At 44.5% G+C, this 144,179-nt stretch overlaps 1 protein-coding gene across 1 annotated transcript; it reads left to right on the top strand.

Moving 5' to 3' along the window:
- Window positions 1–60,170: 60,170 nt before the first annotated feature.
- On the top strand, window positions 60,171–142,471 carry INF2 (inverted formin 2; the record flags this gene model as incomplete). The annotated part of the gene is made up of 5 exons (XM_082275313.1): window positions 60,171–60,382; window positions 115,077–115,485; window positions 120,076–120,191; window positions 129,717–129,876; window positions 142,434–142,471. Exons 1-5 carry the CDS (start codon window positions 60,353–60,355, stop codon window positions 142,469–142,471), a joined length of 753 nt encoding a protein of 250 aa, XP_082131439.1. The 5' UTR covers window positions 60,171–60,352.
- Between the last annotated feature and the right edge of the window lie 1,708 nt (window positions 142,472–144,179).

Below are 144,179 nucleotides of genomic sequence, written 5' to 3'. Positions count from 1 at the left end.
CCACGTGTGAGACTTTTTGGCAGTCTAACTGCGTACAGGACCCTGAAATCCAATCACCGCCTTCAGGCTTTCTAAGGGTTCTAAGGGCTTTCTAAGGGTGTAAATTGTTGATTTCACTCCTCACTACCTATCACAGTTTCGGAGGGCATAATATGCCAAGATAGCAGAAAACCCCCTAAATGACCCCTTTTTGAAAAGAAGACACCCTAAGCTATTTTCTGAGCATGGCGAACCAAAACGTTCTAGGCCCCCATTAGTATAACACCTATGCAGAAGGGTAAACACAATTAAACTCCAATATGCAAAGTCAGTGTCACCCTGCTGCCAGTCAAAAAGCATAGGATAAGATGCTCCCGGAATAAACAACAAAAACTGACAGCGCAGGGTAACTGACACTTAGGAGGATCCAAAATCAACAAACGATGAATCAATGAAATTTTTTTTTTGGATAAACCAGGAACATGAATGCACATTACCACACCGGGTCCCGGAGAGGGCAAGAGCACTGATGGAAGTAGGGGTGCCAGATGTAAGGTGCCAGGAATGCCAGATGCCGAGGCTCACAGGAATTGTAGCTTGAGGAGAGCCACGCCGGATTCAGCCGGCGCATGAATAAGCCATCACTGCGGCACTTGAGGCACTCATGCGGTGTCCAGAAGGAAAGCCACTCATCCGACAAAGAACCAGTGTGGAGCGTAAGTGTCGCCGTTGCCGTGATTACGCGTTTTGTGCTCATGCACTTGTCAACTTGACTTTACTGTCACCTTCCATCTGGCACCCCTACTTCCATCATTATGGTAATGTGCATTCATGTTCCTGGTTTATCTAAATAAATTATTTTATTGATTCAGCGTTTGATGATTTTGGATCCTCCTTTGGCAATCATAAGTGTCAGTTCCCGTGAGCTGTCAATTTTTGTTATGTTGAGTCCATGGCATACTTTATATTTTGCCACAAGTTTTGTGAAAATGAAAAAGAAAAATACATTTTCCTTTTCTTTCTTCATTTTCCTAAACAAATGAGATCTGCAAAATACTCACCATGCCTCTTAGCAAATACGTTGGCGTGTCTACTTTCCGAAATTGGGTCATTTGTGGGGGGGGGGGTTTGTGTTGTCTTGGCATCACATGGCCTCCGAAACTGTGACAGGCAGTGAGGAGTCAAATCAACAATTTACACCCTTAGAAAGCCTGAAGGCGGTGATTGGATTTTTTTGGGGTCCTGTACACGGCTAGACTGCCAAAAGGTCTCACACATGGGGTATCCACATACTCAGGAGAAGCAGCAGAATGTATTTTGGGGTGTCTTTTTACAAATAGCCATGGCATGTTTGAGCAATATATCATTTAAATGACAACTTTGTGAAAAGAAAAAAAACCAAAAATAATTTTTGCCATTTTCCCGAAACTTGTGGCAAAATATGAAACATTCCATGAACTCAATATGCCTCTCAGCAAATAGCTTGGAATGTCTAATTTCCAAAATGGGGTTATTTGGGGGGGGGGGGTTGTGCTATCTTGACATTTCAGGGCCTCCGAAACTGTGATAGTAGGGCTGGGCGATTTTGCCTAAAAAAAAAAATCTTCGATTTTTAAAGAAAAATTTGAGTTTCGATTCGATTTTCGATTTTTTTTCCAATGCACTTAAAAAATGACTGCAGAGTCTGGAGGGAGGACTGAGGAGAAGGAGAAGCGCTGTATATGTGTGTCTGACTCTGACGGACCACCGCCGCGCCTGGATGTGACGTCAGCTGCGGGCGGTGCGTCTGTACAGGGGCTGCGCTGTGATAGGTACAGTCCAGAGAACGAGTCCACAGTAACCGGCCACCTTTTTTAGTTTGACTTTGAAACTATTTTTTTTTTCAAACTCGAGTTTTTTCTACAATACTTTTTTCTGCCTTGTGCAGCCACCGAACTCCACAGTAACGGACCACCGCCGCGCCTGGATGTGACGTCAGCTGCGGGGCGGGCGGTGCATCTGTACAGGCCAGGGCTGCGGCGCGCTGTGATAGGTACAGTCTCCCCGGCCTGGATGTGACGTCAGCTGCGGGGCGGGCGGTGCGTCTGTACAGGCCGGTGTTGTAAAATTTTGTCAGACCCATGGAAAAAAAAAAAAAAAATCGGACCTCGTCACTTCCGGTGACAGAGCATCACAAAACAGCTGATAGGAGTCGTCCGTGCGCATGCGCAGAAGACATTTTTCGAGGTTTGGAAAAATTATAACAGAGAGCGGACAGCTGATTGAGAGGAGGCGGGGCTGAGGTGCGATGGAGGAAGGAGGACACCGCCGCGTCATCAAGACATTAGGGACGGAGGCACATATGCAGAGCTGGCGGAGGAGGCGGGATGGAGGTGCAGCCATGTAATAAATGCAGGGCTTAAGCGACTCCTTATGTTTTATTATCTTTAGTAATTATCGTATTATTTATACATAGGGCCCTTTCACACGGGCGCTCCGTATGTCCGCAAATCATCCTATTTTTTTGCGGATGATTTGCGGACATAATGTAAGTCTATGGCATTGCGGATGTCAGCGGAATACCATCCGCTGACATCCGATTTTCTTCCTGTCAGTTCTGTTCCGTTTTTTGGAACGGAACAGAACCCTATTTTTGTTCCGTTCAAAAAACGGAAAGGAAGGAAAATCGGATGTCAGCGGTGTTATCCGCTGACATCCGCAATCCACATAGACATACATTATGTCCGCATATCATCCGCAAACGGATGGGATGATATGCGGGCGCACGGAGCGGATGACAGAAATGTCATCCGCTCCGTGAAAAAAAAAAAAAAAAAGTCCCGCAGCGGAGCTCTCACACGGAGCGGCCGTGTGAAAGAGCCCTTAGGACGCACCGCCCGCTTCCTCTCCCGGCAGCTGATGTCACATCCAGGCCGGGGAGACTTTACTTTACGTATCACAGGCGCGCCGCAGCCCCGGCCTGTACAGACGCACCGCCCGCCCCGTAGGTCCATTACTGGGGAGTTCGGTGGCTGCACAAGGCAGGAAAAAGTATTGTAAAAAAAACTCGAGTTTAAAAAAAAAAAAAAATCGTTTCAAACTAAAAAAAAATCGATAAATCGATTAAATCGATTTATCGCCCAGCCCTATGTGATAGGTAGTGAGGAAGTAAAATAAGCAATTTACGCCCTTAGAAAACCAGAAGGCGGTGATTGGTTTTCGGGGTCCTGTAAACCGTTAGGCTCCCAAAAAGTCTCACACATGTGGTATCCCTGTACTCAGAAGAAGCAGCAGAATGTATTTTTGGATGTCAAATACCATCAAAATAAAAGCTCTATTTGTGGGAAAAAAAGGACATCAATTTTATTTGGGTACAGTGTCGCATGACCGCGCAATTATCAGTTAACATAACGCAGTGACTTATCGCAAAAAATGGCCTGGTCATGAAGGGGGTGTCAGAACTATTATGAAGAAATAGACATGTTTTTCATAAATTGCATATAGAGATTTATGAACTAAACAAGCCCCAAAAACAGGTTTAGACTCAGGACATTAATAGAGATTCTTCAGACAGAACATCGTGTTTTTTTATCACCATATTGAAGGGTGGTAAGCTGTTTGTTTGCTGATCCTTGAGATAAAAATCTATATTCAATGGTCACCAAAAGAGTTTGTATTTGAAGAGCCTTGAATATAATACTCTGGAACCACAGCCAACTAATGGCTGGAATACACGATAAGAAAATTGGCCGAAAATTTCCGTTCAGCGAGCGATCGGCCGATACTCTACTCGTTAATGCCCAGCCATCAATGAGCGATATCGATATTGTGAACGAAAAATACCGTTTGAAAAACCCGATAAATTCTGTCGTCTCGTTTTCGAATGAACGATATTCTGTACGTTGGTGTTGAGGTCGTTCAGTTTAAATCTGTATAACCTCATCACACAGGAGGACCGAGGAACACTGTTTCGATAGTCGGCGGGCAACGGTCGGGCGATATTCGGAACGTGTATGTTGGCAACGTTTTCGACCGACAAATACTTTTTCAAAAGTCGGTGGTCGAATGATCGGGCGATATTCTAATCATGTATTCACACCATAAATTGCTTATCCCAGGTGAGATAACCTTGGGGGAAGGTTTACATACAAGGACATTCTCCTAACGGACCTCAAAGCGAAAGCAGTAAAATACCAGACCATTGTCTCAACTCTGGGAAAGTTAAACACAGAGCAAAAGAGCCCTCAATAGAAAGAACTGTTTTGTTTTTTTTTCTTTTCTTGTCACCAATTCACACTATTTAGACATTATTTTAAAATATTTTGGAATATGATCATAAGTATGTACAACTTCCATGGTCCATCATATACCAAAAGGGGCTATGGAAATTATGGTTATATTTTCAGGATAATGTTCAATTGAGAATTGCATTATATATATTATCTGGAAGTGCATGATATTCAGACTATAGCCCATATTTTACAGTATCTCACAAAAGTGAGTACACCCCTCACATTTTTGTAAATATTTTATTATATCTTTTCATGTGGCAACACTGAAGAAATGACACTTTGCTATAATTTAAAGTAGTGAGTATACAGCTTGTATAACTGTGTAAATTTGCTGCCCCCTCAAAATAACTCAACACACAGCCATTAGACTCGGTCCACACTACGGCGATCCGACTTTGGGGGCGACCTGTGAAGTCGCGTGCACCGTGACTTCGGCACGACTTGCACGGACTTCATAAAATGAATGTCTATGCAAGTCGCTCCAGGTGGCCCCAAAGTAGTACATGACTTGTGTCGCTCCTATTACAACCGTTCCTGTACTACACTATGGGACGCGATGGTGCGTGACTTGTCAGGCTGACCAAGTCGCCTGACAAGTCGTACCAGTGTGAATGGAGACTTAACGTCTAAACTGCTAGCAACAAATTTAAACAATATAAAAAATATTTTTTTATGACATTAAAACATCAAAGCTTTTATTAGGATTGGATCTGGGTCTATTTTTTTTTTTTTTTTTTTTTTAAGTTTAACTGTAGATCAGCCTTTCTCAAACCTTTTACCCCCAGAGGAACGCAATAAGCTTCAGGTCTATGGAAACTGCTAAAAAAAAAAAAAAAAAAAAAAGAAGGTTGCTGCCTTTACAGTGATGGTCAAAGGGCACCTTTCCACAGATAAAAAAATCATTGGTGTCATGCTGTTGGCTCTTCCAAGTGGCATTGGCCCAAGAAGTCTGCAGGTACCATCACAAGGGATGTCAATCAGCCAAAGATCAAGGAATCCCTCAAGGAAAACCTCTGGAGAAACCCTAGGTTTTATGGAACCCTGGTTGAGAATGGCTGCTGTAGACAATCTGGATTTTGATTGTTGATTGATGATTTGATTGTTGGATTTTCCAAGTTTATCTCTACAGTTTCCCATGATAAGATTAGTTCTTGGTCCCTGGTCATAAAACAAACTATTTTGAGGTCAATCCAAATTTCACACATTTCTAGATTAAAAACATTATGAACAGCTGACAGTTCCATCCTTATTAATCACAAGATGGCAATTTCAGTTCCTTTTTCACATGGCTCTGTTTTTCTGCCAGTGACTGTTAAGGAAACAAGGAATGATTATTACATAGATGGAAGGACTCTCCACCTGTGATTCACTTCAGTGTAGAAAACAACTTCTGACTTCACATTTTAAAATGCTTGACTTAAAAATGTTATCATCATTAATTAAGAGTTACTGATATAATTACCTGGTAATCATACAGGAGCTGCATGATGTGAGTAGCAGATGTACTGATCACGAAACAGACAATTACAGTGTGATAATACATGTGCCAGATGGTGCAAAGCATCTCCAGTTGACAAAAAAAAAAAAGATTTTAGAGGACTGGAGTTTTTCCACACTGGATGAATACCAGTCGCCGCTAAGACACATAGAAAACAATGGTTTTCCAAGTTCCCGTTTGCACTGCAACGCAGCCTGGAGGTGCGGTGCAGTGAGGTGCACTAACATGCAGATATGCTGCATTTTATCATAGCATACAGCTAGGCATCGCCTGTCACTAATGCTCTGCAGAGGCATAAATTAATTGTCACTTTCTGCACTTCAAATAAAGTTAAATAAAAAAAAAAAAAAGGAACGTGTGTGATGGGCTACTGCGTTTTACTGCAGCCCACAAAACAGACAGCTGCTTGCATGCTACAACAAAGCATTTAGGCTCGGTTCACACTGCCGTGACCACTAAAGTCGCTTCAGAAGGGGTGACTTCCAGCGCGACTTTTGGTGCGACTTCGGCGCGTCTCTGGTGCGACTTTGGCGCGACTTAGCGCGACACGACTTTTTATTTGGCCAATCAGTCTGTCTGTTTGTCCAGAAACTTAAAAAAAAAAAAAGCATTTTTCATATAATTTTTAAGAAGCACATGCCTCCAAAGACGCCCAAAAAATGCCAGATAAATGCCTGCAAGAAAAAAAGCCAGCTGGAGAGAACCCGCATTCCTGTTCTAATAAAAATTATAAGAAAAATGCTATTTTTTTGGGGGTTCTGGACATGCTACAGAGATTAAACTTCACAGGTACACTTTTTAGACCCCCCCAGACCCTAAATACAAAAAAAGTCATGCTTGCCTCAAAAAATGCCCGATAAATGCCTGCAAGAAAAAAAGCGAGCTGGAGAAAAGCCGCATTCGTTTTCTACTAAAAATTATAAGAATAATGCTATTTTTTGGGGGGTTCTGGACATGCTACAGAGCTGAAACTTCACAGGTACACTTTTTAGACCCCCCAGACACTAAATACAAAAAAAGTCATGCTTGCCTCAAAAAAATGCCCGATAAATGCCTGCAAGAAAAAAAGCCAGCTGGAGAGAAGCCGCATTCCTGTTTTAATAAAAATTAAAAGAAAAATGCTATTTTTTGGGGGGTTCTGGACATGCTACAGAGATGAAACTTCACAGGTACACTTTTTAGACCCCCCCCCCCCCCCCAGACACTAAATACAAAAAAAGTCATGCCTGCTCCAAAAAATGCCCGATAAATGCCTGCAAGAAAACACAGAAGACATATTCATGTTTTAATAAAAATTATAAGAAAAATGCTCTTTTCTTGTTCAATACCATTTTTATGGAAAGTCGGATCACAAGTCGCTTCAATTAAGATAAGGAGGCGACTCCCATTGAAGTATATGGGACAGGTCGCATCACAGGTCGCCTCAAAGTAGTATAGGACCCTTTTCTGAAGTCGGAGCGACTTCAGTAGTGGCAATTAAGACGGCACTGATTGATTTACATTGCTTTTACATTGCTTTGGTTATGTCAAGTGATCTGGGGCGACCTGGGGTGACACAAGTCGCCTCATAAGTCGCCCTAGTGTGAATGGGGGCTTAATGTGCGGGTGGTGTTAACCACTTAAGCCCCGGAAGATTTTACCCCCTTCCTGACCAGGGCCTATTTTGCGATTCGGCACTGTGCGACTTTAACAGACAATTGCGCGGTCGTGCGATGCTGTACCTAAACAAATTTGACGTCCTTTTTTTCCCACAAACAGAGCTTTCTTTTGGTGGTATTTGATCACCTGTGCGATTTTTTGATCATGCGCTATAAACAAAAAAAGAGCGTAAATTTTGCAAAAATGTCAATTTTTTTTTTCACATTTTTTTATATGAAATTCCCCCCCAAAAAAATGTAAAAATCTAAATTTTTTAACATTTTATGCCAATTTGTTTTATGCTACCAATGCTTGGTAAAAAAAAAAAAAAAAAACCTCAAAAAGCGCATTTTGATTGGTTTGCGCAAAATTTATTGCGTTTACTAACGAAGGGAAAGATTTTTGTCATTTTTGTTGTTTTTTTTTTTTTTTAACGAGTAATGGCGGCGATCTGCGATTTTTTTTTGCGGGACTGTGAAATTGCGGCAGACAGATGGGACCCTTGACTGACATTTTTGACACTTTTGGGGTTACCAGTGACATTACTACAGTAAATCAGTGCTATACATATGCACTGTTACTGTAAAAATGACACTGGCAGGGAAGGAGTTAAAACTTTATTTGAGAGGGAGGGGTTAAGTGTGTCCCTAGGGGCGTGATTCTTACTGTGATTGGATGTGGCTACTGGTGTAAGAACAGAATCAACGGTCCTACATAGTAGAACCGTGTGATCGCCATTCTTACACAGGGGAGAATGAAAGGCGGCTGTGTTTACATTAGCCGCCTGCCTTTCTCCTTCTCCAACGGACGATCATGAGTGCCTGGTGGACATCGGGTCCGCCGGGCACATGCGCAGGGGGGGTCCGTGAGCAAGCAGGAGCGCGCCTCCAGCGGCGCGCGCTCGCTCCCTAGAGCCTCACAGGCTAGTGACGTAGACCTACGTCGCTTTGCCTGTGGGGGGCTGACTGCCGACGTAAATCGTCGTGCGGCAGTCGGCAAGTGGTTAACGGGACCTTAATGGCAACTGACAAAACAATTTCCACTGCTGCTCCTCGAATCTTTCCCTTTCCTGCATGATGTACAGCTGGCCAGGCCCACAGGTTATGACATGATTTGGGCTGCTTTTGGGCTTTGAATTAGTTGGGGAGATTTCCCTTCACTTCCTGTCCTGAAGACCCAACAGGAAGTAAAGGAAAGCTTCCCAACGTGAGGGAATTTCTCATCTTAGTTGTTAATGGAACAGGTGAGTCACATTTTTGATTTTCCATCTTTTCATCTCAGTTACAATAATCAAAAAGACAAATACAGGGGGAAATCTGCTTAACAGGGACACAGACAGCAGTAAAAACTTGACCGAGGGTTCCACTTTCTATCCAAAACCTGGATAAAAGCGGAGCTTCAATTTAAAAAAAAATGCAAGCAGGCAGATATGCTACATTTCTTCTGCATTAAAGTAAAAACTCAAGGTTTTTTACCTTCATGCATTCATTGTGTAGCACTGTCTCTGTAGGGCTTGCTGTGTGTTTACTTCTTAGGGCTCTTTCACACGGGCGATCCGATCAGATCCGCCTGTCAGTTTTTTAGGCGGATCTGATCTGATCCTCCATGCAGCTCTATGGGGCAGCGGATGTCAGCGGAGACACCTCCGCTGACACCCGCTGCCATCCGCATCCGATCCTGTCCGTGAAATCTGGACGGATGGAAACCCTATTTTTCCATCCGTTCAGTAATCGGATCGGATCTGATGAGAGCGGACAGGTGGTCCACTCTCATCCGATCCCCCATAGAGGGCAGCGGGGGCTGAGACACCTCCCTCTCCGCACTGCAAGCGGAGACAGAGCTGTCATCCGCCGGCTCAGCGGGGATCGCGGATCGATCCCCGCTGAGCAACACGGATCCGCCTACGGAGGCGGACCGTGTGAAAGAGCCCTTAGGCCTCCTTCTGATTACCTGCAGATAGTTGCTGGGGGTTTTCTTTACATATCCCTTCTTACTCCTGTTTGTTCATTACTCAATAAACAGTCCAGGGTGTTTTTTTGTTTTTTTGTATTTATTGTGGAACTTGGATGGGAGAAGACACACTGCTTTTACCATACTGCCACTTGCATGGAAGGATTAGGTCTTCTTGCTCTCTCTAGCAGCAGGCTTGATGCAACTACTTTATTTTCAGGATACTCTCTAGCATCCCCTTTACTGAAATCCGTCCACTGACTCTTCTACTTGAAGGGATGGCCCTCACAGAACAGGCCCCATGTCACAGATCTGTACTCACAGTAGGCAGTATCAGATTCTTCCTGGCGTCTCTCTTCTAGTCAGCTCTGCAGGACCCCTGGGTTCAGCTTCTCTCTGAATTTCAGGTCCTCAGGTTGACTACCCAAGGCCACATGGCAGCTTCTACAGGGAAGGGGCAGGTGCCCCCTTCCACCGGGACCCCACTCTTTAGCCAAAGACTCGAGCACATGTGCTCCTGGCATTTATACCATCACTCAGCGAGGCACTTTTCTCTGCCAATCACCAGGGCTGTAACAATGCCTGTGCCCTCACTTGTCAGGTTTCCTCCCATTGTCCAATATGCTTCCCTATTGGACCAGGGTGAAACATTCAGACAAGCTGAGCTGCACCTGAGCACCATAAGCAGACCCTATCAATAGATATTGCTCCTTGGTAGGCAGAGAGCACTATAAATGTATCTGACAATCTTCCTGGTTAGCAGAAAGACCCAAAAACTATACTCTCTTCTAGGACCTACCTAGGAGGGTGCTACATATGTATGAAGGTAAAAAAAACCTTCTGTGTGCAGCAGCCCTACCCTAAAGCTTACCTGAGCCCCTTCTCGATCCAAGAAATGTGCATGAGACTGCAGTGGTAGCCTCAATCACAGCCAGTGAGCCATTGAGGAGGGGGCGGGGCCAAGCAAAGCTCGTGTGTTGCTATAGGAGCACTATAGAAGAGGGGGATTGGGGCTGCAAACCCATTGCCCAGAACAGGTAAGTATGACATGTTTGTTATTTTTAAACACAAAAAAATCTGCCTTTAATATCACTTTAAAGTTACTTACCTGCCTGTCCCTACTGTACACTGTATGCAGAGGAGGGACATCATCATGGCCCAGCCAGTGGAAACAGCCTGGGATTGATATCTGGCAACTGATGGGATGAAGAGGACAGCAGCCAACAGGGATCTCTGGGGTTGTTCTGTCTTCTTACACGTTCATACAGTGTGTAGTCCAACATTCAGCATAAACCATTCCTGTCTCCCAAATAAAAGGCCTGTTGTATGTAGTTTAACAGGTTTATTATGTGATGGCAAACAGGGTTGTAGAAATATGGTAAAACTATAAGAATACAAAAGGACATGTATAAGTACAGAGTATAAGAACTGCATGCATCATATATTACATAACAGTGAAGCACATGGTACAATGACTGCCTATACATAGGACTGCATGGCTAGCTAACAGTCTAACATCTACACAGTTAACTTTCCTGAGTAGTAATACAAACAACTACACAGCTCTGCATACTAGATGCCCTAGTTACAGAGGTAAGTGACTCACCAGATATGCTGTTGCACAGATGGTGGAGTTTTAGAAGAGAGACATGAAGAAGCAGCTCTGATTCTGTGTCCAGGAGACTGAGGACTGCCCCTTCCTCTTCCCAGAGTGCCTTGCAAGAACCCACAATGATTAGGACCTCCCACAAGGCAGAATTATACAAGAAAAACAAGATGTAGTACAACTAACGCCACTAGATGGTGCTATTACCTAGCTAAAAGACTATTATTGACAGACTATGGCAAATGGTTATGAAACCCTGGCTGGACAGAACACTCCCCGCCTGGCGTCAACTGACGCCACTACTAGGTAGATTAGGTGAAAACAACAAAACACGTTCCGCCACTGGCCTAAGGAATAACTTGCACTCGCCAAGCTTCCATACTTTGACTTCGGCTTTGCGTATGTTCCCATCTTTGCTTGGGAATGTGTTGGTGATGAGGCCTTGATGTTTCACTTGAATGTGATGGTGCCATACAAGCAAGGTCGTGACGTGATGATGTCCGGGAATTGTTACAGGATGTTTCTCCCCAAATTCCACTTTGGCTTCTTGAAGACGGCCTCCTATTCTGAGCAGCCCATTTTGTCAATGATGGGATCAAACTTCTTCAAAGCGCTCTCCTTGGAGACTGTTTGGCCTTTGTTGAGGTAATCTCTCTCTTTAGCATAACATTCACCTTGTATAGTGCGAATTATTAAGTCTTTGGAACTTTCCATATTTGGAACAGTAAATGCGTGCTTACAGTGATGCCAACCTTTGCATGGCTTCTGGTTCACCGGAAATGTCGACTTGTATGATTGAGCTATATGAACAAGACAGGCTATAGCACGAACAAGTGACATCCAGGTGGAGAACCTTTCAAAACGATGAGACTTGAGTTGGTGGTTTGAAGTCATCGTATGTAGAACCGTTACTTCAGGTCGTATTTCTTCATCCGCATCCGGGTCTACTAAGTCGAACAAGTCAGATTCGATGTTGCAAGACATAGAACGGTACAGGAATGCAGGACCCGTAAACCATGCCGTGTCTTTAAGATGGCTTGCTGCGACAGATCTAGTCGCATGGTCTGCAGGATTATGGTGTGTGGACACATAGTGCCACTGTTTAGGACAAGTGGATCTCCTGATCCTAAGTACCCGATTGCTGACATAGACGTAGAAGCGTCTTATTTCGTTGCAAATGTATCCTAGGACTACCTTGCTGTCTGTGTAGAACTAGACTTCCTCGATTTCCAGATGTAGTCCTGTTGTTATAAGTTCAGCCAACTCCACTGCAAGCACCGCAGCACAGAGTTCCAATCTGGGTATCGTGTGCTCGCGGAGTGGTGCCAGTTTGGTCCTGCTCATAACGAAACCCACATGGCATTGTTCTTTGACATCTATAGTCTTTAGGTACGCTACAGCTGCAATCGCCTTGACTGAAGCATCGCAGAAAATATACAGTCTTTGCATCTTGACTTCAGTTGATGACACGGAAGCATATGGTCGTGCTACCTGAAGGCTGGACAAACCTTCAAGAGACTTTCTCCATCCTGTCCACAGGTCTTTTTTCTCCATGGGAAGTGGATCATCCCAATCAGCCTTTTCTGTGGTGAAGTCTCTTAGTATCATTTTACCCTGGATGGTAACTGGCGCTACGAATCCCAGAGGATCATATAAGCTGTTTATGGTAGACAGGACTCCTCTGCATGTGAAGGGTTTTTCGTCTGTGCTGATTTGAAAGGTGAATGTGTCTGCCTTTAAATCCCAAAGCAAACCAAGGCTTCGCTGCATGGGAAGGGAGTCTGTACTAAGATCCAAGTCCTTTAGACCACTTGAGTGGTCTTGGGGTGAGAAGGCCTCCATTAACTCACGGCTGTTGGAGGCGATTTTGTGCAACCTCAAATTAGATAAGGCGAGCATCTCTTGAGCTCTTTTCAGGAGACTGATTGCGGTCTCATTCGTGGGTGTAGATTTCAAACAGTCGTCCACATAGAAATCCTTTTCCACAAAGGACCTGACATCTGACCCGTACTTTGTTTCACCCTCTCTGGCTGAATGTCTGAGACCATAGATAGCAACCGCTGGGGAAGGACTGTTTCCGAAAATGTGTACTCTCATTCGGTATTCTACAATGTCCTCAGTGGGGTCGTTGTTGCGGTACCAGAAAAACCTCAGGTAGTTTCTGTGTTCTTCCTTGACAAGGAAGCAGTGGTACATTTGTTGTATGTCGGCCATAAATGCTACAGAATCCTTGCGGAAGCATAGAAGTACCTCCAAAAGCTTGTTGTTGAGGTCTGGACCAGACAGTAAGACATCGTTTAGCGAAACACCTTCGCACTTGGCACTTGAGTCGAATACTACTCTTATCTGTCCTGGTTTTTTTGGATGATACACACCGAATATGGGTAAGTACCAACACTCTTCTGAATCTTGTAGGGTGGGTGCCATCTCTGCGTGGTTGTTCTGAAATATTCTTTCCATGAAGGTGAAGAAATGTTCTTTCATCACTAGGTTCCTCTGGAGTTTGTGTCCGAGGGAGATAAATCGATTGTAAACAAGTTCCTTGTTGTTAGGTAGGCGCCGTCTTTGGGGTCTAAACGGTAAAGGTGCGACCCAGCTGTTTGATTTGTCTTTTACTATTCCTTGATCCATGATATCTAAGAACAGCCTGTCTTCTATGGACATTGCAACCCTGTTGTCTTCTCTTGTTCTGTGGAAGACTGTGCACCCTAGGTGATTTTGCTCACCATCACAGGCATGATCTTCACAGGAGGAATCCACGTAAGGACAAGGCACAGGATCGCTGTGTGGAAATTCTTTTATCAGGAAACTACTCTGACATGGCTGGAATAGGGATGGACGTCCATTTTCGAGTGTGTTGGTGAGCATACTGTAGACCGAGGTCGGCTTGTGTACCCCTCCTAGACAGACGTCTCCTATGATGACCCATCCTAGGTCAAGTCTCTGGGCGTATGGAGCGTTTTGGGGTCCATTAATCTGTCCTCTAGCCTTGTGAACTTGTAGTATGTCTCTTCCAAGGAGTAGGACTATTGAAGTTTCTGGGTCCAGCTCCGGTATCAGGTGAGCTATACGCTTCAAGTGGGGGTGGTGTGCTGCCACCTCAGGTGTAGGTATCTCAGATCGGTTGTCAGGAATGTGATTACACTCCAGTATGGTTGGCAGAGACAAGCAGGTCTGACCATCTATGGACTCTACTTTGTAACCAGCTGCCTTCCTCCCCGCCTTCTCAACGGTACCTGCACATGTTCTTAAGGAATAGGGAGAACCAGGCCCTATGATGTTGAATGTGTTGAAGAAGGTGGATTTAGCTAGAGACCTGTTGCTTTGGTCATCCAAGATTGCGTATACCTTGATCGCCTTGTCTCGGTAACCGACCGGGTAAACTCTGACAAGGCAGATTTTTGAGCAGGACTTCCCTCCTGTAAGTCCTTTACATATCTCTGTACACTGAGAAGTGACTATTGCAGTGTCTACGTCGGTGTCTATCTGCTTTCTGTCATGCTCCTCTGCTTGGGATGATACCTGAGAGGGTGGTCCAGGGTGCAAAGCCGTGTTGTGTTCCGTGCTCCCACATTCTGTGCATGTCACACTGACCTTACAGTTCCTGGCGAAGTGCGTTGTTGTAGTGCAGCACCTGAAGCAGATGTTGTTCTCTTTGAGGAATTCTTTGCGGTCCTCTAAAGACTTCTCCCTGAAGGCTCTGCATTTCAGTAGAGGATGTGGTTTCTTGTGCAATGGGCATTGCTTGCTAACGTCTTCCAGTTTGTTCCCTTCTTGATAAGGCTTGAACGACCTGAAAGGAGAACCTGTGGAAGCAACATTAGTTTTGTGGACTGCCACTGGTGTTTTGTGAAGTTTGACACCAGGGGCAGTGGGACATGACAGTGTAAAATCGAAACTGGGATCATTTCTGATCCTTGCCTGTTGAGCAACAAAGTCTACAAACACCCTGAAGGGAGGAAATGGTACATTATGAGACTGTTTATAATGAGAACCATGTGTGATCCACTTCTCCTGTAAGTTATAAGGAAGGTTTTGGACAATCGGATTAACACCTCTGGCAGTGTCCAGGAATGCTAGCCCTGGTAGATCTCCTTCTGCCTGAGCAACCTGTAACTCTATTAACAAGTCACTGAGTTCCCTGAGCCTTTGGTAACTCCTACCAGCTACTCTGGGAAAAGTTTCAATTCTTTTATATAAAGCATTTTCTATAGCTTCTATTGACCCGTAACATTCATCAAGTCTTTCCCACACCATCTTTAAACCTTTGCCCGGGTAGTTTATGTTAATGTCTCTGATTCTTTTGGCATGTTCAGCAGATTCATTTCCAAGCCATTTTACCAAGAGATCCAACTCTTCACTACAGGAAAGATCTAAGTCCCGTATGGCGTTCTGGAAGGAGGCTCGCCATGACCTGTAGTTCTCAGGTCGATCAGTGAACTTTATAAGTCCCTTGGTAACCAGTTCCCGTTTAGCAAAGAACTTAGCAAAGTCCATGACCGCATGGTTGGCGCCAACACTACCCGGTGTGCTGTTATGCTGCGTGTGTGGTGTATCACCATACCTTTTGGAAGTTTCTGGCTTAGGAAAATCTGTATAATACCGCTCTGATGCGAAGGGTGTCCCTTTAAGTTGAAGCGAAGGTCGTAGCTTTTGTCCCGTAGAGCGGTAGTTGTGGTCGCGATCACTTTGCCGCATACCGTCTTGCTCGAGGTACTGTGATTCAAGGTAGGGTCTTTGACTCACTGTATACGCTGGCTGATATACCGGATCATAGGTGTCATCTGTCTTGGGATGCTGGTAGACATATTCTGAGACGCGCTGTGCTGGATCTTGTTGATCTAAGTCTGGTCCGAGTACTTGGCTGTGTTTCTCAGATTTAGGACAGTCTATGGCTTCTAAGCACTCTGCTTTGACTATTGCGGCTGCCGCTTCTTTCTCTGCTGCAAGTTTTTCCAGTGATATCTTTAGTTGCATCTCTTGTGCAGCAAAGGAAGCCCTTACTTTTGCAGCCTCAGCTTCTGCACGGGCGAGAGCAGCCATTACTTTTATGGAGGACTTGCTAGAGCGGCTCGCTTGTGACCTTGTCCTGCATGATGATGCCTGGCTGGTGGACATGGTGTTTCTGTTGCTGGCTGCTTAATGACTCTGTGCAGGCTCAGTCTAGGTAAGAACAGACTTCAGTGTGGTTTGGCTTGAGCTGTGCTTGCTGGGGGTTACACTCTCACTTCTTGTGACTGTGTGGCAACCGCTGCAATCATGTGCGCGGGAGCGCGTGGCTGATGGCGGTTCTGTATAGTCAGATCCACTATCGCTGGTGACTAGCATCTGTTTTACTGTTCTGTCTTCTTACACGTTCATACAGTGTGTAGTCCAACATTCAGCATAAACCATTCCTGTCTCCCAAATAAAAGGCCTGTTGTATGTAGTTTAACAGGTTTATTATGTGATGGCAAACAGGGTTGTAGAAATATGGTAAAACTATAAGAATACAAAAGGACATGTATAAGTACAGAGTATAAGAACTGCATGCATCATATATTACATAACAGTGAAGCACATGGTACAATGACTGCCTATACATAGGACTGCATGGCTAGCTAACAGTCTAACATCTACACAGTTAACTTTCCTGAGTAGTAATACAAACAACTACACAGCTCTGCATACTAGATGCCCTAGTTACAGAGGTAAGTGACTCACCAGATATGCTGTTGCACAGATGGTGGAGTTTTAGAAGAGAGACATGAAGAAGCAGCTCTGATTCTGTGTCCAGGAGACTGAGGACTGCCCCTTCCTCTTCCCAGAGTGCCTTGCAAGAACCCACAATGATTAGGACCTCCCACAAGGCAGAATTATACAAGAAAAACAAGATGTAGTACAACTAACGCCACTAGATGGTGCTATTACCTAGCTAAAAGACTATTATTGACAGACTATGGCAAATGGTTATGAAACCCTGGCTGGACAGAACAGGGGTATTACAGTGCTGAACAACAGGTGAGTATAGCTTTAAGTTGACCTTTACTCTGAGTCATGTAGCTTTACATTCCCACCCCCTCTACAATCTAAATTGCTGATTTTTTTTTTTTGCTTTGTTTACAGTTTTTTTATCTTTTTTTATTTCTCTGGCACCCTGCTCTCTCCGCCTATCAGCAAGCTTGTTGTATTGCATCACACCTGATTGGCTCTTTGCATTGCTTCTCGCTCTCCTCTTAGAACTCTGCTGCACAGAAGGTAGTTACATTGCTTGCATTACATTTAACCCCTTCCTGCCTGCCCCAGCGTCCCTTTAACTTGGCTGATGCGCTTGGGGATGGGAAGGTCTGCCTAATCATGTGACCAGTGTGATTGGCTGTCACAGTGGTCTCATGATCAGGAGCCTGTCCTGCTGGATCCCAGTCGTTGACAGCTCTGTCTCTGTGCTGGAAGTGTGCAGTGAGCGCACTCCCAATGCAGAAACCTTCGCCGCCCAAAAACGCATATGTGCATCGTGTAGGTGTTAAAGCCCACCCACTTTGCCGCTACATATATGCGTTAGGTGGGAAGAAAGAGGTTAACCACTTGCCGACCGTCCGCCACAGATATACTGCGGCAGGCTGGCTCGGCTGCGCAAATTGCTGTACCTGTACGGCAATCCGTGGGATTGATCCTGGGGGCACGCACTGTTAGCCAGCAGGGGGAAGCTCATTTACGGGGTCAGCGACCGCGATTGCCACCGGGCACCCGCGATCGCTCTCTGTGGAGAGAGAACATCGGCCTGCTGTTGTAAACACAGCACACCGTTGTTCTCTCTGGAATGAACACAGAGCGTCTGTGATCCTCCTATTTGGGATCACAGGTCTCTGTGTTGATTCCACAAGCCCATCCCCCTCACAGTTAGAAAACACCCCCTAGATTCACACTTAACCCTTTGATCGCCCCCAAGTTAACCCCTTCCCTGCCAGTGTCATTATTACAGTAATAGTGCATTTTTTTTAGCACTGATTACTGTAGTAATGTCACTGGTCCCCCCAAAAGTGTAAAAAATGTCATCTAGGGGTCTGATCTGTCCACCGAAATGTTGGAGTCCCGCTAAAAAAAAAAAAAAAAACGCTGACTGTCACCATTACTAGTAAAATAAATAAATAAAAACGACATATCTTTCCCCTAGTTTGTAGACGCGATAACTTTTGCACAAACCAATCAAAATACGCTTGTTGGGATGTTTTTTACCAAAAATATATAGCAGAATACAAACTGGCCAAAAATGATGAAAAATTTCGATTTTTACATATTTTGTATTGGGAATGTTCTATAGCAGAATGTCAAAAACTTTTTTTTTTTTTTTTTACAATTGTTGCTCTATTTTTGTTTATAGCACACAAAAAAAAAAAAAAAAATCGCACAGGTGATCAAATTCGCAAAAAAAAAAAAAAAAGCTCTCTTTGTGGGGAAAAAAAAAGACATAAATTTTATTTAGGTACAGCGTTGCATGACCGCGCAATGGTCCGTTAAAGTAACACAGTGCCGAATCGCAAAAAATGGCCTGGTCATTAAGGGGGTAAAACCTTCCGGTCCAGAAGTGGTTAATATGGGTCTTTTTTTTATCTCCCTGGAGTTCAGCTTTAGTCCCGATTCACACTTGTGCGATGCGGGAAGCCTGTTCCCGCATCGCAAACGCACATCTGGCAGTTCACACTGCCATATGCGATACGCAGGGGATGTCAATTAAATGTTAACGACACCCCCAGTTTGATCGCATATCGCAGTGCGATCTGACAGTTCTCACAGGATCGGATCGCACTAGTGTGAACCACTGTGCGATCCGATCCTGATGCGGCTGAAAAAAGGGGTCATGTGCGAGTTTGGTGCGGATACAGTGCGAATTTAGCCATACAAAGTGTATGGCTGAATTTGCATCTGCACATCCGATCGCATGTAATGAAGGAGCAGTGCTCTCCGATATTACATGTGATCAGAGATGTATAGTAACTAAGTAGAACTACTTCACTACTGTACTTAAGTACCGAAAGGCGGTATCTGTACTTTCCTAGAGTAGAATTTTTTTCTCCTACTTCCACTTTTACTTCACTACATTTTTTCAATGATTTCAATACTTCTACTCCGATATTTTTTTTTTGTGCTGCATAGTTACTCGTTACTATTATAAAAATTACCACTGCCAGAACAGTAGATGGCAGGTTTCATGAAGCTCAAAACATGTGTATTATCAGCGCATACGAAAATAAATGCTACTGTATGTATAAATAAAAGCTGCATTTGAAATAATAAAAAACAATATGATGTTCAAACTTTTGACTTCTTTCTTTAATAACTACATAACACAGTACTTGTACTTTTACTTTCAGTACTTGAGTAGCAATTTTTTTTTCAAAAACTACTGGTACTTTTACTTTCAGTACTTGAGTAGCAAAATTTTTTAAAAAACTACTTGCAATACTTAAGTACAAAAAATGTTGGAATACTTTAGTACTTCTACTCAAGTCACTTTTTGATCGAGCACTTGTACTTTTACTCAAGTATGGGTTTCGAGTACTTTATACAACTCTGCATGCGATCGCCGCACACGCTATAGTTTGAACCGGCACTAAACGAATAATGCAGCAAACAGGTCAAAACATCCAGAACGGTTATTACATGAACCCTTTGTGACTCTGTTAAAGTTGAACAGACAAAAATCACAATATAATCACAATAATCACAAGACGTAATAGTCCCAATAGTTTTATAAAATCTGGGATGAAAGCTTGTCTGTGATAATGTCTACAGATATGTACTATGCCCGGCCCTCCCTATCAGGCATACACCTTCAAAGCAAATATATCATTTGTACAGAACACCAGACTGCGACTACTGCAAACATCAGCGCTAATCAGATTACAGCCGGATGGAGAATATGGTGTCTGCAGCTGACGTTCTATAATTCATACAAATGGCAGGAACTCAGTCTATTTTATTCATATTAATTAATGTAAATATAACACAAGTTATACTAAAACAGAGCCAGTTAGGGCCAGGAGCTGACATACACTATGTTGTCAAAAGAATTGGGACGCCTGCCTTTACACGCACATTTATTTTAGAGGCATCCCAGTTTTAGTCTGTAGGGTTCAATATTGAGTTGGCTCACCCTTTGCAGCTATAACAGCTTCAACTCTTCTGGGAAGTCTGTCCACAAGGTTTAGGAGTGTGTCTATGGGAATGTTTGACCATTCTTCCAGAAGCGAATATGTGAGGTCAGAAACTGATGTTGGAGAGAAGGCCTGGCTTGCAGTTTCTGCTCCAATTCATCCCAAAGGTGTTCTATCAGGTTGAGGTCAGGACTCTGTGCAGGCAAGTCAAGTTCCTCCACCCCAAACTCGCTCATCCAGCTCTTTATGAACCTTGCTTTGTGAAATGATGCGCAGTCATGTTGGCACAGGAAGGGGCCATCCCCAAACTGTTCCCACAAAGTTGGGAACATGAAATTGTCCAAAATGTCTTGGTATCAGGGGCGTTACTACAGGGGTTGCAGGGGGTTGCAATTGCAACCAGGCCCCATGCTCCAGGGGGCCTGTGTGGCTCCCCTGTACACCTGGATGGGGGGGGGGGGCAGCATGTAGAGAAATCACTGTCCTCCTGTGGCTGCAGGAGGAAAATGGAGGGGATTGGTTCCTCTGTATGCTGCCCCCGCCACTCCTCCTATCCAGTTCACTTGTGTTCTGCTGTCTCTTGGCCCCTGTGTGTTCAAGCCCCAGGCTTGAAGGGAAGGGCCCCGGCCAGGGGTCTAGGGGGCCCTTCATTGGTTTCTTGCACCGGGGCCCTGTAGGTTGTAGTTACGCCTCTGCTTGGTATGCGGATGCCTTAGGGAGTTCCCTTTACTGGAACTAAGGGGCCAAGTCCAATCTCTGAAGAACAACCCCACACCATAATGCCCCCCCCCCCCCTTTTGTTTCGCTGTCATTTTCTTGCTCCCTGAAATTCCTTGTAATACCTCGTTCCAGGTAATGCACTTGGAAAGCAGGAAATATATACGGTTATACAAAAATGATTTGTGAGTTGTGTACATACAAAATGTCGGGCTGGAAAGAATACTTTCAAGTGGTTTTAAAGTGATATTAAAGTGTTACTAAACCCAGGAGCCTGCATTCACTATATCTGCTCTCCCACAGTACACAGAACATGGAAATACAATTATTTTAGTAAATATAAACTGCTAAATACCTTTTCTCATCAGCAGTATAGGGCAAACTTGTGACTTCCATCAGTGTCTGGTTAAAGCTTGTAGGAGTTTTCATTCTACTCTGACTGTCCTATGAGGCTGCAGGAACCCTGACCCTCTGTCCGGACAGTGCTGATTGGCCCTGTTCTGATCACATGCACCTTCCCAAGAGAAAAAAAAAAAAAAAACTCTATGCAACACACACCAAACTGAGCATGTGCAGCCTGACTCCTAATGCTCTGTTCTATCAGGAGATGGATTGGGGACTGTGGAAGAACGGGAGGATCCGAGAGCCTTTATACACAATGCAGAGGATTAACCCCTTAGGTTCCACAGTGAGTATAACAAGCATGCTTTACTGCGTAGACAGACTGTTGTGGGTTTTGTAACACTTTAAACTCTTATTAAATCTTTTAACTAAAATTTAAAAAAAAAACATGTTGTACTTACCTGCTCTGTGCAAGGATATTGCACAGAGCACCCCCCTCACCTCCTCTTCTGGGGTTCCCCACCAGTGCGCTCTGCTCCTCTTTCACTGAGTGTGTTCCCATTGCAAGCCGCTTGCTATGGGGTCACACATGCAGGCGCGGTTCTGAGCTGGGTTCTGTGCGTCCATAGACACACACAGCGCAGCTCGGCCCCACCCCACTCTCTTCTCACTGGAGTTTGATTGACAGGAGCCAATGGCTCCCACTTCTTTTGATTTGTGCTATGACACGAGAGAGAGAAGCCCTGAAGATGGGTACAGCACAGGATCGAGACAGGACAGTAAGTACTGGGTGGGGCAACAACAGCTAGTTGCAGGGAATGCATTCAGGTAAAAAGCCTTTTGACTTTAGAATCACTTTGAGGATTTGTCAGGGTATCCTCTCTGTAAATGAAATTAAAGATATTTTTGTACATAATTATAAACACATGTTGGTTTAGGATTTTAAAGACAGCTATCAAAACTCACACAGCTTCCTAGTCTTCCAAAGTCCACCATGTGAAAGTGTCACATGACCCAATAAGGTTTACATAAGGGTATTATTTAAAGGGTAACTAAACCCAAAATCAAAACTGTAAAATATTGCAGATTACCAATCATAATATGTGGTGGCTGCATCTGTTTTCTTTTTTTAGGCTTTTTCCTCTTTATTTGAACCTTGTGATTCAAGCAGGTTCTTTAGCAGACCTCTAGAGCATGTCCCAGAATTCCTTTTTTATTTCACCTTATTGCTGTAGTTAGAAATCGCTTTTATTACCTCTGGTGAGCTCAGAACCAGGCTTTAAAAATTGTTGTCAGGGAAGCTCACTTCCTAATTCCTATTGACATAGACACACCGCCAGAACTACATCCTACCTCTCCCTACACAGTGTCGAGGCATTCTATGTGGAAGTCAAAGCAGCAGCAGTGGTGTGCTGAACATTAACCCAAAAATTGCATGTAGTAAGAGACAGGGAGGTGAGGTCAGGTGGAGTTTTGTAGTCCAGCAGGCAGGGTTGACAATCCTTAGGATTTCAGTGCAGAAAAGGCACCGTGCTGTCATCCCAAGTAGAAAGCTAGGAGCTCAGTGTATTTCTGATAGGTATTTGTGGCAGGCGCAGCACTACAAAGTGCCTTATGCGCTGTGGCATTAGAAGAATTGGATCTCTCTGACTTCAGTCTAACCAGACTGTCTGTTACTCTATAAATTCCTCTAATACCGTTCTATGGAAAGCAGTAGGTTTAACCACTTAAGCCCCGGAAGATTTTACCCCCATTCCGACCAGGGGGTATTTTGCGATTCGGCACTGCGTGACTTTAACGGACAATTGCGCGGTCGTGCAACGCTGTACCTAAACGAAATTTAGCGTCCTTTTTTTCCCACAAACAGAGCTTTCTTTTGGTGGTATTTGATCACCCGTGCGATTTTTACTTTTTGCGCTATAAACAAAAAAAGAGCGTCAATTTTGCAAAAATAACAATATTTTTTACATTTTTTTATATGAAATTCCCCCAAAAAAAATGTAAAAATCAAAATTTTTTAACATTTTCGGCCAATTTGTTTTATGCTACCTATGTTTGGTAAAAAAAAAAAAAATTGCAAAAAGCGTATTTTGATTGGTTTGCGCAAAAGTTATCGCGTTTACTAACAAAGGGAAAGATTTTTGTCATTTTTGTTGTTTTTTTTTTAACGCGTAATGGCGGCGATCTGCAATTTTTTTTGCGGTACTGCGACATTGCGGCGGACAGATCGGACCCTTGACTGACATTTTTGACACTTTTGGGGTTACCAGTGACATTTCTACAGTAATCAGTGCTATATATATGCACTGTTACTGTAAAAATACACTGGTAGTGAAGGGGTTAACTTTATTTGGGAGGGAGGGGCTGTGTGTGTCCCTAGGGGCGTGCTTTCTACTGTGATTGGCTGTGGCTTCAGCTGTAATGACACTGATCAACGGATCTACATAGTAGATCCATGTGATCAGTGTCTTTGCAGCGAGGAGAATGACAGGCAGCTTGTTTACACAAGCTGCCTGACATTCTCCCTCTCCCCCGCCGATCGCAGAGTGGCCGGCAGACATCGGGTCCGCTGGTCACACGCGCGGGGGGGGGGGGGTCCGTGACCACGCGGGAGCGCGCCTCCGGGGGCGCGCGCTCGCTCCCTAGACCCTCACAAGCAAGCAACGTAGCCCTACGTTAGTTTGCCTGTGAGGGGCTGACCGCCGACGTAGATAGTCGTGCGGCAGTCGGCAAGTGGTTAAAGAGCACATCAAACGCTTAAGATATCTTTATCTTTATTAACTTCAACTTTTCTTCATAGATAACAGTGACACTTTTGCAGCAGACAGTCCATGTACAACATGTGCTTAATACAGTATATCAAATGGTGGATATATTTCTCTCTCTATTGCTGTTTGCTGTTTGAGTTTGTTTGCTTGGGTTTGGTTTTGAGTTGTTACGAGTTGTTTGGGTTTGTTCGATAGTTTGAATTCGATATAACTTTTGAAGTTTGATAGTTTGTTTGTTTGATTTCGTGTTCGAGTTTGTTTGATGGAACTACAAGTGAACACATAACTAGTTCAGTAAACAGCTCTAATCACATTACTATCAACAGGAACATGTATAACTGTTAATTACCTATTTTTTGGCCACTTGCTTCCATAAAACTGCTCTGTGGATCTAGGTGTCTATTCAGTTCTCTTGCTCTGTAGTGGAATGAGAAGGTTGGCTGAAAGCATGAGGCTTCAGAGAAAAAAAATGGGTGTAAAGCTGGCTGTGATTGGCCGAGACTGTTGCCGAGTGTGAGATTGGCTGTGATTGGCCACAAACTCCTTATGGGTAATAAAGTTTAACTCTGTGCTTTCTGGTTTAAATTCTGCTGTCTCTGAGCTTACCTTACAGGCATATAAATGAATCTTACAGGCAAATTTCCTTTTGCTTCTGTGAACACAACATACAACTGTTATGTGACATCCAAACATGAAATCACAGTAAATAACTCTGCTTTTGTCTCTCACATATAAACATATGCACTGTATTGAGGTTATTAACAGGTCTAACTGTATATGCATGTAGGTCATATTAGCAACCTAGGACAGGTTCTAGCTGGCCAGCTACAGTATTTCTGTACATTTTTATTGGTGAAATGTATATGTATTGCAGAAATGTATTAAATAGGATTCTTTTTTTTTTTTTCATCTTTTTATTTGGGTTTCAATATAGTGCGCCCTGGAACGCACTTTAAGGGTACTTGCACACGATACTGAAGTATGAACATCAGATTCCTGGCAGAAAATTCCTTCATAAAAACACGAGGATGGGCAGTATAGTAAATACGTGTATTTTTGCCTTTTTGCACATACTGTACGTGTGTAGTTGGGAGCGGACTATGATTACCGGACATTGCAGACTTATCCTCCAGTTCTTCAGACTGTTTCTGTATCCCTCTAGTGTTTGCCTCAAATTATCTGCATCACATTTCTGAGCCTAGAGAGGAGCATCGTGGGAACTGTAGTCCTCTGTGCAGCCATTGCTGAACTGTTTAACTATCCATGGACAACACCTCCCAGCAGGCCATCCTCTTCAGGGTAGAATTATGGGAGAGGCTTTAAAAGGGATCTGCTGAACCGGTTCACGCTCTCTTGCTTCCTGGGGTCCATCAAGTGAGCATCGGTCCGCCGCTCCGTCTGGAGGATTGCGGCCTACCACACCACCCACTGCATTGCGGTTCCAGCCCAACTAGGATGAACTTTGCTGTGCCACACCAGGGAAATCCTTGCATCATCGCTGACAGCAGAGGTTCCAGGTAGACCGCTGAACCAGCTGACCAAACCGCGATCTTGACCAGATCTCTTGCAGCAAAGTCGTTTGTGATCATCAGGATTGGTGAGCGGGCACACGCCCAAAGTCCTATTGCCAGCCATTAGCACTTCACTTTGAACACTGTATACAGATTTCACAGACTCGGATTGCCAGGAGGGCCTGTCATTAGTCAGATCAAGTATCTTTGCACTGATTTCTGACCACCTAAAGATCCTTTGGCTTCTCTGAGCTCCAAATGCCGGCAAAGATAAATACAAGGTCTTATAGTCAGAACATTACTTTTTTTTGCTCTTAAGGGGGACACACTAACTGGTGCCTATACTACTCAACCTCTCATTAGGATTAGAGGTATTATAGGCTGGCCTGGGTTTTCCCTTTAGAAGTAGTAGTACTGACATCAACTAATGACCCTTTGAAAATCCATTTGCTTAATGCCTGTTACTGTCTGTTACTTTGTGTACTATTGTCATTCCTTTGCTATTTTCATTCAACTGCTCTGAGGGTTACCTCAACTGATTCTTGATTGCTGTTTTCAGGACTTCAGGCTGATTTGACACTCTAAAGCCTCGTACACACGATCAGATTATCGAACGATCTGTCGTCCGTTTTTTGTTGCATGCTAGTCTCATATGGAAAGTGAAGAGGTTACTTTCATACGAATATTCCCGTACGACAGAATTCAACTTCAGAAGTGATGTCATGTGTTGAATTGATTTTTTTTATATGTTCTTTCGTTTCTGAGCATGCCTACTCTTGCTCTTACAATTTTTTCAGATGAAAATTGTACTAATTAAATGAAAATCGGACGTTGTGTTGACAACACATCCAGTTTTTGTCGTCCGAAAATTGGTAATCGGCTGTCGAAAGCACTATACTAACAATCCGAAAATCGGCAGATCGTTCGTCAGACGAAATTTTCCTTCCGATTTTCGTATCTTGTGTACTGGCCTTCAGATAGCCTCTTTCTCTGATTGAGTAAAACTATGAAGGTTGAATTCTGTTTGCATTGTGTCGGTGTCTAATTTAAAAGGTATATTCATCATGTCTGAACCTAGAGTGTCAGAAGGGCTGGAAAGTTCACAGGATCATGGGTGCACAGAGGAACATACAATATTAAGAGACCCTTGTAGGGGTAGCCCTACACGTGCATAAAAATTCTTCTAGCAGTTCATGCGTCTCTAGACCCTTCTGTATTGACTGCTTAAGAAAATTGGTGTACTTATGATCAGGGTTCTAGGAGGTGGCATCTCCATGGCTTATACATCCTAATTGTCTCCCCTGAGAAACTTCCGTACATGCTGGCATGGGAGAGGGACCTGGACCTCTTGTTTGATCCTGAGACCTGGCATTCCAGGATTCAAAACTCATTCAGGGGCTTTGCCCCCTTTCTGACCAGGCCCTATTTTGCGATTCGGCACTGTGTTACTTTAACGGACAATTGCGCGGTCGTGCGACGCTGTACCCAAATGAAATTTATATCCTTTTTTTCTCACAAATAGAGATTTCTTCTGGTGGTATTTGATCACCTGTGCGATTTTACATTTTTGCAGCTATAAACAAAAAAGAGCGACAATTTGGAAAAAAAATATATATTTATTTTTCACATTCTGCTATATGACATTCCCAAAAAAAAAAAAAAAATTAAAAATCAAAAATTTAACATTTTAGGCCAAATTGTTTTTTGCTACATATTTTTGGTAAAAAAAAAAAAAAATCGAAATAAGCGTATTTTGATTGGTTTGCACAAAAGTTATCGCGTTTACTGACTACCGGAAAGATTTAGGTCATTTTTATTGTTTTTTTTTTTTGCTAGTAATGGCGGTGATCTGCGATTTTTTGCGGGACTGCAACATTGCGGCGGACAGATCAGACCCCTGACATTTTTTACACTTTTGGGGGTACCAGTGACATTACTACAGTTATCAGTGCTAAAAATATGCACGGTTACTGTAATAATGACACTGGCAGGGAAGGGGTTAACCCTATGGGTGATCAATCAATGGGTTAAGGGTATGCCTCATGCTTACTGACGTGTGTGTGTTTGTGTGTGTGTGTGTGTGTGGGGGGGGGGAGGGTGCTGTGACAGACACAGAGATCGCAGGTTCAGCTAAGCAGGCGGATCTCTTCCTGTCTGAAGATCCGCCTGCTTTGTTTACTCACAGTAAACAAGAGGTCTTCTCTCAGTTTCCCCAACGATCGGGGGAGGAAGGCTGCAATCGCCGCCTCTCCTCCCCCGGCCTGACTCCTGCTAGGAGTCCAGTGACATAGGTCTACGTTGCTGGACCCAGGGGAGCCACACTGCTGCAGTAATATTACTGTGAGGAGTCGGCAATTGATTAAATGTCTCCTTAATTAAAGCAAGTATCAAAGTACGAATGCGGTGGTACTTGGTCCCTGCTCGCCTAGCCAGGATGTACTCATCGACTTCAGCAGACTGCTTTAGAGTATGTACCGTACAAGGTACGATGCTCCACATGTGGTAGGAATGCCCATGAATTAGGGACTACTGGCGTAGAGTCTTTTCCATGCTCCGCAAGGTCACAGGGATTTCCATAGAGCAAGAATCTTCTATAGCACTGCTGAACAACCTTCCAGAGGGCACTCTGTGCCCTATGAAAGGACTGAATTATTTCATGCTCTTGGCAGCTAAAATGACAATAGCTGGATTGTGAAAGACTCCTACTGTCTCTATTGGCCGCATAAAGCATAAAGTGTCTTGGATCACATTGCATGAGAAGGTGGCCAGTGTGATAAATGATAAATAGATGCTCTTTCAGCACACCTGAGAACCATGGGCGCACTATGTTCACGTTTCCTGTTCTCGTTTTTTTTTTTCATTCCTATTAAGGGTTTGACTGAAGTATGTAGGACTTTCTTGATCTCCTGCCCACATTATAATAATATCATCAATGTATCTCTTGCATATCAGTAGCTGACTGTGTCTGTTTTTATATATAGCCTCCTTTTCCCATTGGGCCATATAAAGATTAGCCATGCTTGATGCATATTTTGCTCCCATTGCTGTACCATGTATTTGCTTGTAATAGTTGTGATCATACCAAAAATAATTATGTCCAAGACTATATTTTAGACATTTTTGTAAAAAAACGCCTTTGTGAGCATTTCAATTCACTCATCTCTCTCTCAAGGCCCATCTTGTGGCTTGTAGTGCTTCTGGACATAATTTTTCTGATCACAACTATTACAAGCAAATACAAAATATAGCAATGGGAGCTAAATATGCATAGTTGCTACCATAAACCTTTAACATACCAAAAGGACAACTAATAAGATTAAGGAGAAATTGTACTGAGGAAAAAGGACTATGAACAACAAACAACGTTCTGGAAACAAAATGTATTGAAAAAGGTTATAAAAGCTCTTTCATACAACAGAAAATTAGAGAAATTGGCAATTTGGAGAGAGAAACATTATTGAATGGAGAGAAATAAAAAGGAAAAAAGAAATCTCATGAGGGAATCCCACTAATATCTGATTTTTTTATTCAACATAAAAGATCATTAAGAAACATTGGGGAGTCCTACTAGCAGATAGATCTCTGGCACAAATTTTACCAAATATTCTGAAGTTCACATATAGGGGGGCACCAACTCATTGAGATCTTATAGCAAAGAATGTGATTGATCAACCCTCTAAAAAAAAAAAAAACGTACTTTCTTTGAAAGAAAAGGTTTTTATCCATGTAAAAATTGTTTTGCATGTCAACATACTAATTTTAATAAGAGAAAGAAAGAAGATTTTTCATCTACTTCTACGGGAAAAAAAATACAATAAACAGGGAATTTGTATCATGGAAGACAAACAGGGCTGTCTATGTCCTGGAATTTTCTTGCCAACTTCAATATATAGGGAGAACAAAAGTCCATTTTGGAAGCGCTTAAGAGAGCATATTCAAAATATACAAAAAGGCTATCCAAAACATAACATCTCAACGCACTATGCTGATTTTAGAGTGGCCTTTATTTTGGCCAGTCCAAGGCACACCTGTGCAATAATCATGCTGTCTAATCAGCATCATGATATGCCACACCTGTGAGGTGGATGGATCATCTCAGCAAAGGAGAAGTGCTCACTAACACAGATTTAAACAGATCTGTGAACAATATGTGAGAGAAATAGGCCTTTTGTGTACATAGAAAAAAAAATCTTAGATCTTTGATTTCAGCTCATGAAAAATGGGCAAAATCAAAAGTGTTATGTTTATAATTTTGTTCAGTGTATATCCTTATTGGATGATGTGTAACACTTGTTGATGGTTTGTTTGCACACGCACTGTTTTCATCATACAATTATTTTTAGATGCATGTTATTTATTTTGAAGCTCAGGATTTATATTAAAGCCTAATAATAGCATGTAATGTCAAGCTGTGGTTTCCAAAGCAAGCAAAGTAATTTCTTGTATTAAGAGAGGTATGAACTCCAAAGAGAGAGAGAGAGAGAGAGAGAGAGAGAGAGAGATATAATTTTGCCCATGTACAAATCATTAGTAAGACCTCATCTGGAATATGCAGTTCAGTTTTGGGCACCAGTTCTCAAAAAGGATATCAGGGAACTGGAGAAAGTACAAAGAAGAGCAACGAAACTGATAAGAGGCAAGGAGGAGCTCAGCTTTGAGGAAAGACTGGAGGAACTGTATGTAATCTCCCTTGAGAAGAGGAGATAAAGGGGGCTATGAGCAACATGTATACATAAGGGGTCCATATAGTGAACTTGGTGTTGAGTTATTTACTTCAAGGTCATCACAGAGGACAAGGGGGCACTCTTTATGTCTAGAAGAAAAGAGATTTCATCTCCAAATACAGAAAGGTTTTTTTCACAGTAAGAGCTGTTAAAATGTGGAATAGACTCCCTCCAGAGGTGGTTCTGGCCAGCTCAGTAGATTGCTTTAAAAGGCCTGGATTATTTCCTAGGTGTACATAAAATAACTGGGTACTAATTTTTATAGGTAACATTGATCCAGGGAATATCCGATTGCCTCTCGAGGGATCAGGAAGGAATTTTTTCTCCTGCTGTAGCAAATTGGATCATGCTTTGCTGGGGTTTTTCGCCTTCCTTTGGATCAACTGCAGGTATAGGATTTTATGGTTGGGTTTTTTTTTTGTTTTTTATTGGTTGAGGTAGATGGACTTGTGTCTTTTTTCAACCTAACTATGTAACTTTAGGAGCCCTACGGCTCGCACCTCAATTTGCGAATGTTTCTGCACCTGTATCCGTGATCTGCATAGACAGCTATGGGTCACTGTTGCTTATATTAGCCAGAATAAGGGTGGGGAGCAGAGCTATTATTACCATGGGTGAGTTTGCAATATTTTTTCTTGGTTTTTTTACACAGACATGGCTGGTGAGAATGCTAATAATTCTTTTATGCAATTTTACTTCAAAATTTACTTGTACAATTACAATAGAAAGGGTGTGTCCATAGCAGCTTACTCTAAATGAAAAGGTCAAAAGCAAATCTATAAAACAAGAATAAAAGAATACACAAAAGGTTAATGGTTAACTCTTACTTCTGCTTCAGGCAAGCAAATTGTCAATGTATGAAGTCTATCTACCTGTGTTTTCTTCCGATGAGCCTGCAGTACCTAGCTCTAAAAAAGAATGAATTAGCCATAATGGGTCTTCTACTTCTTGTTTAAATGCCAAAAATTATAAATGAAACTAACCAGGACCTATCACACTTTCTCTTTAACACACAAACACATCACAATTCTTTGTGAAGCAGGATGACACTCTGGAGAAGCGTCCTCTGTTCGCCAGCAGATACCTTCCAATGACACCCAACCACAAAGTATAAATAACCAAACAGGAAACCCATCTAGTGACCTCAGCGGAAAGAACATGATGTACAGACTAACCAAGGCTGGAATATCACCATGACATTACAAAAATTGTTTTAGGAATTCAAAAAGAATTTGCAGTTCTATCATTCATTAGGCCCTTGGTTGATGGGCTTTGGGCTTCTCTTGATGGTGTCAGTTTTGAGACATTTCAGGAGATCATTCAAATTTTTTGCCTTTGACCTCCTGACCTGCATCAAGTGTGTTTTACATTCCTAAAGACTTTTATGGGAATGAAACCCCATTAGGCGTGAACCAGTGGTGCATTTTGGTTTTGAGCTGCCCTAGGCAAGACTAGAATTGGGCGCCCCCCCTCCCACTCCTATGTAAATTTGCCCCACCCCTTCCTGTTTAACGGATGTGACTCCCTCCAAAATTGAAGGACTACAAGTCCCAGCAAGAACCCCTGAGATCTCATGAGAGGGGGGGGGTGAGAGGGGGTATGAGAGAGATAGAGGGGGGTGGTTAAGGGAGGGTGAGGGGTATGAGAGAGAGAGAGGGGGTGGTTAAGGGAGGGTGAGGGGTATGAGAGAAGAGAGAGAAGAGAGAGAAGAGAAGAGAGAGAGTATTGGGGAGTGAGAGGGTGTTGGGAGATAGAGAGAGAGAGAGAGAGAGAGAGAGAGAGGGTGTTGAGAGAGAGAGAGAGAGAGGGTGTTGAGAGAGAGAGAGAGAGAGAGAGAGAGAGAGAGAGAGAGGGGGGGGGGGTAAGAGAGCTAGAGGGGGGGTGAGAGAGCTAGAGAGGAGGGGATGAGAGAGAGAGAGCTAGAGAGGAGGGGATGAGAGAGAGAGAGAGAAGGGGATGAGAGAGAGGAGGGTGAGAGAGTGGGGTGAGAGAGGGAGCGGGGGTTAGAGAGAGAGAGGGAGTGGAAGAGAGAGGGGGAATAGAGAGCGAGCGAGAGGTGAGAGAAAGAGAGAGAGGAGGTGGGGGAGAGAGAGAGAGAGAGAGAGAGAGAGAGAGAGAGAGAGAGGGTGGTGAGAGAGAGGGGGATGGTAGGAGAGAGAGAGATGGGGGTGAGAGAGAGAGGGAGGAGGTGGCAAAGGGGGTGACATCACTGATTGCTAGACGCCAGGCGGCTTTAGCAAGCAGTGGCTAATGGAGACGAGGGTGGCTGTTTTGCTGCCCCCCTGCAAAGTGCCGCCCTAGGCCTGGACCTTGTCAGCCTAGGCCAAAATACAGCACTGGTGTGAACAAAACGTCAACACAGTTCTAACACGCTCACTTTTCACATTACTGTATACAGCCATTGGAGAATCTAAAAATCTTTCCTGTTAAACTTGGTTATCACACCACGGATTGTTAGATGCTTTATTCAAAAACTGCGATCAAAGAATTAAGCAGAATTAGAACTGTGTCATAGATCACATGACTCATAAAGTTGGGCAATCTATGATGCAACACATTGGGCGGAAACCAGAAGGTCACTGTAGAGACAATGTGTACTGTGTTTCATAGGAATTCTGACATTTATTTGCTTGGATGTAAGTGCAATATATTGTGAATAAAAGGCATCATTTTGAACATACTTCACTATGGTAGTATATTTTGTATTTTGAGCTTGCCTCCAGCTGTTGCTTGACCACGTAAAGGAAACTTGCATATTTGAACACCATGGATCAGTGATCTTTTTTTTTTGGAAGTGACATAAGGCCCACCAGTTACCCCAAAGTAGAGAAAAACACACTAGACTTGTATCTCTATATGGATCCATTATCTGAGGTGAGAGCTTAGATTGCACAGAGGTGGAGCACTTGTTTGAAGTGGTTTGCATAATTGGTCACCAGGTATAGTGACTAAGGGCTGAACATTTTTTTAGCTTCATGCATACCCCCCTTCTCTTAATCCAGCAATGTGTATGAGAGCAGTTGCTTTCCTGGCTCTCTGCCCCCTCATTGGCTCAGACACAGCAGTGGGTGGCTCTTGCTGCTGTCAATCACAGCCAGTAATGAGGGAGCAGGGGATGGGTCCGAGCCCCGTTCTGTGTGTCTTGTGGACACAGAAAGCCAGCTCAGGAGCTAGCACGCACGAATACACCTATAGCAATCAGCTTGCTATTGAAGCACTTGAGCAGGGGGGAGGAGCCAGGAGCGCTACCGGGAGACCTGAAAAGAGGAGGATTGGGGCTGCTCTGTGCAAAACCATTGCACAGAGCAAGTATCACATGTTTAGTATTAAAAAAAAGACACAAAAAAACTTTAGTATCACTTTAAGGACTCAATATATTTTTATAAAACTTTGTATGCAAATGGGTACAAATAGTTGTTGCAGCACCAGAGTTGTTTAATAGATTTTTTATATATTTCTCACACACTTGTTGTGGTATCACATACTATATTTAAGAGTCTCTGTTTTTTATAAACAGTAGATTGGTGTTAAATATACTGTTTGTAGCAATGAAGTTGGGGCTGTGCTTATTAACCTTCTTAGCGGTATTCCCGAGCGTGGCTCGGGGTTAAAATTTCAGAGCCAAAAGCGGTACCGCCAGAAGCATCGCTGGATCCTGAAAGCAGGGTTACTTAACTTGTCACCGGGATCCAGCGATGTATCCCGGCGGTGTCTAGCGGCGGATCTTCCTCCCGATCCTCTACGTGCCCCGGCTTCCATCTCCTGCGACGTGACGTTCGCAGGGGGGTGGAACCGGCGGCAAATTCAAATGTAAAACACACAAAACACGCTGATACAATGCAAAATAAAAAAAATAAAAAAACACATTAGTTTGCCCCCCAGTGCCCTTTCCTGCAGTTTAACTGTACTGACACTCATATTTAACTCAGGTGCTTTCCATTTCTTCTGATCATCCTTGAGATGGTTCTACACCTTCATTTGAGTCCAGCTGTGTTTGATTATACTGATTGGACTTGATTAGGAAAGCCACACACCTGTCTATATAAGACCTTCCAGATCACAATGCATGTCAGAGCAAATGAGAATCATGAGGTCAAAAGGAACTGCCTGAAGAGCTCAGAGACAGAATTGTGGCAAGGCACAGATCTGGCCAAGGTTACAAAAAGATTTCTGCTGCACTTAAGGTTCCTAAGAGCACAGTGGCCTCCACAATCCTCAAATGGAAGACGTTTGGGACGACCAGAACCCTTCCTAGAGCTGGCCGTCCGGCCAAACTGAGCTATCGGGGGAGAAGAGCCTTGGTGAGAGAGGTAAAGAAGAACCCAAAGATCACTGTGGCTGAGCTCCAGAGATGCAGTCAGGAGATGGGAGAAAGTTGTAGAAAGTCAACCATCACGGCAGCCCTCCACCAGTCGGGGCTTTATGGCAGAGTGGCCCGACGGAAGCCTCTCCTCAGTGTAAGACACATGAAAGCCCGCATGGAGTTTGCTAAAAAAAACCTTGAAGGACTCCAAGATGGTGAGAAATAAGATTCTCTGGTCTGATGAGACCAAAATAGAACTTTTTGGCCTTAATTCTAAGCGGTATGTGTGGAGAAAACCAGGCACTGCTCATCACCTGTCCAATACAGTCCCAACAGTGAAGCATGGTGGTGGCAGCATCATGCTGTGGGGGTGTTTTTCAGCTGCAGGGACAGGACGATTGGTTTCAATCGAGGGGAAAGATGAATGCGGCCAAGTACAGGGATATCCTGGACAAAAACCTTCTCCAGAGTGCTCTGGACCTCAGACTGGGCCGAAGGTTTACCTTCCAACAAGACAATGACCCTAAGCACACAGCTAAAATAACGAAGGAGTGGCTTCACGAAAACTCCGTGACTGTTCTTGAATGGCCCAGCCAGAGCCCTGACTTAAACCCAATTGAGCATCTCTGGAGAGACCTAAAAAATGGCTGTCCACCAACGTTTACCATCCAACCTGACAGAACTGGAGAGGATCTGCAAGGAGGAATGGCAGAGGATCCCCAAATCCAGGTGTGAAAGACTTGTTGCATCTTTCCCAAAAAGACTCCTGGCTGTATTAGATCAAAAGGGGGCTTCTACTAAATACTGAGCAAAGGGTCTGAATACTTAGGACCATGTGATATTTCAGTTTTTCTTTTTTAATAAATCTGCAACAATGTCAACAATTCTGTGTTTTTCTGTCAGTATGGGGTGCTATGTGTACATTCATGAGGAAGAAGAATGAACTTAAATGATTTTAGCAAATGGCTGCAATATAACAAAGAGTGGAAAATTTAAGGGGGTCTGAATACTTTCCGTACCCACTATATATATATATATATATATATACACACACACACACACACATACATATACACACACACACACATATACAGGTCCCTCTCAAAAAATTAGCATATTGTGATAAAGTTCATTATTTTCTGTAATGTACTGATAAACATTATATTTCATATATTTTAGATTCATTACACACAACTGAAGTAGTGCAAGCCTTTTATTGTTTTAATATTGATAAATTTGGCATACAGCTCATGAAAAACCAAAATTCCTATCTCAAAAAATTAGCATATCATGAAAAGGTTCTCTAAACGAGCTATTAACCTAATCATCTGAATCAACTAATTAGCACTTAACACCTGCAAAAGATTCCTGAGGCTTTTAAAAACTCCCAGCCTGGTTCATTACTCAAAACCGCAATCATGGGTAAGACTGCCGACCTGACTGCTGTCCAGAAGGCCATCATTGACACCCTCAAGCAAGAGGGTAAGACACAGAAAGAAATTTCTGAACGAATAGGCTGTTTCCAGAGTGCTTTATCAAGGCACCTCAGTGGGAAGTCTGTGGGAAGGAAAAAGTGTGGCAGAAAACGCTGCACAACGAGAAGAGGTGACCGGACCCTGAGGAAGATTGTGGAGAAGGACCAATTCCAGACCTTGGGGGCCCATCGGAAGCAGTGGACTGAGTCTGGAGTAGAAACATCTAGAGCCACCGTGTACAGGCGTGTGCAGGAAATGGGCTACAGGTGCCGCATTCCCCAGGTCAAGCCACTTTTGAACCAGAAACAGCGGCAGAAGCGCCTGACCTGGGCTACAGAGAAGCAGCACTGGACTGTTGCTCAGTGGTCCGAAGTACTTTTTCGGATGAAAGCAAATTTTGCATGTCATTCGGAAATCAAGGTGCCAGAGTCTGGAGGAAGGCTGGGGAGAGGGAAATGCCAAAATGCCTGAAGTCCAGTGTCAAGTACCCACAGTCAGTGATGGTCTGGGGTGCCATGTCAGCTGCTGGTGTTGGTCCACTGTGTTTTATCAAGGGCAGGGTCAATGCAGCTAGCTATCAGGAGATTTTGGAGCACTTCATGCTTCCATCTGCTGAAAAGCTTTATGGAGATGAAGATTTCCTTTTTCAGCACAACCTGGCACCTGCTCACAGTGCCAAAACCACTGGTAAATGGTTTACTGACCATGGTATTACTGTGCTCAATTGGCCTGCCAACTCTCCTGACCTGAACCCCATATTGAATCTGTGGGATGTTGTGAAGAGAAAGTTGAGAGACGCAAGACCCAACACTCTGGATGAGCTCAAGGCCGCTATCGAAGCATCCTGGGCCTCCATAACACCTCAGCAGTGCCACAGGCTGGTTGCCTCCATGCCACGCCGCATTGAAGCAGTCATTTGTGCAAAAGGATTCCCGACCAAGTATAGAGTGCATAACTGAACATAATTATTTGAAGGTTGACTTTTTTTGTATTAAAAACACTTTCTTTTTTTATTGGTCGGATGAAATATGCTAAATTTTTTGAGATAGGAATTTTGGTTTTTCATGAGCTGTATGCCAAAATCATCAATATTAAAACAATAAAAGGCTTGCACTACTTCAGTTGTGTGTAATGAATCTAAAATATATGAAAGTCTAATGTTTATCAGTACATTACAGAAAATAATGAACTTCATCACAATATGCTAATTTTTTGAGAGGGACCTGTATATATATATATATATATATATATATACACATACATACATACATACATATATATATATATATATATATATATATATATATATATATATATATATATATATATATATACACACACACACACACACACACACACACAAACACACACACATATACACACACACACACACATACACACACACATACTTTAACTTTTTTATAGTTTTTTTATTATATTATAATTTATGATTTTGTGTTTCAAACTTTATCATACCCGAGATGTTATAAAGAATTACATGCAAAATAATGGTACCGCTTTCAGCACCTAAAATCCGAAAGAATCATACCGCCAGGGAGGTTAAACTAAGCAATTACAGCTTTGTGGTATATTTCATGCAAATCTTTTGTGATCGTTATTGATATGTTGAATGTGGGAACACATTTGAGGTGTTACACATAGGGTAGAAGGTTTTTAGTTTAGTGGAAGTGCAGGAGTAATTATTCTTATAATATGCTCAGCTGTCACTTTTCTCTATTTTCTGGTCCGTAGATATGAAGTTTGCCTAATTTCTGAGAGATCCAGGAATCTGGAGAGGTTCATCAGTGTCATCTATCATATCAACATTCTTGTACTGAATTTGATTAGACTTGAATACGCTGTTTTGAAAGGCTATAATTTCTCTTGAAATAGAAACAGGGCACAAGCTGTAACTATGGCAGCCGTGCCAGTCTTACATAATATGAACAGGCAGCTACTGTTTTCACAGCTCTGTCAGAATTCCCATTCCCCTTATAAAAACGTACAATGGAAGTCTATTCTGCCACAAAAAGGTAGTGTTTAACCTAAGTCTCTACAGCATATGTTAATGTCAAGGACATAAATAAGGGCACAGAATTGCCCTGCATGCCAGGACTATGCATTGTCTCCATTACAATATGGCAGACTGTGCACATGGGGGGGGGGGGGGCAATGTGGTAAGCTCCAAGGTGGTTAGTCCAGAACATGTTCCTGCTATGCCCCCATTATATGTAACACAAAGAATTAATACACAAAATGCATGATTGGATAAACCTACAAGTGTGTTTTTCACCACTTATTTTACATTAAAATAATTAAACTAACATATGCACCAATTTAGAATGTGAATAAACAGTTTTAGGAGTTGGTATGGTACAGCCCAAATTTAGTTTTTTTTTAGAGGTAGGGTAGGGAAGGGTTAAAACCCTTATCAGTGTATTTTTTTTGCAGTGTCCCACTGAGAAGATATCCCATCGCTTCCTGTCCAGAAGACACAACCAGAAGCGAGAGGAAATCTGTCCAAAATGAGGGGAATTCCTCTCTTGGACAGTTTCACCATAACAAGTGTCCCGGTTTAAATATTTGCCCTCACTTTTTGTTCTGGTAACAACTTTAAGTGGAATTTTACCCATAACAACTTGATAAAAAAATGTTCTGTAGCATGGAACATACATTCTACATTAATAATTATGCTACCAAAATTAGTGTGTGCTGTAAATTGCCCCAGCATTGCTTCTGATTCTTCTTGCCAGAGGCTGCCATTTTGCTGAAGCCCAGAGCCCCTGAGCAGCAGAAAATCTTTAGGCTGTCAGCAGATCGACCTCTAATGGTTCTGATTTTCAGCACTAAGCCAAAAACGGAGAGAAACTGAGCATGTGCAGAGCAGGGTGAGACAGTGTATTACTGGATTGTAAACAGTAGAGACACATTTTTACTATTTTAGGGCCAGCCTAAAGTGATCTAATAGGACTTCATTTTCTGACTAAAGTCCCACTTTAAGATGTTGTTCCTTAAATCACTTTCTGTTTCAGTGACAATGGTCACCGGGATAAATAGAGAGGGTAATGTTCCCCAACAAGGACATAGATGTCAGGAAAAATATTCTAGAGGTTCCTTCTCTTCCACATTTTATCCCAAAAGAAAAAAAATTGGGCTATTGTGACTGACCCCCTTATTCAAGAATTTAAGTATTAGCTTCTCTTGCCTGATACCAGCACGATCCAAGATCCCTTAACCCACCCAGTCACTTGTCGAGACATCAGTGTAGGGTGGTAAGAAGCATAAGACTGTTTATTCAAAACACAGGCACAAAGAGATATACACTCAGGGGACAATTCCCCCTTCTTTGCAGAATGACACAGGGCATGGTAAACTACATTCAGTAACATGACACACATTTATCTTCAACTTTCCAACAGTAGACAGTCTTTAGAAAGGGCTGCTGGTGAAATCTCCCCTCCCATCTAGCAGCTAATGCACATGCACATACAGTGGGTACGGAAAGTATTAAGACCCCCTTAAATTTTTCACTCTTTGTTATATTGCAGCCATTTGCTAAAATCATTTAAGTTCATTCTTCTTCCTCATGAATGTACACATAGCACCCCATACTGACAGAAAAACACAGAATTGTTGACATTGTTGCAGATTTATTAAAAAAGAAAAACTGAAATATCACATGGTCCTAAGTATTCAGACCCTTTGCTCAGTATTTAGTAGAAGCCCCCTTTTGATCTAATACAGCCAGGAGTCTTTTTGGGAAAGATGCAACAAGTCTTTCACACCTGGATTTGGGGATCCTCTGCCATTCCTCCTTGCAGATCCTCTCCAGTTCTGTCAGGTTGGATGGTAAACGTTGGTGGACAGCCATTTTTAGGTCTCTCCAGAGATGCTCAATTGGTTTTAAGTCAGGGCTCTGGCTGGGCCATTCAAGAACAGTCACGGAGTTGTTGTGAAGCCACTCCTTCGTTATTTTAGCTGTGTGCTTAGGGTCATTGTCTTGTTGGAAGGTAAACCTTCGGCCCAGTCTGAGGTCCAGAGCACTCTGGAGAAGGTTTTTGTCCAGGATATCCCTGTACTTGGCCGCATTCATCTTTCCCCTCGATTGAAACCAGTCGTCCTGTCCCTGCAGCTGAAAAACACCCCCACAGCATGATGCTGCCACCACCATGCTTCACTGTTGGGACTGTATTGGACAGGTGATGAGCAGTGCCTGGTTTTCTCCACACATACCGCTTAGAATTAAGGCCAAAAAGTTCTATTTTGGTCTCATCAGACCAGAGAATCTTATTTCTCACCATCTTGGAGTCCTTCAGGTGTTTTTTAGCAAACTCCATGCAGGCTTTCATGTGTCTTACACTGAGGAGAGGCTTCCGTCGGGCCACTCTGCCATAAAGCCCCGACTGGTGGAGGGCTGCAGTGATGGTTGACTTTCTACAACTTTCTCCCATCTCCTGACTGCATCTCTGGAGCTCAGTCACAGTGATCTTTGGGTTCTATTTTACCTCTCTCACCAAGGCTCTTCTCCCCCGATAGCTCAGTTTGGCCGGACGGCCAGCTCTAGGAAGGGTTCTGGTCGTCCCAAACGTCTTCCATTTGAGGATTATGGAGGCCACTGTGCTCTTAGGAACCTTAAGTGCAGCAGAAATCTTTTTGTAACCTTGGCCAGATCTGTGCCTTGCCACAATTCTGTCTCTGAGCTCTTCAGGCAGTTCCTTTGACCTCATGATTCTCATTTGCTCTGACATGCATTGTGATCTGGAAGGTCTTATATAGACAGGTGTGTGGCTTTCCTAATCAAGTCCAATCAGTATAATCAAACACCGCTGGACTCAAATGAAGGTGTAGAACCATCTCAAGGATGATCAGAAGAAATGGAAAGCACCTGAGTTAACTATATGAGTGTCACAGCAAAGGGTCTGAATACGTAGGACCATGTGATATTTCAGTTTTTCTTTTTTAATAAATCTGTAACAATGTCAACAATTCTGTGTTTTTCTGTCAGTATGGGGTGCTATGTGTACATTCATGAGGAAGAAGAATGAACTTAAATGATTTTAGCAAATGGCTGCAATATAACAAAGGGTGAAAAATTTAAGGGGGTCTGAACACTTTCCGTACCTACTGTATACATCCCATAATAGGTTGATCTCAAGGCAGACAGAAACAACAGAACAATGGAATACAAGCTCTTACACAGTAACAAAACCCACCCCACCTCAAAAATCTAGCAATATTCTATGAGATAAACTCCTACAAGCAGCCTGAAAAGGTCAAACTAATTTATCTTCATATATTTCCTAAAGGAAATTTTTCATAATTATTACTGTCCTAAGTGAAAAGGGCCCTTCATTCTTTTAACACAAACCACACATATAGAACCCAGGATAACCGGGGTAACACGAAATGCTGAGTCCGGTGTGGTTGCACAGTGAGTCTGGTTAGTGCAGACCCGACTGGTGTTCTCGGTCATCCTATGCCTCTAATAGACACAAGGTGACTTACATATAGGAGGGGCCGGGGGGAGCTGGACAAGGAGTTTCCCCACCTCTGTAAGATAATCTAGGTTCCACAAGCCCCCTGCCCAAGGTGACTCCTGTCACAGCTTAATATACATTCTTATTGTGGTCGCTAAGGGCTCAGTCACACCAAGCTCAATGCAAGGACATATAGAAAAAAAGTGTGTTTGTTAACCACTTGCCGACCGTCCAGAGTATATTTACTGCGGCAGTCAGCCCCGTACAGGCAAAGTGACGTAGTACTACGTCGCTAGCCTGAGAGCCTCTAGGGGGTGAGCGGGCGCCGCCGGAGGCGCGCTCCCGCCCCCGCTCATTTCCTAACATGTTCGCGCGTGTGACCGGTGGACCCGATGTCCGCCGGTCACTCGCAATCTCCCGGTGCAGAGGGAGAAAGGCAGGCGGCTAATGTAAACAAAGCCGCCTGTCATTCTCCCTGATCTAACTGCAGAGATCATACGATCCTGCCATGTAGGATCGTATGTCTCTGTGGTTACATCACTAGCCACACCCCTTTACAGTTAGAAGTACACCCCTAGGGACACACTTAACCCCTGCATCACCAATAAAGTTAACCCCTTCCCTGCCAGTGTCATTTTTACAGTAACAGTGCATATGTATAGCACTGATTACTGTAGTAATGTCACTGGTACCCCCAAATGTGAGAGGTTCTCTTTGTTGAGCTATCAACCTTGCCTTCCCTGTCTCCCCTGCCTTCCAATGAAACTAAATGAAGTGCAGATCCTGCTTCATTTGCTTCTTTCCCAGCCACAGCAGCCAGGGACAGCAGACATCTCCGCTCTGAGCTCACGGACACCCGCGAGCTCAGGGCAATATCCCGGTCACAGTCAGGAGATGCGACGCAGAGTGTCAGCGCCTGTGACAGACGAGTGAGAACGCCCGCCGGAGCCGCTGTAGATCCGGCTCACAGGCGGAGTGATATGAGTCATGCACTCCGCCTGTGGGAGGAGCGGCAGAGAGGAAGCAGCGGCTTTGCTCTCTACTTCAGCTGCATCTTCCACTCCAGAGGCATTTTGGCGTGCGCTGGATCATCGGCCGCAACACTGACCAACTCTGACCTAACCTAAACCCAGAGGCCAGCACAGACAAGAGAGCAGCACCAGTGACCAGGCCAGTACCAGCACCAGTTACCAGGGCAAAACCAGTGACCAGGCCAGTACCAGCACCAGTTACCAGGGCAGCACCAGTGACCAGGCCAATACCAGCACCAGTGACCAGTACCAGCACCAGTTACCAGGGCAGCACCAGTGACCAGGCCAGTACCAGCACCAGTTACCAGGGCAGCACCAGTGACCAGGCCAGTACCAGCACCAGTGACCAGTACCAGCACCAGTGACCAGGCCAATACCAGCACCAGTGACCAGTACCAGCACCAGTTACCAGGGCAGCACCAGTGACCAGGCCAGTACCAGCACCAGTTATCAGGGCAGCACCAGTGACCAGGCCAGTACCAGCACCAGTTACCAGGGCAGCACCAGTGACCAGGCCAGTACCAGCACCAGTGACCAGTACCAGCACCAGTTATCAGGGCAGCACCAGTGACCAGGCCAGTACAGTACCAGCACCAGTGACCAGGCCAGTACCAGCACCAGTGACCAGTACCAGCACCAGTGACCAGGTATACTGATTACATTTAATTTCATTATTCTCTGGTTGTGTTAAATTGGAAAGGGTGGGGGGGGGGGGTGCGTCGGCGGCGAGCGTTGGGGGGGGGGGTGCGTTGGGGGGGGGGGGGGGACCTCCCTGAAATGAGTTTTTGCAGGTTGGGATGTCTGGGACAGTGACAACAGAAATCCTAAGTCGTTTCCAGCTTCCTCTACCCAATGTGTAAGTAAGGGTTTGTTCCCCTTTTTGTAAGGTCCATCCCCTAGGTTGGTATAGTAGGGGGAGTTATTCAGCCCTTTATATTTTAGAGCAGGAAGAACCTGGGGCAGAGGGTGATGGGAAAAGGCTACCCCAGATATACCAATATGTAGGCCTGTAGGAAGAAGATCTTTTGGGTTAGGCCAATAACAGATTCCATGGAGAACCCACCCATGGGGGACCTGCTTTGAGGATAACGGATAGTTGGGTGGCCATCAGTGGCGGCCGGCCCATAGGGGGAGCAGAGGCGCCGCCCCCCCCCCCCCCAAAAAAAGAAAAAGAAAAAAAAAAGATTTAAAAAAAAAAAAAAATTTTTGCCCACAAGGGGCGCCCGTCTCATTGGTGCCTATGGGGGTGGGGTTTTCCACCCGCAGAGGCGCCGATAGACGGCCTTCTGGGGCGTAACTGTAGCGCAGAGCTCTGCGCTCCACCACCCCTCTTTCGGCGTCCGCCGCATTGGTGCCGATGGGGGGTGGGGTTTTCCACCAGCAGAGGCGCCAATTGGCGGCCTTCTGGGGCGTAACTGTAGCGCAGAAAAATGCGCTACACCACGCCCTTTTGTGAGGTCTTGGATCATGATTGGTCCAGACTCCAGCCTGGACCAATCATGATTCAGGACATCCATGGTGACCTCGTTGGGGGCGGTGCCGGTGCGTGCATCAGTCACTCACCGTCACCGCCCGGTCACTTTCCCGCCGCAGCCCGCGAAGAAGAGGAGTCGCGAGGAGGGGAGAAGCCGCTGCCGGGAGCCGAGCCGTCGCCAGGTAAGTGCCTATTCCACCACCTGCGCCATGCCTGTGCCATGCCTATTCCACCACCTGCGCCATGCCTGTGCCATGCCTATTCCACCACCTGCGCCATGCCTGTGCCATGCCTATTCCACCACCTGTGCCATGACCTTACCACCACCTGTGCCATGACCTTACCACCACCTGTGCCATGCCTGTACCATCTGTGCCATGCCTATTCCACCACCTGCGCCATGCCTGTGCCATGCCTATTCCACCACCAGCGCCATGCCTGTGCCATGCCTATTCCACCACCTGCGCCATGGCTCTGCCATGCCTATTCCACCACCTGTGCCATGACCTTACCACCACCTGTGCCATGACCTTACCATCACCTGTGCCATGCCTGTACCATCTGTGCCATGCCTATTCCACCACCTGTGCCATGCCTGTACCATCTGTGCCATGCCTATTCCACCACCTGCGCCATGCCTGTGCCATGCCCATTCCACCACCAGCGCCATGCCTGTGCCATGCCTATTCCACCACCTGCGCCATGCCTGTGCCATGCCTATTCCACCACCTGCGCCATGCCTGTACCATCTGTGCCATGCCTATTCCACCACCTGTGCCATGACCTTACCATCACCTGTGCCAGACCTTACCATCACCTGTGCCATGCCTGTACCATCTGTGCCATGCCTATTCCACCACCTGCGCCATGCCTGTGCCATGCCTATTCCACCACCTGCGCCATGCCTGTGCCATGCCTATTCCACCACCTGCGCCATGCTTGTGCCATGCCTATTCCACCACCTGCGCCATGCCTGTACCATCTGTGCCATGCCTATTCCACCACCTGTGCCATGACCTTACCATCACCTGTGCCATGACCTTATCATCACCTGTGCCATGCCTGTACCATCTGTGCCATGCCTATTCCACCACCTGCGCCATGCCTGTGCCATGCCTATTCCACCACCTGCGCCATGCCTGTGCCATGCCTATTCCACCACCTGCGCCATGCCTGTACCATCTGTGCCATGCCTATTCCACCACCTGTGCCATGACCTTACCACCACCTGTGCCATGACCTTACCATCACCTGTGCCATGCCTGTACCATCTGTGCCATGCCTATTCCACCACCTGTGCCATGCCTGTACCATCTGTGCCATGCCTATTCCACCACCTGCGCCATGCCTGTGCCATGCCCATTCCACCACCAGCGCCATGCCTGTGCCATGCCTATTCCACCACCTGCGCCATGCCTGTGCCATGCCTATTCCACCACCTGCGCCATGCCTGTACCATCTGTGCCATGCCTATTCCACCACCTGTGCCATGACCTTACCATCACCTGTGCCAGACCTTACCATCACCTGTGCCATGCCTGTACCATCTGTGCCATGCCTATTCCACCACCTGCGCCATGCCTGTGCCATGCCTATTCCACCACCTGCGCCATGCCTGTGCCATGCCTATTCCACCACCTGCGCCATGCTTGTGCCATGCCTATTCCACCACCTGCGCCATGCCTGTACCATCTGTGCCATGCCTATTCCACCACCTGTGCCATGACCTTACCATCACCTGTGCCATGACCTTACCATCACCTGTGCCATGCCTGTACCATCTGTGCCATGCCTATTCCACCACCTGCGCCATGCCTGTGCCATGCCTATTCCACCACCTGCGCCATGCCTGTGCCATGCCTATTCCACCACCTGCGCCATGCCTGTACCATCTGTGCCATGCCTATTCCACCACCTGCGCCATGCCTGTACCATCTGTGCCATGCCTATTCCACCACCTGTGCCATGACCTTACCATCACCTGTGCCATGACCTTACCATCACCTGTGCCATGCCTGTACCATCTGTGCCATGCCTATTCCACCACCTGCGCCATGCCTGTGCCATGCCTATTCCACCACCTGCGCCATGCCTGTGCCATGCCTATTCCACCACCTGCGCCATGCCTGTACCATCTGTGCCATGCCTATTCCACCACCTGTGCCATGACCTTACCACCACCTGTGCCATGACCTTACCATCACCTGTGCCATGACCTTACCATCACCTGTGCCATGCCTGTACCATCTGTGCCATGCCTATTCCACCACCTGTGCCATGCCTGTACCATCTGTGCCACGCCTATTCCACCACCTGCGCCATGCCTGTGCCATGCCCATTCCACCACCAGCGCCATGCCTGTGCCATGCCTATTCCACCACCTGCGCCATGCCTGTGCCATGCCTATTCCATCACCTGTGCCATGCCTGTACCATCTGTGCCATGCCTATTCCATCACCTGCGCCATGCCTGTACCATCTGCGCCATGCCTATTCCACCACCTGTGCCATGCCTGTACCATCTGTGCCATGCCTATTCCACCACCTGCGCCATGCCTGTGCCATGCCTATTCCACCACCTGCGCCATGCCTGTACCATCTGTGCCATGCCTATTACATCACCTGTGCCATGCCTGTGCCATGCCTATTCCACCACCTGCGCCATGCCTGTACCATCTGTGCCATGCCTATTCCACCACCTGTGCCATGACCTTACCATCAACTGTGCCATGACCTTACCATCACCTGTGCCATGCCTGTACCATCTGTGCCATGCCTATTCCATCACCTGCGCCACGCCTGTACCATCTGCGGCATGCCTATTCCATCACCTGTGCCATGCCTATTCCATCACCTGTGCCATGCCTATTCAATCACCTGCGCCATGCCTGTACCATCTGTGCCATGCCTATTCCACCACCTGTGCCATGACCTTACCATCACCTGTGCCATGCCTATTCCATCACCTGTGCCATGCCTGTAACATCTGTGCCATGCCTATTCCATCACCTGCGCCATGCCTGTACCATCTGCGGCATGCCTATTCCACCACCTGTGCCATGCCTGTTCCATCTGTGCCATGCCTATTCCACCACCTGCGCCATGCCTGTGCCATGCCTATTCCACCACCTGCGCCATGCCTGTACCATCTGTGCCATGCCTATTCCATCACCTGTGCCATGCCTATTCCACCACCTGCGCCATGCCTGTACCATCTGTGCCATGCCTATTCCATCACCTGTGCCATGCCTATTCCACCACCTGCGCCATGCCTGTACCATCTGTGCCATGCCTATTCCACCACCTGTGCCATGACCTTACCATCACCTGTGCCATGCCTGTACCATCTGTGCCATGCCTATTCCACCACCTGTGCCATGGCCTTACCATCACCTGTGCCATGCCTATTCCATCACCTGCCCCATGCCTGTACCATCTGTGCCATGCCTATTCCACCACCTGTGGCATGACCTTACCATCACCTGTGCCATGCCTGTACCATCTGTGCCATGCCTATTCCACCACCTGCGCCATGCCTATTCCACCACCTGTGCCATGACCTTACCATCACCTGTGCCATGCCTATTCCATCACCTGCGCCATGCCTGTACCATCTGTGCCATGCCTATTCCACCACCTGTGCCATGACCTTACCATCACCTGTGCCATACCTATTCCATCACCTGTGCCATGCCTATTCCACCACCTGTGCCATGACCTTACCATCACCTGTGCCATGCCTATTCCATCACCTGTGCCATGCCTATTCCATCACCTGCGCCATGCCTGTACCATCTGTGCCATGCCAATTCCACCACCTGTGCCATGACCTTACCATCACCTGTGCCATGCCTATTCCATCACCTGTGCCATGCCTGTACCATCTGTTCCATGCCTATTCCATCACCTGCGCCATGCCTGTACCATCTGTGCCATGCCTATTCCACCACCTGTGCCATGCCTGTACCATCTGTTCCATGCCTATTCCATCACCTGCGCCATGCCTGTACCATCTGTGCCATGCCTATTCCACCACCTGTGCCATGACCTTACCATCACCTGTGCCATGCCTATTCCATCACCTGTGCCATGCCTGTACCATCTGTTCCATGCCTATTCCATCACCTGCGCCATGCCTGTACCATCTGTGCCATGCCTATTCCACCACCTGTGCCATGCCTGTACCATCTGTGCCATGCCTATTCCATCACCTGTGCCATGCCTATACCATCTGTGCCATGCCTATTCCACCACCTGCGCCATGCCTGTGCCATGCCTATTCCACCACCTGCGCCATGCCTGTACCATCTGTGCCATGCCTATTCCACCACCTGTGCCATGCCTGTACCATCTGTGCCATGCCTATTCCATCACCTGTGCCATGCCTATACCATCTGTGCCATGCCTATTCCATCACCTGTGCCATGCCTGTACCATCTGTGCCCTGCCTGTACCATCACCTGTGCCATGCCTGTACCATCACCTGTGCCATGCCTGTACCATCTGTGCCATGCCTATTCCATCACCTGTGCCATGCCTATACCATCTGTGCCATGCCTATTCCATCACCTGTGCCATGCCTGTACCATCACCTGTGCAATGCCTGTACCATCACCTGTGCAATGCCTATTTCATCACCTGTGCCATGCCTGTACCATCACCTGTGCCATGCCTGTACCATCTGTGCCATGCCTATTCCATCACCTGTGCCATGCCTATACCATCTGTGCCATGCCTATTCCATCACCTGTGCCATGCCTGTACCATCACCTGTGCAATGCCTATTCCATCACCTGCGCCATGCCTATACCATCACCTGTGCCATGCCTATACCATCACCTGTGCCATGACCTTACCATCACCTGTGCCATGCCTATTCCATCACCTGTGCCATGCCTGTACCATCTGTTCCATGCCTATTCCATCACCTGCGCCATGCCTGTACCATCTGTGCCATGCCTATTCCACCACCTGTGCCATGCCTGTACCATCTGTTCCATGCCTATTCCATCACCTGCGCCATGCCTGTACCATCTGTGCCATGCCTATTCCACCACCTGTGCCATGACCTTACCATCACCTGTGCCATGCCTATTCCATCACCTGTGCCATGCCTGTACCATCTGTTCCATGCCTATTCCATCACCTGCGCCATGCCTGTACCATCTGTGCCATGCCTATTCCACCACCTGTGCCATGCCTGTACCATCTGTGCCATGCCTATTCCATCACCTGTGCCATGCCTATACCATCTGTGCCATGCCTATTCCACCACCTGCGCCATGCCTGTGCCATGCCTATTCCACCACCTGCGCCATGCCTGTATCATCTGTGCCATGCCTATTCCACCACCTGTGCCATGCCTGTACCATCTGTGCCATGCCTATTCCATCACCTGTGCCATGCCTATACCATCTGTGCCATGCCTATTCCATCACCTGTGCCATGCCTGTACCATCTGTGCCCTGCCTGTACCATCACCTGTGCCATGCCTGTACCATCACCTGTGCCATGCCTGTACCATCTGTGCCATGCCTATTCCATCACCTGTGCCATGCCTATACCATCTGTGCCATGCCTATTCCATCACCTGTGCCATGCCTGTACCATCACCTGTGCAATGCCTGTACCATCACCTGTGCAATGCCTATTTCATCACCTGTGCCATGCCTGTACCATCACCTGTGCCATGCCTGTACCATCTGTGCCATGCCTATTCCATCACCTGTGCCATGCCTATACCATCTGTGCCATGCCTATTCCATCACCTGTGCCATGCCTGTACCATCACCTGTGCAATGCCTATTCCATCACCTGCGCCATGCCTATACCATCACCTGTGCCATGCCTATACCATCACCTGTGCCATGCCTATACCATCACCTGTGCCATGCCTATTCTACCACCTGTTCAATGCCTATACCATCTGTGCCATGCCTATTCCATCACCTGTGCCATGCCTGTACCATCTGTGCCATGCCTATACCATCACATGTGCCATGCCTGTACCATGACCTCAAAGTCATGCAATTTTTTTACCTCGTTTTTTGCCGCGAAGCAATACCTATTACATTTTTGTTTTTGCGCCCCCCCAAAAATTTTGAGCACCAGCCGCCACTGGTGGCCATCCTGTGTTAGCATTGGGTCTGCACTGTGCATAATGGTTTATGTTGAACCTAAAATGCACAACATGTGGACCTTCCTTTATTTCCGGAGGTAAGCCTCATGTCAGGAGAATGTGAGTAACCTAAAATGGTGGAGCCTCTTCCTATTACAGGTGTGTGTGTGTCATTCCTGAGTAGAGATGGTTCGCGGCAAATTTTGCTTGTTCGCAAAAAGTCGGACTTTTGCCGATGTTCACGAATATGTCCGCGCCGCCATTTTCTTTTTCATTCAGAAGAACTTTGACCCATGACACAGCCATCAGGTGGAACGGGACAGCCAATTGAAACATTCCAGCACATGGACAGTCCCCCTACCCTATAAATAGACCCGACCTGGTGGCCATTTCACATTCCGTTTTCTGCAAGTGTAGGGAGAGGTCTGCTGTGCTCATCAGGGAGAGTTTGCTAGACACATATAGTGCTGTGAAGATCCACAAAAGTCCTTTCCAGGGCTGGTATTTTTCGGTATAGGTCTAGTATTTTTTGAGCTTAGGGAGAGGTATCCAGTGGTTGCTTTAGGGGCAGTAAGAGATCGGCTGCAGTCACACAGAAATCGCTTTGTCAATGTCCACGAAAGTCATTTAAAATGCTCCAATGTCATTTTAGGGTCTATTACAGTCTCTTTACTATAGGGGCAGGTATCCTGTGGTTGTCACAGATGTGTGAATGGACCCTATATGTATTAGACAATGTATTTACCGGCTGCTGTCAGTTCTGGCTGATTTATGAATATATATATATATATATATATATATATATATATATATATATATATATATATATATATATATATATATGTTTTTGCTGTTAAAAAAAAAAAAAAAAACATTTAGGGCAACTTTTTCAATTGCAATATTTCTGCTATGACATTGTCCATGTGCTGGGACTATTTGTGCACAGCTAGTACTTCTTTTGTGGCTGCAAATATGACCTAAAGGTTTTCAAAGTTCGCCTCCCATTAAAGTCAATGGGGCCCGCCGCAAACTCGCGGTTCGCGGACATTTGAGAAAATTTGCGTCTGGCGTTCGCAAATCGCCCTGGCCGATGTTCGTCCATCACTATTCCTGAGCATGAAGAAGATGGGAGGTGTCCCTGGCCATCCGGTATTAGTGTTGGTACTACACTGTGCAGATTTGTTTATGTTGGACCTAAAAGTGTGGAGACAAATGTCATGAGAGACATTAAGAACTGTTGACCATGTTTCGGTTACAGTAAAAATCATTAAAAAGCTCATCATGTGGACATTCTTTAATTTCCGGGGGTGGGCCTCATGCCAGAAGAATGTGAGTAACCTAAAATGGTGGAGTCTCTCCCTATTACAGCTGCGTGTGTTCCCTATCTCATTCCTGAACATAAAGAAGATGGGAGGTGTCCCTGGCCAGCTTGGTGGGAACTGGTGGTAAATTATTATTAACTGCTTACAAGTAGTACCCACCATGCTGGGCCCAGGCCTGCAGATGGAGCAGTGGAGCCAATAAAACATGACAGGTGGGAGCAAGGGAGGAGGGAAGCTATTCCAGGGGTCAATGGAAGCAATCGGCCAGCTGTACTTTTGCTGGATAACGTCCATCTAAAAAGGCCAAATGTTGGCTTTTGACTTTTACATGCATTCCTGGCTGCTAGTGTGTGTAAACCCCTTCCACTGCACCTGTAGTCCTCCAGGCATGGCACTTTCTTATTACGAAAATGGGACAGGAACAAGCAGACAAAGCTAATTTCTGTACAGCTTCCACTGGCAGATCAGTAAATAGTTAGAATAGCTATCAAGATTTGGAAATCCTCCAAATAGCAGGTAAAGCATGCTGCTTCAATTATCAGGGCGTTTTCTTCATGCCCAACCTAATATCCTCACATCGTCAAATATGTTATCTGCTTAGGAGTTGCAAACTGGGATTAAAAAATAGCCCTGAAATAAGGCCCGGTGCCCGATCTTTGTACATGTCACCAGCGTTTGGTAAAGTGCATTTTTGCAACAATAGAAATTAAAAAAATAAAAAACACCTGCAAAAAGGACAGAATATTCATCTCTTCTGCAGCAATCACTGCAGTAAGAGGTGGTTCACACCTATGCAGGTTGCAGTTTGCATATTCCAGGTGCATTTTGCGTTTTTCAATACACATTTTCGATCCATGGAAGTCTAAAGAACAAAAAACAGAAAAAAAGTCCCTGGTCCTTTCCATAAAATGCACAGATGTGAACATGACCCATAGGAAACCATGTTAAATGGACTGTAGTGTGTTTCTGCAAAACGGAAAACACACAAAAAAATGCAGATATAGGTGTGAACTAGGCCTCAATCTAGGTTTAGATGTCAGCATTGCCGCTCCTCTAAAAAGTGTCAGGCGGTAAGGCTGGATTTACATCTGTGCATGTTGCTTTTGAGCATTTCAGCAGTGCTTTTTGCTGTGCTGTGATTTTTAACCGTGATTTTGCCATGAATTGCGTTTTCCTTTTTTACATTCACTGTATATCTGGTTGCTAGGCAGCGGGCCGCCGCATCCTTAACAACCGATGAGGCATTAGATGTCAGCAGGTTCTCGCTGACAGGTGAATGGATAAAAAAAGAATTGCTGGCAAAAAAAATTTGTGGAAAAAAAAACGTTGTGGAGTCCTTCCCCAGGTCCATACCAGGCTCTTCCGGTCTGCTATGGATTTGAAGGGGAACCCCCACTCAAAATTAAAAAAAATGCTGTGGAGTCCCCCCAAAATCCACACCAGACCCTTATCCGAGCATGCAGCCTGGCAGGTCAGGAAAGGGAGGGGATGAGCAAGTGCCCCCCCCCCCTCCTGATCCATACCAGGCCACATGCCCCACCCCCCATCCCAAAGCACCTTGTCTCTATGTTGATAGGGGAAAGGGCCTCTTCCCGACAACCCTGGGCTGTGGTTGTCGAGGTCTGCGGGTGAGGGGCTTATTAAAATCCCGAAGCCCCCTTTAACAAGGGGGCCCCCAGACCCCACCCCCCCAGACCCCACCCCCCCCCATGTTAATGAGCATGGGGTACCTACCCATTCACCAAAAATGAGGTGAAGTGTGACAAAAGACAATAGACAGTTTTTGACAAGTCCTTTTTAAAAATGTCTCCTTCCTCTGCTCTTCTTCTTCTTCCCCCGCTCTTTCCTCCAGTCTTCTTCTTCCTCCAGTGTTCTTCCTCCTCCACCAGTGTAGTGTGACAAAAGACAATGTACAGTGTTTGGCAAGTCCTTTATTAAAAAGGTCTTCTTCCCCTGCTCTTCTTCTCCCCCCCCCCCCCGCTTCTTCTTCTGTCTCCGCTCTTCTTCTTCTTCTTCCTCCACTTTTTCCTCCGGAGTTCTTCTTTCCCCGGTGTTCTTCTTCCCCCGACGCCGCTTCTGCAGCCGAAAATAAAAAAACCAACCTCCTCCGACACTGCGGGTGACATCATTCATATACCCCGCCCCCTTGTGAACGTCACCGCCCAGGGCATGATGGGTCTGTGAGGTCACAAGGAAGTGGGGTCTCTGGATGATGGAATCCGATGGCCATGCCCCATAGTTATATATGAAATGTGTGACATCGATACGGACAGACCGGCGGGGCGCAGCATCAGAGAAGGGTCTTTTTTTTTTTTTTTTCTTCAGCGGGTCGACAGCGGGGGAAAAAGAACACCGGAGAAAGAAGAAGACTGGAGGAAGAAGACTGGAGGAAGAAGAAGACTGGAGGAAGAAGAGTGGGAGAAGAAGAGGAAGACCAGGAGGAAGAAGAACACCAGAGAAAGAAGAAGACTGGAGGAAGAAGAGGAGGAAGAAGAAGACGAAGGAAGAAGAGTGGGAGAAGAAGAGGAAGACCAGGAGGAAGAAGCGGGGGGAGGAGGAAGACGGAGGAAGAAGAAGAAGAGCTGGGGAAGAAGAAGACATTTTTTATAAAAGGACTTGTCAAAAACGGTCTATTGTCTTTTGTCACACTACCTTACTTTTTTGGTGAAGCCCCCCCCCCCCCCAATGCACTGCACCCCCCATTGTTGAGGGCATGTGGCCTAGTATGGTACACATACTTTAGCTGTTGACTTTTAATATTAGGACGCTTACCTATCCTGGAATAAGTGATGTCAGCACCCCAGCTGATGTTTCCATTTCTAATTGGCGATAAGGGAACCTGGCAGTGAAGCCTTGGGGCTTTACAGCCCATCCGCTACTGCGCATGCGCAAAGCCCGCTGCGCTGTCATACTGGTCCGGCAGCGGGGGAGGGAGGAGGGGGCCAAACCGGTGACATACCTTGCCACAGAGAGGTCTGACAGAAGTGGAGACAGGGTACCTGCCAAAAATAGGTACCCCCCCAAAAGGTGCCTAATGTGGCACGGAGGAGGTGAGGAATCAGAGTGGAGGTTCCATTTTTGGGTGGAAACCCGCTTTAAATTACTGCCTTCTACATACAGCTTTTTCTGATTCCAGTGACAGTTGTAACTAGGCAAATGTATCCTTTTGACAGAAAACACTTAAAAATAATTATCTAATTGTGGGAGAGGTTTTCCGGGTGACGATCTGCTTTAATAATGAGCAGAATGTAATGATTGGATCAATCCTAATCAGTAAAGGCCCGTACACACATACCGATTGTCGGCCGAAAATGTTCAGCCGCCGAACGATTGGCCGATTTTCGGCTTGTTAGTATGATGCTTCCGACAGCCGACAGCGCACTTTCGGGCCGAACAGAATCTGTCGTGCAAGCATTAAAATTTTTGTATGCCGACACCAGAACGGCCGATTGTTCGCCAGTCAGTACAGAATTCGGCCGACAGACAGCAGATTTGCAAGACTGGGCATGCTCAGAAAAGAAAAAACACAGGGAAAGTTAACCATCACATGACATCACTTCTGCAGTCGGCGGACAAAATTCGTGTGCAGTCTTTTGCACTTTTCAGCGGACACGACAGCCCGGGGACAAAAGACGGCCGATCGGTCGGCCGACGATCGGTACGTGTGTACGGGGCTTAAGACTGGTAAAATACAACGTGTGGTATCCCATTGTACTGAGCACCATGCGAGGATGTGAAACCTGAAGACATTTCGGGGTTTTGGGGAACTCCTGCGGTGGTGGGGGAAGGCAATTAACCTCATGATTCCTCTTTTGCTTTATTTATATTTCCCCTACAGGGAAAAAAGCTGAAAGCTGAACTCTAGACATACAGAAAAGACACAAATGAATGAATTCTCTGACCACCATTAATACATCATATATTTATATATATATATATATATATATATATATATATTTTTTTTTTTTTTTTTATAAATACAAGCAGTGTATTTACAAGAGGAAGAAGCAGCACAAGAGGTCAGTCAGTTCAAGTGCTGACAATAAGCATGCTGAAAGGAGGAGTAAGCAAAGTGACAGATCAGTTGGTCACTATGCTGCTGCTTCTTTCACAAGATAGGGTTGGTCCAGGACAACCTGGGCTCAGAGGAAATGGGTGATGCTGGCTATTATTATTATAAAGGATTTATATAGTGCCAACGGTTTGCGCAGCGCTTTACAATGTGGGGGAAGACAATACAGTTACAGTACAATTCAATACAGGAGGAATCAGAGGGTCCTGCTCGTTAGAGCTTACAATCTAGAAGGGAGGGACTATTAGACTGAGGACATCTAGTGGCAGAAAAAAGTAGTGTGTGGGAAATCTCTAGCTTGCCAGGGAATTTTGCAGCCAAAGCTAAAAGGTAGGGATCTGTCAAGGTAGGGATCTGCTGCCCTCTACTGTCTGGAATTATAAGTAACTGTACTTTTTGCTGTCAGAGTTTTTTCATGTACATCACTGTCCCTGCAAGCTGGGTCAGAAACCCCACTATGCATTCTGACTGAAGAAGATGAACTTATTCCTGTGTACACTAATGGTCATGACTTGATTCTCCCTCTGACCCCACAAGACTGTGCTGAGTGCCCAAGTAGCAAATCACCAACCACCAGTGCTGTCACATAGAAGGGAAGCGAGTGAGTCACATGCTCACCCATACCTTGAAGTACCGGATATTTAAATTCAAAATAGCAGGGAAGAAAAGGGAAGGTGAGAATGTACAGCTGGTGGAGCCTCCAATACATGAAAAAAAAGAAACTAGTTAGGGCTCAAAACAAAACCATCACAGAACTGGGTTTTATTGAAAACCTATCCCATAAATGCATCATAAAAAACAACTTTATTGTACATGTAATATATGTACATGTAGACAATTATAAAATCAATCATGGGACCCGGAGGGAGTTTTTGTAAGTTTTTGGATCCTTCAATACAGTGAACCTCTTGTTATATCCACCATGGGTTCACATAAGCGTTATAGGTTTTATTTATTACAGGTATTTATAAAGCTCCAATAATTGACTTCACATGTATCTGTCTAAGGTCCCGATCTCACATGCATGAATGAACTAGGAGCCAATGAAAGCAGTAATAAACCCAAAACCAAAATTGTAATATATTGCAGCTTATCCATCATTACAGTAGATGTGGTGGCTGCCTTCGTTTCCTTTTCTTTGACTTTTTTCTGCTCCGTTTTCACCTGGTGATCTGGCCAGTAACACACCTCCTATATTAGAGTGCCCCCACTCTGGATGAAGGAGTACAGGGGGCACCTTTGGACAGCATCATTGTCACCCTGGGGGGGGGGGGGGGGGGAGGGGAGTGTTGGATGTACTAGAAGATTTAGATACACTAAACAAATTGAAGCCAAACTCCAGCTCACGCTTTATATTCAGTTACAGCAACAGATATTTTTCTTTTCCTTTTGGGATAAAGGTTTTACATAAATAAAAGCTGATCATTGTATGCACCCGACAGTAGTAAATGATTTGTCCTATCCCTCTAACTGCTGTATCTGCAGGACAGCTTGTTCCGTTCAAAAACAACAGATTTACTGGCTGGATCACCAGGTAAAAATAAAAGAAGGAAAGCATAAGGGCTTATTCACATGGGCAGAAAAACACTGTGTTTAGATGCACACAGCAGATAGTTTTGAATGCATCGGCAGTATAGTAATCAATAACCCATACACACAGCTGGGTCTACATGCAAAATAAAGTGCACTGCATTTCTTTGCATACAAAAAAAGTAGTACATACATCTGCAGATACTACTCACATATGCGCACAAATATGTATAAATGTGGATAAAACCATACTTTGGGCGCATATTTTTTCTGCAGGATCTTTCTTTTATGCACAAAATACGTGCCAAATTGAAGAATATTCTTCTGACCATGTGAATGAGCCTTAAAGTGGTGTAAAGGCTGAAGGTTTTTTACATTATATGCATGAAAGTAAAACGCTTTCTGGGTGCAGCTCCCCCCACAGACCCCCTAATACTCATCTGAGCCGATCTCGATCCAGCGATGTGCACAAAGTCCTCGCCTGTCCAGGGACTTCCTCTCCTCATTGGCTCCCACTGCTGTCAATCGCAGCCAGTGAGCCAATGAGGAGAGCGCGGGGGCGGGTCAAGCCATGGCTCTGTGTGTTTTATGGACGCATAGAGCACACCTCGGGAGTGAGCATGCACCACTGCCCCCATACAAAGCATCTTGCTATTGGGGGCACTGGTCAAGAGGGAGGTGCCAGGAATACGAACAGGGGTCCCGAGGAGAAGAGGATCGGGGCTGCTCTGTGCAAAACCAACTGCACAAAGCAGGTAAGTATGACATTTTTTTTTTTTTCCAAACAAAAGAAAAAGCCAAACCTTTATTACCACTTTACCTACTTGCCTTCTGGGCACTTAAACCCCCTTGCTGCCCAGGCCAATTTTTAGCTTTCAGCGTTGTCACACTTTGAATGAAGATTGTGCAGTCATGCAATGCTGTACCCAAATTAAATTTTAATCATATTTTTCAAACAAATAGAAGTTTTTTTTTTTGTTTTTTTTTGGTGGTATTTGATCACTACTGGGGGTTTTTATTTTTTGCTGAACAAACAAAAAAAGACCTAAAATTAAAAACAGTTTTTATAGTTTGTTATAAAATCTTGCAAACAGGTATTTTTACCTTCATTGATGAGCTCTGAAGAGGCGGCACTGATGGGCACTGATAAGGCAGCACTGATAGGCATTAATAAGGTGGCACTGTTAGACTGCACTGATGGGCACTGATAAGGCGGCACTAATGGGCACTGATAAAGTGGCACTGATGGGCACTGATAAGGTACCACTTTTAAGGTAGTCATGGTGGGTACTGATGGGTGGCATTTATGGGTAGCTCTGATGGGGGGCATCAAGGGCGGCACTGAAGGGCACGGATAGGCGACACTCATGGGCACTGATAGGTGACACTGCTGGTGAGGCACTAGTTGGCACTAATAGCTGGCACTGGTGGGCATTGATAGGTTACACTGATGGGACTGGTAGGTGGCAGTGATCGGCACTGGTAGGTGGCACTGGTGGGCACTGGTAGGTGGCAAAGCTGGGCACACATGAGGCAGCAGTGTCTTTTCCTCCTCGGGACTGATGTCCCTCTGACAGCAGCTGGTGAAAGTCTTTTTTTTTTTTCTCTCCTTCTCCTCATGCTGGCAGCTCAAGCACGGGAGGACGTAAAAGGACGCCCTCCCGGCAATTTAGGCCCGTGCTGTAGCCGTCTTTTGGCTATAGCGTGGGCAGGAACAGGTTATGGCCCCTTTCGCATATGAGTGATTTGGAATAGTGGGTAGAATTGCCACAAATCTGCCTGCAACTCCAAATCACAGCAAAATGCACAGTGCACGCTTTGTTGCTGTTCATCATGACACCCCAAACACTGTGCGATTTTAACCGCTTGCCGACCGCCGCAAGTACATATACTGTGGCGGTCAGCCCCGTGCAGGCAAAGTGACGTATGGGTACGTCACTCGCCTGCGAGCCAATAGGGGGCGCTCGCTCTCTAACTTCCCCACATCAGGTCCGCCGGTCACTCGCGATTGTCCGGTACAGAGGGAGAAAGGCAGGCGGCTAATGTAAATAAAGCCGCCTGTCATTCTCCCCTGTGTAAGTGCAGAGACCATATGGTCCTGCCATGTAGGATCGTATATCTCTGTGGTTACACACACAGCCACATCCCTTTACAGTTAGCAGCACGCCCCTAGGGACACACTTAACCCCCCCTTCTCCATTAAAGTTAATCCCTTCCCTGCCAGTGTCATTTTTACAGTAACAGTGCATATTTATAGCACTGATTACTGCAGCAGTAATGTCACTGGTACCCCCAAAAGTGTCAAAAATGTCAGTCAAGGGTCCGATCTGTCCGCCGCAATGTCGCAAAAAAAAAATTCACAGATCGCCGCCATTACTCGTTAAAAAAAAAAAACACCAAAAATGACAAAAATCTTTCCCTTGGTTAGTAAACGCGATAACTTTTGCGCAAACCAATCAAAATACGCTTTTTGCAATTTTTTTTACCAAACATATGTAGCGTAAAACAATTTGGCCGAAAATGTTAGAAAATTTTGATTTTCAAATTTTTTTGGGGGGGAATTTCATATAAAAAAAAGTGAAAAATATTGTTATTTTTGCATAAATTACGCTCTTTTTTTGTTTATAGCGCATGATCAAAAAAATCGCACAGGTGATCAAATACCACCAAAAGAAAGCTCTGTTTGTGGGAAAAAAAGGACGTGAAATTCGTTTAGGTACAGCGTCGCACGACCGCGCAATTGTCCGTTAAAGTCACGCAGTAAAAAAATCGCAAAAAACCCCCTGGTCAGGAAGGGGGTAAAATCTTCCGGGGCTTAAGTGGTTAATAAGCTGCAATAGAATAGAGGTTTGTTTTTTGGTTTAATGTTGCTTTAACCCACCAGCCAATCTTTTTAGAAAGTTGGAGGAAACCGGAGTACCCGAAGGAAACCCACACAAGCAGAAGGAGAACATGCAAACTCTCGCAGATAGTGTCTTGGTTTTTTAATCAATTGCAGGGAACGCAAGGAAGTCGTCTATAATGAGAATAGAAACAACACAGCAGACAGAAAACTTTTCCTGGAAAATAAAATGTTTTCTAGGTGAAAGGAGTGGAATATCCAGCTCTGGGATAAGAAGGAGATGAGGAATTTGGAAGTCTTGTCCCTCCATCCTCAGCCAGGAAAAGGGGGAGCTGGGAGGGATGAGGCGGAACAATCCAGACTGCTGACATAAGCACTGAGTGATTCACTCCTCACACCCACAGTGCAAGCCGTTCCCCAGGCTCTGTCTGTGAATTGCAGGCTGGATCTCTGTCACTTGTTGAACACAAAGCATCTAGAAGACCAGAGAGCGGTGCTGGCCCATTCTGGAACCCTGCTGAGGACCATGGTGGACAGTCCTGCACTCAGCTGAGAAGTCCTGGCTGCAAGCATGGAGAAGGCGGACGGGGGGAACGGAGGGGTAAGTCATTCTCAATCAGCAATTCACAAGTAGAATTTCATCCACTCTGCGTTGCCAAGTGCCTCCAATTCACTACAATCAGCTTCTCATGTACAGATTTTATGAATGTTCAATCTGGGGCGGAAGGATGGGAAAGGTTTGGAATTTGACTTTTGTTTTAATTGTTTTTATACATCGGACGGAAGCAGGTCCATGGGTCGTGGTTTGGCGACTCTTTCAGATTTTTAGGGATTTTTTGCAGAAATGATTCTACGTGGACACATCCAGGATTGTGACCTCTGCCCGGTTGCTGATTTTTTTTTCAGTTACGTTTTTTAATATGTGGAAGTTTACACGCAAATTAAAAATGTGTGAATCGGCCAGATTTTAAAGTAGAAGAGACGTACCAGGTCTCTTTTCCAATAAATCAAACTTTCCGTACAAGGTCCACATCGTAGATTTTACAAACATTCACAGGGCGAAAAAAAAAATTGGTTTTATAATTGAACAAATTAAATTCAAATGATTGTATACGTTTTTATTGGAGTTTGTTTATAAGCAACGTGATACGATTAGAACCGCAGGAAAAAAACAAAAAAACAAACAAAGCAGAGGCATTTCAATAAACATCAGCCCATCAGAGTCCACTCTTACATCAGGTCCTACCTTATCTGAGAGTTCCCCCTTACATCGGATCCCCATCAAAGTCCCCTTTACATCAGAAACCCTTCTTACAGCAGAGTCCCCCCTTACATCAGAGTCCTCATCAAATTCATCTTTACTGCAGAATCTCCCTTATATGAGAGTCCCCATTGGAATCTCCCCTTACATCAGGGTCCTCATCAGAGTTCCCCCTTACATCAAAACCCTCATCAAAGTTCAAAGTCCCCTTTACATCAGAAACCCTTCTTACAGCAGAGTTCCCCCTTACATCAGAGTCCTCATCGAATTCCCCTTTACATCTGTATCCACCTTACATCAGGTTCCTCCCTTATATGAGAGTCCCCATCGGAGTCTCCCCTTATATCAGGGTCCTCATCAGAGTCCTCCCCTTACATCAACACCCTTATCAAAGTCCCCTTTACATCAGAAACCCTTCTTACAGCAGAGTCCCCCCTTACATCAGAGTCCTCATCAAATTCCCCTTTACATCTGTATCCACCTTACGTCAGGGTCCTCCCATATATGAGAGTCCCCATCGGAGTCTCCCCTTATAGCAGGGTTCTCATCAGAGTCCTGCCCTTACATCAGGGTCCCCATCAGAGTTCCCCCTTACATCAAAACCCTTATCAAAGTCCCCTTTATATCAGAAACCCTTCTTACATCTGTGTCCCCATGAAAGTCCACACTTACATCAGGTCCTGCCTTATATGACTGTCTACATCAGAGTCCTCATCATACATCCCTTTACATCTGAAACCCCCCTTACATAATAGTCCCCTCTTACATCAGGGTTCTCTCTTATATATATGAGAGTCCCCATCAGTGTTTCCCCTTACATCAGGGTCCCCATAGGAGTTCCCCCTTGCATCACAACCCTTATCAAAGTCCCCTTAATATTGGAAACCCTTCTTACATCAGGGTCCCCATCTGAGTGCTCTTTACATTAGAAACCCCTTACACCAGAGTTCCCATCAAAGTCCACTCTTACATCAGGTCCTACCTTATACTAGAGTCCCCATCAGAGTCCCCCCTTACATCAGATCCCCATCAAAGCCCTCTTCACAAAAATAAACACTTTTTACAGCAGAGTTCCCCCTTACATCAGAGTCCTCATCAAATTCCCCAACACATCTGAAACCCTCTTACATCAGGGTCCCCATTTTACAATAGAATCCCCCTTACATCAAAGTCTCCTCTTACATCAGGGTTCTCCCTTATATGAAAGTCCCCATCAGAGTCTCCATCAGAGTTCCCCCTTACATCACAACCCTTATCAAAATCCCCTTTACATCAGAAATCTTCTTACATCAGAGTTCCCATTAAAGTCTCTTTTACATTAGAATCCCCCTTACATCAAAGGCCCCTCTTACATGAGAGTCCCCATCAGAGTTCCCCCCTACCAGAGTCCTTTCAGAGGGACAAATAAAATTTAAGATTTTTCTCATGGGCTCTTATTTGGATATCCCTGCTTTAAGGTATTCTTACATGCTTGTTGGCACTGTACTAAGCTGCAAGTGCGCAGCTCAGTGTACATTTTCTGATGAGATGAACAAACTCCCGCACATGCGTGGGAGTTATGTTATCCTGGCCAATCAAGGCGGCTGATGATTGAAACCCAGAAGAAAACTAGCCAAAGATGTCAGCTGCTGGCAAGGGAGGTCATGGACATTACATTACTAGAGTGGAGTCGAGTATAGTACCATTTTACATTATCTCTGCAGGTTATGCATGGACCTTTTAAGCAGAACTCCTGCCCAAGCCATATTTTTATGAACTAGGGAAGGACTCAATCCCCTGCCAAGCCTCTAGGGTCCATTAATATTTGTAAATTGCATTAACACACATTAGGTTACATGCGAATGCGCATTGCATTAAAGCAGCCTATATAACTTATTGAGCTTGCAGTGCACCAAAACAGCTCAAAATCTGAGATAAAAATCTTTGATACAATGCATCCCAACACAACGGGGTGCCACTGAAAAGGAATAGCAATGCAAAGTGTCAGTGTATGTCAGTCAGATGTGACAAATATCAATGGATCCATACTAATCCGTTGATTTTTGTCATATCCGTATTTTTCCATGCAGTAAACAACAATTAATTAAACCTTGGCAATTTTGCCACTTTAGAGTCTCCCAATCTCTCCAGCACATTCAAATCCTGAAGAAGAGGGAGCCCCTCGAAACACGTTGACTGTTCTGTGTGGTCTCCTTGTGAGCAAATATCAATATTCATAACGTTTGGGCTCTCAGATCTTTTGTTGGGAGCACTCGTTGGATTTTGTAAACAAGCAGTTTTGTCACTGGTGGCAACTGGCCAATTTTGGAATCACTGAAAGAGCACAGAGTACACGGACCTCCTCCAAAAAGGTCTCTCCCTTGCTGGCCGAACCAGTAGAGTGTAGATTGGATGTTGCTTTCCATCTGGTGGGCGAAATTCTGTGGCTTTTCAGCAGGCGAGGGAGTAACACCATAGGAGCTTACTTTAGCAATACTGTTGTGGGAGAACTGTCACCAGTATGACCTGGACATGGTCCTGTCAACCACATCCTGTTAATCCACAACCTAATCTTGCTGTGCCAGCCAGATCTTTGCTGTAAGTGAATTTACTGTCTGTTCTAAATGGAATGACATTTACATATATCCAGTGGGGAATCCTGCAAACGACAGCAGCCTTGTGTTGTCACCGGCCCCCTACTGGCTTCTCAATAGGAATATATGGAGAAAGCACTGTTTTTGGGGCTAAAATTTAGCTCATTACTAAATTGTAGAATGTCATGGACAGACTACAAATAGAAGATTCACTCGTCGGGGTCAAAAGCAACAACAGAATTTGGGAGGCTGTTGACCTCTACTGGGGATGAGTGCATTACCAAAAATTATTTTATAACTTTTTTTCTTTTTAAGAAAAGCCGCAGATTCTAGAAAAAAACATTGTAGCGTGTTTCCATGCTTTGAGAACTTGTGAATAACTAGCTTAGCTACACATCTTCACCAGTGACATGTCCTTGGAAATTATTTTACCATGATGGGATACAGGGACACAAACATTGCAGACTTTGCATGCTGGGGCTTATAGTTATTTTCTTGTGAGTGAAAGTTGCTCAAATATCTATGTATGGACTGGGAATGCAGGGCTCATTTAAAGAGGAATTTCAGATAAAAAAAATATAATAAAATAAAAGTCAGCAGCTACAAATACTGTAGCTGCTAACTTTTTATTAAAAAGACACATACCAGTCCAGGCTGGTTCTTCACAGGTCTTCGGATTCCTGACACCACCATGTTGACTGCGGGAAGCTGACAGTGCTCTGTGAATGGTCCTTTAGCCCCCTGGGACCTGTGAATAAGGTTGCAGGTAGGGATTTGGTGGTGGAACTTCTGCTTGGATCATCTAGGGGTCCTGGGTCAAAACTAGACTGAAGCATGTGTGGCCAACTTCAGAGATATTTTTTAGCAATTATGACCACAAGTCTAGGAATACGGTAACCAGGGCTTTTTTTCTCAGAGAATAGGTGCAGGAACTCCCCCTTCTAAGATACTTTGTGTCTCCGCCCCCTACCCTCCTCTGAGCACCGACCCTTGAATCCACCCCCTACCCTGCTTCCAGTACAGTCCCTTTTAGAGAATATAGAGCCAAGTATAATTTTGTGGAATGTATGGAATTTGGTAATGATAACAAGAAAAGCAATAAAATAGATCCCCCACAGCCAGCAGCAATAGACTCCCCCCCCCCCCAGCAGCAGCAAAATATCTCCCAGCAGCCACCATCAATAGACTCTAGCAGACAGCAAAAGTAGACCCCTCCCTAAACAGTAGATCCCTTCCAGCAACAATTAACCCCCAGTATCAAAAGATCCTCCACCAGCAACAATAGATTGCCGTGCAAAAATAGATCCCCTCCAGCATCAATAGATCCCCCAGCAGCCAGCATCAGTAGACCCTCCAGCACCCCTTGCCATGGCAAACATTCAGTGCTGGAGGTGTCGGAACTGAGTTCCCCCGCGTTCCCTGCGGTTTTTTAAAAAAAAGCCCTGACGGTAACTATAACAATATTATATGTCCGGTCTTGGTGTGTTTATTATAACTTCAAAGTTGTGAACTGGATCTGCAATGTTAATAGGGGGGATTCAAGGGAACTCCAGAAACAAGATCTTTGAGACAGAGTTCCACACTTTGTTCCCATCTACCTTTGGATGTTCCCACATTTTCAGCTGCAATCCACACAATATAAAATACAAAATCCAAGAGAGGGAGTGGGAACCCTTAGTAATGGTAGATCCAGAGATGGGGGGGGGGGGGGGGGGGGTGAGTGGTGAACTTACACTTGGATCATCATGTGTCAAACACAAGGTCCGCGGGCCAAGTCTGGTCCTCCAGTCCATTTCATGTGGCCCTCACACCAATCCTGGAGCTCCCGTAGAGCTCCAGCCCTCCTTTGGGCTTCCTGCAGACCCTTCCATTTCTGCTTCCCAGCTCTGCCACCAGCTTCTTCCCAGCAGCAAAGTAAGGTAAGGGGGTGCACTTTGATGTAAGGGAGGGTGAGGGAGGACTCTTAACATCTGATGTAAGGGGTTTGAGATACTCTGGACATCTAGCATTACAGGTGCAATCGGCCCTTTGAGAGCAATCCTAATGCTGATGCGGCCCTCGATGAAGTTGAGTTTGACACCCCTGGGGACCTGGGTAAAAATTAAATTGAAGCATGTGTGGCCAACTTCAGAGATATTTTATAGCAATTATGACCACAAGTCTAGGAATACGATAACAATATTATATGTTCAATCTTGGTGCGTTTATTATAACTTCAAAGTTGTGCACTGGCTCTGCAATGATTATAGGGATTCAAGGGAACTCCAGAAACAAGATCTTTGAGACACTTTGTTCCCATCTACCTTTGGATGTTCCCACATTTTCAGCTGCAATCCACACAATATAAAATACAAAATCCAAGAGAGGGAGTGGGAACTCTTAGTAATAGTTATCCAGAGGCCACAGACAAGGTCTTTGGAGACTTAAAAATCCAAGATCATATTGGCTGGAGTAACCTTTAGAGTCAGTTCACACTGGGGCGACACGACTCTGTACTACCTTGGGGGCGACTTGTGCATTCCCATGCACCACGACTTCGGAGCGACTTGCATGGACTTCATATAATGGAAGTCTATGCAAGTCGCTCCGAGGTCGCCCCGAAGTAGTACAGGACCCTTTTTCTAAGTCGGAGCGACTTGTGTCGCTCCTATTAGAACGGGTCCTGTAGCAGTCAATGGACTGCGAGGGAGCGAGACTTGTCAGGCTGACAAGTCGCCTGACAAGTCGCGCTAGTGTGGACCGGGTCTTAAATTTCCCTGGGCTGCGGTGAAAGTTTACATAAACACAGAGGCAGACTGGCGTGTTGTGAAACTCCTTCCCAAGTCTATACATACCTTTGAGGGATGAGTGTTTCCTAAAGCATGCATACTTGCGGTTGGATTAGTGGAAGTGAAGCGTGTAGCGCTCACCGGTGATATCAGCGATGGCGAGGCAGATACAGGATAGGAAGTATTTATTAGCTGAGAGCTTGTGCAAACATTCTGAAGATTCCTGACTTCCCTGATTGTCAGCGATGACTGAGCTCACAGTTAAGCCAAATAAAAATGTTTTAACAGTGGAATCAGTCCCGGTTCACACATATGCGATACGAGAACCCTGCAAATCCACTGCGGGTTCCTGCATTGCAGTCAACTTGCAGGCAGTTCGCACTGCCATATGTGACTCGCTGGGAGTGTCAATGCAAAGTTAACGACACCCCCAGATCAGTTCGCATATCGCAGTGCGAACTGTCAGTTCTGACATGAATCAGATCGCATAGGTATGAACACCTATGCGATCCGATTCTGGTGCAGACCCAAAAAAGGGTGCAAGTTATGTCTGAATGCAATGCAAATTCAGCCATACAATCTGTACGGCTGAATTCGCATCGCACAGACCTGGCATGTGATTTGCAGAGCAGTGCGCTGCGAATCATATGCGATGTCTGTCATCACAAATATGTGAAAAAGGCACTAATAGTGAATTTGTGTTCACTTTAAAGTGATACTTCACACACACTGTTTCATTTACATTGTCCCTTCTATTTCTGTATGTGGATGATGGCTCTGTAATTATTTTAATTAAAAAAAAAACATTTAAGTACCTTTTTTCCTAATCAATATACAGCTGTCACATGACCCAGCTCTTTCCCAGCCTGTCTGCAGGGAAACATAAGCAGTGCTCTCTGAAGAGCAATAAACGCTTGGATTGTTTTTCAGAGAGCATTAGACAGGTGGTAAGAAGGTGTTTTATCATTTCCTGACTGCCTGCTTTACCTGACGGAATTCCGCACTAGTGCACCACAAGTGTGTGCATTGCACCCAGAAGTGGTGCTGTTGCAGACCAACCCCAGTCACTTGAATGTGTTGTATTTAGTGGGTGGTAGCACCTCCATAAAGCTGGTGACTGACTCCACCCCCAGAATGGTAGCAGTCATTAACCACTTCCCGTCGCTGCACTGCCTTTTTACGTCGGTAGTGTGGCTCTTCCATGCAAAATCACGTTAATAAACGTAATTTGCCTGGGAGGCCACTAGGGGGAGAGTGAGCGCCGCCGGAGACGCGCTCCCGCCCCCGATCATCATCGGGGAAGCCAGTGTGGGTGTCAGACGTCTGACACCGGCGATCTCCCCCCCGCTGACAGAGAAGGACAGACGGATGATATAAACACAGCCGTCTGTCATTCTCCCTGAAGTGATCACGTGATGCTATATAGGATCACACATCTCTATGTTCATCTCACAAGCCCAACCCCCCCACAGTTAGAAGCACTCCCCTAGGCTTACATTTAACCCCTTGATCAGCATAAGCATTAACCCCTTCCCTGCCAATGGCATTATTACTGTAACCGTGCATATTTTTAGCACTGATTACAGTAGTAATGTCACTGATACCCCCAAAAGTGTCAAAAATGTCAGTTAGGGGTCCGATCTGTCCGCCGCAATGTCGCAGTACCACAAAAAAAAAAAAATAAAAATGCCATAAATCTTTCCCGTAGTTAGTAAACGCGATAACTTTTGCGCAAACCAATCAAAATACGCTTGTTGCAATTTTTTTTACCAAAAATATGTAGCAGAAAACAAATTGGCCTAAAATGTCAAAAAAATTTTGATTCTTAATTGTTTTTTTTTTTATTGGGAAGGTTATAGCAGAAAGTGAAAAATTGTTTTTTTTTTTTTTCAAAATTGACGCTCTTTTTTTGTTTATAGCACACAAAAAAAAAAAAAAAAAAAAAAAAAAAAAAAAAAAAAAAAAAATCGCACAGGTGATCAAATACCACCAAAATACCACCAAAAGAAAGCTTATTTGTGGGAAAAGAAGGACATCAATTTCGTTTGGGTACAGCATCGCACAATTGTCCGTGCCAATTGTCAGTGGCAGTGCCGAATCACAAAATAGGGCCTGGCCATTAAGCAGCAAAATCTTCTGATCCAGAAGTGGTTAAAAAGGTGGGGCAAAATTAGGTTTCACCTACGGTGGCAAAAAGAGATGAGGAAAGGAGAGGTAGAAGGAGATAGATGAGAGATAGATGAGAGAGAGAGAGAGAGAGAGAGAGAGAGAGGTGAGAAATGAGAGATAGATAAAGATAGATAGATAGATAAAGATAGATAGATAGATAGATAGATAGATAGATAGATAAAGATAGATAGATAGATAGATAGATAGATAAAGATAGATAGATAGATAAAGATAGATAGATAGATAGATAGATAGATGTAGCAACCTCCTAGGGTGGCCCTGGCTGCTTATCAGGGGGGGCCTTGGTTGTTCAGCTAGCCTGTCGAGTTGGGGAGTCTCCCCACTGTGTGGCTCTCATTGGACAGTGGAGGAAACCTGGACAATAGCACACCAGTGCTTGTATCTACCCCAGAGGGCGGAATTTGCCGCAATGCATCATGGGAGAGGGTGTAAGTCTGAGGGGAGCACATGACAGAGAGTCTTTGGCGGGAAGCAGAGTCCCAGGAGGAGGGTGACGGCTGTCTCTCCTCCTGTCAGCGTCAGGAAAGGTGTCCTTGGCGGTCGGCCTAAAGGACAGAAGGTTAAGCTGAGCTGCAGAGAGGGATCCAGTGTGCTGAGGACCGAGTGGAGCTGCTGGGGCAGAAGTTTCCAGGAAAGCAGAGTCGTGAGTACTGTAAACTGCCCAGGGGTCTGTCTAGGATAGGGGACTACTCCGGAAGGTCATAGGGATCCAGGAGCCAGCTAACCAGGAGGAGGCTTAGAAAGGGGGTGCCAGAGTCTTAGCCCTGAAGAGAAGTGTGTGTAAAAAGGGCGCCAGTGCGGGCCCTAAAGTGTTAAGCGTTGCAGCAGATGTACCAGTAGCTACCTTAAAGGAAAAAGTGTTAAGGGAGCTTCTACAAGGACCTTGTGCCACAAGAAAGTGACAGAAGTCAGTTCAGTGCTAACAGACGGCAAGTCAGCGTTCATTGGCGCCAACCGGCATTCAGGCAGTGTCAAGTCAGCAGGCATTTTTTCAGTTGTCCCCCCTAATTTTGTGCCAGAAGAGTATCCCACTCCTGCCTTCTCCCATCCAAGTTCTCAATAAACCTAAAAACCCAAAAGATACTGGACTGATTCTTGTCTCAGTGCTCACACTTATATATAGAGAGAATATGCCTAACTGTGCTGTTGTTGCTAGCGGTAACCCTGGTGAAGCCATATCCAGCAAAATGGGAGGACAGCCAGTTAGCAGCCACCAGCCATACCCACCTGGGGGAAACCAAAGAGCAGTTACAAAAACCTCTATACATGCCTTTGAAAGCTGAAGCACCAGTTCAGGAGCTTCAACTGATCTAGTTCTTCTGTCGAAGAATATTACCAGTCTTGTTTCTTTAAAGGCAGTTGACTTAGGGCCCTTTCACACGGGCGCTCCGTATGTCCGCAAATCATCCTATTTTTTTGCGGATGATTTGCGGACATAATGTAAGTCTATGGCATTGCGGATGTCAGCGGAATACCATCCGCTGCCATCCGATTTTCTTCCAGTCAGTTCTGTTCCGTTTTTTGAAACAGAACAGAATCCTATTTTTGTTCCGTTCAAAAAACGGAAAGGAAGGAAAATCGGATGTCAGCGGTGTCATCCGCTGACATCCGCAATCCCCATAGACTTACATTATGTCCGCATATCATCCGCAAACGGATGGGATGATATGCGGGCATACGGAGCGGATGACAGAAATGTCATCCGCTCCGTGAAAAAAAAAAAAAAAGGACCGCAGCGGAGCTTTCACACGGAGCGGCCGTGTGAAAGAGCCCATAATGGTAATCTATTCATTTTTGCGTTGTTGCCGTACAGGAACTGCAGATTGTTAGGTCTATGAAATGGATTATTCATAAACAGCGTGTCTCAGACACAGCTATGTCTTTACTTTCACAAATAAAAGCAACATTTTAACTTTTACAGTATACATTAGGGATCTCTAAGCTTTGGCCCTCCAGCTGTTGCGGAACTACATGTCCCATGATGCATTGTAAAACTGACATTTAACCACTTAAGCCCCGGAGGATTTGGCTGCTAAAAGACCAGGGGGTTTTTTGCGATTTTTTACTGCGTGACTTTAACGGACAATTGCGCGGTCGTGCGACGCTGTACCTAAACGAATTTGACGTCCCACAAACAGAGCTTTCTTTTGGTGGTATTTGATCACCTGTGCGATTTTTTGATCATGCGCTATAAACAAAAAAAGAGCGTCAATTTTGCAAAAATAACAATATTTTTCAAATTTTTTTATATGAAATTCCCCCCCCCCAAAAAAATGTAAAAATCAAAATTTAACATTTTCGGCCAATTTGTTTTATGTTACATATGTTTGGAAAAAAAAAAAAAAAAAAAAAAAAAAAAAAAAAAAAAAAAAAAAAAAAAAAAAAAAAAAATCGCAAAAAGCGTATTTTGATTGGTTTGCGCAAAAGTTATCGCGGCGATCTGCGATTTTTTTTTCGGTACTGCGACATTGCGGCGGACAGATCGGACCCTTGACTGACATTTTTGACACTTTTGGGGGTACCAGTGACATTACTGCAGTAATCAGTGCTATATATATGCACTGTTACTGCAAAAATGACACTGGCAGGGAAGGGGTTAACTTTATTGGACAGGGAGGGGTTAAGTGTGTCCTAGGGGCGTGATTCTAACTGTGCAGGGACATTGCTATTGGTGTAAAAACAAAGATCAACGGTTCTACATAGTAGAACCGTCTGATCTTCATTTTTACACAGGGAGAATGACGGGCGGCTTGTTTACATAAGCCGCTCCGCCTTTCTCCCTTCACAGGAGCGATCGTAGTGTGACCGGCGGACATCGAGTCTGACTTGTCTGTGAACGAGCCGCGGCGGGCGCGCGCCTGCCCGCAATTGGCTCGCAAGTCAGTGACAGGCGAGTGACGTATGGATACTGCCTGGCCGGGGCTGACCACCGCAGTACATAGTCGTGCGGCGGTCGGCAACCGGTTAAAGACATGTTTAAGCATGATGGGAATTGTAGTTCCTGAACAACTGGAGGGCCATAGTTTGGAGACCCCTGGTATACAGTATTTCAGTGTAACAATCCGTATGTGTGCTGTCTGCATTCGTTTTCGGTTTAGTGTACAGACCCTGCCCTAAGCAGTAATGCCCCTAGCCTAACTTTAGTGCTCCTGGGCTGTAATCTGCCTGCAGCCTGAGCTCTAATTGGTAGGTTCTCCCTAAACCTTGCCATACATTATACAATCTTCTTGTACAATTTTCCTTTAGATTTACCAAAACCATATAATAGGAGGTCAAACCTAAACACTTTCAATCTGTATGCAATCAGGCAGGCCCTTGTACCAGTGCCATCTTAAGAGCATTAAAGGGCCCTGGCAATGCAATGCACTAGGGCCCTGCCTACACAATCACCCACAAGAATACAAATGCAAATTATCGATAAGGCGATATTTATTGGTACAGCAGTGCCAGGCTAATGATAGCTTCCAAGTTCCGCAGCTGGGTCCGGTGAACACACACAGACGGGAGTCAGACTCATCTGTTCTGTGTGTGCCTGTTCCTGTGGAGGCGGACAGGCATTCCTGCAGTTGTGGGTTCCCCTCCACGGCCCAAGTGGCCTGACAGCAGCGCAGGGCCGACAGGCATCTGCCACCTGCTAAGTTCGGCGGTGGGATGCACAAGGGTATCGGGACTAATGCTTGGCTGGGGCTGGGTGTCCATTCGGTAAGATGGCCCTGCCTTGTACTACATAGTTAAAGGTAAAGCTACAGGAAATTGAAAAAGAAAAAAATTGTATAATGTATGGCCAGTTTAAGTTTAGTGTTTGCTTCTCCTGCTGTTGGGAAGTGTGCCTAGCAATAGTATAAATCTGCCCATAGATGGATGACATTCAGCTGGTCCAGGAGGGACCAACTGAATCTTGATCAGTCTATGGCCATTCCCATTTAACAGAAGTTGATTGTTTTCTGCCAATGGGACAAGCTGGACAACTTTTTTAAAACCAGCGACCGCCACTGCTAATCATTGTGTTCAGATAGTGATGGATAAATGTGTCAGAATACAAAGTCCCAGGAGGGGGGGGGAGAAGAGAGATTTCCTCCATCCATCTCATTTGTGTGGCTGGCTGAACAAAAAAAAAAAACCTCTCTATGCTTTAGAGAATCTAGTACCTATCTATGTCTCCCTGACCAGCCACTAGGAGACTTTTTACCATTGGCAAGGGCATAAACAAATTAAATTCCTGAGAATGCTCTATTACCTCCCAGCATTTGTTACTGTGCATTCTTGTCCTTCATATGAAAAGTGTACTGGAGAGCTGGGTAGAAGTTACTGCCGTTGGACATTGCAGAAAGTTCTGGTGGCTCACCAAAGGGGTACATGTTCTGCACTGTAGCTGCTCTACAGTCTGTATAGTATGGAGAGCCAGTCTAGATTAAGGCCCTATTCACACTTGTGCGACTTGTCGTGACACTTTGCACCCCACTCCATGTTTCCCAATCAACACCGCTCATATCTTTGCGACCTAAAGTGGCAGCACTACTTTGGTACGACTTAAATGCAACTTGAGGGCCATAGACTTCAATGTAAATCCTCAAAACTTGCATGATATACATGTGACTTGTGTGCAACTTTGTAGCGCACAAACGATCGCTTTGGTCAAAACCAAGGTCACACATTCAAAGTCAAATCAAAGTCGCCTCAAGTTGCTCTCGGTGTATCGCTGAGAGGCCAAGCCAGCTGCAGGGCCCAGGGTTCTGGGTGGGTTCCGACCATATGGTCAGGATCTTTTCAGAACCAGGACCGGCTCTGTGACATCAGGAGACAGCAGGCTTTAGCTGAAAATGGGTCACAGGAGTGCAGAACGAACTACTCTCCTGTGATCCATAGGAGAAGTATAGTCAAAAAAGCTTTGGCTACACTTCTCCTTTAAGAAAGTTTTAATACACCAAAACAGTAATTGGCAAGAGGCTGCAGTCCCGACAAAATTCATTCAAAACTAAAACTCCTGCTCAGTCTCAAATTTGGAGAGGGAGAAAGAGAGAGAGAAAAAAAGAGAAAGAGAAAAAAAAGAGAAAAAAAAAGAGAAAAAAAGAAAAAGAGAGAAAAAGAGAAAGAGAGAAAAAGAGAAAGAGAGAAAAAGAGAAAGAGAGAAAAAGAGAAAGAGAGAGAGAGAGAGAGAGAGAGAGCTTATAGATGTTACCATAGAAGTATATTCTCTTGAACATTTTTAGCTGCTCATAAGGTTCCCTTTATCGGCTTCAGATACAGATGAAAGTAATTACGAGGAGTATGTGAGGCACTGTAACTCTGGCCTTCAGTTATTTAAGGTTTTACACAAATAAGCAGGCTGAGGAACTGGACATTGAAATTAGGAGAAATTTCCACAAAGTTTAATTTGGGTGATAGACAACTTTTTTTTCTACCAGGCTGAGTCATTTTTCCACTTGGCAGAAATAAGTACATGGATAGAAAAGCAATTTTTGAGTTTGTTTAAAGGAAGCTTGTTCAGGACTCAAATGGTTCCAGAGCTATAAATGTCTTGTTTGTCAAACAAATATCAAGCTGTTCGAAGAAGTCAGATATAAAATGTAAGAGCAAAAATGCCATATAAATGAATGTAGACTATGTACCCATGTACAGAAGATAGAAGTCACACAATCCAGAGAATAGGAGCAACAGCCTAGAAAAACTAATGTAAGAAGATGATCGATGCTCCAGATTGGTCAGCCTGGGGCTGTGTCAAGATAGCTCATAGACACATGATTAAACAATAGAACATATAGTGTTCAAAAATGAGTGGGACTTTATATGAGGTGTGGCCAGTATGCAAATATTGATGGTGTATACATATGCTGGTAAGCACAAAAATGTACAATTAACATCTCACATTTATTAATTAACATATCATGGCAGTTAACATCGGTACATATCAAAGTACAAAAACAGTAAACAAACACACAAAGTATGTAGAATAAAAATAGTCGGACAGAGCCATACACAATGAAAAAAGACAGTAAAAGAATATTGCAAGAAAAAATTGTTTAAAATAAATAGAAAATGGTTGGATGCATGATGTAGCTAGCAAATAGAAATTGCCTCATAGGTTTAGGTGCATGATGGAGCTTGCAAATCTAGATTGCCTCATAAGCTCAACGCGTTTCGTGAAAAAAGTATTCACTTCCTCAGGAGAAGGCATAATTCTGATATCTAGAAGGATATATATATATATATAAATAAATAAATGATGTTGCATCCAACAAAAGGGTATAATTAGAATGTTAAATAAGAATATACCTTACATAAGGGTAATAGCTGTCGGTGAGGATTTAAATCACCCAGAAGTAAGTCCAAATTGGGAACTGAGAGAGTACAATCCCCTGCACAAAGCCAAAGCACATGGTCCATATAGACAGTAAAGATCTCCATAGTGGGTCTTGAAGGGCTTGGCTTGAGAAACAAGTAAGACTGTATAAAAATATCAGATCGATAAATTGTATACAAAAACATGTTAATATATGTTATGTTATGTTAATATAATAAACAGGTCTATATGGACCATGTGCTTTGGCTTTGTGCAGGGGATTGTTTTCTCTCAGTTCCCAATTTGGACTTACTTCTGGGTGTTACATCCTCACCGACAGCTATTACCCTTACGTAAGCTATATTCTTATTTAACATTCTAATTATACCCTTTTGTTGGATGCAACATCATTTATTTATATATATCCTTCTAGATCCTGAGGAAGTGAATACTTTTTTCACGAAACGCGTTGAGCTTATGAGGCAATCTATATTTGCAAGCTCCATCATGCACCTAAACCTATGAGGCAATTTCTATTTGCTAGCTACATCATGCATCCAACCATTTTCTATTTATTTTAAACAATTTTTTCTTGTAATCTTTTACTGTCTTTTTTCATTTTGTATGGCTCTATCAGACTATTTTTATTATACATACTTTGTATGTTTGTTTACTGTTTTTGTACTTTGATATTTACCGATGTTAACTGCCACGATATGTTAATTAATAAATGTGAGATGTTAATTAATTGTACATTTTTGTGCTTACCAGCATATGTATACACCATCAATATTGCATACTGACCACACCTCATAAAGGCCCACTCATTTTTGAACACTATTGTTTAATCATATACATAGGGATGGAGACTCAATGGCAAGAGTCTCATCTAAAGTCACACTTTTCCCCATTCCCATTTTCCCTTCCCCTTCCCCCTATATACAGCTCATAGACACATGATTTTTCCCAGTGAGTGTAACTGTACCATAGACCTAAGATGGCAGTCACTAAATCCTGGGCACAATAGCATTAGTTTGGGAAAACCCATCAGGGGTGGTCAATATCTGCCAGTTAGGTCAGCCCAGGGCTGTGCCAACTTAGCTCATGGACATACGATTGTTCCCCAGGAATGTGGACTAAATGCACTTATATACATAAGATGACAGTTACAAAATCCAGGGAACAGTAGCATCAGTATGGTAAAAACCCATCATGGATAGTCAATATCTCCCAGTTAGGTAAGAATGGGTTGTGTCAAGGTAGCTGTTGAACACACAATTTTTCCCATTAAATGTGGACTAAAGGTACCCATTGACATTAGATGGCAGCCGCAAAATCCAGGAAACAATGGCATCAGTCTGGGAAAGCCCATCATGGATGGTCAATACCACCCAGATAGGTCGACTGTGCTCACATGTCAAGGTAGTTCATAGACATACAATAGTTTCCCGCTTAGATTTTTAGCAGCTAGTTTGAATGCCACTAATATGTATATGAGAACCTTATATTTACCAATTATTAAAAGGATCAGTCCACCCAAAAGGGATTTATTATAGAAAGTAGGACCAAATTCGCCGAGTCCGACCCCTAGATGTCTTGAACACTCCAAAATTTAGATCATCCTGCCATAATTCCTGTTCTCCTGGAAGTTGTGGGTGTTCTTGCTCACCTTCAGTGTTCCAAGTTCATCTTTTGGCATATTCCAGAATATAAAGTAAACTATCCAAAACAGAGAGAGTGAGAATCCCTAAACTGGCCCCAGCATCCAAGAACTCAAGCCCGGATATCACCTGGCCTGTAGCCCATATGCTTTAATTGTCATACAAGTGCCAGCTGTAATGCAATGTAAGATGTAATTGAGGTCTTCAATTATTTAGTCCCCTGAGTTTAGTAACCTAAGAGGTTAATACTGTAAAATAACGCAGGAAATTGCAGGATATTGCAAAAGCCATCAACTGTGTAGATCCACCCATCTACCAATTACTTAATGATCCTTGAAAACCACTGTTGGGTTTTTATCTTTGTCTGTAACCCAAAAGGGAGATCCCTGCCCTAACTTCCTGTCCCTATGACACCTGTACATGAAGTTGTCACCTGGGCAGGGAAACAGACAGCAATATAAACCTTGTCCGATGTTCTGCTCTCTGTACTAAAATTGTATTTTTTTTTTATTTGTGTTCCTGTTAACCAACTTCCCCATCCCCATAGGCGTTCTGATGGGAAGTAAAAAAAAAAAAAAAAATCTTCCCAAGACACAGACCACAAGATCACTTGAGAGCATTTCACTGCTCATTCCAAAATAAATTGGCTGAAGTTTAGTTTTAATGATTCGCATACCACCCAGCTGTTCTTCTTTCCTCAAAGTGATATATATATATACATTATATTATATTATATTATATATAATACTTGCCAACTGTCCCGTTTTTTCTGGGACAGTCCCAGCAAATAGGAGCCTGTCCCGGGTAATTTACATTGTCCCAGCAATGTACTTATTTACACTTTATTTATATTTACATATTACATTTTTTGTATGGTCACACCTGAGCGCATTTGACACTTTAGAATTGCAGGGAATTGTGATGAGAATTTTAAACTTTAGGCAGAAGTAGTGCAGTTGAATGGGAGAATTATTCCAACTCTGCTACTTTGGCCTCCAGTTTAAAATTCCCTTTTCAATTTCCTGTAATTCTCTCTTTATTGAGTAGACCCTATAATCTGATAAGTAGGCGGAGATTAATTATGTGGAGTGGGTGGAGCTTCATGGAAGTGGGTGTGGTAAGTAATTGATAGCTGTTGCTGCAAAGTGTCCCTGGAAATCTTTTTCAAATATTGGCAACTATGATAGAGATATAATATATATATATATAACATTTATTTTAACAAAAGAGAGGTTATACCCCCTCTTCTGGAGTGCCCTGCCGCTACTCTCCGCTCTTACGAGTGCCCCCTCAGCAAGCTGTGTGCTTTAGGCTGGGTTTACATATCTGTGGCTGCGGCTCGCAGTCCAGTGTCCGGTGAATAGTTTCTGTTTACTGGTTCAGGCGCGAATCAGGTGCACATTTTTCCCTGAATTGGGACCCAAAAACACACAGGACCCTTTTCAAAACCACCCCGCACATGCAGGAACCGGCTCCATTGAAAGATGGTCACATTCATGTTATGCGAACTGGATGCAGTTAAAAACGCATCCGATTCCCATATATGTGAAGTTGAACCCAGCCTTACAGACACACACAACGCTGTTTGGCCATACAGGATTTGACTGACAGCAACCACCAAAAATGTTATGCTACAATGCCTCAAGCAATCACACACACCGCTGTCACATACGGTATAATCCCCATAATGTGTGTGTAATATGCTTATTTCCCATGATCAGTAACTCTAATGCCCAGAATTCAGTATTTTCCTAATTGAGGTATTTGAGGAAAATATCGCGTTATGGCCACTGATGATAGCAAATAAACACTACTCATATTAGGATGATTATTTGCAACAGAAAATTCTTTTAAATTGACCCCTAGGCCTTTCATTCAAACTCGAAATTATGTAGGCCAATATGAAGGAAAAGTAGTGGTGAAAAATATGGATGCACCGAAATGAAAATTCTGGGCCGAAACTGAAAATGCAGGATGCCCTTAGTCAAAAACCGAAAATGACTTTTTCCCCCAAATAATTTTAAAAATAGATAGAAGAGGGGCATGCACCAAAAACAGGCAGCGACTTACACCTGTCGCTGCCACCCTGTCACAGTATATGTACTGTGACGGGTTGGCAAGAGGTTAATTTAATTACCAATGGTATTTGTATTATGCAGCATGAGGGCGTTAATGTATTGCCACTGCTGGTCACTGATGCATTAGTGACCAACCAGTGGCAGTTAATTAACCCCTTTGTGCTGCATTAGTGCAACCAGTATCAGTGCTAATTAACACTGGTTGCACTGATACTGGTTGCACTAATGCAGCACAAAGGGGTTAATTAACTGCCACTGGTCAGTCACTAATGCATCAGTGACCAGCAGTGACAATACATTAACCCCCTCATGCTGCATAATACTAATACCATTGGTAACCTCGCCTCAGCCCCCCCCCCCCTGCCTCAGCGTCCCTCTCGGCAGTACACCCTCCCCCCCCTGCCCCAGCGTCCCTCCCCATCCCAAGGATGCAATCTCCTTACTCTCACTCTGCTCCTCTGGTGTCCTTCCTTTCAAAAGACGCGCCTCTGGCCGGCGGCCCGCCTCCCTGCGATGTCACTAATACAACGATCTGTGCATGAATGAACTAACACACCGGGTGGCCGCTAATAGCTAAAACTATGTGAGCGCTTCACTTCTCTGTCAGCGGAGATACCCGCCTGATAGGGAAGTGAAGCGCTCACTTAGTTACAGCCGGCCAGAGGCGGGTCTTTTGAAACCTGCGCTGCGCCCGTGGTGGCCATCTTTAACCCATTTTCGGCCGAAATGGAATAAGCCCATTTTCGGCCGAAAATTTCGGTTGCCGAAATTTCAGTGCATCCCTAGTGAAAAACCATTGTGGGTTTAAAGGAGTTGTAAAGTCAGAAGGTTTTTTATCTTAATGTATAGAATGTACTAAGATAAACCTGGGTGTAGCAGCCTCCCGAACACCCCCTAATACTTACCTGAGCCCCATCTCTTTCCAGGGATGTACATGAGTCCCTCGGCCAACTAGGAGTCACTCTCCTGATTGGCCAAGACACATCCGTGGCGCCATTGGCTCCTGCAGCTGTCAAAGTCAGTTAACGAATCAGGAGAGAGAGGGCGGAGCCAAACAGCAGCTCCGTGTCTGAATGAACACAGAGAGCTGTGACTCAGCTCGGGTGCCCCCATAGCTAGCTGCTTGCTGTGGGGGCACTCGACAGGAGCAGCAACGAGGGACCCGAGAAAAGGAGGATCCGGGCCACTCTGTGCAAAAACAACTGCACAGAGGAGGTAAGTATAATATATATATAAAAAAAAAAAAAAAAAAGAGACTTTACAGTCACTTTAACCAATAATTTTTTGGTATTCTTGTTTGTGGACTGCTCAACAGTAGTCATGACGAGGGTGTGTCCGTCGCCTACATACTTTGTACTAAGAGGTGTCTTACTCATGACAGAAAGTTGTAAAGTATGCGTTTTATGCTACTGCTCTTGATCAGATACTGGCGGAATCTGCTGGTACCCACAGACATGAGAACACAGATTGATCACACACCCGTCTTGTCTATGGCTAGTTTTAAATGCAGTATCACTGCACTTCATATAGCCATGAGAATCTTCCATTGTATCTTCTGATTACATCTGTTAGGGAAATCATTCTTTATGAGATTAAATAATAGTTTTAACAATAGACTAAACCGGTTTAATTTTAATGGGCGACTCTACTGCACTTTACAATAAATTAGTCAGGATAAACAAACATGTGAAGAATAGCCTCATGGGGAATAATCTACAGGCGACATTAACTTCCGATTCAGATGCTATTGTCATTGGGATTTCCTTTGAGTCACTAGCAGGCTGTGTACAGTACTTATGTTAGGAAATACTCACAGAGAATAGGAGTAGAAAATTGTGTTTTCCAAGGATGATGGAACGGTAAGAAATGTCAAACCCTTTGCGCTGTGATGGGACCAGAAATCAACTTCTCTCCGATGGTTGGTCATGATGAACAGAGTTAAAAACCATTTTTATTCCATTTAAATGCAAAAGAAGGGTCAGAATCCAGATCATGGAGTATGTGGCAAAATGTTGGAAAATGTCTGCATGTGATGAGTTGGTAATCAAGCCGTCACTGTGGAAGAACTGTTTTGTGACTAGTTTAATCCAAGTACAAGCACCTCTTTCCAGTAGACCAATGGTTTCCAAACTGTGGCATTTTGCTTGCTTTTATCTAGCCCTTGGGGCACCATTTCATCCACTGATACCAGTGTGGCACTACTCCCTTGAGAGTTGCCGATTACGGGTTCCCCTGGGTTACCATTAGCAACAACATGACAGTTTGACATCTTCAAAGTGATTTTGGCTCAGTCAAGAAACAGTCCAGTAACTTTGGTTTTTATGTTTTATTTTGGAACTTGCATAGGAGAAAGGAATGAGTGGGATACTCCAACTTACATAACTATGCACAATAGGCTGGGACGACTTGATAATGATGAGTAACGCTAGTCACGGCTAGGTCGCTGCTTCCCTTTGTCACAAGCTGTGATGCAGAATTCATGGAGTAAAAATTACTGCGCTAACAAAACATGGAAGGAGAGCTGCTTGCACTAATCACTAGACAAAACAGTGACCAAAAACATAAAAAAGCAAGAAAATGTGCGCAGCGCTAATACCAATGAAATGTGATTAAACAAATGACACATGTAAAATGAAATACTAAATGTCCAATCATATAAGCCAAATAGAAATCAATAAAAAGTCCATCTGGAATGAAAGTCCCAAGTGAATAATGTGATGAAGAGAATCCAACATAAATAACGTGATCACAATGTGCAGCAAATCCCAACACCGATAAGGGTTAATAGATTGCGCTCACCAGATAAGTGGGACCCAGATACCATATAGCATGTGGGTCATACGAGCTGTTGGAATAGAAGGTGGATGTCCCAGATGGATGTGGAGACCTCAAAGGAGTCCATACAGATCAGCGACAAGCATGGATAAACCAAAGCCCAGCTCCAACATGGATATAGGTAAGAACCAGAGAGGGACAAACATAGTGTAATATTGCTAAAATCAATTAAAAAGACATAGCAGATACACTTACAAAACGTCCCAAGGTATTGTGCATATCAAGGGTATAAAGCAGGGCTGACTGTAGTCCTCTTAACGCGTTTCAGCAGAAATGCCTTTATCAAAGATTCTTTTGATGGCCTCCCTTTGGCCCCTCTAAGTGCTCTCCACCTTGACTCTCACTACACTGTACTCCCTAATACCACATGTACCCAGCTCTCTGTCCCCCATTGCCTCCCTCATCAGCCAGAGGCTGGGGTATAACAGCATTCATGTGATCGCTGAGGTTCTTGGTGTAAAACAGCCTGTCTCAACCTCTTTTACGCCAGAGGAACCCTCAAATCTCAGGGAACTATGATAACAAACTGGGGTCAGTGTTAAGAATGCCACCTGTACAGTGGTGGTCAGAATAATGTAAGCTGGATCTGCCAAGTGCCATTGGACCTGGAATTATGCAGGCACTATCATGTGGGAGGTCAATCAACCACAGCTCACAGACCCTCCAACAATCTCTGGAGGAACCCTAGAGGAGAATGGCTGTTGTGAAGCCACAATGCAGGCTTATTGGTATTGATTTACTAAAGGCAAAAAGGCTGTTCAAATTGCAAGAGAAGTTATCCCAGAGCTTAGTGAATGCAGTGAAATTTCAATTTTCAAAGAATATCCAATCAAGTACAAAGAAAATAAAACCGTTGGAACATTATTGAATGATGGAAATCAGCAGAGCTTCACTTCAGTCACTAAGCGAAAAGGGTAATTCCCTTCCAAAGTGTAACTTTCCTTGCCAAGTGAACAGTGTATTGCCTTCAGTAAATCATCCCCAATGTGTCAGTGACTGCAGGCATAGGTTACCATTTTGGGTATGTCAGGTGTTTTAAAGGGCACCTGTCACGGAAGAATAACACAGGCTGCCATAACTGAGAATTCTAGTTCCCTGAAACTTTAGCAGTCAGTTTTGTCCAGGTAGCAGATCCAATACAGATATAGCAATAGGGAATTCTGACAGTCCTAAAGCATGTGTTTGTAGCACCCTCCAAGGTAGGTGCTAATGAGAGAGTATAGTTATGAGCTCTGTCTGCTTCCCAGAGGGGCTGCAGGTAAATCTTTATTTGCCTACCAGAGAGCAGGATCTGGTACTCATTGTGCTCAGTATGCGATTCATTCAGTCTGGAGAGTATTTCACGCTGGTCCAATAGGAAGTTATGTTGGACAATTAGAGGAAACCTGATGAATGAGTGCATAGGCTTTTGATACAGTCCTGATGATTGGCAGAGGGCAGGTCGCCTTGGTGCATGCTGGGATACTGTATAAAAGCCAGGAGCACATGTGCTCAGGGTCTTTTGTTGGAGAGTGGAGTCCCGGAGGGAGGTGGCGGCTGCCTCCTCCTCTGTAGAAGTGCCGATGCTGTTGCAGGAGGACATCCTAAGGGCCAAAAGAGCGATTGAGAGGAGCTGAACCCAGAGGTCCAGGGAAGCTAACTGAGAGGGGAGACACTGGAGACCCTGTGGCTGCAGTATCGCGAGTACAGGGACTCGTGTCAAGGGGCCTGACCTGAGGGGGGCCATTCATCTAAAGTGGCAGAATGAATTACCAGCCTGGCTGTTCCATACCTTCAAGTGAAGTAGAAGACAGAAGTCCTCAAATACTGTGAATAGTTAAATTGGAGTATCCCACTATTCCCTTCTCCTATCCCCATTACAACAATAAACAACAAAAACAACCAAATACCCCTGGACTGTTTAGAGTCGGTTCACACTGAGGCGACACGACTCTGCACGACTTCGGGGGCGACTTGTACATTACCATGCACCACGACTTTGGAGCGACTTGCAGGGACTTCACATAATGGAAGTTTATGCAAGTCGCTCCGAGGTCGCCCCGAAGTAGTACAGGACCCTTTTTCTAAGTCGGAGCGACTTGTGTCGCTCCTATTAGAACGGGTCCTGTAGTGGTCAATGGACCTCGACTTGTCAGGCTGACAAGTCGCGGCAATGTGAACCGGCTCTTATTGAAGTGAAGAGCCAAGAGGAATGTAAGAATTGCATTTGTTTATAGCCGTGTGTTAGTAACCAGGGGGGACCTGCAGAGTAAATATTCAGCAGTCTCTACGGGGGCAGTGCTACGTGTATTTATTCTTTGTCCCAATATACTAAAGGCATTTTTAGCAGAAGGACAGCAATGGCAGCCCCCATACTTTCTTGCATGACAAGTTCATTTCAATGAAAAGCAAAGCTGTCTAAGTATAGAAGGAGCAACGGTTCCAGCCATGAGCGGAGGATGGGGTCTCTATATACCCAGGAAATTTAGATAGCAGCTTAAGAAGGAAGGGGCAGCCGTAGTATGGGTATGGAGAAATTTTATCAAATATAAAATATTAGCTATTTATTGATACAAAATGTTTTAAAAGAAGGAGGAAATGTTGTTAGGTACCGGACATAATTTTATTTTTTTCCCTATTGTTAGAAACTTATAATAGGAGTGATTTATGGGTAGCCACTTAACTTGAAAATGCTAGTTGGGCTGGTTGGTATTTTGACCCTCTGACTTCATGCATGGCTGTTGCAGGCCAGTGACACACTAGACCAGTGATGGCAAACCTTGGCACCCCAGATGTTTTGGAACTACTTTTCCCATGATGCTCGACTACACTGCAGATTGCATGAGCATCATGGGAAATGTAGTTCCAAAACATCTGGGGGGCCAAGGTTCGCCATCACTGCACTAGGCACTGAAGCCAGGAAGAGAATGATGGCCCTGGAGCTAGCATTTAAAAAACAAATCTGCAGTAGCAGCTGTTATATTTTTATCCTTATTTTGCGGACTTTTATTAACACAAGACAGATTGCTTCCGGCTGGAATATACATAGTTAAATATAAATATTCAATCGATGCTGCTGATAACCACTAGCAGCAGGCTTCCATCCTAGTAACTTCAACGCAATGCCAATCTCCATTGCAGACTCACCAATATGGAGATGTATGTGCACATGCTTTCCTGTCATGGTGTGCTGCTTCAGCGGTGTTATCTGCCTTTACCATGTGCTTGTTGTTCTGTATTAGATCCAGCATAAAGGAAAAAGATTACACTGTACAAACCCAGTTCATTGTAAGGAAATGAGTTCCCAGGTTATCTGGATGTCCATTCGTTCTTACTCAGAAGGAAAATAGCTCCAAGAAAAACATGAGGAGAAACAGCTACATGACCCATAACCACATTAAAGCCCCACTGAAGACACAAAAATATACAGTATATTCAACCATATAGACATTCTACTAATATAGGGACCCTACCATAAATTGGAGTGTTCCTATGCCAAATTTAGTATGCATGTAGGCTGTAGTCAGCCTGAGCTCTGATTTCAACAAAATAGAGTACGTCTGCACACAGACACCGACTCCCTGCTGCATAGATGTGAATGAAATGGGTAAAAGATGGCTTCTGCTCCTGTTCTCCACCTGTAGAAATCCCTCAGATATGTTTCACCCTTTTTGGGGTTTAATCATAGAGACCTTTACGATTTAGTCCCTAAAAGGGCAAAATGCATCAAAGGAGTTCTCTAGGGGTGGAAAACAAGAGCTAAAGCCATATTTTACCCGTCTCATTCAGGTTTATCTAACAGGGAATCTGTGTGTGCAGACGGCCGCCATTTTGTTGAAGTCTACTGGAGCCTAACAAGCCAATCCTGTCTGTCTTGCACCAGTCTATTCATTCTGATCCAACTGATACAGGTGTGGGGGGCATTTGAGTGGTACTATTTTCATTGTTTCAGCCTAAGGTCTGGTTTTGTTTTCTGAATTTGTTGAATTTTCCCTAGCCTAAAGGCCGTACACACAATAAGAAAAATCAGAAGGGAAATTTCGTCAGACAACGATCTGCCAATTTTCGGATTGTTAGTATAGTGCTTTTGACAGCCAATTACGGATTTTCGGATGACAAAAACTGGATGTGCAGGCTATAAAATTTATATCGTACGTCAATACAACGTCCGATTTTCGCTTAATTAGTACAGTTTTGTCTGAAAAAAATCTTAAGAGCAAGACTAGGCATGCTTAGAAACGAAAGAACACATACAAAACAATCCAGCACATGACATCACTTCTGAAGTAGAATTCTGTCGTACGGGAATTTTCGTATAAAAGTAACCTCTTCACTTTCGACATGAGACTAGCATGCAACAAGAAACAGACGACAGATCATTCGATAAATCTGATCGTGTGTACGAGGCTTTAGTGTACGGTTTACTTCTACCTGCCCCTAGTGAGTGATCTAGAGTGGATAGAGCAAGAAAATACAAAGTTATGGATTACAGATATTTCTCTCTTGCTAATCACTAATAGGTTTATTGCCAGTGATGTGGGCCGGGTAAGGCGATACAATTTGAGGGGCCCTTCTAGAAGGGTCTTTTCCTCCCAGGCCTTGCCTGGAGAGCATGTCAATGCAAGGGATCCCATGATTGCCCTCGGGCAGAGTTGCTTTGTTTCCTGATGCCTGGTGGGGGGGGGGGGGGGGGGGGAGAGAATCAGCTTCAGGAGTCAAGTCCCATTGACATTAGGCTTATGCTAGGGCCCAGAATGACCTTTAAAGGGAGCACTTTTGGAAAAGTTTATCCAGTTCGTTGTCAGACACAGCTTAAAGGCACAAAACTGAAGATTGTTAGTCTTGATTAAAGACACACTACTAGGCATAGAGAGGCAGAAGTCATTTATTTTTGAGCAGGGGGGGGGGATACTTTGCCACTTTTTGGTATTCTGTAACCCTTAACCCCCCTCTTCCCTGGACGCCAAAGCAATAAAACCTGCAAGAATGGCAGAGTAGATATCTGAATGGCGCTAATGCTGAGGAAGTGACCTTCTGTGTTCACTAAGCAGCGCTCGGTACAGGAAGCTAGCAGCGATCAGTGTGGTAGCGGTACGTACTACAGTGATTTCCAGCATCCACAATGATCCCACATGAATGGCACATACATACTTATGTACATTAGTCTAAGATAGTCCAGTGTTAACTATGCAAGCAAACAAAACTGGAATTCAGCTTTAAAAGATGTAGGTGGTCCGATGATGCATCTGTTCCCTGGCGCCTCTAACACTGAGGACCGAGCATTCAAACGCCGCCAATCGCTCGGTTCTCAGGGCTCCCTGAGCTCTCTGCTCTGCCCCCCTCGCGCTCACTGAAGATGGGCTGTGGAGGGGGCAGGAGCGGCAGGTTAACGCTCTTAGTGGTTTACTGAGAGGCTGAGTAGGGTGCCGGTTCAGGCATGTGGGCGGATCCTGACTTCATTGACGTAAACTTACCCAAGCCTGCACAGGCTCTGTGACAATAGCTGACAGCCCGCTGTCTGCTGAAAACCGGTCATAGGAGTGCAGAACGAACTGCACTCCTGCGATCCACAGGACAAGTACAGCAAAACGAACTTTGGCTGTACTTCTCCTTTAAGAAAGTCTTGATACTGAGGAACTGAATGTGGAGGAAGCAGATTACTCACGTAGCTTTTGTCTAACGTCGCTCACAAGTCTTTTGTAATATCGTGCTGGCAGTGACGAAGAAAATCTAATTAAAGTAGAACACCAGATGCAAGATGTAATTCAATGTACTCTTCAAGATTCAGCTTGTTTTATGAGCATATGTGATGTACTCAAATCTGCTACAAAGTCACATGTTTTTTTAAACGGGTGATAATTCTAAAACATCGGAGCTTCTAAAATGTATCAGCTGAAGTAATAGAATACACAGAACATAGAAGTTACAATCAGATTAGATGCAGCGATCAATAGTCTGAGCAAGCATGGTTATACCCAAATAGTGCAAATGTATTAAATTAATAAATACAACGTACACATAATAGAGTGGTTGCTCTATCATTTGTGTGTCTTTGAATAAGAGTCTGTATTTGCAGCTAAGAACATAACATATCGAAGCAGAAGCATATATCTGAAGTTATATTATCATACAGGAATCCTAAAGGCCTAAAACATAAAAAGATTGTCATCCAATCTGACTGGAAGTAGTCTGACTAGAAATCAGTTTTATGTCTGGGATGTACTAAACCTGGGAAGGCACAATGGAGTTGATTTAGGCCCCTTTCACACTTGTGCGACTTGTCCTGTGACTTGGGACTGCAAAATTGCATGACAAGTTGTACCCCATGATTTCCAATGATTACCATTCATATCTGTGCGACTTCAAAGTAAGCTCTGCACTACTTTGGTTCGACTTCGATGCAACTTGAGGTCCATAGACTTCAAGATTACACAGGCGTCAAGTTGTGTCAAAGTCGTGCGACTTTCATGTCACAGAAGTGTAAATGGGGACTAGAAATGGAGAGTGCAAAATTTGGTGCAACTCCACGTAGAAACCAAGGTTCCAGGTTTTGTCAAAGCTTAATTGAACAAGCTGAAGTTAGAAGCTGATTGGCTACCATGCACAGCTGCACCAGATTCTGCACTCTCCAGTTTTTTTAAGTCAACCAATTACAAAGGATGAAATCAATTAGTTTAAGTAGATTATATAAGTGAACGACCAATATCGTTTTTTTTACCGCCGATACCGTTTTTTTTGGTCATCAGATATCGGTATTGCCAATATTTTCGGACATTAAAGCGGAGTTCCACCCTAAAATGCAAGTTCCGTCCATCTTCATGCCCTGGTCACCTGAAAAACAAATGGATAATCGCAATTTTTTTTTTTTTTTTTTAACTTACCTTAGAAGATAATATACTTACCTTACTTCCTCTTCCTCCCCTCGGCGGCCACGGCCCATCATCACTTCCTGGCTTGCAATGATTCCTGAGAGTTGAACGTCATCACTCCCAGGAATCAATGCGTCTGCACCGGACGTCAGTTCCGGTGCAGGCGCCGTCATACCTTGCTAAACAGCTTCTGGGCATGCCCAGAAGCTGTGCAGGGATGACGCTGCAGCTCCGGAAGTGACGGCGGGGCCGGTGCAGTGCATTGTGGGACCGAATAGGATGGAAGAGGACGCAGAAGAGGATCGCGCTGGCTTCAAGCTGCCCACACCTGAGAGGGCAGTGTAAGTATTTCTTCTTGCAGGTAAGTGCAACCTGGGACAGTTCAGAGGCTATCCATTGTGGAATGCACTAGCCCTGACTTTCCCGGGGGTATTTTTATGTATTTTTTTTGGCTTTAGGTGGAACTCCGCTTTAACAAATTTTTTTTTTTTAATGTCTACAGGTACTGTGGTATATGTATACATATACACACACACACTGTCAATTAAAAATATACAAAGTAGTAGTCAATGAGGTATGGAAACTCGAAAACTTGTTGAGAGGAGCTTTTGGGTGGAAAAGTTTGGTGTTTTCAAGTGTTCATTGATTACTATAGTGAAAAATTAGCAGAATGGAATGTTTTGGGAAAAAAAAAAAAAAAAAAATGCTTAATAAAGCAAATGCCCATAATTTCTTGTGCAATACAAGCTACCATAATCATTTTTCATGCTACTTTTTCTGTCAGAGGTTCTGGCATTTTTTTTAACCACCTAGTGTGCTTGGACCCTTAGGCCCCTTTCACACATACGGTCTGTTCAGTTCATCAGTTTAGTCACATCAAAATGTATCAGTTTTCCATCCGTTTTTATTCAATTTTTCATCCGTTTTTCGTCAGTTGTTATCCGTCTTTCATCCGTTTTTCATCAATTTTTCATCCGTTGTCATCCATTTTCATCCGTTGTCATCCATTTTTCGTCCGATCCGTTTTTTTGACGTATGAAAAACTTACATTGACAGAAGCGGATGAAAACGGATGTTAACTGATGATCATCCGTTTTTACATAGAGATACATTGATGTCCGTTTTTCATCCGTCAACGGATGGATGAAAAACGGACAAACGGACAAACGGACAGCATGTGTGAAAGGGGCCTAAGGCCGGTCATATACACTTCAGCAGGAACCTGCTGAGATTCGAACCGTTAATAGGTAGGCTGAATGTACCAAAATTGATCGATCAACTTGGGTGCAACCAGCCTGCTATATTTCCCTGCGATTATCGCTAGCAGCTGCATTAGACGCCAGCGGTTATCGATGTCTTCTCCCGGTGGGGATGGCTTTCCCCCGCTGGGAGAAGACAATTGCTGATTCCCCTGTCAGCATTATCTGCGTTGATGGGGGGAATTGTGCAAGTTTCTTTCTTGCAACAAAGAAATTCTCATCATATATGGTCAGCCTAATGGGCCATACACACTATACACTTGTCTTTAGATTTACCAAAACCATATAATATGAGGTCAAACCTAAAACACTTTCAATTTGTATGCAATCTGACAAGCCCTTGCACAACATAGTAAAAGGTAAATCTAAAGGAAATCTAACAACAAAAGTTGTATAGTGTGTATCCAGCTTTAGAGAGCTCTATACAAATATTTTTCAGGACTCTGGTTGATTGCATTCCAGTGAGGGATTCAGCTACATTTTCCTACAAATAGAGGATACATTCCAATCTTATCAAAATACAGGCTGAAGACACACCCAACACTCTCCCCGTACGCCTCACGGTATGATACAATATCCCCCCCCCCCCAGCCAAATCACAGCTTCATTCCATGGTCAGAATTTACATTATTGTTGATATGAGAAAATGGGTTTTCTTGTATAGACTGAGGTGATGAGGGTTATAGTTGTATTCAAGGCCTGATTTCGGATATGTATCCCTCAGACGTTCTCTTCAGACCATCGCTTTGTTCTATAATTTTAAGGCCCATTTCACACTGGTACGGCCTGAAAATCATGCGACTTTGACACGACTTCAAGCAATGCCTGTGTAATCTGGAGGTCTATGGACCTCAAGTCGCATCAAAGTCGGACCAAAAGTATTGCAGGGACGACTTGAAGTCACACAGATATGAATGGTATGAATCGGAAATCATGGGGTACGACTTGTCATGCGACTTTGCAGTCCCAAGTCGCAAGACAAGTCACACAAGTGTGAAAGGGGCCTTAGTCTTAATAAGTACAGAACATAGCATACATAGTAAGCTTTGTTGCAGCATTAAATGTATAGAACGCAAACAAAGATTAGCGTTTGAAACATTTTAGGCCTCATGCACATGGAGCTCAAAAACACTGCTTTTGCCCTAGGTTCACATCTCTGCATATTTGCAGGCCGTGTTTGCGTGGGGACAGCAGCCCATTCATTTCAGTGGGTTACTGTTATTGCGTTTCCCGCAGAAAAAGGTGCATGCACCATTTTCAAAACACGCCTGCAGGGAAATGTCATGGTCAGTTTTACCATGCGATTTGCCTGCGGTTCCAGCACCCGCACTGCGCTTTTACATGTGTGGGGATGCCAAGCCTTACAGGGGAATTAGCTTCTTTTTTTTCTCTGCCCCTAAACATCCCTCAATGTTAGCCTATGTGTCCATGTACACTTTACCTGTGAAGAGAAACAAAGAGTAGAGATGGGGGAGGAAGTTTAGAAAAAAAAAAAAGGGGGGGGGGGCTGGGAAGGATGTAGTGTGGGGGGGGAACGAGAGATCGTTGGGTAGTCCCTGGGCTACTCGCCCCAAAGTGTCATGAGGCAGACCGTCACAGGCCCTATAAGACGGTGGTCAGATTCCCTTGGGAGTAATGCCAAAATCCAAGGAACCCAAAGTCGATGGAATTTGGCTATGGTATTATGGAGTCGTGCTGTTTTTTTTCATTGATCATGCTGTGATCTGTGGACAGGAGTCATGAGGGCGAAATGAGATTTAGCGATCCCCTCAGACTTGCGACTAAGCAAGGCCTTGAATGGGTTCAGTGAGGGGGCCAGATAGAAAAGGATGCATAAGAGTTGGTACACTTGACAAAAGTGCTGGGCAGGTCCACCAGATGTGTAGAAAGGATCCAGTATCGGGGCAGCAGTGTGAAGAGAGGCATGGAGACATGTGCCAGCCTACTAAAGGACCATGTACCACCGAAGCAGCACTTTTTAATGGATTTCCACAGCTGATACATTACAAGAACAGGATTTTGTAGTGGTTCAGATCTGGTCCCAGTGTCTAAAGCCTTGTACACACGATCAGATTATCGAACGATCTTTCGTCCGTCTTTTGTTGCATGCTAGTCTCATATGGAAAGTGAAGAGGTTACTTTCATATGAAAATTCCTGTACGACAGAATCCAACTTTAGAAGTTGTGTTGACGTACGATAAAAATTTTATAGCCTGCACATACAGTTTTTGTCATCCAAAAATTCCTAATCGGCTGTCAAAAGCACTATCCTAACAATCCGAAAATCGGCAGATCGTTCGTCTGACGAAATTTTACTTCCGATTTTCGTATCGTGTGTACGGGCAAGACAACGCATGCTCAGAAACGAAAAAACACATACCAAACAATTCAACACATGACATCACTTCTGAAGTTGAATTCGGTCGTACGAGAATTTACGTCCTTGTTAGAGAGGCTCACCGTCTCTATCCTGGTGGCCATGATTACCAAGAGTGAATGAAAATCCCAAATTTTGGGCTATCACCAGAACAGAAGGGAAATCTTCCAATGGGGACACTAGTTCTGGTAACAACCAAGGATTCATTCTCACTTCCTGTTTTGGCTTTGGAACAGGAAGTGAAGGGAAATCTTCACAACGGGACACAGATGGCTTAAAAAAAAAAAGAAAAAAAAACCTCCCTCTGTCCCGGTTCACACATTTGCGATGCGGGAACCCTGCAAATCCACTGCGAGTTCTCGCATCCAACTCGCAGGCAGTTCATATTGCCATATGCAAATTGATGGTGGTGTCAATTAGGGATAGACCGATCTGGTTTTTTTCAGGGCCGATACCGATATTTTGGTCACAACGTATCAGTATAAGTTAATGACACCCCCAGATCAGTTCACATATCGCAGTGCGAACTATCAGTTCAGACATGAATTGGATCACATAGGTGTGAATACCCATGCGATCCAATTCTGGTGCGGACCCAAAAAAGGGTCCTGTGGGAGTTGTGTCCGAATGCGATGCGAAAATGGCTGAATTTGCATCGCACAGACATCGCATATATGTGAACCGGCTCTTACTCTATCCAAAATAAAAAGTTTTGCCTTTAGTTGTACTTTAAAAATCCTACCCTTCTGAACCTTATTCACATTCTTCATAGTTTCGGGCATGTCCCCCCTTTCCTGCAGTCTGTCCTGATCTTCCACCATAATAAGTTGTACAGATCTGACATGAATGACTATCTTCAGTCCTCCTCTTCATGAGACTTACAGGCATTTACTAGGCACACCTCTCATAATGAGCTCTTTAAAGAAATCCTTGTGAGAGTTTCATGCTTGAGTGACGCCGCTTTTCCAGGCCAGCTGGGGATGAATGAGTGTTTGTGAGCTCTTCCAGGCATATTAACTCCTATTCTGATTGCAATCTGCTGCAAAAGATAAAACCATTCAGGTAAGATGTATTTTACTTTGGTAAATAAAACTCACCGCAAAACTAAATAACACGCCTCAATTCACAAAGATTTAACACCAGGATACAGATCTTTATTTTAGAATTTAGTGTTATTTTCTTAACCTGTTGAAAATAACTGTCACTTTTTTTTTGTGAAGGATCTTTAACGTGGGGTGATAGCTTTACACCCATTTCTCCTTTTACACTCCTCGCTACCTGTCAAACGCCTCTAAGTGCCAGTTCACACTTGTGCGGTTTGCGAGATCGCATGTAATTCGGAGCGCACTGCTCCTTCATTACATGCGATCTCATGTGCGGATGCGAGTTCAGCCATACACTTTGTATGGCTGAATTTGCAGCGCATCCGCAGCAAACTCGCACATGAGGCTTTTTTTGAGCCGCATCAGAATCGGATCGCACAGTGGTTCACACTAGTGTGATCCGATTCTGTGCGAACTTGCAGATCGCACTGCGATATGCGATCGCAACTGGGGGTGTCGTTAACTTTTAATTGACACCCCCTGCGTATCGCATATGGCAGTGTGAACTGCCAGATGTGCGGATGCGATGCGGGAACACGCTGCATATTCGCAGCGTTCCCGCATCGCACAAGTGTGAGGCTCGGTTCACACTGATGCGATGTGGGAAGGCTGCGAATTCGCAGCCTGTTCCCGCATCGCACACGCACACCCGGCAGTTCACACTGCCATATGCGATCCGCTGGGGGTGTCAATGTAATCTTAACGACACCCCCAGTTTGATCGCATATCGCAGTGCGATCGTGCACTTCGCACAGGATCGGATCGCACAAGTGTGAACCGCTGTGCGATCCGATCCTGATGCGGCAGCAAAAATGCCTCCTGTGCGTGTTTGCTGCGGGTGCGATGCGAATTTAGCCATACAAACTGTATGGCTAAACTCGCACCGCACAGCTGATCGCATGTCATGTCGGAGCAGTGCGCTCCGACATGACATGCGAACCCCGCACACGCAGTAGTGTGAACCGGGGCTAACCGGGTCCGGCACTTAAAGACGATAAATTATGGATTGCTTTTTAGGGTGATGACACACACACACGTGAATAAGACCTTGCAGATAAATACAAGTGAGGATGTTGTCAGCAGAAGTCTGAAAATTCTTTCTACTCTACCGAGTAAAGGATGATTGCAGATCTTCATCTTCCTATATAAAACAATCCACAGGCTGTGTAGTCACCGACACCAATAGGATTTTATAATTAGTGCGGCCTGTATAGGAGGGCTGGGAGCAGAGCTGGGCCCGGCAAGACGTGGCTGGTCAGGGATTATGTTAATTACAGAGATTTTCATGCTACTCTTTGTGCAGCCAACTCTCATTCCTCAATCATATGAGCACCACTTGTGTTTAAACCAGCATTCTCCTCTTCTGTTAAAGAGGATAGAGGGAAAAACAGGGCTGGATAGCAGATGATTGTAGATACCAGGGCAAGCCGAGAAGCAACGTCTGTCCAGTAAAGTGGAACTAAAATAAAAATAAAAAAATGATATATAGGCTCCTTTCCCACGGGCGGCGTGCCCGACGGAGTCCGTTCTGCTCAGCGGGGGGATCGATCCGCTGATCCCCGTTGAGCAGGCGGATGACAGGTCCATCTCAACTCTGTGTGCAGAGACAGCTGTCAGATCCCCGCTGTCCTCTATGGGGAGATCGGATGAGAACAGATCGCCTGTACGTTCTCATCTGATCCGGTCCGATCCTCCAGACGGATGGAAAATAGGGTTTCCATCTGTCTGGATTTCATGGACAGGATCGGATTGGAGAGCAGTGGGTGTCTCCACTGACATCCTCCGCTCCATAGGGCCCCTTTCACACATGCTGTCCGTTTGTCTGTTTTTCATCCATCCGTTGAAGGATGAAAAACGGACATCAATGTATCTCTATGTAAAAATGGATGATCGGATGAATGCCCTATTTTTCATCCGTCAAAAAAACAGATCGGACGAAAAACGGATGACAACGGATGACATCGGATGACATCGGATGACAACGGATGACATCGGATGAAAACGGATGACATCTGATGAAAACGGATGACATCGGATGAAAACGGATGACAACGGATGAAAACGGATGACAACGGATGAAAACGGATGACAACGGATGAAAAACAGATAACAACTGATGAAAAACGCATAACAACTGACGAATAACGGACGACAACTAAGGAAAAACTGACGAAAAACTAACGAAAAATGGATGACAACAGATGAAAAACAGATAACAACTATGAAAAACGGATGAAAAACGCATAACAACTGACGAATAACGGACGACAACTGACGAAAAACTGACGAAAAACTAAAATGGATGAAAAACGGATGACAATGGATGAAAAACGCATGAAAAATTGATTAAAAAAAGGATGAAAAACGCATAACAACTGACGAAAAATTGATGAAAAATGGAGGAAAAACGGATGAAAAACGGATGGAAAACTGATACATTTTGACGTGACTGAACTGATGAACTGAACGGACCGTATGTGTGAAAGGGGCCTAGGGCTGCATAGAGCATCCGATCCGATCCGCCTGAAAAACTGACAGGCAGATCGGATCGGAAAGCCTTTGTGAAAGGGGCCTTATTCTGCAATCTGTCTCTATTATTAACACTGCAATTTTGTGGTTTTCTGTGCCACCCCCATTCCATAAAATAATTGTATTACTTGTTGATCCTGCCAGTAAAGTTTATCTTTCCACTTCCTTTAACAGGGTGACAACACTGTTTATTCTTCAGTGAAATTGCACAGCAGTGTGGTCACCTTGTGGACAAGGTAATCATGGATGGACATTCAGTTTTAGGGGTGGTTCGCAACACAGAAACGCAGTCTGGTGAAATTTTTATGCATTTTTTAATGCATTACAGTGCGTTTTTTTTTTTTTTTTTTCCCATTGTTTTTTTTATTTTTGTCCTGAATGTGTTCCAGTGTGTTAGGCTCCATTCACACTAATATGTTCTTTTCATGCTTTTTGCAGAAACAAATTTTGTTTTTTTTAAACATGGGTTCCTACGGAACACATTATCATCAATGCATTTTTTTTCCTCTGCATTTTTGGAAAGAGTCGGGGACTTTTTTCCCGCAAAATGTAGGTAATAGACTTCCATGCATTAAAAATGCAAGTCCTGCGTTTTTGATGCGCTTTTGACGTATTTTGCAATATTTAATCTGCCCAACAACAAAATGGCCAAAAAAAGGAAAAAACAATCAAAAAAGCAAAATGCATCAAAAACGAGAGTCCGAAAACACGGAAAGCACAACAAAAAGCACTGCTGAATCAGAATCCATGTAACCTACTGTCCATAGGTGTGCACAGCTTATTGCATTAGGGTGTGCAGCCCAAAGCTCAAACACATATGAATGCCACCTGCTGTCATGGGGAGGAGGCTCTGGTGGTGGGAGGCAGTTGATTAGGCCCCTTTCACACACTCCGTCCGTCGGACGGAGTCCGTTTTTCTCAGCGGGGGAACGATCCACCGATCCCCCGCTGAGTAGGAGGATGACAGCTGTGTCTCCGTGCTGTGTGCGGAGACACAGCTGTCAGTTCCCCATGCATCTCTATGGGGGAAATCGGATGGGAACGGACCGTCGGTCCGTTCTCATCCGATCCCATCCGATCCGCTGGACGGATGGAAAATAGGGTTTCCATCCGTCCAGATTTATCGGATGTCAGCAGACATGTCTCCGCTGACATCTGATGCCCCATAGGGATGTATGGGGGGACCGTTCAGATCCACCAAAAAAACTGACAGGCGGATCTGAACGGTCCTCCTGTGTGAAAGAGCCCTAAATACAGGTGCAACATGTTCCTAAAGTTGAACCTAGTCTTTAATATAATGGGGGCCTTTACACTTACCACTGGCACCCCCAACCAACCCACCTGGTGCCACCCCTTGATAATCTTAATGCGCATGGGGTGATTAGGGTGTGCCCAAGCACACCCAGCACACCCTGTGCGCATGCCTATGATACTGTCAACGCATTTTTTTATGCAGAAAAAAAAAACACACTGGACTGCATGGGGTGTGGACTGGCCCTAAAGCCCCGTACACACGTACCGATGGTCGGCATACAAATGTTCCTCTTTTCTCCCCGGGATGTCGGTGTCTGCTGAAAAGTGCAAAGACAGCACAAGGACAGCACAAGAATTTTGTCCGCCGACTGCAGAAGTGATGTCATGTAATGGTTAACTTTCCCTGTGTTTTCTATTTTCTGAGCATGCCCAGTCTTGCAAATCTGCGGTCTGTCGGCCGAATTGTGTACTGACAGGCGAACAATCGTCCGTTCTGGTGTCGGCATACAAAAATTTTCATGTTTGCAAGAAAGACTTTTGTCCGCGGATTGTGCGCAGACATCTGTCGGAGGCACCATACTAACACGCGTACAATCGGCAGATCCTTCGTCCACCGACGTTTGTATGCCGACGATCGGTACGTGTGTACGGGCCTTTAGGGTGGGAAAGGGGTCATACAGTGTCTAGAAACTGTTTAACTAATTTACTACTGCGCTATAGCCAAAAAATGGCTACGGCGCGGTCATTCAGTTCTGGGAGGGCGTCCATGGATTTCCTCCCACAATCACTCTGGGATCACAGATCGGGGTGAAGGCCAATCACAGCTGATCACTTGTAAACAAACATACCAGTTATCGGCATTTCTTCCTCACACGCTGTCACAGCGTGAGGATAGTCCGTAACTGGCAAGGGGACATTTACACTGATAATCAGGGCACTGATCTTCAGTGTCCTGATGATCAGTGCAGACCCAGCAGTGCCAATCCGTACTCCTCATTGCCCCATATCAGTGCAGCCTCATCAGCGCCCCATATCAGTACAGCCTCATCAGTGCTCCATATCAGTACAGCCTCATCAGTGCCCCATATCAGTACAGCCTCATCAGTGCCCCATATCAGTGCAGCCTCTTTAGTGCCCCATATCCGTGCAGCCTCATCATTGCCCCATATCAGTGCAGCCTCATCATTGCCCCATATCAGTGCAGCCTCATCAGTGCCCCATATCAGTGCAGCCTCATCAGTGCCCCATATCAGTGCAGCCTCATCAGTGCCCCATATCAGTGCAGCCTCATCAGTGCCCCATATCAGTGCAGCCTCATCAGTGCCCCATATCAAGGTAGTCTCATGAGCGCCCCATATCAGTGCATCCTCATTAGCGCCCCATATCAGTGCAACCTCATCAGTGCCCCATATCAGTACAGCCTCATCAGTGCCCCATATCAGTACAGCCTCATCATTGCCCCATATCAGTGCAGCCTCATCATTGCCCCATATCAGCGCAGCCTCATCAGTGCGCCATATCAGTGCCCCATATCAGTGCAGCCTCATCAGTGCCCCATATCAAGGTAGTCTCATGAGCGCCCCATATCTGTGCAACCTCATTAGCGCCCCATATCAGTGCAACCTCATTAGCGCCCCATATCAGTGAAGCCTCATCAGTGCCCCATATCAGTGCAGCCTCATCAGCGCCCCATATCAGTGCAGCCTCATCAGCGCCCCATATCAGTGCAGCCTCATCAGCACCCCATATCAGTGCAGCCTCATTAGCGCCCCATATCAGTGCAGCCTCATCAGTGCCCCATATCAGTACAGCCCCATCAGTGCCCCATATCAGTGCAGCCTCATCAGTGCCCCATATCAGTGCAGCCTCATCAGTGCCCCATATCAGTGCAGCCTCATCAGTGCCCCATATCAGTGCAGCCACATCAGTGCACATTAGTGAAGCAGAAAAAATGACTTTCTTGTCAAATTTAATAGCAAACTATGAAAAACTTTGTTTTTCAAAAAATAAAAAACCCAGTGGTGATTAAATATCCCCAAAAGAAAGCTCCATCTGTCTCAAAAAAATGATATCAATTTCATATGGGTACAGTGTTGCATGAGCGGTGTTGCATGCAATAGTGCTGAAAGCTGAAAACTGTCCTGGGCAGGAAGGGGGTGAAAGTTCCCGGTATTGAAGTGGTTAAACAGCTGCTGTGTACAGCCACCCATAGACACTAACCTCAAAGCTTCCTTCACCTTGGATTGATATCCTTTTCACCTCTTGTTGTGTCTTTGGAGAAGGAAGTGAAATGAAGCCTCCCCAATGGGGTAGAGGGACCAAAAAAAAAAAAAAAGACCTAATTTGTTTTACCCATTCTCTACTCCACTTTGAATATTGTGGATATACTTTGACTTCTTTCACTTTTGCGGTACTGAAAAGTAATACATAGTGGGTTGCCTTTCAGAGGGTGATATAGTATGGGCTGCCTGCATGCAGTACCTGCCGGCTCAAGACACATAAAAACACATAGATGTTAGTAGACCTATACTGCAACTTTAATCATTCATGTTTTATAATCAGTGACCTCTCACTGAACTGGAATGGGTTCATTTAGCAGATTTTATTATCAGGGTTGGGTGTAATCACTTAATCTTAGTTATCACAAGTTTCTGGTCAACCAACTGCAGAATTGTTTTATTAGGAAACTCGAGCCAATAATGTATTTCATTTTCACATCCAGCACAGTGAGCACATGGCTTGGACATTCTTATCATTACGTGCAATGGACTCCTGTATGGGGACATATAAATGTAGCACCCTCCTAGGTAGGGGCTAGTGAGGGAGTATAGTTTTTGGCTCTGTCTGCCTATCAGAGGAGCGGCAGGGAAATCTATATTGCTTTCTGCCTACCAGAGAGCAGGATCTGTGAGTTAGGTCTGCTCAGTGTGTGATTCATTGAAACTAGATAGTGTTTCCACACTGGTCCAATATGGAGGCATGTTGGACAGTGGGAGGAAACCTGACCAATGAATACAAAGGCCTTGATACAGTCCCAGTGATTGATGGAGACAGGCTGTCTCGGTGCATCATGGGATACTGTATAAAAGTCAGGAGCACATGTGCTGTGGGGTCTTTGGCTGGTGAGCAGAGTCCCGAAGGGAGGGTGGTGACTGCCTTCTCCTCTGTAGCAGTGGCACGCGGTCACAGGCAGTCGCCCTGGGCACCAGAGGAAAGGAACTGAACCTAGAGGTCCAGGAGAACTGACTGGAGGTGTAGAGACACTGGAGAACCTCGAAAAACAGTATCGTGAGTACAGGGGATCGTGTCCGGGTGCCTGACCTGAGGGGGGTCACCCAGATGTAGGATAGTCAGAGCACGGGTGTCAGTCTGTGGAGTGAAAGGGGATACTAGGCAGGTATCCTGAAGATAATCTATCCAACCAAGTCGTCTGAACAGAGACTTGACCTAAATTCATCTAGTGGCAAGTTGAATCTGCAGCCTGGCTGCATCTCCAGTAAGGAGTCCTCATCCATTGTAAATAGTTCAATTTGGAGTATCCCACTATTCCCTTCTCCCATCCCTATTTAAAATGAAAACATCAAAAACAACTACATACCACTGGACTGATCATTGACTGAGCCAAAGAAGTAAAGTGTTTATTTGCGAATGCCAATGTTGCCAACGGTAAACCAGGGGGACCCGAGAGTGTGTTATTTAGCAGTCCTCAAGGGGCCAGTGCTACATAAAGTTGATATTGACCTAATCAGTTAAGTAGCAGAGGGGGTTGTTAATCAGTTTAAGCTGCTTTGGTGTTAATTAAATTACCATCAGGTGCACTAGATGACCCCCCTAAAGCAGGAGTGGTTTTACAGGTAGAGGTCACTGACTTTTTTTCCCTACTCATGTTTTTTGACTGTTTTTCACTAGTTTTGCATTTGGCTAGGGTCAGTGTCACTACTGGTAGCAGGAGGCGATACCTGGACCCTATAGAGGTTGCACAGGCAGTCCAACTCCTCCAGGATGGCACATCAATGCGTGCCATTGCCAGAAGGTTTGCTGTGTCTCCCAGCACAGTCTCAAGAGCATGGAGGAGATTCTAGGAGACAGGCAGTTACTCTAGGAGATCTGGACAGGGCCGTAGAAGGACCTTAAACATTAGCTGGCCAGTATCTTCTCTGTGCAAAGAGGAATAGGATGAGCACTGCCAGAGCCCTACAAAATTACCACCAGCAGGCCAATGGTATTGATCTCTCTGACCAAACATTCAGAAACAGACTTCATGAGGGTGGCCTAAGAGCCCGATGTCCTCTAGTGGGCCCTGTGCTCACTGCCCGGCACCATGGAGCTCGATTGGCATTTGTCATTGAACACCAGAATTGGCAGGTCCACCACTGGCGCCCTGTGCTTTTCACAGATGAGAGCAGGTTCACCCTGAGCACATGTGACAGACATGAAAGGGTCTGGAGAAGCCGTAGAAATCATTATGCTGCCTGTAACATCGTTCAGAATGACTGGTTTGGTGGTGGGTCAGTGATGGTCTGGGGAGGCATATCCATGGAGGGACGCACAGACCTCTACAGGCTAGACAATGGAACCCTGACTGCCATTGGGTATTGGGATGAAATCCTTGAACTTATTGACAGGCCCTACACTGGTGCAGTGGGTCCTGGGTTCCTCCTGGTGCACGGCAATGCCCGGCCTCATGTGGCGAGAGTATGTAGCCAGTTCCTGGAGGATGAAGGAATTGATACCATTGACTGACCCCCATGCTCACCTGACCTAAATACAATAGAATACCTCTGGGTCATTATGTTTTGGTCCATCTTACACGGCCAGGTTGCACCTCAGTCTGTTCAGGAGCTCAGTGATGCCCTGGTCCAGATCTGGGAGGAAATACCCCAGAACACCATCCATATGCACACAAGCTCGTAGGGGCATACAAACTATTTTGAGTTTCTGCAATAAATTTTCAGCAAAATGGACTAGCCTGCTGCATCATTTTTTCACTTTGATTTTTGGGGTGTCTTTGAATTCAGCCCTCTGTAGGTTCATAATTTTTACTTCTATTAAACTATGTGGCATCCTTTCGTTCCTTACACATAGCCAAATAATGTTATCCTCATTAAATGGGATTTTAAAGGCATTTTAAAGGCAATTAAAAACGTTTCTATATAAAAAATTATATCTTTTATTTAAACATTTTACAAAAACTCATTTTACCCTTTAGTGAATGGAGCTGAAAGTGTTTTTTATAGGTAAAGTTGTCTCTAGAAAGGAAAGCTGATTATAGTGAGCAATGTTCAGTGTCATCCACGTAATCAAAACAATCTCAAAACTATATAGAATGAGAAAAATTTTAAGTATTCCCGACTCTCAGACAGCGTTAAATTTAGACATGATTGGAATTTTCAACACCTAACTGCATGTAGGAATACTAAGCTGACAATATTAAGCAGCCTTTTACCTAAAGTTCCATTTTTTTTTTCTTTACACCTATCATTATAAGGTCTCATGCATACAGGATGTTTGCCCAGCTCTCCTAAATGCCTTTCCTTCTGGCAGCAGCATTTTGGCAGAAAAAAAATGCTTGACCCGTGTAAATGCGCCTAGATGCGTCAAGCGCTTGGGTGTTAATTTGTTTAATTGGCCAGAATTATCATTTATTCTGGCCATTGAAAAGAATCAGCGCTCAAGTTCTTAATGTGCCTAGGGTTGACGCATGTTTAGATGCGTTTACACGCATCAAGCATTTTTTCTGCAAAAATGCTGCTGCTCCTGGATGGGCTGGCAGTGGGGTTTTATTTTTCTGACTCTAAATGCCCCTGCCTCACACATATGTTAACATGGATGGATGTTTAGAGACAGAAAAAAGAAAACCACCAGACGCCCCGAAAAACAGCGTTTTTAACACGCAGTGTATAAAAGGGCAAACTTTTACACTTATGTACTTTTTAGGCTTCTGCGGAACTAAAGGGTTTACATTCAGCTGTCCAATGGTCCCTCTCTGGTGCCGGCATCTGCTTCAAAATCCTGTTCTTCGGGCCTCTTCATTGGCCGGCGCTGGATGATGTCACTTCTGCGCAGGAGGCCGTCATCCCAGCACTCACAGACTGGCCTGGCACTGTAAGCTGATCTGTGTATGCACAGCTCATTTTCCAGCTCCAGAGAAGACATCAAACAAGCAGGTAGGGGAATTTTATTGCAGAAGAGACAGTGCAACAAAAGCCTCCCTGCTCGCTGTTTGTTACAGCAAAACTTCAGTGTCTCAAATCACATTGCCATGACTTGTCATGCGTCTTGAGAGTTCAAAGCCACATGACAAGTCGGGCCCCATTAATGGCAATGGAACCGTTCTAAGTCGCTCCAACTTAGAAAAAGGTTCCTGCACTACTTTGGTGTGACTTCAACACGACTTGCATTGACTTCTGTTAAAGAAGTTATATGCAAGCCACAATAAAATCACTCAGGGATGTCGGATTCAAAGTCTTGGCAGTGTGAACAAGGGCTAAGACCCTGAAAACGCAATTACATTTTTAGTTTGTCAGGTAACTACATTCCAGGTGCATCAAAGCAAAAAGTGTTCAAAAGTTTACAGTTCCTTTCTTTAGAAAACAGCCACAGCCTGAGTAGAAAAGCCTGTCCTCTGTCAACATGCTGTAGAGAAGGACCTTTGCTGTTTGTTTGTGTAGCAGGATTCCCAGCCGTTTTGCTGGATATGGGTCCCCCTGGGCCACCGGGTGCAACAAAAGTACCCCTGTGCCTGTTCTTCCAATTGTGAGCGCTGAGACAATGATCAGTCCAGTAACTTTGGGTTTTTTGTATTTATTGAGTATTTATTGAGAACTTGGATGGGAGAAGGGAATGAGTGGGATACTCCTTTGGCTCAACTATGCACAACCTTGCTAGGGACAACTGAAAACACATAAAGAAGTCCTTTCTTTAGCTCCTTTAAGCACTCCTTGCTTAGGTAGCTACTTGTGCTGCTAAACACTTCAGGGCCCACCTGGCACCCTCTTTCTAGTGACTTATCTTCAGGGCTTAAACACTGGCACCCCCTTTCTCTAAACCTTCTCCACAGGTTAGGTGGCTCCTGGATCCCCTTGACCTTCTGAAGTGGTCCCCTCTCCTAGGCAGACCCCTGGGCAGTCTTAAGTACTCACAATACTGTTTTTCCTCGAGACTTCTGCCTAGCAGCTCTACAGCACTCTGGATCCCCCTCTGCAGCTCAGCTCATCCTCCGTCCTCTAGGCCGACACTCTCTCTTGCACTGACAGGAGGAGAGACAGCCGTCACCCTCTTCCTGGAACTCTGCTTCCCGCCAAAGACCCAGCGTCATGTGCTCCCCTCAGACTTATACCCTATCCCAGGATGCTTTGCAGGAGATTCTGCCCTCTGAGGTGGATACAAGCCCTGGTGTGCTATTGGTTTCCTCCACTGTCCAATAAGAGCCCTTATTGGACACAGTGGGGAGACTCCCCAGACTCAACAGACACCCTTGAAAGCACATGACAGCCTAAATAAACGATCAGGTCCTCCTGGTATGCAGACAGGGCCTCCCATATGCTTATTTCCTAGCACCTATCTAGGAGGGTGCTACATTTGGAAATAGCTCCCAACTGTCCCTGATTTCGAGGGACTGTCCCTAATTTGGAGCAATATCCCTCTGTCCCTCTTTCCTCCTTATTTGTCCCTCATTTTGGTCTGATCTATATAGTTTTATATAAAATGCACTTTTTATCTTTCAAATAGTGCTTCCTAGTCCTAAATCTCCCATCCAAGTTCTAAATTGCTGCATTTGTAAATTTAAAAAGCCAATATAATAGAACAGTAGTGGTAAAAAAAAGCACTTGTGGGTTTAACTAAAAAAATGTTTTCTTATAAATCTCCTTTTAAGGGGGCATGGCAAGGGTGTGTCCTATGCTTTCATACTTTTGCTAGTGCCCCTCATTCCCATCTCAAAAAATTGGGGGGTATGCACTTAGTGTCCCTCCCAGCCAGTGTCAGCTAGTGCTAGATTGGCCGCCACACTATCGCAATCACAGTATAAGTTCCTTATCACCGCCATTACTAGCATAGTGTCTGTACGGATCAGTATCTAAATCAAAACTACACTAGCGTCCCCAAAAACGCAGTATGGTTTTTACCAAAGACATGTAGCAGAATACATTTTGGCCTACATTTATGAAGAAATTTGATTTTTATTGGACATGTTTTATAACAGAAATGAGAAAACAGGTTTATATATTTTTTTTTTTTTTTTCAAAATTGTCTGTAATTTTTTCGTTTATATAATAAAAAATAAAAAAAAACAGTGGTGATCAAATACCACCAAAAGAAAGCTCTATTTTGTACCTCCCAACTTTTTAAGATTGGAACGAGGAAGAACTGTTAGCAAAAGAATGTAGGCATAGGACACACACCCTGCCACACCCCCTTAAAGGAGAAATATACAAAAAAATAACAAAATACAAATGATAAGTTAAACCCACAAGTGCTTTTTTTTTACCACTACTATTCCTTTATACTGGCTTTTGAAATTTACAAATGCAGCAATTTTGAAACTGGATGAAAGGTTTAGCATTGGGAAACACTTTTTGAAAGATAAATAGTGCATTTTATATACAACTATATAGATCAGACCAACATGAGGGACAGATGAGGAGGAAAGAGGGACAGAAGGACTTTGTTCCAAATCAGGGACAGCCCCTTTGAAATTAGGGACAGTTGGGAGCTATGCTATTTGTGTGAAAAAAATTATATAATTTTCATTTGCGTACAGTGTTGCGTACAGCGTACACTTAAATTAGCACTTAAATTAGCACAGTCCTAAATAGCAAAACATGGCCCGGTCATTAAGGTGGTAAAACCTTTTGGAGGTCAAGTGGTTAAACCTTAATCTAAAGATCAGTGTAAAGACCTATAGATTCCAATTAACAGAACACACCAGAAAGGTGGAGATATACTTTATTGTCCTGAGTGGGAAGGATGAGGACTTATATGTTTGCTCTTTGTAAAGAGAACAAGGTGGATGTTTTATTGCACATTGGTAGTTTTTATATTCTGCCAATTCCAACCAGCTGTGTTGACATCAGTCATCAATAATTATCTTACAGAGTCACTGTACGGAAACGAATCACTATTTCCTTCCTGTGAAAACTTCAATAGTACCGCATGACAAAGCAAGTCTATGAAGTGTTACACTGCAATAAGAAAAAGGTTTGCTCTATCTACAAATAATGTTACCTTGTTAATTCAAATTGAGATTAAACATGGTAAATAAAGTCCATTCTTTATCACTGTAGAGCAATTGTATAGTTTCTTATCAATGGGCTGAGTTCACACAGCTATGTTTTCCTTGCACTTAAAAGTGTTATAAAAATTCCCTTAGGGTTCTTTCACATGGGCTTTCCGCCCGGCGGACTCTGTTTTGCTTAGCAGGGATCGATCCTCGCTGATCAGGCTGATGAGAGGTCCGTCTCCTTTTACTTTGCAGAGACAGACCGGTCAGAGCCCCGCTCTCCTCTATGGGAGATCGGATGAAAACGGACCGCCTGTCCGTTTTCATCCGATCCTCCAGACGAATATATAATAGGGTTTCCATCTGTCTTGATATCATGGACAGGATCGGATAGGGGCGGGTGTCAGTGGAGATGTCACCGCTGACCGACAGCAACAACGAGAGAATATTGGAAAGAATATGGAGGGAAACCAGTCATTGAGAATCTGGGGCCAGGGCAGAGTGCCTCCAATCCTGCAACACCCGATGAACAGGGAACTCCTTTGTCATGTCTTTCCAACCAAGGAGCCTGAACCAAAAGGACAAGGCGGACATGGAGAAACTCACCATTGAGCCAGCTGAGCACTTCTGGAGTAAATACATGAGGTAGGAAAACAAAGCCAGGCATCTATCCTGGAGGAATGTAATAGAAAGCTCACCGTAGGATACCTGAACCCATTCGTCCCAGATCCGGCAGTACAATACCCACGTCCTTGGAGATAGCGACACCAGGATGAGATCTAACAAGTGTCGGAAACGAGGTTCCACAAATTGGGCAGACACAACCGGAGGAGATCTAGCGGAAAGTTGGTTGATGACCAAAACTTCGCTCATGTTGTCAGACCAGAAAACCACTTGCCGGTCGCGCAACCTCTCATCCCACAACTCTATGGCAACAATAATTGGGAAAAGCTCCAACAAGGTGAGGTTGCGCAACAGGTCCATGCGGGCACATGAGGCTGGCCAAGTCTCAGCAGACCATTCCCCCTGAAAAAAGGTACCAAAACGACAGGAGCCTGCTGCATCAGTGTAAAACTCCAGCTGCAAATTCGGTACCTCCTCTTGCAGCCAACAAGAATGACCATTGTACAACTAGAGTAAAGATAACCAAGTCATCCCGCATTGGTTTACTTATATGGACATAATAATGGGGGGCAACAATGCCCTTTGTAGCCCACGGTAGATGTCTACAAAAGGCCCTCCCCATGGGGATGACCTGACAGGCAAACTAGGTGAACTAATAGGGATTGAAGTTGCTTTAACTGGAGTTTTTTGGCCCATTTTGCCAAACGAACCAGGGAGAGGAGTCTAGTCAATTTGTTACTGGGCAATCGAAAAACCTTCACCACCGTGTCAATTTCTATACCCAAGAAAGATAAAATAGTTACTGGCCCCTCTGTTTTGTCAATCGATGGTGGAATGGAAAGCCGCCCATAGATCTTCCCAAAATCAGAAAGGAGTCGTGGACAATGGTCACTATCCGCTGGGTCTAAGAACAAGAAGTCATCAAGTAATGTAATAGCGAATGCAGACCAGCAGCTTGTCAAACCACCTATTCAAGTAAGCTACTGAAAAGTTCAAAGTAGTAACAAGAAATCGCACAACCCATGGGCAGGCACATGTCAAAAAAGTAGCTTCCTTGAAAGTAACAGCCAAGCAGATGAAAAAAGGTGTACTGGGAGGAGGCGAAAGGCGGACTTTATGTCCAATGTTTTTGCCAATAAAGCGGAATGACCAGCAGACCTAACCAGTTGTATCGCTTTGTCGAAGGAGGCGTATTGAACCCTGTATTCTTCCTTATCAATGCTGTTGTTCACCGAAGAGCCAGAAGGATAGGAAATAGGATATAGTGGTGTATAGGGTGGAATTTTTCCTCCTCCTCCTTAGGAACCATGCCAAGAGGGGAAAATCTCAGGTTATGGAAAAGGAAAAAATCAAATGGGCCCGCCATACACCCAAATTCCAGCTTCATGGTCACAACGTGTTCAAATTGAACCGCAGACTTCAGATTCGCTGACATAGTAGGCTCATCAGAAGGTATAAAGGGAAACCAGAATTGGTCAAACCCATCCCTCAAGATCAAAGCTTCCCTATTTAGAGGGTACAGGCCTAGACAGTGAAGCATCTTTAAAATGTTCACGGGCGTCCTCCGGTTTAGGAATCTCAGGCTTGGGCCAGGGCTTGGGGGGAGGCTGTTTACCTCTCTTAAAGCATTGGATGGCTGGGTGAGCTCCTCTGCAAAGCGAGCACTGGTTCTTAAATCTGCACGCCGTGTACCACTTACAGTGGCTCTCATTAAACAGCCAGCAGATGCCTCTGTTGGGGACTGAAAGGACGACGGCCTATGGGGGCACATGAGTAACAACCACAGGCTTCCGTCCTGACAATCAAAACGGAACACCTTGCATAGTATAATTTTTTGGCAAAACTGAGTCATAGTAAAACCAGCACTGACCCCCATAGACTTTGTAGGCACCCCAGATAAGATCCAGGTAACAAAAGAGGGATGAGCCTAAATCAGGAAATCTCCCGCAAAGCACCCCAGCATAAGCACAGAAACTATGCAGCCATTTCCTGAACGCCCGAGGATGTTGCTTGGGTTTGTCATTCACCGTCACGTTGACCCACCTAGATTTGTCCACTGTCTCCCTGTCGGGGGGGGGGGAGACCAGCGTGAGAAAGTCGACAAATATGCCATATTCTATCCTTGACCACCGTGGGCAGATGCATGCCAGTCGGCGAAACCGCCTACAGATTGGCTCTCACCACAGTCCCTGAACCAGCCGCAGGCGCAGACATGTCCAAACAGGACAATACAGATTTGACAACGTTGAAAATATGCACTTCTGGCGTGCCCAATAGAGCAGCGTCATTGGACCTTCCCCAAACCAAGTTACAATTAAACTGATTTGAGGAGGCGGAGTCGGCGATGGGCGATCATCATGAGATCCGGGAGGCCTGGCCACAGCAACATCTACCATGGGAGGGGCAGGCAAATTACATCCATCTGCAGCAGGAACAGCGATGCACGGTGATGCAAGAGGGCGGTTCACGGAGAGATCCAGAGGTGGAGGTCCAGCCATCAGCTTGGATGAGCCCAAGTGGCGATGAGAAGCAGCTGAGCAGCAGCAAGCACATCCCATTTCTCTTGCAGAGCGCCCACAGGTGCAGCAAAGCCATCTTAGGCAGCTAGGCATAGCCCCAGCCAAGCATGGAAACCTCCCACTCCCGCCGGGCGCTGGGAGACGAGGAGGAGCAACCGGCAAAGTCAGGTCTGCAGGGGTGCGCATAACACTCGAGGTTCCCGCCCAGCTGGGCGCAGGAAGATGAGAATGATCAGCTGGTAGGGCCAGGTCTGCAGGGGCACATGCGACATTTGAGTCTCCCACCCAGCACGGCACTGGGAGATGAGGAGGAGCTGCTGACAGAGCCAGGTCTGTATCAGAAGACATATTCAAAGTTCCCACCCTGCTGGGCATGGGCGGCATAAAGAAGTATCTGATCGGGTCCGGCCAGCAGGGGGCAATTTAAGCTGCTCCGGAGGACAGTCAGAGCAGTGGGCAGAGCGGAGCGACGAGCCAGCGAATAGAGGCATAGCAGGGATGTCTCCCACCCCGCAGAGAGCATGAGGACCAAATGTGAAGCAGCTGCCTACGGTACCCTAGTGCTCGCTGGTGAAGCAGCCAAAGCCAAAACCCTCACCCTGGAGGGTGCAGAAGGCTGCATGCAGGAGACGGGAGCAGTGACACTGAGAGCCGCAGCAGGGAGACCCCTAGCAGACCTCTGTGGGGCCCTAAGACTCCAGGAATGAGGGGAGCGGGTACGGGCCATGCAGGACACATCCGCAGGTGGAGTGGGCTGCCGAGTAGAACCCTGGCAGTGGGCAAAAGACCAGGGAGCTACGGGTGGAGGAGAGACAGCACCATCAGTGCCGTGGCTCCAGGGGGTCAGGTGAGCAGTCCCTTCTCTGTAACTGGCCCGGGAAAAATGCCTCCTGGTCCTGGAGGCCAAAGGTCCCAAAACAGGGGTCTCCAGTGGTGGGGGAGCCCTAGGGGACAATAGATCAGGGCAGAGGAGGGGGGAAAAGCCAGTCAGCCTGACCTCTGTCCAATAGCTCCCGGATCCTGGATAGTAGAAAATCAGCGTCCATAATGAAGGGAATGCCACTCCAATTGTCTTCAGCTCTTGCATCTACAGGTCTTGCATTCACGTGCGTTTCAAAAGGCCCAGAATTCCCTGGGGCAGAACTTTTGAGCTCAGGCCCAGCCCAATCCCCCTTATCCAAACCTCTGCAACCACTTAATCACTTCTTCCTCCACCCATGTCCTGGCCATGCCCCATCAGTCAAGGGGCTCTCTTTCCCAAGGGATCAAGAGGCCTTCATTATTGCAAAAGAGACATAGGGGTTGATTTACTAAAACGGGAAAGTGCAAAATGTGATGCAGCTGATCATGGTAGCCAATAAGCTTCTAACTTAAGCTTGTTCAGTTAAGCTTTGACAAAAAAACCTGGAAGCTTACATAAATTTCCACTTTAAGATCATTTGACTTCGAGACAAGGCTGCCAAGAATGTTCCTAGGAGGAGTCAGTGCTGTGTGTAACCGCTGCATGATTTGGCCACTATTACCAGCTGTATGTAGTGCGGGAAAGAATGGCATGGAAATACACAGCGATTGTTATGGGACAATACTCCGACTGTGTTCAGCTCTGTGCTGAGCTCAGGGTCAGCCTCAATGTCCAAGTGTAATGTCATGCTCCACTAAGCCAGAGAGAGAAAAAAAACACAAAAACATTGTTGTGGTTCTTTTAAATGCAAAGAAATTTCTCTGGTCTGCTGAGTCAAGGCACATAAATATAGTATAGAAAAGTATCCTGCTGCTTAAAACACCTCTTCTGCAATAATGGGAGGTAAGCAGAAGGAGTTCTCAGATCACCAGAATATGGACAAACTGGATTGAGTGGACTGGTGCACTACAGGTATGCATAGATGAAATATTGCCAATTTCAGTTTAATTCAATATTTGATAATTCATCTTAGGCTGTCATAGTTGATAAGCATAGACACCTAACTGTTAAAGCGATAGTATACTCAAAGGAAGAAAAAAAAAAAAAAACCCTGCAAGACAAAGGCATAATGAGCTAGTATGCATCGCATACTAGCTCATTATGAAACACTTACCTTAGAACGAAGCCCCGACATGGACCCCCCGGACACCGGGGCGGACATGATCCCTCGGCGTCTCTTCCGGGTTCCGCGGCTCCGGCACTGTGATTGGCCGGAGCCGTGATGACGTCACTCCTGCGCATGCGCGCGCGAGTGATTTTCCGGCAACTTCCCGGCAAGGAACTCTGAATGTCCGCCGGACCTTCAGAGCGCATGCGCCGCTCGCGTCAGCGGCTGCATGCAGCGCAAATATCTCCTAAACCGTGCAGGTTTAGGAGATATTAATTGTACCTACAGGTAAGCCTTATTATAGGCTTACCTGTAGTTAAAAATCACAAAAAGCAATATACTACCGCTTTAAGGACAGGTCTCCAAATTTCCACTCGCCTGCTCACATTAGGCGAGTGGAAATAAGTTGAGGGCGAATGTGGAACTACACCAGAGGGGGGGGGGGGGTCAGGGTTGAATGGGAGCCGATTCTCCTCCCAGCCTCTGCTCCTTACCATTCTCTTAGCAGGGCCTGGCATACAGCGGGAGTTGGCAAAGAACTAGATGTGGCGGAGGTGGGGCTGAGTGTTGGGGAGGGGGGTTGGGCGAACTGCCTAGCAACCAATCACCAGCTGGTTATTAGGAAAATTTAACTTTGGCAGCTCCTGCTTCATTGTTCAGTGCTGTGCTCCACTGTAAGTCTCTCTACCTAACAAGGCAGTTATGATGTGTACACTGCCTATAGTAGCCAATCATAAAATGTCCCTATTTTATTTATCACAGTCAGATTTTTGAAATATGACTTATGTACACTTATGTAACATTTTACCAGTGTAATTTCATGAGATAATTTATGAGGGCGTGTTTAGGGGCGGGGTTGAGTGGGGCAACTGATGGCGAGTAACTCTTAATGCCTGGCTAGTAGCTCAGGACTTGAGTCCTAGTTTAGAGTGTCAGATATCAAACCGTACAGTATATTAAGTGCTCTTTTACTGTAAGGAAAGCCATGAAAGTATCATCTGTTTGCATTAATGATTTAAAAAAATATCTTGAAAATCCGGAGTTTTGTTTTATTAAAGGGGAAACTATCACAATATCTATTCTGAGATATGCTTCTTGTGTTTGTGTTTTTAACTGTGTAGTTTAACTACAAAATTTTTTGCTTCTAGTGGCCTCATTATACTGTATATACAATACAATGACAGCACCAAAAAACATCTAAGATTCCAATGTTTTTCATGATAAAATTGGTTAATAGTAGAATAAATTGTGTGTCAGTCTTTTTTGAAATGAGGAAAACATACTCAAAGAGGTGCTGGGAACTTTTGGACTAGCATGTGTAGTAAGATGAAGGAAAACCTCAAGTAAGCTGAATAGCTCTGGCTAGACCACTTCCACACAGCAAGGCTTCCCTTGATGGGCACCCAACAGTAGTTCGAACCATAAAATTATAGAAAGAAGCACCAAACCAAAAGTGGCTAAAAGAGACAATTTAATTGTTGGTAAAACAAAAAAAAGTCATATAAAAGCAGCCAAAGCGTTTTGGAAGCTACACCACTCCCCCTTCATCAGGGCTCAATACAGGATAAAGCTTAGATGCACTTAATGAAAATAGTGACTTCACCGATCCATATTAGAACCAGTATTAAACGCTCTCCATGGAGGAACAACCTGAGAGCAAATGCTGAGTGGTCCCTGATGAAGGGAAGGCGGTGTTCTTAATTCAATCAAGACAACTAAAGTTTATGTGAAAAGTCTGTTGTTCTTATGTCATGTTCTAGAAACTTGTGATATATACTGATATCTAGACATAATTTTTCATCAATATTAATATGTTTTATACTTGTTCTTGTAGTCCTGATGAAGGGGGAGTGGTGTTGCCCCTGAAACATGTTGGCAGTTTTTATAACTTTTCTACTAACAATTAAAATTATCTTGGACCCTTTTATTTGGTTTTGCTCTGGCATTCCTTTCGGTATTTTTGTGGTTTGAGTTTTTCTTGAAAACCCCAGAGAGAATAACAGAGTCAAAGGAGATAGAAAGAATTGACCTAGGGACAATCCCACAGCTGTCATTAGACTTTTTTGGCCACGGCCATCCAAAAACCTTCAAAGTACGCCCAGGTATATCTTTTTGCTACAATCTTAGACAGAATGCCCGGCATAAATATTAAACACTTATACATGACTGCTTCATATACATTTATATAATTGAAATCTTTAACCACTTAAGCCCCGGAAGATTTTACCCCCTTCCTGACCAGGCCCTATTTTGCGATTCGGCACTGCGTGAATTTAACGGACAATTGGGCGGTCGTGCAACGCTGTACCTAAACTAATTTGACGTCCTTTTTTTCCCACAAACAGAGCTTTCTTTTGGTGGTATTTGATCACCTGTGCGATTTTTTTGATCATGCGCTATAAACAAAAAAAGTGCGACAATTTTGCAAAAATAACAATATTTTTCACATTTTTTTTATATGAAATTCCCCCCCAAAAAATGTAAAAATCTAAATATTTTAACATTTTTGGCCAATTTGTTTTCTGCTAGATATGTTTGGTAAAAAAATCGCAATAAGCGTATTTTGATTGGTTTGCGCAAAAGTTATTGCCTTTACTAACTACGGGAAAGATTTTTGTCATTTTTGTTGTTTTTTGTTTTTTTTCGAGTAATGGCGGCGATCTGCAATTTTTTTTTTTTTTGCGGGACTGTGACATTGCGGCGGACAGATCGGACCCTTGACTGACATTTTTGACTGGGTTACCAGTTACATTGCTACAGTAATCAGTGCTATACATATGCACTGTTACTGTAAAAATTACACTGGCAGGGAAGGGGTTAACTTTATTGGAGAAGGAGGGGTTAAGTGTGTCCCTAGGGGCGTGCTTCTTACTATGCAGGGATGTGGCTTTTCATGTAACAGCAGAGATCTGCGATCCTACATAGCAGGACCATATGATCTCTGCTGTTACACAGGGAAGAATGACAGGCGGCTTTGTTTACATTAGTCGCCTGCCTTTCTCCCTCTGTAACTGACGATCGCGAGTGACCGGCGGACATCGGGCCCGCTGGTCACTCGCGCGGGGGTGTCCGTGAACGGGTAGGGGCAGGAGCGCGCCTCTGGCGTCACGCACTCGCCCCCTATTGGCTCACAGGCGAGTGATGTGCACCGGGCTGACCGCCGCAGTATATGTACTTGCGGCGGTCGGCAAGCGGTTAAACAGATATACGATTTTTTTTTTTTTTTTTTTGTTCTTTTTATTTAGTTTCCATAAAAAAATACAAAAAATAAACATTATAAACTTAAAATATTCATTAAGCCATTCCCAGTAAAGATACATCCAGTCAGAATAATCAATCTAGCTAATACAGTAGATTTGTCATTTATTCAGCCTCCCCACACATTCTCAAATTTGGCTGGTACACCTCTGCTTTGGTATGTCGCCTTATACAAGGGAAAAGCTTTATTCATTGGAGCCTTCCAGGCTAATACTGTAGGGGCAACATGTTTTTTCTATGCCAGGATAATAGCTTTTGGTGGATAATAAAACAATATAGTAAAGAGTGGGCGTATTACCTTAGTTGGTGCCAACAGATCTACCAGGCCCAACAGACAGACTGCAATTGAAGGAGTAGTGCCAACCGTCGTGACCGACTCTACGCAGCGAACGACCCCAAATCAGAGCTGTTGGATGGCCATGCAATGCCAAAAAATATGTATAAGGTCTGCCCGAGGGTTGGCATATCTCCAGCAATTAGTGGATTGTGTGGGAAAAATGCTCGCCAGTTTCGCAGGGGTATAATAGAAATAAGATTTTTAAATGAGTTCTTAATATTAATTATTTATTTGTGTGCTTTCTCCCTCTAGGAAAAATTGCCAAAAATGTCTGCTAGCAAAGAAGGAGCCCATAAGAAATGGGTGAGCCTAAAAGAAAAGCTGGCACCCCAAGAGTCGGACCAGACTGAGGCCAATTTAGAGAATGCAGATCCTGAACTTTGCATTCGTCTTCTTCAAATCCCATCTGTGGTGAACTATTCTGGCCTGAAGAAGAGACTGGAGAGTAGTGATGACCAATGGATGGTGCAATTCCTGGAGCTCAGTGGTCTGGATCTTCTGCTCGAGGCCCTGGACAGGCTGTCAGGCAGGGGAGTCTCAAGAATCTCTGATGCGCTTCTACAACTTACCTGCATAAACTGTGTTCGAACACTAATGAATTCCCATAAGGGGATTGAATATATTGTCAATAATGAAGGTTATGTCAGAAAGCTTTCTCAAGGTAAGCTTGTCAACCTTTGATATTTATTTTTTAAGAGTATCATGGTAATTAATTCTCAGATAAACCTTGGTTTGTTCTAATGGCATTCCATCTATATCCCCATCTGATCTAACTATCGGTATATATCGGACTAAAATGCATGCAAGTAATGTATAAGTGTAACTCTTTCAGGTATTTATTACCACTCCCTTTAACTATGTTTACAGCTACATTCACACTTGTGCGACTTTGCATGTCAAAGTCACATGACAAGTCGCAGCCGATTCTTTTCAATGACACCCATTCAAATCATTGTGACTTAAAAATGGTGCCTGCACTACTTTGATGCGACTTTTAATGCAACTGTACCGCACCCATCAAGGAGCCACAAGTGTGAAGGGGATCCCCCACCCTGCACAGCCAGGCACACGAATTGTCCACAGCACTCTGGAGTCATTAAACAGTCCTTGCAGCTTGAACAGACAAGGACTCAAGGTGGTGTAATTGCCTGATGACTCACACAAGTGCATGCCCCAGCTCGCCTCCGTGAAAACTTGATAAAGGAAAAGGAATTGGCAGCACTCCGGGTTGAGTCAAAATCCAGATTTATTGACTGGAATCCAAATAATGACAATCGTGACAAGGTAGACGCGTTTCACACACTGACTGTGTGCTTAATCATTACCCAAGTAATGATTAAGCACACAGTCAGTGTGTGAAACGCGTCTACCTTGTCACGATTGTCATTATTTGGATGTCCAGTCAATAAATCTGGATTTTGACTCAACCCGGAGTGCTGCCAATTCCTTTTCCTTTATCAAGTCCTTGCAGCTTGTTTTTGATAGGGATATTGAACTTGGATGAGGAATAGGGGTATTATTGGATGCCCATTGGAATTTAGCAGAACTTTTCAGGGACAACTTCTTCTGTACAGACTATTTACACACTCCTCAGCTTCTTCCAGCACAACACTTACAACACTTGCTTGAAGCACTACAACTCCCAGGACCAGCTGACAAACTGTTAGGTGATCTGACAATAGGGCTCAGTCAGTTTAGTAGCAAATGCCCTTTACAGGAGGGACTGTGGGCACCTTTTGTAGTGTAGAAAAGTATTAGTGCCCAGCTGTCCTTCTGTGGCTACTGATCCCAGCACCACCTCTTCAGGCACTGCCAGCCCACCTGGCTGCAGCTGCCCCTTTCTCTAGCCCTCTTGGCTAAGCTTCCACAGTCCTCCCAGACTGAATCTGCATCCATCTCAGACTGCTCTCACCCAGTCCTCCCTGTCTGTAACGTTAACCAGCCCACCTGGCTGCCCTCTCCTTTGAGATCTCCTCCACCCGAGCTCCCAGACCGGAGGTCACCCCTCAGACTAGGGGAGGTTACCCTCAAGGGTCCACCGACAGCCTCCTAGCACTCCATTTCCAATCTTCCACCCAAACTCTCCTGCCCAAGCTGGGCTGACCCAGAGTATTTGAGGGGGCCTGCCCCCTGCCAACCCATCTGTTGGGGATTGGTCAGGACCCTCATGATTACTCCAGGCAGCTTCTCCTAACCTCCCTCCCATTCTTCTGGAAGTTTTCAACAAGTTCCAGACGTAGGGGAGGTACCAGAGGTGCTTCCTTATGAGTAATTCCAGCCCTCCCTTGATCACTCACATGACCCAGATGGAAACACAGGCTTGGCTGGCAGCCAATCCTGAACATGTTTTCTAATCTAACAAAAACATTAACACTGAGGCCCCGTTCACACTGGGGCGACGCTACTTTGCCGGGCGACCTCATAGGTCCCGGCGCGCTGCTCGCCCCGCGACCTCGTAGTGGCCGGCACGGACTTCATAACATTGAAGTCTATGCAGGTCACTCCGGGTCACCCAAAGAAGCCCCGGACCCTTTTTCTAAGTCGGAGCGACTTGTGTCGCTCCTATTAGAACGGGTCCGCAGCTTCTCTATGGAAGGCGACCTACGGCGACCTGTCAGGCGACCAGGTCGCCTGACAGGTCGCCCCAGTGTGAACGGGGGCTTACCTATTCTAGCACAATAGAGGGTGCTACGCAACTTTTATCCAGAGAGTGTAAAGTTTAACTCAGTCGCATTAAAGTCATGCACCTAAGTCGCACTGGAAATCGTGCGAATTTGAATTCACGCTAGTGTGAATGGATCCTTAATCTGCTTTTCATATTAGAAGAACAACACCGTCTTTGTTCAGGTGTCATCCACGGTCAGCATCTTCTTCTTGGACTGGGATGCTGGTTAAAAACATTTTAAAGATGACAAAATTATGTAAATCCTGTTGCCTGTGCAGTACTTGGCTGTATTCCTACAAATATCTGAAATGTCTGGCCTTGGTGCTACCTCTTGCTATAAAGTTGCAGTGTTATCACTGGAGTAGAGGAAACTGAGGAAATGCTTTGTCCTGCCTGCTGCAGACTGATGACATCAACTCAGCCAAAGACAGTCAGTGACTGGATCTCAAGGGCATCTTTTCGATGATAAAACCTAAAGCTTTTTTGGAAAACAGATACTGTTGATGTATATTGGGAAACTTCCTAAATGTAATAATGAAACCAAAGTTGCAGACTGATCAGGGTACACATAGATGATCCTTCTCTTCACAATGATGCCAACACTTTGAGATCATTGGGCTGTTTTTTACAGCATGGATTATAGCAAAAGCTCTCAGGGTCTTCCAATGTCGTCCAACCTGTAAAGAAAAGGGTTCTGCTTGCAGGTTGTTTTGGAGCAGTCCCTCCACTTCACTTACTCAATCACAGAAGAGCAGCTGGGAAGGAGGAACATCTGGACTGGCCATACACATTGTTCAGACAGTGGGCCAAAAAGAAAATGAAGTGAATGGAGAAATCCCCCCTGCCAGGACATTGTAATCTGGCAGTGACACCCGCTGCTGTCAAAAAACACCGATCAGCTGTGACAGCTGATTGTCTGCAGCTGCTGATCGATTAAAAAATGTTTTCAACATGTCCCAGCAATAAAAATTGATTAAACATGCAACTTTTGTCAAGAGCTCACACACTGCCTGAAATTTGGCTAGTCTCTGCTAAAATATAAAAGGTAAGCTGGGAACTGTCAGTGGTGGCAGTAAGGATAACTGTGTAAGGTGAGGCAATATGTGAAGGGCCATCATTGTGAGTGGTGCACCCAAGCTCCAGTGGCATCTGGAGGAGTGTCATGTGCCCTAGATAGTGCTCCCCCAGGCTCTGAGGACCAGAATTAAAATCATTTGTTGCAAAATAATGGATTGTTTTAACAAACAATGAAATACCTGCGTTTAGACATGCTGAGCCCAAAACATCTTCTGTGTAGTGCATGTAAAAACCAAACTTTTTTTTATTATTTAATTTTGGATAGTTAAAGGTTTAGAGCCTCTGGGTTTTTCTTGCTGTCTTTGTTCATGCTGGACAGATTCACCCCCTCTGTTTGTCCTGATGACCTTTGTCTTTAATACAGAAATTTTGAGTTGTCTCAGAAACTTAAGGGAATTCTTCCAATGGGTAAATCTGGTGACAACTGTATAAGTGAAGATTTCCCCTCGCTTTGGAAAGATCACCTCATACTTCCTGCTATGTCTTTGGCATAGCAAGTGAAGGCAAATCTCCCCAAAAGGACACAGGCTTAAAGAACAAAATAGACATTGGCCTTTACCCTTTCCTACTTTACCTAAAACTGTAAAAAAAAGTCTTTGCCCATTTCTCAAATTTTATTAAAATAACTATATATTTTTTTTCTTTAGTAAGGAAAAAACATTGGCAAAACAACCTCTACATCACATGTGTCAAACACAAGGCCCGCGGGCCGAATCTGGTCCTAAAGGCCTTTTTAATGTGGCCCTTACACCTCTCCTAGAGCTGCAGTAGAGTTCCAGCCCTCCTTTGGACCTCCTCATGACCCTGCACTTACTGCTTCCCAGCTGTTCCCCCAGATTCTTCCCGGCAGCAACACAAGGTGGGGTGCACTTTGATGTAAAGGTGGGTGGGGGGGACTCTTGACATCTGATGTAAGGGGGTTGAGAAACTCTGGACATCTAGTATTACAGATACAACCGGCCCTTTGAGGGCAATCATAATGCTGATGTGGCCCTCTATAAAGTTGAGTTTGACACCCCTGCTCTACATGTAGTCGATTAAATTCAGCATCATCCATCCATAAAACAACTGTGTGAGGGGGGATCAAGGGATGGTTTGCCTATGATAAGATAGCTGGTGCTAAGTCCACTCGCCAAGGGTAAGAGGCCTAAGAAAAATAATAGAATAAAAGTGTTGTATGTTGGCGTTGCTCCACAGAACCCTGTTATTACCCCAGGCAAAGTTCCACATGTAAAAGGACCAGAAAGAGGGATGGCGCACATGTACCCTATGGTAAATACACCTATGCATAGACACTATTGGATTTCTCCAGTACAGTTCATTATTATTATACAACCCAACTTTGCCAAATTGGCCCAGTGGATGCTGCCCAGTGGGAAAAATGACACCAGATTCCCCCCTAACAGTTCTCATTTAATAGATGTTTTCAAAGAACTTATGTGAATAATTACTCCTGTTCATTGGTCTTACCCCATAGAGACTTGATTTTTTTTTTTTATTCCTATATAGCTCTGGACACATCCAATGTCATGGTGAAAAAACAAGTGTTTGAACTGATAGCAGCCTTATGTATCTACTCGCCGGAGGGACATCACTTGGCTTTGGATGCACTTGAGCATTATAAGGTAAATCATTCTGTTGATTGACAATCTGAACCCTTCAACTGTCTGCCAATTAGGGAATCCTTGCATGGCTTGTGTATATATACAATATATATCCTAATCCCGAACACAATAAAATAAAAAAATAAACACAAACACAGCCTACATTCCTTTCATTCAGGAAGCGCAGCATGAATATATAACGGACATATAAACCTGCCCTATCTACGTATGTGTTTATGTATCTAGAAATTATAGACTGGGAGAGATCATTCTCGCATTCTGTAAAACATCCCTCTCTTTATAAAACCTTTATTTCCAGCTGGGTGCCTTCTTTGTTTCCGCATGCGATGTCTCTGTATAAATAGCTGTACACAGAGGAGCAGAGCGAAAGCAGCAGAACATGAATAAATGAATTAACAAATTTTTTATGTTACTGCTTATTATGCTTTAATAAATTGAAACCTGGGATTACTCAATGCAATCTAATTAAATGCAACATGTGTTTTGATTCATAAATCAAGCTTTTTATGTGTTGCGCTGGGATTCGGTAAAATTTGCAAGACAGAACAAACAAAACGGCTGACAGCCGTAGGGAATGAATGTTTGTAGAAGACTTTTTTACAATGACATCCCTTAACTTCCTGAGATGGGAAAGAAGGACACATGTTAGCACAAAGTATTCAGGTAGAGAACACACTGCCACTACCACTGCACCCCAGTTTCATAGGCCATGAACCCCCAACTTGGGACCACTGAATGCACATGCGTTATTTTTGCACATTACCATGCAGTTGTTTTGAATAGACTGGCAACAACCACAAGGAAAGTTTAAACATCCCTGCAGCATATTATTCACTGCATATGTGCATTGAGGTGCATGAGCAAGCTGCTGAACTACAAAAATGTTACCACAGTTGTTGCGGAAATCTGTTATACCACATGTTACCATAACCCAAAAGTGTAACTAGAGCAACAGTGTGATTAAGACCCCATTCACACTAACGCGACTTGTCAGGCGACTTGGTCGCCTGACAAGTCGTGGTCGGTCGCCTGCCATTGAATAACACAGGACCCGTTCTAATAGGAGCGACACAAGTCGCTCCGACTTAGAAAAGGGGGCCTGTACTACTTTGGGGTGACCTGGAGGCGACTTGCATTGACTTCAATTATATGAAGTCCGTGCATGTCGCGCCGAGGTCGCACAGGTCGCACAGGTCACCCCAGCAAGTCGTGTCGCCCCTGTGTGAATGGGCTCTTAAAGTTTTTTTTGTTTTCAGCGCTACATCTTTTTCATACTGCCTGTGACCATATTCAGGAAACTTAGAGGGCTGCCCTAAGTGCCAAGTCAAAGAAATGTCCGGTGACTCCTTGTTATTGGGTGCCAGCGTTCAAGGGGCTCGTTCCAGCTCACTCAATTATGCAAGTAACAACAGGTAAGACGCCGAACACCAGAAACAAGCCCAGTTATGAGATAGTGAAAAGCGGCTTCGAACTAACTCTTTAAAGGCCACACTTTTCTGATGCATTTCACACCGCCCACCACCACCACTCTATGACTAAGCTTGGTGGGCAAGGCGAAATGCGTTAAAAGGGAGTGGCATGCGAGGAGTTGCGCTGAAGCCGATTTTCACTATCTCATAGACAGACTGTTCCCTGGTGTGCGGTGTCCTACAGTGCAGTGCAGTGCAAGGCATTCAATGAATTGCCTTGCACTGCACTAAATAAAGCATGCCTAGGCAAGAATAATGGGGTGCAGCTTTGCATAGATAGAAACCAATCAGCTTCCAGGTTTGTTATCAAAGCTTAATTGAAGAAACTGAAATAAGAAGCTAATTGGCTACCAGGCACAACTGTACCAGATTTTGCACTCTCCAATTTTAGTAAACCCGCCCCAATGTGTCCTTGTTCTGTAGCCTTCAGGAATACCACTTTACATATTCCAGAAGGCTACAGTAGCAGGGACTCACGATGGCGAGTGGGTGGCTCTAGTGCAGGTTACTGGGGCCAGGTGCCTAAACCCAGAAGAGGCAGCTGGTTCCCAATGACCAAGGTGGGACCTGAACTGTTGGAGCTGAGCAGCGGCATGCAGCAGGACAACACTGAATTCACTGTTCAGGTGAGTATGTAAAGTGAAGTTCCTCTTTAAGGCCCTGTTCACACAGGAGCGTGAAACGCTCATCTCTGAAATCTCAAAAACACACAACAAGCAAAATCCCATTCATTTCAATGGCCCCTATTCACATTTAGCTTTTTTTTTTCGCCTGAAGCTCAAAAAAGTACATGAGCTTCTTTTTTGGCTGATTACAGGCATTTTTGTTAGATGTCAATGCCTACTTTCAAACACCTGCAAAAAAACATCTGAAAAATGCCTGAAAAAACGCCCAAAAAAACGTCTGAAAAGGATATGCTCAGGTGTGAATGGAGACTTAAGCTGAATTCCAGGAATTTAGCTCTTTTGTAAAAAAAGTGAAGGCACACGAAGAGTTAATATAATTCAAATAAGAAGCCACGCTAAGAACTCAAATGTGCAATATTTAGCAAATAATCCTTTGTGTAATTAACACAAAGGTGCAATATAATAGGTTAAGTAAATAAAATAAAATATCATCTAAAAATCATGCAAAAACTGAACATTTAATATCATAAATTAGTGATAGTCCAAACAAATAAATACATCAATGCGTAAAAACTTGAATTGAATATTAGCAATATAAGTCCTTTCAGGAGTGCGCAAAAATTAATTTTCACACAAGAGTTACGTCCAAGGAGGTGCATGATATCTCCTGAACTTATCTCTATTATTTATATCTCACAGGTATATAGTACACCCAGAAGATATCTAGCGCTGTAGTTCCGAGAGTCTGACGTTGATCCTTCAGGGATAAGCATCTTCAACAGTAGAGTCGCTGCAGCTGCTGCTCCTCCTGCCCAATCACACAAGCCTTACATGAACTTATTCACATAAAAACAAAGGCTTCTCTAAATGGGCAATAAGGAAGTCAGGGGGGGGGGCATAGCTTCTCTGTATGCCTCTCTCTTCTCTCACAGCCTTGAGTGTCTTTCATATCCTCCAGCAGAGCCATAAACCTATCAGATATAAATAATGGAGATAAGTTCAGGAGATGTTGTGCACCTCCTTGGACTTAACTTATAGTGTGCTTTCGCTTGGTACAAAATGGCTGAATTTCAGGAATTCAACTTTAATCTACATCTCTATGAAAATACAAAGTCTTGAATAGCGTGTAAGATTGGTGTGGAGTGTGGAATAAAGTTTGGAACTCCATTCAGGTTCTTATTGCTGTCCTTGTCCCTGCTGGGGAATTTTAATCTCCTTATTCATCCTAGGGACCATTGTCACCCAGGAAGATAGTGTGTCAAAATCCAACATTTTCAAGTTGTCACAGAACAAAATGTGAAAGAATGTCCTATATGGATATGTGTTCTGATCACAACTGTCTAGGAGGGAATTTCCTCTTACTTTAGAGAGATTTGCTTTTCCATGTTGAGCCGCCACAACAGAAGTCAAAGAAAATCTCCCCAATGGGACACATACCAAAAAAATAAAAATAAAAAAAAAAAACAAGAAAACCGATAAAGGGTTTTATCCAAAACTAAAAGAAATTGTTGTGGATAGAAATACACTTGAAGGCTGAATATTCAGATCCTTGCAAAGCCTAGCAATTATTCTTCTTCTGGCTGGGGCTACTTCAGGAAAATTATCTGTGGCCTTGAATTAATGCCAGTTTTTGATTCTTTTAATGAAATATATTACTTTAAGCATGATGTCCGCTGGCTCGTAGCGTATTATCTAATTACAGTCACTACGTGCCATTCTCCAAACCTCAACTCCCTGAGCATACTTGTATGCAGAGTGACTTCTTCCCTTGTAAAATTATCATTTTTATTGTAATTGGTTTGCAGATATATACGCTGCTTGTTAATTAATTGGGGAATACTGCTCCGATGCCTATGTAAATTAGATATGGAATGTTCCATCAAATATGATGTTTGCTGAATACATACTGCTTCTTCAAATTTAAAAGGAAAAAGAAAAATTCCAAGATTTAAGGGATTCTAAAGGAAAGATTTAAAAAAATACAAAAAACAAATATGTTATACTAACCTGCTCTGTGCAATGGTTTTGCACAGAGGAGCCCCAATCCTTTTGGGTCCCCCACCAGTGGCCCTGGCTCCACTCTTCTGCCAAGTGCCCCCAATAGGAAGCCATTTGCAATGGGGGGACTCGAGCAGGCTCGCTCCTGAGTGTCCACTTACACGCAGAACGTGTCTCAGCTCCGCCTCCCTGTCTCTCCTGATTGGCTCACTGGCTGTGATTGCTATGTGATCCAATGAGGAGGGAGAGACCTTGGAGAGCTGCTGCTCTCATGCACATCGATGGATCGAGATGGGGCTCTGTTATTAGGCTCCATTCACACATAGGCATTTTGAATCGATTGTAGTTCATGATTGAAATGAATGGCACCTTAACACGCTGATGTGTGATTTGATATTTTACCAGCGTGTTTTGAAATTGCGGAAAGAATTGCGGTGATTCCGCCCACAATTCAAAACATCTGTGTGTGAACGATGCCTTAGAGGGGCTGCTAGGGGAGCTGCACCCAGCAGGTTTTTTTTCCTTTATGCAGAGAATGCATTAAGATAAATAAAACTTCAGCCTTTAGAACCACTTTAAGAATTTACAGGGTTAAGTTAATGAAGTGGGAAAGTCGTATTTTTTTTTTCAATTTATTTATAGATATTTAGGTGAAAAAGTCAGTTTTATTTAAATAATCTTATCAGAAACCACTGCTTCTATGTAAAGTTTGTAGTCATAGATATAAATGAGGGCAGCCATAGCTGCTTATTGCATACATTGGCTCAGCTTCCAAAGTAATGCACAGCAGGGCATTTGCGGTCGCTGCATTTGTTTTTGTTTTGTTTTTTTACAAGCTTTTGTTTTAATTTTTTATTTTTTTTTACCTGGTGATTTTACCAGTAGCAAAATTCCTGTCCTAGGGTGACAACACCCTGTCACTTTACTGTAATTATGAACAATCGTTGTCACGCTAGGGTAGAAAGTGTGCTAGGGCTACAGAACCCATCGCCCTCTCCTCTACTCCATAACATGAGAGGTGGGGGTGCTCTGTATTGCAGAGTGAGAGCTGGAAACAATGCTAAGAGCTCCTTTACATTAGCACACTCTGGAAATGCACCGTACATGCGATGGTGCATTGCAGTGCCATTCACTTCTGCAACAATATTCACTGTGGTGCACTGAAGTTAAAGCAGATCTTTTCTGCATCTGAGCACCACAAACCAAAAACACTATTTAAAGTGGTTGTAACCCTAAAAAAGGAAAACAAATAGATCATGTTCTTTTAAAGCAGGTTATACGGCACAGTGCTGTATTTGGCCCCTTGTATCATATTGCATACCTGGCTGATGCTGCCTAGTTCTGCCCTCCCCTCTGTAAACTGACCAAGGTTTATCATGGCTGCTGAGCCCCGACACTGTGGTCAGTTTACATGTCTCCGTCATCCGCAGCTCTCCTCTGTCCTCCCCCCCGCCTGTCAGCTCTGATCCGCTCCCTGGTCCTCCCTTCTGCTGCTATCATAACTGAGTGTTTTTGCTACTATCTCTTCTCTTATAGTACATTGAGTGCCCCAGTGTATGAGTTTTTTTAAAATTAAGCCCCTATATACCTTTTTTTATAGCGCCGCTCACATGACTGGCCGCCTCTCTCCTTCTCTCCTCCCCTTCTTCTGGCTGGCGTCAGTGGGAATTCTCAGCCCCGCTCGCTGTAGCTGTCAGATCGAGAGAGGAGAGAGGCGTACAGTCACATGAGCGCCGAGCGGCGCTATGCAAGAAGGTGTGTGTATATAAGAGAAGACAAAATGTAGACCAGCGCTTGTAAACTTAGTGTAGAAAATATAGTAGGAAAAAAAAATAAAACATTTTTTTTAAAAATAAAACCATTTTTAAAAAACACTTAACTAGTGTATGGATATATAGTTATTTTTTTTAAAAAACACGTATACTGGGGCACATCATTTTCTATAACAGAGGAGATTGTAGCAGGGAAACTCAGTGACTTAACAACCACTTTAATTTATTCTTAATGTTTAAAGCAAACTCCATCCTCCATCCATGTCTCCATGCTTTATTTTGTTGATAAATCACTTTGAAACCCCCCCCCCCCCCCCCCTAGCATTTCTTGCTGTGGTCATCTTGAGTAAGGGCAACTGATTCATGTAGAATTCACTTTCTGGAATCCACCTGCCCTTAGCTCAAGCATGCATTCGGGAGAGTGTGATTATCTGAGAAAACCCCTCCCCCTCTCCTCCCCTCCCCTCCCCTCCTGAAGACTCCTGGGATGTATGATATCATTTGCCTTGGCAAGAAAGCAGGAAGTACTGTAACTGAAGAAATGTAAAAAAAAAAAGTTTAAAACAAGTAAATATAATATACTTTCCTAGCATGAAGGGGATTAAAAATAATTAATGTTGATTGAGAGAGTAAAGTTCCACTTTAAGGTGTGTTTTGATGCATTTATTTTGAGGGGCTAATAGGCAGGCAGCTCAACTGAAGGTTCTTGCACAGCAGGCTGACAACGCTGCTGCTTCTTGTGAGGCCGTAGCTTAGTGTTGTCGATGTGTAACTGGAAATGCTGTTCCTGGCAGGATCTTCAGGTAAGAAACTTGCAACAGAATCACAAAACACAATTTGCTCATGAAAACTGAACACAAAGTGGTATGATGCCAAACATACTGAAAAATAGATTCTGAAGTTACATATTCTATAAATGAATACCTCTGCAGAGAGAATAGCCATCACTGCACCGGATGGTGGGCAATAAGGCCAAAAACAGTATCTCTCCTGCCCTCAAGTGGTATGCGGGAAGGTGAATAGTCTGAATGGTCTTTTTAGCACAGATAAGGTGGTCAAGGGTATCCAAAAACACTGAAAGACAACAACAAGAAAAGGGTGCACTGACTTTCTGCATTACCACTAAAAAGTTTATCAAAATCGAAATAGGTAGCGTACATTTTACTCACAAACATAAGATGCCTCCAGAACACTTCTCTACTGCTGGATAGCGTGATGGTGTCCACAAAGACCTGGTTTGGCTTACGCATTTCGAGGGAGAAACATGTAGCTGTACATTGTAGATAGAAGTAGATCTTGTCATAAACCCATATAGACCTCCATAGGATCACCGTGAGGCTGCAGAGCTCAGCAGGCATGTGAATGGTTGAAGCAGAGTTCTTGAAAGAAGTGCAGCTGTCGGACTTCAGGCTGGAACATAAGCATTAGCAGCTTCCAGAAGTGACAAAATGGTTGCAGCTCCAAACAGCACCTCTCTCAGCTGGGTGATGACCAGTGGCGGCTGGTGCATTGGGGGCGCGGGGGTGCTGCCCCCCATCCATGCGTCCGGCCCCCTAATCTACATGTGGGGCGCCAGACGCATGGACTTCAATGGGGCTTTTTTTTTTTTTTTTTTAGCCATGTGATTAGAGCCAGAGGCTCTAATAGGCTAAAAAAGGGTGGCCAGTTGGTGACAATAGCGAATGAAAATTCGCTATTGTCATATGGATCCTCCTCTTGGCCAACCAGGAAGCAGGTCCTGAGACCTTTTTCCCCATTGGCTGAAGACGCAGAAGACGGGGAAGAAGCCGACGGCGCCGTCGCCTGCTGCTGCAGATGGGTGAGTGAGCGGGGGGTCCTGTACTGTCATGCTGGGGGGTTCTTGTACTGTCATGCTGTGGTCCGGGGGTATGCGGCCTGGTGTGGTCGGGGGGGGGGGGAATTATGGTGAGGTCCATCTACCACCCCCCGGTCCATGGAGCACCAGCCGCCACTGGTGATGACAGGAAGTGGAGGGGATGTGGCTACATGTTTCAGGGCAGACAGGAGGGCCCCTTTATGTTCCAGCCTGAAGTCTAACAGCTGCACTTCTTTCAAGAGCTTCAGAATCACTATGGACAGCAATGAAGTGTTCTAGGCCCACAAGATGACCGTGATGATGTCATGTGATGTAAATGGGCATGGTTACACATTTCGGGGCGTTGCCCCTTTGTCAAACTGCAAGAACACACAGGAAACAATTGTTTCTATGTGTCTGATTCACACTGCAATGCAGTGTAGGGCTGCACTAAAATGCACACATGCTGCATTTAATCACAGTGCACTGTGCCAAATAACGTGGCAATGAATGGCAGCGTAGCTTATCACACTGCAGTACATGGACATAAATGAAGTGTACGTTTTGTGCACTTCAACTAAAGTTTGTACAAAACCAAAAAAATTGTGCCGTGATATGCGCTGAATCGCTCACTTCACTGCCCCCTACTGTAGCCAGCAACAGAGAGCTACCAGAACGGTGAATCCCTCCACCACGTTTCCGTTCTAGTGTGAATTCACCATTAATAGCACCCCCATGCATTTGCTAAAGCATGCATCAAAGCTATGGCACCATTCATTTCTGTGCGGTGCGATTTCGCGAAAGTGTCAGGGGCTTTTGTTTAGACATTTTCCATGCACAGAGCTTTACATCAAAATGAATGGGCTGCCCTCCACACGACATGCAGAAACATGCATGCACTCCACTTTACCTGCCTGGTATATACAGAGTCGTATAGAGAGTATAGGCAGGGCTGCTGATAGGGGGGGGACCAGCAGTCCTCCTGTAGGGGGCCCAAGCACACAGAGGGGCCCCACGGCACAGGGGATCGGTGCGGTCGGGCGGAGGTGCAATTACAGAAGGTAGTCCTGTGCCGCTCTCTGCAGGCAGCAGCTGAAAGCCAGTTTCTCCCCCTCCTGCCAGCTTTCAGCTGCTGCAGGGAGAGACACAGACACAGGGCATCATTCTAGTAATTGCTTCTCTCCTACCGACCCCCCCCTCCCTATTCTGAAAAGGAAACACAAACACAAGGGCGCACCGGCCTAGTGCATTATCCTCTAAAAAAGTTTTTATTGAATAAAAGGTATAAAAATACTCACAAACGAGTTCTTGATACAAGCATATCAAATAAGTATGTTGCAATCAGCATTAAGATCAAAGGGTGCATCGTCCTCTGAAGCTGGAAAGGCTTACGAGTTTCGAGGCTTAGTCTCTTCCTTAGAGCCTCCCTATTCTGCATGCCTCTGGACCCCCCCCCCCCCCACGTCCCTGTGTGCCCCCTTTTCACTGTGACCCCCCCCTTACTTACCGCAGCAGGCTTTCATGTCCTGTAGAAAAATAACAAATTGCAAAAACAAAATATATATATATAATGATTTTAGTATATTTTAAGTGTATATATTGTCTTGATACATTTGGGGGGGGGGGGGCCTGTCTGGTACGCTTTACTGGGCCCCGTGATTTCTAACAGCAGCCCTTAGTATAGGCCCAAATGTATTATTGTTTTGTGATGAACACATTCTGATCTCCTATTGTATCCGATGTCCTTTAAATTATTTCACTGGAAAGAATAAAAAAAAGAGAGAGAGAAAATCCTTTTTAACATAATGATAAAGCTTTACAGAAGATTTCCTTTCCACTAACAGGCAGTGAAGAACCAGCAATATCGATTTAGTGTCATTATGAGCGAGCTTTCAGCCACGGATAATGTTCCCTACATGGTCACGCTGCTCGGCGTCATCAACGCCATCATTTTTGGAACGGAAGAGCTGAGGATTCGTGTGCAACTGAGGAACGAATTTATAGGTAATAATTCTGCAGAAATAACATTATTCATGCTTTCCCCTCATTGGGAAATATATGGGATACGTATTTAATGTCAATCTTGCACAGGGCTAATGTTTACGAAGGTAAGATTAGAAGGAGAAAACCACTGCAAGGCACAGGGCCGAGGTAAAAAATAAAATCTATGAAAGAAGTGGAGGAGTTCTCTTTAGAGAAACTTAAAGTGTAACTCCACTTTTGTTGAGAAAAAAACATTCCCCTCTGGGGGATCTCTGTATATTGCAAGGATTTTAACAAACTTTGTTGCAGATTGCTACTAGTGATCAACTGATAATGGTTTTTCGTTGCCGATACCGATATTTTGGCCATTGCATATTGGTATTGGCTGGTATTTTCGTACATTTAAATTTTTTTTTTATCACTTTACAGGTACTCTTGTGGAGGGATCGGGGGGTCTAAAAGACCCCAAACCCCTCCTCTGCACTTAAAGCGGAGTTCCACCTAAAATAAAAAAAATTACATAAAAATACCCCCGGGACAGTCAGGGCTAGTGCATTCCACAATGGCTAGCCTCTGAACTGTCCCGGGTTGCACTTACCTTTTAGAAGAAATACTTACCTTGAAAATGTCTTGTCCAGCGCTGCCATCTCAGGTGTGGGCAGCTAAAGCCAGCGCAATCCTCTTCTGTGTCCTCTTCCGTCCTCTTCGGTCCCACGATGCACTGCACCGGCCCCGCCGTCACTTCCGGGGCTGCAGCGTCATCCCTGCACAGCTTCTGAGCATGCCCAGAAGCTGTTTAGCAAGGTATGGTGGCGCCCGCACCGGAACTGACGTTGGGGCCGGTGCAGCCGCATTGATTACTGGGAGCGATGACATTCAGCTCCCAGGAATCATTGCAAGCCAGGAAGTGACGGCGGCGGCCGTGGCCGCCGAGGGAGGAAGAGGAAGTAAGAGAAGTATATTATCTTCTAAAACAAGGTAAGTGAAAAAAAAAAAATTGCGATTATCCATTTGTTCAATTTTAGGGTGGAACTCCACTTTAAGCATTCAAAATGCCAAGTTTGGCTGTTTTGAATTCTGTCATTTTTTTTAATTTGGCGCCGAGTACCCGGTTTATACGTGGAGACCCCATCAGAGCCGAATGCGGCTCTGATCGGGTCTTCGGTGGCTGTGCGGGATGGTTGCCCGGGTCTCCCGGTTGGACGGGCGAGCCGCGGAAGGCGGCAGGAGGGGGGGGGGGGAACATCCCCTCCCGCTCCTTGTAATGACAGCCGAGTGGCTTCTCAGCCGCATCGGTAGTCATTACAAGACAGCCGACCGTCGGCTATGGATGCCGGTATCGGGATGATGCCTCTAGCTGAAGGCATCACTCCAGTACAAGCACTTTCCCGAAATATCGGGACCATATTACCTTGGTGACCATATATCAGGGAAAGTGCAGATTGGCCCTCGATATATCGGCTATGCCGATAATCGGTCGATCACTAAGGCCCCTTTCACACAGGCGGACCGTTCAGATCCTCCTGTTCGTTTTTTTGGCGGATCTGAACGGTCCCCCCATGCATTCCTATGGGGCATCAGATGTCTCCGCTCTGCCCGATCCGATCCGTCAAATCTGGACGGATGGAAACCCTATTTTCCATCCGTCCAGCGGATTGGATGGGATTGGATGAGAACGGACCGACGGTCCGTTCCCATCCGATTTCCCCCATAGAGATGCATGGGGAACTGACAGCTGTGTCTCCGCACACAGCGCGGAGACACAGCTGTCATCCTTCTGCTCAGCGGGGGTGGGTCTAATCAGCTGTGGCAGCTGCAGAGCACTAATGAGGAAAGCTGCTGGGCCAGCATCCCTTTAGACGTGTTCCTATTGGGAGTATCTCACCAAAAATGATATTTTTGTATGCCAGAAATCTGACTTGTATCTAAGGCTGGCCATATATGTTCAATTGTCTTGTACAATTTTCTGTTAGATTTACCAAATTCCATAAAAAATATCAGGTCAAAACAAAACAACACTTTCAATTGTATCCTATGAGGCAGGCCTTTGTACTACATAGTTGAAGGTACATTTTAAGAAAATTGTACAGAAAATTGCAAGAAAATTGTATAATGTATGGCCAGCTTTAGGCAGACTTCAGGGGAAATCTATGAGCCAATCACACAAGCAGGAAATGATGTTTGTGGGGTGTGGTCAGTATACATTCTGTGTACAGAACAGCTCCAGGCAGCCATATTGCATTGCATTTTCAGAAAAATACAACAGCTGCAGAAAGAAAGGTCATTTTTAATAACATTCAATGACAATATGATTTGTGTCGCAATTGTATACGCTATATTGTTTTTTCTTTATTTGCTATTTTTTTTCCCTACGAATGTGGTGAACTCCAGGCACAAAAACTTTCAATGGAATATATTTCTCATACCCCACAAAGGATATAAATCCTCTCTATGTGCACCAAATGCCATGCAAACGCTGTTATTACCTTGTAAAAGTAGCATAGACATCATCGCTGTGCCTTTGCAGAGACCAGAGCTGTGGGAGGGACCCAGCAGGCCCCACCCACTACAGGCTGCCTGTAGAAAACTACAGGAGGGGGCAGAGACCAGATCAGTCACTCAAGGAGAGATAAGAGCAGTGACAGGCCTTTACCACTAGAAACTTTTGGGCACAGGGAAAGTTTCACACTCAATTACTGCACAGATCTGGAAGAAATACACAGAGCACACTAAGGGGTCTAGGTATAAAACTTTCATTATGCAGATGTGACAAACATCCACACAATCAAGATGAAAATTGAGATTCATACTCTATTGCAGCGGTCACCAACCAGTGGTCCATGGACCACTGATGGTCCACAAGAAAATGTTGGTGGTCCCCAGGGCTTCTGCCGCAAATCAATAATGTGGCGGATGTATACTGTCCAAATTTGTTTCCAGTGTTGTTCTCAATGCGCGCTGACAGTCAATATTGTCCGTGCGCATCGATACCTGATGCCTCCTCTGTAGTTCCGGCTCCTGTGAACTCAGAGAGAGGCGCCGGGAGTAGTGCAGTGAGCAGGAGGTCAAGAAGGAGGGGACTGCCAATGGCTCTATTAAGTGTGATTCCTATATCACCAGCGCCATCTAGTGACCACAATACATTTTTGCTTCCTGATTGAACACTGCCAATAACAAATAAATGTGGAGGGGGTGAGTTAAATAGCACTGCCTCAATACCAGTGCAGGGGAAAACGATTAACAGCTCTGCCACTGACACCAATGCTGGGAGATATTATTGCAGTCACTGACACAAATACAGGTGGTTATTATTGGGGTCACTGGCGCAATTACTAGGACTTAGTATCAGGGTCACTGATACTATTGCTGATGGTTATTATTGTGCCCACTGGCACCAATGCTGGGGGTTTTTATTGCAATTATTGACACCAGTGCTGTTTTTTTTTTTTTGCAGCCTCTAGCATCAATTATGGCTTCAACTTTCTCTTCAGTGTTCATTGCAGTATGTTGCAAAAAATGCCCCAGGACCAAAATGTTTGGGCGTTATTAGGCCACCTAACTCAACACTGTTCACCTTAAGGCTGGGTTCACATATATGGGAATTGGATGCATTTTTAACCGTATCTGATTCGCACTACATGTGAATGTGATCGGCTTTCAATGAAGCCGGTTCACACATGTCCAGGGCGGCCGGGTACGATTTTGAAAAGGGTCCTGTGCGTTTTGGGTCCTGTTCAGGTGCAATTTTAGGCAAAAATCCACACCTAAATTGCACCTGAACTGGTGAACAGAAATGCACAGGACTCTGGACTGCAAACCGCAGCCGGACATGTATGAACCCAGCCTTACACACTTAAATGTGCTGCTATTATGCGACCCTCTGGAAATATCAGGGGCCACATTTGAGGCCCTCCTATTATTTTCAAGTTGACCACCACTGATCTAAACGCTAAGCAGTGGCTCTGGGAGGGGGAAGCAGGGGGACCCAACTTCACTGTTTCCCTTGTGAATTTGGGGAACCCATCAAGTCTTGTGAATGCAATATTGTAGATGTGCCCCTTTTTGTTCGAATCGGCTCCCAACATGCATCTAAAAAACTCACATTAAATTTTACATTTTTTGGGTGTGGGCTGTGTGAACATATTGGAATTAAATGCAGCGCAACAGTAAAAACTAGGGATCGACCGATTATCGGCACAACCGATATATCGGGGGCCGATGTGCACTTTCCCTGAACTATCGGACTCGGCCCCTGAGGTTACCAATATTGCCGATATTTCGGGAAAGTGCTTGTACCGGAGTGATGCCTGCAGCTAGAGGCATCACCCCGGTATCGGCGTCCATAGCCGAGGGTCGGTTGTCTGGTAATGACAACTGATGCGACTGAGAAGCTGCTCGGCTGTCATTACAAGGAGCGGGAAGGGACGTCCCCTCCCTCCCGTCCCCACCAGGAGACCAAGGCACCCTACCTGCATTCGGCTCTGATCGGGTCTCCATGTAAAAACATACATTTCGTATGCTTTTCAGTGCCGAGGAGGGGTTTGGGGTCTTTGAGATTTCTTCACAAGAATTACCTGAGAAAAAATAAATAAATAAAAAAAATTTTTTTACATGTCCGAAAATATCGGCCGATATACGATGACCAAAATATTGGTATCGGTATCGGCATTAAAAAAACAATATCGGTCGATCACTAGTAAAAACCAGTAAAAACCAAGCTTTAAAAGCAACATGTACAGAAAAAAGATGTTACTGATCCATAGTGTGGGTGAACATGCTACTAAATGCAGTCAATTAATGTGTTTTATAAACTGGCAACATTCTAAACCAAGTGACCATTGCACTTTAGAAATTTGCCCTTAGGCCTGGTTCACACCTTTTGCCGTTTGCCTTTGATCCATTTCTGCAGTGCTTTTTGCTGTGCATTTTGCGTTTTTGACGCATTTTTGATGTGTTTAGCTTTTTTCAAATGTTTTGCCCAATTTGTTGCTGGGTGGATTAAAAAATGCAAAACGCAAAATCTCTGCAAAAAAAATGCACTGCATGCTTTTCTGCAGCTTCTCCATTGAAGTCTATTGAACCAAAAATGCACCGTTTTGCTTTTAAAAAAGTTCCTGACCGTTTCCAAAAACGCAGAAGCTGAAAAAAGCATAGATGTGAACGTGTCCCATAGGAAACAATGGTAAATGGACTGTAGTACGTTTCTGCAAAAAGCAATAAAAAAGCCTTAGGCCTGGTTCACACCTATTGAGGTTGCAGCCAATGCGTTTTTCCAGTGCGTTTTTTCGAAGGCGTCTGTTGTCATGCAGGAAAAACCATCAGAAACACATCAAAACCGCAAGCCCTGCATTTGTATGCATTTTCATTGACGCAACCTGCTGCGGGAAAAAAAAAGTCCCTGACCCTTTTCAAAAATCACACCGGTGGAAAGAGATGTGAACGTGACTCATAAGAAGCCATGTTAACCGTTTGCCGACCGCTTACTGCATATTTACTGCGGCAGTATGGCTCTCACATGCAAACCGACATCGGTCGCTTGGAGGCAGCTAGGGGGCCGCCTGACACCCACGATCATTCCACGCTGAGCGAGAAGAACCGTTCTTCTCCCTGGAATTATCATAGAGCCCCTGTGTTTCTTCTATATAGGATCACAGATCTCTATGGTCATTTCACAAGCCACGCCCCCACCCACAGTTAGAATCACTCCCCTAGACTCACATTTAACCCCTTGATCACCCTCAATGTTAACCCCTTCCTTGCCAATGTCATTATTACAGTAACAGTGCATATTTTTAGCACTGATTACTGTAGTAATGTCCCTGGTCCCCCCAAAAGTGTCAAAAATGTCAGGGGTCCGATCTGTCTGGTGCAATGTCACAGTCCCGCTAAAAATCGCAGATCGCCGCCATTACTAGTAAAAAAATCAATAAAAATTATATCAATCTTTCCCGTAGTTAGTAGACGCGATACTTTTGTGCAAACCAATCAAAATGCGCTTATTGCGATTTTTTTTTTTTTTTTTTTTTTACCAAAAATATGTAGCAGAAAACAAAATGGCCTAAAATGTTAAAAAATTTTGATTTTTAATTTTTTTTTTTTTTTTTGAGAATGTTATATAGCAGAATGTGAAAAAGTAATTTTTTTCCTTCTTCAGAATTGTCGCTCTTTTTTTTTTTTTTTTTTTTTTTTTTTTTTTTTTTTAAATTTGTATTTATTAAAGTTTTCAGAAAACAAACAGACAAATACAACACAATGCCACGCAGGGCAGCACTAGAACAAAACAATTGACAACAGGTCAATCCCCCCTGATCATTGAGCAGCAAAATCTTCCGGTATTAAAGTGGTTAAGGGGGTTAATCCTTCCGGTCCAGAAGTGGTTAAATGGACTGTAGTGCGTTTCTACAAAACTGAAAAAGCACTGAAAAAAGCACATAGGTGTGAACCAGGCCTAAAAACATATAACGTACACTTTTGCCAGCAAGAAGCACATTTCTCATTAAAGGGTTAAATGCAATTTCCAAAGCCTGGCTCGCCTTCAATTGAACTAAAGGCAAACATCGCCCTCTAGTGTACAACGAAGGGTAAATGTCAAAATGCAGGCTTGTCAATCAATGCATTTAATGATCACCTGCTGTACCAATCTCAGGATTTCCCCTGACTTCCTCCAAGGAAAACCATCAGCAGAGCACAACTGCAAAAAAAAAAAAAAACACATTTTCTGCTTTAAAAATTAATTTAGTTCTAAAGAGAGAGAAATGCGCCATCATGAACTGATTGATACAAGGAGTAAAACTGTTGAGGGACTCATCCATACATGAGAACATTTCCAATCAGACTTAAAGGTCACATCCTGTTTGCATTCTGTAATCTCAGCTCAGGTGAACCTGGTTGTATTGGGGTTGAAAGGCGGCTCTGGTGATACAGGTTGTCTCTGCTGTTCTATGAGAAAAGATTTCACTGATAATCAACTGTTATTTATGTGTCATGATGAATATGTGGCTGGTGATTGGTGAATCCAGGGACGTGTGAATTCACAATTTTGACGTATATATTTATTTTTAAGGGATTTCTTGTAAATATATAACTGGCTATTAAATGTTGCGCCTGCATGTCTAGGCAGTTGCATTATATACAAGTACAAATAAGTATTTTTAATATTTTCATGTAATTGCTATTCTGGAAAGCATCAGATCCAGTAAGTATTTATCAAACCAGCTGTAAGTAGCCATCACATGCTCTGTAAATGTTTGCTGAATGTGAGCTCTTCAGGCTAGCATTTACAATCCTAAATAATGTCTGTGTGAGCACAGCCTTCCATGTGTGGGGCTTGTTCATATATATTGTATTATTCATTGATTTATATTACATGCATTTGATCAGTTTGCATTAATAAGATTTTTTTAATTTCTAGAAAGCAAGTCTAAAAGAAAATTGCATGCACATGTTCATTGTATTTTAAACGGTTAACCTGAGCAGTCAGACCCAAACCCCTGCAGATTTTGCATCAAAGTGTAGCTAAGGCTTCGTTTCCACTATTGCGACTTGACACATGTCAAGTCGCACAGCAAGCCATGCATTTTAATTTGGCCCGTTCTCACTGCCGCGACTTGAGTTGCGGCGACTTCAAAAGTAGTTTGTGCACTACTTTTGGGCCGACTTCAGTGCGACTTCCTTCTATAATGAGGGACAAGTCGCACTGAAAGCCGCAAACAACTTTACACTACGAAGTCGCGCTAGAAGTAGCACGACTTCGTAGCCGCGATAGTGGAAACGGAGCCTTAACCCCTTTTTTTTTTTTTTTTTTTTTTCTTTTCATTTTGGAGAGAGCAATGTAGGGTTGTTGCCAAGTTTTTTTTTTTTTTTTTTTTTTTTTCTATCTGTGTCCAATGGGGAGGTTTCCCGTCATTTTAGTCTCATGGCCAAATCAAAGTAAAAGGAAATCCTTCCAATTTGAAAAAAAAACCCCTATTCCTGTGCAAATGACCACTTAAAATTTGGTCAATGCTGGAAACAGACAAGATTCACTGCGTTTCCCTGCATCGCACTGTCTGGCAATCGCACGGCGTCCATGGGATCTGCTGCAGGTGTCAATGTTAGATTAATGACACTCTGAAAATGATTGCAAAACACAGCCAGAATCGCATTGGATAGGAGGTGATTCAGGTGTGGGGGGAGGGTCCTGCTTTATTTTGGTACAGTTGCGATACGAATTGAGCCATACAAAATGTATGATGCAAATCGCACTGCACAGGCATCACATGTGATGTGCACAGGTAGCAGTGTGATTTGTGCGAATCGCATGCAGTTTTTTTCAACGCACCAGTGTAAACCTAGGCTTATTGTTGGTTATAGCAGTCACCAGGACCAATAGAGAAGGTGAATGAGGGCACAGACTGCAATAGCATGGTAGGGGTTCTAATGCCTCGTACACACACAACGATTATCGGCCGACCGTTCGTCCGACTTTTGTCCAGAGTGGTGTTGTGTTGGTTGGAATGTGCCTAGACTGCACACGAATTTTCTCGGCCAACAAAAATCTACTTCAGAAGTGATGTCATGTGTTGGTTTGCTTTCTTTGTGTTTTTTCTTCTCTGAGCATGCCCAGTCTTGCTCATCAGATTTTTGTCTGCCGAAATCTGTACTGACTGACGGAAAATCGGCCGTTGTGTTGACGGCCAACAAAAATTTTATAGCCTGCACACCAGATTTTTTTCGGCCGAAAGTCTGAGTCGGTTGTCGGAAGCATCATACTAACAAGCCGAAATTCGGCCGATCGGACGTTGGCTGAAAATTCCCGGCCAATAATCGATGCGTGTGTACGAGGCTTTACCCTCTCCACTCTATCCAAAACTAAGGCCTCATGCACACTTGAGCTCAAACGTGCTGTTTTTACGGGCATTTGTGCTTCCCCCCCCCCCCCCCCTTTTTACTGTTAATGCCCCTCCATGGTAACCTATGTACGTATGTAGGAATTTAACAGCAAAAAAAAAAAAAACACCACTTGTACGTTGTGAAGAGGAGCGTTTAGTGTTAAAAAAACATGCAAATGTGCATAAGCGCGCATTATGCATTTTTATGACCAGAATAAATTAACATTCTGCCCAATAGAATAGTTTAACGCCAAATATACATCCAAAAAAATGCAAAAAGTTTTACCTTTAGTTATACTTGAACCTTGTTGGTGGTTGAAGTATCAGGTCACCCTGGTCGCACATTGTTGCATATAATTCCTTGTTCTGGGCTTAGATTTTAGTGGACAATAAAATCAATTTTACTTCAAGCTAGCCAGAGCCTGCTAGTCCAGCCAAAGCCTACCTAAACTAGGCCTCAAATCTCGTAAAATCTACTCACCAAACCTTTGTAATAAGACCAGCTACCTGCGCAATCTGGTCAGGCAGGCCTTCACACTACATTGCTGTTGGTAGGTCTAATGGTGATTATACGAGAAGATTAGAATGTGTATAGACCGCTTTAAGCCTCATACACACGATCAGATTATCGAACGATCTGTCGTCTGTTTTTTGTGGCATGCTAGTCTGATGTGGAAAGAGGTTATTTTCATACAAATTTTCCTGTACGACAGAATTCTACTTCAGAAGTGATGTCATGTGTTGGATTGTTTTGTATGTGTTCTTTCGTCTCTGAGCATGCCTAGTCTTGCTCTTAAGATTTTTTTCCGTCAAAATCTGTACTGATGAGACGAAAATCGGACGTTGTATTACGGACGACAAAAATTTTATAGCCTGCACATCAGGATTTTATCAGCCGAAAAGTCGGAGTCGGCTGTCGAAAGCACCATCCGAAAATCGGCAGATCGGTCGTCGGACGAATTTTCCCTTCAGATTTTCTTATCGTGTGTACGGGCCTTTAGCCAGTAAGCCCCCTGTTCACACTGGTGCAACTTGTCGTGTGATTTGCCAGGTCCAAATCGCATGACAAGTTTCACCCTATTGTTAGCAATGGAACTGTTCAAATCAGTGCAATGCTGACTTTCAGATGCCGCAGCAGCAATTTTAAAAAAAGCTCCTTTTCTAATTTTGGCGATTTCAGGTGCGCCTTGCATAGACATCTAAGTGAAGAAATGTCATCAGCACACCTCAGAAGGGTCCAAAGCTCTATTTTGGTGGTCACATAATAAACATACGGCAACGTTTCAGACACCCACATAGAGCCCCTTCAGCAGGCAAGAGCATAGACATTGGTGCATGAAGTCGCACAGATGTCAGCCAAGTTGCGCCTGAAGCTGCACTGACATGCAGCTTTGAAATCGTGCGATTTCAAGTGAAGTCACACAATTTCAAACCTGCATTCAGTGTGAACAGGCGCTTACTGTAATTATGGGGTTTTGCACATCAAAGCTTTATTTTTTTGTAATGATGGATTCTTTTCAAATAATAATGAGAGAGGAATAGTGTGTTTTTTTGTTTTCTAATTTGGATGAGACCAGTAAGGTTGGCCATACATGTTCAATTCACTTGTACAATTTTCCTGTAGATTTACCTTAACCTATGTAGTTCAATGACCTGCCTAATTGGATACAATTGAAAGTTGTTTAGTTTTGACCTCCTATTATATGGTTTTTGGTAAATCTTAAGGAAAGATAATTGAACATGTATGGCCAGCCTAAGCATCTTGTTTTGTAGAGATAAATAGATTTGTATCAAACAATATTCAGTTTTTTTGTGTGATTAAGGCCTACCCAGTCTAAATGTATATGATACGTATATATTGTAAATCGCAATGGATATGACACTTGGAAGTAGTGTCAGTTTTTGTATGCATGTGTAGATTTATGGGTGTAGAAGTAGATACTGTAGTAGTGGTATTATGTATATATCTCCTCTGTCAGCACATACATAGCCTCCTGCACACTGGGCGTTTAGTCCTAGTGCACAAGGCTCTGGGCATTTAGGTGCAGGTAGAAGGTAGAGTAGAGTAGGTAGGTAGAGTGCGCTGTCCAGCCTCCCTGCCAGCAGCCTTTTATGAGAGGCTGACAGCTGCTGCGGCTAGACGGTGTGCTGAGCAGGACTACCGGTTAGGGCAGTATGCGCCAAGGCATGAATGGGCGAAATGCAGACTGCTTGCATTCTGGACATTTGGACATTCATCCTTTAGAGCGTACTGCATTAAACGTTCGTACTTGTAGGACCCTTTCACACAGGTTTTCCAGTCAGGTCCGCCTGTTGGTTTTTCAGATGGCTTGTTTAGAAGCTCTATGCAGCTCTATGGACAGGCAGATGTAAACAGACTTGTGTCCATTTACAACCGCCTACCTCTGAGTCCATCCAGGCCCAAATGTGACAGATTGAACGTAGTCTGATGTAAATGGACACAAGTCAGTATACATCCAGCCACCTATAGAGCCATCACAGGTCCACTGTGTAAATGCAGGCACAAACTGAATAGGCACAGAAAAAACTAAAAGCGGATGTTCGTCCCGCTCAGCCCCAATCCAGCAGGGGATGTGCTGAACGGAGCAGAGCGGCTCCATGTAAAAGGGCCCTTAGGTGCTCCCTCCAGCCTCAGTAGTCATTAGCCTTTCATAGAGTTTAACCACTTGCCGACCAGCCGCTGTTCTTTTACTGCGGCAGGTCGGCTCTGTGCTGTGAAACAACGTACCTGTATGTCACCTCGTGAGCCAGCTAGAGGAACGCGCACATGCCGATTGGCGACAGGGGGAGCCAATCAGCGGGTCTGGTCATTAAGGGGGTAAAACCTTCCGGTCCTTGCGTGGTCAACAAGGTTGCCAGTGGGGGGCTGAATGATGTGCCTGTACTGTCTACTATGGATGAGCTTAGGCATGTTCGGATCGTAGTAACAACCCACCTGAGCAATCCCGCCAGGAAGCCCTCACTGCACACCGCTAATCATAGGGAGTGAGGCATTTCCCAGCTTGCAGCTGCACATACACATGCTGCTATGATTGGCGGTGTGCAGTGAGGGCTTCCTGGTGGAATTGCTCAGGTGGGTTGGGACTTAAGATCTGAACCCATCCCTATCCTCCACCTAAACACCAGAGCCTCATGCATCGGGGTTAAACGTCCATTGTGCATGAGACCACAGAGGAGATCTACACAGAAGTACACTAGTAGGATTATCCATTTCTTTGCCCATATATCTACATACGAATATTTAAACTATTTCTAAGGGCCATATCCATTTCCATTTGCAATATACAGTATATATAAAGATCTTGTTTATATTTAAGCTGGGCAGGACTAAACCACAAAAACCGCCTGTACCTTCCACCCGCATCTATATACCAGAGCCTCATGCATCGGAGCTAAACACCCAGCGTGCATGAGGCCTATAGTGATATGCAGATGTAATATACTGCATTTCCTACAAAGTGCAATCAGGTGACTTAATTATCAGACCTGAGCTAGAATGACAACCGCTAGAAACAGGTTGTTATGGGTAACAGCTTCCTATGTATGCAATACTTATGTGTAGAGAGTTGACTTGTAAGAGCAGTCGCCTTTATCCAAGAGGGATTAGTGTGGGACTTGCTGCTGATCAATAATACAGTATAAACATTTTTTTTGCAAAGAAGAAGCAATTAATCTGTCTAATTTCAGGTCTTCAGCTGCTGGATGTGTTGACAAAATTAAGGTAAAATTTTTTTTTCAAAACATACTTATTATAAATGTTTCTAAACTTCCTTTTTTTTTGTTTTTGACTAGTGGGAAAGTGTTCAGCTTATAGCCACCCTGTCAATGGCTGAATACTTACCTGTTATAGGTGCTGCTGCTATACTACTTTTCCAGGAGTGTGTGATAGCATGTCCCCAGCTTCTCACTATGGCTCCTCCCACTGTCAACCTTCTCATTACAGCATAGAATAGTGACATGGGGGTTTGGTGGGAGAAACCACAACTCCCAGCGAGGGGGTGGGAGCTGTCCAACATACCCTGAAGCATCAGATAGCAGTGTCTGTAATGCTGGCCATTGACTGTTCGAATCTCGGCAGTTTTAGCAGGGACTGGCCAAGATTTGAACCATATTTGGGCAGGCTTAATGTACCCAAGTTGTACCCAGCCTGTCAGATTTTAAGTACAATTATTTTTAGCGACTCTAATAGCCGCTAGCTGTAATCACTGTTAACCCGGCGGGGACAGCTCCCCCGCCCCCCCACCAGGAGAACACAATGGCTCCGTGGGAGGGATACATGTGTTTATGGGGGAATCTAGCAAATTTCTTTCCTGCAACAATTGGTTGCAGGGAAGTAATTTGTTCTGTGGCCAGCTTAACTCTTGCTAAGATTTACCTCACCACCCCCTAGGGAGGTAAGTTACATAGTAGGTGAGGTTGAATAAAGACAATAGTCCATCCAGTTCAACCTGTGTAGGTGTGTGTGGCTGTAATCATCTCACATAGCCCTGAATGTTCTGATCCTTGAGATGTACGTCTAAGAGTCTTTTGAAAGCCTCCATACTACCCGCAGAAACCACCTCTTGTGGTAGAGAATTACACAATCTTGTAGCCCTAACAGTAAAAACCCCCCCTTGTTGCCTGAGGTTAAAACGCTTCTCCTCTAATCGCATTGTATGCCCTCGAGTCCTCATGCAATCCCTTCGACTGAACAGCTTTTTTTCTAAGCTGAGATCCCCATTGAGATATTTAAAAATTGCTATCATGTCCCCCCTCAGGCGTCTCTTCTCCAGGGAGAATAAATCAAGCGATTGCAGACGCTCTTCATAATTAAGGTCCTCCAATCCCCTAATTAGTTTAGTTGCCCTTCTCTGGAAGTATTTAGCCAATTCTTTTAGAGGGTTCCACTTTATAGTTTCTGTAGGATATCAACCCTGTTGTTTTAAAGGAAACCTGTCCCATTGGGGTCAAAAGGAAGGGGCAGGAGCAGGTAGGCCAGAATGTGACGAATGGAAGCTATGGTCACTGATTGCATATATAATGAGCTCCTAGAGTTTTGGGGTTCTGAAGGATATTTAAAATTTGAGGGGTCCTGACAGTCGATGTAGAATAATAAATAGGATTGGCAACATGTATTAGTATTAACTTGTACTGCATGTATTGTTAACTCAATCAGATTGCTATATTAAATCTCTTTTCTGCTGCTTGGCTCTTGTGTTGAGTAAAAAGACTAGCTAATGTTGGGTATACACGGGAAGTTTTTTTTTTTTTTTTTGTTCAACCCAGTGGGCTGAACAAAAAAAAAGCTTACAGATGGCCGTACTAACACATCCAATGTTAGTGATATTTCCCCACTAAGCTTTTGTGTTCCGACAGGGAGATGCCCCCCCATGCCAGAACACACCAGTCATTGGCTGTGAGTGCTGATTGGATGCTGATTTGCCAGCATTCTCT

This window comes from Pelophylax lessonae (assembly GCF_965119305.1).
Source record: "Pelophylax lessonae genome assembly, chromosome: 13".
NCBI classification, from domain to species: Eukaryota; Metazoa; Chordata; class Amphibia; order Anura; family Ranidae; genus Pelophylax; species Pelophylax lessonae.
This window is presented reverse-complemented; position numbering and strand designations above follow the sequence as displayed.